This window comes from Silene latifolia, chromosome 3 (assembly GCF_048544455.1).
Source record: "Silene latifolia isolate original U9 population chromosome 3, ASM4854445v1, whole genome shotgun sequence".
NCBI lineage: Eukaryota > Viridiplantae > Streptophyta > Magnoliopsida > Caryophyllales > Caryophyllaceae > Silene > Silene latifolia.
This window is the reverse complement of record NC_133528.1, coordinates 132480035-132606020: the sequence shown is the minus strand read 5'-3', so window position 1 is coordinate 132606020 and position 125986 is coordinate 132480035. Positions and strand designations below refer to the sequence as shown.

Below are 125986 nucleotides of genomic sequence, written 5' to 3'. Positions count from 1 at the left end.
GTGATTATCATATCACTGTCTGTGGTTTGCGAGGTGCGTCCTCAGCTGAGTGGAGTCACTTGCGGGAGTGGCTTTACGCCCTTGATTCGCCCTCTGTGGAACCCGCCACAGGAGGGGATGTGCACATTAAGGAACATGGATTTATCGCTCGGATGAGATAAGCGAGGCTTAGGTGGGAACGGCTACGGTCTCCCACTGGCGGTGTGGAATACTTGTTGCGATGGGTATTCTGGCAGGACTACACACCTTAGTGTGTAGTCAGGTGTGTGGTGATGTAACGGAGTTGGTGGATTGGATTGGTTTGTAATGTTGTTTTATTGCAGTTGTTTGTTTTGTGTAATCAGTACTGACCCCGTTTAATTGTTTTAAAAACTGTGGTGATCCATTCGGGGATGGTGAGCAGTTATTGAGCAGGTATGAGTTGATGCGCATGGGATAGCTGGGTTGAGTCACCACGAGCTGTCTTAGAAGTCTTCCGCTGTGTCGAACATTCTTTCGTTTGTTTTTTTGGTTTAACATTTTGAGAACAGTTGTACCTTTTACATTATCAGTTTTGGTTGGACTTGTATCACGTTAAACTATTTAATAAAGTACGTTTCGTTATTGTCTATTTGATATACATTGCCTCGGATAACCGAGATGGTAGCATTCTCATACCTCAAGTGGTCTTGGTAAGGCACTTGGAGTATGGGGGTGTTACAAAGTGGTATCAGAGCGACGATTTTGGAACCTGTAACTAATGAACCTAATGAACTTAGGGAATCAAAAGTAAGATGAACCCAGGTAGGAGTTGTTAGGAGCTAATGCAAAGACTTGAGAGACGTCCTAAAGTCGCGATCTCGCCCTACAACTTTGAACCGGTCACTATGGGGTGTGTGTCGGGATCGTTATGTATTTACCTTGTGTGTTGTACATTTATATAGTGATGTGTTGTGTGAATTGGTGGATATATGAATGCATGTGGAGAATGGGGAATGTGATGGTGAAAGACGATGAGTAGTATGAATGTGTATGATGATTGTATAGCGGGAATTGTATGATGAATGTTTTATAACGTGGCATTTTAGAAACATGTGGCGTAGGATTGTTGCTTGTATATATATATATATATATATATATATATATATATATATATATATATATATATATATATATATATATATATATATATATATATATATATATAGAGAGAGAGAGAGTAAAGATCAAGTAAGTCCACCCATTAAGTGTGAGTCCATAAGTCCTCATGCAAGCCATTGGATGAGGAAGATGAGTGGTGGAGATCAAAGCACAAAAAGGTGATTAATTAGCTAAATAAACACTCTCTCTCACTACCTTAACTAATCCACCCTAATTATCACTAATTCCACTATATATAATTTATCATCACACCCATTTATCTCTCATCCCACACAATTCATTCACCAATAAAATCAAAAACCCAATAAAATCAAAAACCCAATAAATTCAAAACCTAAAAATTCAAAAAAAAATTCCCCTCTTTTCCTCACCAACCCACCCCCTCACGCAGCCACCACCACCCACGCATCCCGCCGCACACCCCGACAATCACCACCACAATCCCTCACCATCCACCAGCCGATACCACAACCACAACCACCACCTGCACGACACTACCACCACACACCTCTCCCACCACCTTCGCCAACACCACTCACCTCCTCCGCCTCCCGCCTCCGTCCTCTTTCTGCCACCTCCCTCAACAACACGACGCACCTCGCCCACCACCCTCTCCAACACCACGCACCTCCCCCACTTACCCACGCCACCCCACAACCTTTTTTTTTCAGATCTGCCAAAGAACCACCATCAACCGTCCTCTCCACTCGTCACCACTAGCACACACCACCGCACTAGCCTCCCGCCACCACAACCCTTGACCCACCACCAGCATCACCACGACCGCGTCCTCTCCACCACTCGCCGCCACCAGCTTACACACCACCGCACTGCCCTCCGTCTTCCTCCACTGCTTCTTTTCTCTCCTCTCGTTTTTCTGATTTTTTTTTGTCCGTAATGGTTATGTTTGTTTGATGTGCTCAGATCAAGTTTCACTTTTTTTTTCTAATATAAAATCACGTCTCCCTCCTCTTGTGTTTGGTTTGTTTGTTTTTTCTAGATTTCCTTTGTTTTTTTATTTGTAATTTTTGTTGCCTATTTTGTTTTTCATATCAATTTTAGGTTTTTTTTAAGTCTTACATCTCACTTTTTGTGGGAGTGATATAGTTTTACACGGAGTATTTTTGTATTTCAAATATTTTCTTGTTAATTTTAAATTAGTTTTTAATTTTTTTAAAAAAAATTAGATATGATTGCTGGTGTTTTTTCATTATTTTTTTAATTTTAGATTGAGATTTTTAAAAATTTTAAATTTTTGAGATTTTAAATTAGTCGATGGTTTTAGTATTGTTGGGTCTTGCTTTGTTTTTCTTGTTTTGTGTTTTTTTTTTCTCGTGTTTCGTTTTGTTTTACAGTTTTTTTTCCTAAGCTTTAGTTCTGATTGTTGGCTTCTCATTATTTTTTAAATTTTAGATCTAGGTTTCTGAAATTACACTTTTTTCTATTAAAATTAGACTTTTTTCTATTAAAGTTACATTTTTCTCTAGATTTCTGAAATTACACTTTTTTCTATTAAAATTACACTTTTTTCTGTTAAAGTTACATTTTTCTGTTTTATTAAAATTACACTTTTTTCTGTTAAAATTACACTATTTCTCCATTAAAATTACATTTTTTTCTGTTAAAATTGTAGTTTTCTCTATTAAAGTTAAAGTTATACTTATTTCTATTAAAATTACACTTATTTCTATTAAAATTACATATTTCTCTATTAAAATTACACTTGGCTCTTTCAAAGTTAAAATTACACTTATTTCTATTAAAATTACACATTTCTCTATTAAAATTACACTTAGCTCTTTTAAAGTTAAAATTACACTTATTTCTATTAAAATTACACTTTTCTCTATTAAAATTACACATTTCTCTATTAAAATTACACTTATCTCTTTTAAAGTTAAAGTTACAGCTATTTCTATTAAAATTACATTTATTTCTATTAAAATTACACATTTCTCTATTAAAATTACACTTATCCCTATTAAAGTTAAAGTTACACTTATTTCTATTAGAATTACACTTTTTTCTATTAAAATTACACATTTCTCTATTAAAGTTACAACTATCTCTATTAAAGTTACATTTTTCTCTACTAAAGTTACACTTATATCTATTAAAGTTACACTCTCAAGGACTACAGTTTTACTCTCAATGGACTCATGTTACATGTTTAATATGGACTAAAGTTATAGTCTCAATGGACTAAAGTTACACTCTCAATGGACTGAAATTACACTTTAATGGACTAAAGTTACACTTTTAATATGGACTAAAGATACACTCTCAATGGACTAAAAATACACTTTAATGGACTAAAATTACACTTTAATGGACTAAAATTACACTTTTAAAAGACTAAAGTTACACTTATAAGTCACTCAATTCACAATGAGTTGTGTTAAAATTGGAAAAATTCAAAATAATATTTGTCGAAAAAACTGAGTTACACTCGTAAAACGCAAAATATATTGTAAATTTGCTTCAAATTTTCAAATTTCAAAATAAAATCCGTCAAACCGCAATTTTTTTTTGTTAAAATTACACTTTTTTTCGTTGAAATTACACTTTTAAAGCAGTGAAAGTGTAGTAACATTTGTATAAAGTTTCAGTCCAAAAAAAAAAATTATGCTCAAAATTTTTTTTTGTGTATAATTAATCCATTAGTGAATGTATAATTAAAGTTAGAGAGAGAAAGTGGATTAATTAGTGTATAGGAAACTCATTAGTGTTAAGTATGCTTTTTTGCTTTCAATCTCAATCATCCTTAGTGGAAGATCTAAGGGATGTAGAGAGGACTTATGGATTCAAATATTTAGGTGGACTCATAAGAACTTGACTCTATATATAGTAATAGGAACAAATGAGTCTTCCTCTTACATGTGAGTTCATAAGTCCCATTATGGGCCATTGGATCTTGGAAATGGAGGGCTAAGATGAGAACAAAAAAATTAAGGTTAATGCTCTAATTTTGCCATCTACTCTAATTTTCTTATTAACTACATTAATCCTCCTCATCTTTCATTCATCATCTCATTATCACATCTTCTCATTCTCTCTCTATATCTCTCTTCTCCATATTCTCTCCAAAAAAACCAAGAAAAAAAACCCAAAAAACCAAACAAATAAAAAACCCAAAAAATCCAAATAAATCATTTACTCATCTATTCCTCATTCACCATCCACCTACTACCACCCACCCGAAACCACCACCGCCGCCGTCACCACCGCCGCCACGACGACAATTATTTTGAATTTTCGTTTTTTTTTAAAACTTGATGTTTGGGTGTTCTTTTTATTTTTTTTCTTCTTATATCGTCTTGCTATATAATATTGTTTTAAATTTGTGAGTTTTTTTTATTTTAATCTTAGATCTACTAAAATAGATCAATTTTCATTGACCCGTTTTTTTTTCATTTCCGTTTTTTTTTTCAATTTTGATGTTTTGGTCTCTTTTTTTTTTTTTTTTTTTTTTTTTTTTTTTCCGGTTATTGATATTCTTACAAATTATAGTTTGATTTTAGTACTAAATCTATTAGTTATGAAATCTCATTGTTTACTTTTTTCTTTCACTAGATCTTTGATTTGTTTTACCATTTTTCAGATTTGATTTTTCAAATCTCATTTTTTACTTTTTTTTCTTGTTGATATCACTTTGTTAATATCCGTCTTGTTATATATATTTGCCAATTTTCGTATTTAAAATTTTCTTTTGGTATTGTGTGATTTAGAATCTATTAAAATTACTTTATCGGTTAAAGTTACACTTTTTTCCCTTTAAAATCACACTTTTTCCTGTTAAAATCACAGTTTTTTCCCGGTTAAAATTACACTTTTTTCTGTTAAAATTACACTTTTTTCCGTTAAAATTACACTTTCTTTTTTGTTAAAATCACAGTTTTTTCCTTGTTAAAATTACACTTTTTCCGTTAAAATTACACTTTTCTCTGTTAAAATCAAAGTTTTTTCCCGGTTAAAATTACAGTTTTTTCCCGGTTAAAATTACACTTTTTTCCGTTAAAATTACACTTTTTTTCCAATTAAAATTACACTTTTTCACCGGTTAAAATTACACTTTTTTCCGTTAAAATTACATTTGTCTCTATTATTAAAGTTACACTTATCTCTACTAAGGTTACCCTCTCAATGACTAAAGTTACGCTTTTGGACTAAAGTTAGACCAATTTGGACTAAAGATACACAAATTTGGACTAAAGATACACAAATTTGAACTAAAGATACACAAATTTGGACTATAGTTATACAATTTGGGCTAAAATTACACTTTTATGGACTAAAATTACACTTCCGTTGACTAAAATTACACTTTTGTAGACTAAAGTTACACATTTGTGGATTAAAATTCCACTTTTGTGGACTAAAATTATACTCATAAAATGATAAAAGATACACACTATCAATTTACTAAAGACAATGATTGAAATTGCACAATCTCAATGACTCAAAATAAATGAATTGTGTAACTTTAGTCCAAATTGTGTATTTTTACTCCAAATTTAGTCGTAAATAGTGTATTTTTTGTTCAAATTTAGTCGTAACTAGTGTATTTTTAGTCCAAATTTTATATTTTTAGTCCAAAATTGTATAATTTTAGTCCAAATTTAGTTGTAAATATTGTATTTTTAGTCCAAATTTAGTCATAAGTAGTCAAAATTTAGTCTAAATTGTGTAATTTTAGTCCAAATTGCATAAATTTAGTCCAAATTTGTGTAACTTTAGTCTTTAGTCCAAATTTTCTAAATTACTAATAAATCCATTAGTTAGTCTAAATTGTCCAAATAGTCCAAATTAGTTAGTCCAAATTAGTTTGTCTAACTTTAGTCCAAGAGTGTAACTTTAGTCATTGAGAGGGTAACCTTAATAGAGATAAGTGTACTTTTAACAGAAAAATGTGTAATTTTAACAAAAAAGTGTAATTTTAACAGGAAAATGTGTAATTTTAACAGAAAAAAGTATAATTTTAATCAAACAAAAGTGTAATTTTAACAAAAATAAGTGCAACTATAACAGACAAAAGTGTAATTTCAACAAAAAAAAGTGTAATTTCAAAAGAAAAAAAGTGTAATTTCAGTAGAAAAAAAATGTAATTTTAACAGAAAAAAGTGTAATTGTAATAGAAGAAAGTGTAATTTTAACAAAAAAAATGTAATCTTAACAGAAAAAAAGTGTAATTTTAACAGAAAAAAGTGTAATTTTAACAGAAAAAAGTGTAATTTTAATAGATCCTAAACCACACAATAACAAGACAAAATTTTAAATACGAAAATTGGCAAATATATATAACAAGACGGATATTAACAAGGCGAGATTTAAAATTCACAAGTAAATAGATATAAAAAATAAAAACTAACTAGATATAAAAAATAAAAACCAACAAATCTGAAAAAATAAAACCAAATAGATATACAAAATAAAAAATTGGTAATTCAAAGGGAAAATACACAACAAGGATATCAAAAAACCGAAATCAAAATATGAAACCGAAAAAAAAAACCGAAATTCAAAAATGCACAAAAAAAAACGAATATGAAATTCAATAATAAACCGAATCCATCTTTTTCGTTACACAAACCCATCTTTTTTGTTACACAAACTGAAATTCAATCAGAAAAAAAACAAAAGGAGTGGTGGTGGTGAAACCGAGATCTGAAGAAAAAACAATGAAACGGAGGTGAAACCGAGATTTGAAGCAGGTCGTGGTCTTTTGTGGTGTGAGAGGAGGGACGGAGGGAGGAAGGACGAAAGGAGTGGTGGTGGTGAATGGCGGACGAAAGGAGTGGTGGTGGTGAATAGCGGCAGGAGGACAATGTCGGGTGAATGGCGGTTGAAAAGTGTGAATGGCAGTTGAATCAGGAGGACAGGGAGTGGTGGTGGTGAATGGCGGAAGCCGAAGAAAGGAGATGAAGGAGAAGGGGAGGAGGAAGGCGGTGGCGCGCGGTGGTCAGCGAAAGTGGGGGTGGTTGTTGCCGGTAGGAGGAAGAAGACGGTGGTGAAGTTGTTGTCGATGGTTGTTGCCGGCAGTATGAATGAATGTTGCAGTTTTTTTTTTTTTTTTTTGGTTTTTAGGTTTTTTTTTTTTTTTGTTTTGGTTTATTATTGAGAGAGAATGAGAGGAATGAAAGTGAATGATTATTGATGGATCAGGGAGTGGGTAAAGAGAGGGGATTAAAATGAGGAGGGGATTAGGAATGATTAGGGAGGGAGATTAGCTAGATTCATTTCTAGCCCTCCATTGAGATGCAATCTCCTCCTTCCATCCCTTTCATCCAAAGGCCCATAATAGGACTAAGGGACTCAATAGATGTAAGGGACTTATAAGAACTTTACTCTCTCTCTCTCTCTCTCTATATATATATATATATATATATATATATAGATAAGTTTTTCTAAGTCCTTAATATCTTTTGCGTCCCTAAGTCTTTATTAGGGCCCTTGGATTAGGAGAATGGAGAGTGGAGATTTGCCTACTTTAAGCCCATTATAGGCGTGAAAAAAAAAGGAAATAGGGTGAGCAGGAGAGAGAAGGGATGTGTCAGTACAATTGGCTATTACCCACTGTGCACACACAAACACATGCATAATCACTCAACAACCTTCCTCAACACATTTCTAAACATACTCCACCAAAACACAATTTGAAAAAAAAACTCATCGAGATCGGCGAAAATTGAGAGCAAATCCTACTTTCTTCATTTCCCATCTTCCTTTATCAGCTTGCATTATCAGCTTCCTTGATCATCTTCCATTATTATCCTCGAAGCTCAGAAACAAACAACAAGACCAACGTCCAACGTAAAAAATGACGGGTTTGAAAATGGTTCCATTTGGCCATGGTAATTATTGGATTGTTTTTTTTTTTTATTTTCTTCATGTTAGTTTATATATCATATTTTTATGAAAACATTAGGTTAGATATTAATAGTTCTTTAAATATGATGAGGAAGTGTATTTTAGGTTATTTTTTAAGCTTGTTTTTTATTATGTAAAATCTGTAAATCCACTCTTTTAACATGAACTTCATCATTATGGAGTTCAATATCAACTCTGTGAATAATAAGTTAAACTTCTCCATGATGGAAGTTAAACTCGTGAATAATAAGTTCAACATCATAGTGTCGGGCTTGAAATTTATAACAAGAATTCGATGAAATTGTAATTTTAATCGCAAAAGGTGTGATTTTAAGCCACCAAAGTATTATTGTAATTATTATGGTAGAATTGAATTTCAATAGTGTAATATTTGTATCTTAAATTGAAATTGTCAATATCGTAAGTATAACTTATAAAAGTGTAATTATATCTCGATAAAAGTATAATTTTAACAGTAAAAGTGTTATTGTAAGAGACAAAATATGTCATTTTCAAATCAGTAATTGTTATAATTACAAGTATAATTGTAATGATAAAAGTGTAATTATAACAACCAAATGGTTTATTGTAAATAAAAAAGCAAGTTTTGAAACTGTAATTGTAATAATAAAAAGTATAATTCTAACAGATTGAACTCGTAATTTTAACAGTTAAATTGTTATTATAACAAGCAAAAGTTCTAAATTTGTAAACATTAATTCTTACTAGTAAAAGTGTGATTGCAAAAGACAATTTCTGTAAGTTTTCAAACTGTAATTCTAATAGAAACAAGTATAATTGTAACACAGAAAAGTGTAATTTTAACAACCAAAGGGTTGATTGTAAAGAAAAGTCAAAGTTTATAAACTAGAATTGTAATAGTAGAAAGTATAATTCTAACAGGAAAAAGTGTAATTATAACTACGAAAAGTGTAATTTTAAGAAATATATAATTTGAACAAATATATGGGTTACTTTAAGTTGTTATGAAAACAATTGATAATAATTACGCTATTGTCAGATAATATTGAGCACAATGGAAAACGAAAGCCGAACGAAGAAGAATTTTGCAAAGATGTTGAAGCTAAGTTCACCCCCTATGTTGGTCGAAATTCCGAAATAGAGGAAGCAGTGACATTTTATAGAATTTATGCTGTTGCTTGTGGTTTTGATGTGCGTAAGTACACGACTAAGAGATGGCGTGGAGGGGAGATCAAATCTAAACTGTTGGTTTGCAACCGGGAGGGGTTCAAACAGAAGGGACAATTGGAGTGTAGTGGCGGCCAGACTCGGTAGGAGACACAAAGTCGGCGTGTTGGTTGCAAAGCGAGGATTAGGCTGTTCTTGATGAAGGGGGAATTACGAATTGACAGATTCCACAGTGGGCACAACCATGAACTCGTATCAGCCAGAGATAGAGAGTTCCAAAAGTTGGCATGCAACATAACAGACTATCACAAAATGATAATCCTTTATAATTCAAGGGTGAGTTAATTAAAATTACACTTGTCTTGATTAAAATTACACTTGTTTATGTTATAATTTCACTTTAATTTGTTAGAATTACACTTTTGTCAACTAAAATGACACTTTTTGCGTCTACAATTACTTTTTTTCTTGTTAAAAGAACACTTTTCTTTTTTTGAACTTATACATTTGTATCTGTTTTCTCTATCAGCCAGAGATAGAGAGTTTCAAAAGTTGGCATGCAACATAACAGACTATCACAAAATGATAATCCTTTATAATTCAAGGCTGAGTTGATTGGAATTACACTTTTCTTGATTAAAATTACACTTGTTTATGTTATAATTTCACTTTATTTTGTTAGAATTACACTTTTGTCATCTAAAATGACACTTTTTGAGTCTACAATTACATTTTCTATTGTTAAAAGAACACTTTTCTTTATTTGAACTGATATATTTGTATTTGTTTTAATTATGTTTTTGATGATTAAAATCCGTACATCTAAAAGATTGTCAATAATCAACAAAAAGATAGGAGCTACGAAGACTTACAAAATTCTGAAGGAACATGTTAATGGGTTTGAAAACATCGGTGCTAGTTTGAATTCTTTTAAGAACTTTCACAGGGGATGTGAAATGCTACAATCATGAACGGGACGGTCGATGTTCGTGGACCACTTTAAGGAATTGGTCATTACTAGACCAGGGTTCTTCTTTGACTATGATGTTGATTCTGACGGTAGCCTTAGTAAAGCTATTTGGGCCGACGGGATCGCTAGAAGGAACTACTCGCTTTTTGGGGATGCAAAGTCATTCGACCCGACGTATTCCACCAATAAGTATGACATGTCATTCACACCTTTCACGGGGTTGATAATCATAAACGGTCAGTCACTTTACGGGAGCGCTTGTTGCTCATGAAGATGCAGACTCGTTTAAATGGGTGTTCACCCGTTTTATGGGTGCGATGGGTGGCAAAGAGCCTAAGTACATTATCACCGATCGTGATGCTAGTATTCTTAAAGCGGTGCCATTGGTGTTCAAGACAAATGCGCCACCGCTATTGTATGTGGCATATCATGAACAAGGTTCCAAGCAAGTATGGAATGGCGAGAGATGATTATTCAGTGTTTCTAAAGAAATTGAATGCCATAATATGGGATGAAGACATTGAAGCGGCAGAGTTCGATGCAAAATGGGAAGAAATTGGCAGGGAACACAATGTTAATAACATTGACGTTCCAAGAAATGTACGCTAAAAGGAAGCAAAGGGGTTATGGCTCATTGTAGGGACCTAGATATGGGAGGTGTTATGAGGACAACCCAAAGATCATAGAGCGAAAATAGTTTTTTTAAGAGATTTGAGAGTAAGTCGGGAACATTAGTTGAGTTTACGATGCGTTTTGACCGCGCGATGGACCAAAGAAAGACACACACAAAAACAGATTGACAACTCGTAATGATACACGCTTTCCAAATATCAACGCATCTAGCTATTGAAGTGCACGGGGCGGAAGTGTACAATCATAAAGTATTCGAGGAATTTAAAGAAGAGGCCAAGTGCTCAATTGGTACTTGTAAAAGTAGAGGATTCACCGAGTGTGGCTCTTTAGAAGTGACCACCGTAAGAGATGCAAACAGGGGAGAGAAATTATGAGGTCACATACGCCTGGTATCATTCTCAGAGCATTTGTTTACTAAAATTATACTTTTATCCGCTAAAATTATACTTTTGTTGATTAGATTTACACCTAGGGTTGTTAGAATTATACGTTGGGTTGTTAAAATAATACTTTGGGTTGCTAAAGTTATACTTTAATCCGTTAAAATTACACTTTTATTGATTAGTATTACACTTTGGGTAGTTAAAATTACAAATTGATTAAAGTTATACTTTTATCCGTTACAATCACACTTTTATTGATTAAAATGCTACTTTTGTGTATTACAGTCACACTTTCTCCTGACTGATTTAACTAACATATTACTCTATATTGTTGAACTAGATACATTGAAAGCCACTTGTAGTCATGCTGAGAATGCTTGAGAGGAAAGGCATTATTTGCCGGCATGTCATATGGATTTACTCATCAAACGGAGTGAAGATTATTCCAGAACAATGTATTGTTAAAAGATGGTGTAAAGATGCAAGGTTGTCTAAAATGTTCGATTGTAATGGTGAAGCAACTGAGGACGTTGATATAATAGATGGAAAACAGATTGCGATGTCGAATAATGTGGTGGAGATTCATCGATACAGTTGGGTTGCTCATGGACAAATTGAAGAATGATGTCGAGAACTTCTCTAGTCTAATTAGACAGTTTAAGGAGAAACTCTCACCATTAGGATCACCATTGAATAAATGACAACAGTTGGAGAAAATTCTTGGATGTTCTCCTAGTGAGGAGATAACCATTTTGCCGCCCAAGAAATCCAAGAACAAAGGGAGCGGAAAGAGAATGTTGTCGATGAAGGAAAAAGCGGTTGCTTTGGCAAGGAAGCCAAAACGTATGTGTAAAAATTGCAAGCGATTAGCTAACCATGACAAAAGGAACTGCCCTAACCCATTCGCAGAGCACCCGCCAGTGTCGCAATCATCAAAAACCTCGTCGGAAGAAGAAGAAGATGGAGAAGACGAAGAAGAAGGAGAAGAAGACGAAGAAGAAGAAGAAGAAGGCATCTTAGAATAATCAATTTAATACGTAATAAGTAGTACAATTTTTTTGGGATGTCTACACAAAATACGAGGTACAACATGATGTTTCGTATTGTGTTTAGACATCAAACTGCCAGGAAGACAACTGGTCGCCGTTGGTATTACAATGTATTTTGATGAAGTATTTTTTATTAGACAACACAGTTATAATGTGCAAATTCAGAACGTTGAAATTTTCACTCTTGACTATTATGACAAATTATGTTCTTCAAAGTACACATAGTTATTATTGCACCATCTTTCAGATAGGTAAAACAACATTACTATCTTTTCATAAATAAAACTACTAAAATGATACTTTTGCCTTTTAAAATTACATTTATATTTTATGTAATGTAAGGTCTATCTCACATCCTTTGCTATGGCCTGTTAGAATTACACTTCGACGGTTAGAATTACACTTTTGTGTATTACAAATCACACTTTCTTCCTCGATGATTTAACTAACATATTACTCTATATTGTTGAAGTAGATACATTGAAAGACAGTTGTGGCTGCATCTTGCTTGAGAGGAAAAGGCATTCTTTTATAGAATGTTGTAAGATTATTTACACAAAAACTAACTGTCTACATTAAGGTTGCTAACATCTGCAAATAATACCAAGTATGAAATAAGTGTTTACATAGCCAAGGGAATATTCCCACAAAAACAGAACTACTAAATTAAGGTTGTTATTTTTTCACATTGGCACGGGGTCATCTTACGCTTCGTTGTAATACCTTCCACAGTTTGTCCTTCGTGCTAACAAAAGCTTTGACCTTCTCGAGCACACCTTCGCGCAAAATGTTCATGTATGCCAGAACGAGGGTAGCTACCAGCTGGATCACCAAATAGCGCCGTGATTTCTTCTTCTCGAGGTCTTCATGCTCAAAAGGAAGACCCTCGTATAAGAGCATCGCCATCATGGTGAACAGACCCGACTCTGGTTGGTTGAGAGTTGGTGACATCCCGCTGAAAGGTATCTGGCGCAACACATAATTAGGAATTTCCCGTGCCCTAGTGTTCTTCTTTTCCTTATCCCGTGATTCTAAATAATCACTCACCGCGCTAGACCGCAAATGTACATAATTACCTTAAAAAAACCGATTGAACAAAAAAGATAGCATTCGGAAGAAAGCGATCGACAATAACTTACAATTAAACGCGCCGCTTTGCCAAATCGCGACTTTTTCAAGTCGAATGCCTTTGCCCGTCCAGCAAGTCAACTGTATTTGATTTGTGATTGATACATACGCATGCAAAATGGTCGTCAATGCAGAACGGGACAAATAGCAAGTCTGTTTTCAAGTTAACGATACGCTCACTGTCGATGATGAAGGTGTCCCAGATCCGGTACAGTCGTCATAGTTCTTTGTCGATTGTGTGCCTGGTTGCTCAAACGTCCCGAGCATACGCAACAGTAAATCCTTGAAAAGGCAATAGTGAACATGATTAATGTGGTTACATTCTCACCCAAAATTACACTATTGTCCCTTAAAATTACACTTTACACGGTTAGAATGATACTTTTGTGGATTAAAAGAACTAAAGTGAAACATTCACATAATAACACTGTAATTAAGAAAAGTGTCATTCTAAGTAACAAAGGTGTAATAGAAGTGGACATAAATATTATGCAATGATAAATGGAATTACCATGTGACGTATACCAAAGAATGACATCCTCATTTGGTCGCCATATTCCTCCTTCTCCAAATGGTTCATCAAAATCGACCAAAGACTCGATCACATTTAACGACATAAGGTTTTCGGGCATCAAGGACATAATGTCTTTTCTCCTAAGCGTTGCGTGACGGTGTACCGACATCACTGCTCACCGCACTCCGTAATATTAATGAAGTCGTTAATTAAAGTAAAATAAATGTGAAAAATAAACCGAGTATCCTTGATTAAAGAAGTAGTTAATTAAGCCGTTATGACAGACCGTTCATCATAAGTGTGGTCATCTAACAAGCAATAGTCGGCAACATGCTTCCTCCTGTTTTTAATATCCTTTATTAACGCTTGGTTGCCCCGGAGCAGCTTCGACACCACATTTGTGTTGAGACCACCTCTACCACAAATCGAGAGAGCAGCCAACCCGTCCCCCTTTCCACGGGGATGGCTCTTAACAGAGGATAGCGCTTTAACAGATGGAATGCGCATGGCAATAGGCGTCGCCTCCATAACGGGCTCTTGAAATTCGATTCGCGAGCACGTTTTGTGGACTCGGCCCTATGTCACCATCTGTTTTCCTCTTAACATTCAACTTTCTTGTCAACGGATGTCCAGCAATGTTTTGAAAAAACCAACCCTTGCCAGGATATCTTCTCTGATACTGTTAATGTCACAGAGGACGAGTGTTGCGGCAATCTCAGCACGGTACAAACTCATAGCATCCTCTTTCCCGAGGTCACATTGAAAAGGGCTTCCGCGGTAGAACATCATATGTAGCATCATGAAAACGCCACGATCATTTCTCGAATACCCTTGACCTTGCAAATTAACTCAATGTTGACAATCTTGAACCCGCTGACCTTTGCCCCCTTAGACAGCCCTTTAGACACCAAATACTTCCCCATTATATTTGCCTGAACATGGAAAAACGTCAGTGTGTTAACGTAGTACGACCCATATAAATTGGTTGACTTCTGGATATCGGACACTTACCGAAATACGCGCTATCCCTCCGTAAGGGAGCGTTTCTATTGGGTCATCGTACTTGCGGTTGTCGAGGTAGTCAATCTGCTCGGTGAGAAAGTTGATTCACACGCAGCTGTAGCGATCACCGTCGCCAGATAACACAGGCAGAAAGATCTGCACCGTGTGTCGCTAAGATCAGAACAAGGAAAACTTAAAAACCATGAGACAAGATTACATGTTTTGTTACCTACCATGTCCGTATCAAGCTGGAATGGTGCACGACGGAGTTTCACCCAGCATCCCAAACACCATAAATGTCTTCGTCTTTGTTCAACACTTTCCCAAGCTTTTGAGCGTTCCAAATATACCTTGCGGGGTCCTTTAATTTGAAAAGTGTTAAATGCGTGAACAGATAATTAAAAGAGCTATTTTATAAAAATAAAGTGAACCTTTAACCAAAAAAAGTGTTAGAATAAACTCAGAAGGGAGATGTTAAAAGTATAATTTAAACAATCAAAAGTGTAATTCTAACGGCAAAAAGTATCATTTTAACGGACAAATGTGCAATTTTAACATACAAAACCAACTTTTTAACTTTAAAAAGTATAATTCTAACGGACAAATGTGTAATTTTAACACACAAAGGTAACATTTTAACTTACAGTGTGACTTAGTCCAAAGAAAGAACGGGATATGTCCGAAGGTTTCATGATGTGGTTGAGTAGCAAGCACCAACCATCAATAACACTTGTCATGATTTGCTCCCGAGGGTTCAAAGTTGCAATATCTTCCCGGGTAATGAAATAAAACTCGCTGAATTGGACCAATCGTTCCCTACAACAAAAAAATGTAATTAGCCATCAAATATATATATAATAAGGAATGTTAAGGGCCTCTTGTAAAGAATAATACACTTACAACTCGTTAAACGCGTCTGGCTGATTGAACGCATAGTCAATCACATATTTCCTGTCACTGAACATTGGCACTAGGAGCTCCTGACTGAATGCTAGGTTTCTCGTCGCAAAGCACAAATCAGGATTAGGTGCCCCACAATCAATAGAACACCCAAGGTTCTCAATGACGTGATCCATGCATGGTAAGGGCTCACTCGAGTGAAGTAAAAAAGGATGGTAGCTCAGATCACTGTGAGGGACGTACGGACCGGGATAGGAATGTCGGCGTTCTCTCGCCTCTGTACTACGTCACCAACGTTACCTCTCTTCTCTCGATAGTCCCTTCCGAAGACTTCCGAACATCCTCAATCGCCGCATCCGTAATAAAAATAGTGTTATTTCATCATCGGTAAGTAAGTGTAATCGTGGTAGAAGAAAGTATAATTTAGTAGACAAAATTATAATTCAAACAAAATAGAGTGTTATTTTATCACAAATAAGTGTAATTTTAACTAAAAATAGTCTAATTCTAGAAGACAAAAGTGTAATTGTAAGCTACAAAAGTATAATTTTAACTTAAAAAAGTGTAGTTTTAGTAGAGAAAATTGTAATTCTAACTGAATAAAGTGTGATTTTAACTAACAATTGTCTAATTGCAGCAGAGAAAAGTGTCATTCTAAGCCAAAAAAGTGTTATCAGTAAATAACAAAAGTGTAACTTTAAAAGAGAAAAATGTAATTCTAACTAAATAACTTCATCCACGGCATTACCTCCGTGATCCTTCAAGATCAGCCCCATCCACCACCTTCTCTACCACTGTTTGAGAACTTATATCCAAATTTGGCTCATCATTATTCCAACCCTCCTCATTTTCAAAGATGCACGAGATATTGGGTGCTCCTGAACAAAGACGTTTACGTCCGCGAAAGAATATACAATGACTTGTCCATTCTACGTCCATAAATTCCTTTGCACATACGCATATACATATTCCATTTGCTCGTTTCCTTTAACAACCGCTCGTCGGTGGTTGCGCCTCCGCCGTTTCCCGCACCCTCTTCATAATGTTGTTCGGCTGCGCGCTCTGCATCACATATCTCCGCAGAGAGAATAGGAACCGAGTGGCGGGGGGCAACTTCGTGTTCGAACTTCCGCCAAAGCATTATCCGCCTTCTCGGGCTCCCGATCGTGCCCACTAAATTCCAAAGATTTAGAATCCACTTGTACAAAAAGATCGTCTAGTGTTGCAGAAACCACTATTGAACTTGAACATTGGAGACCAGGTTCAACATTACCCTTCCCAATCTTGTCATCATCCTTGTCCGCCTCGGCATTCAGAACTTCACTCACATGCACAACCCCTCCCGTAGCGTCGGAGGCCACATTCACCAATTCTCTTACCTCTCCAATTCCATGGTCTTCTCTCGGCGGCATTTCTGCTTTCATGGCGGTGCGCTTTCAATAATCTCCGCAGACGAAATCGCCAGCTGAGTGACGGGTGGATCGGCGTCGGTGGGCCCATCGTCCTCATTTTTATTGTCACTATCTCAATATCCCCGCCACATGCACGTCCATATCCATCGTCTTCTTTCTTCCTTTGCGGAAATTGCAAAGATTCGCATAAAACTTCTTCTCAGCCTCATCAAGCTCTTCTTTTGAATATATATCTTCGAGAATTTCCCGGTCAAATTTTGGTGGTTCTTTAACACCACCGCTTTCTATCTACCTTCCTCCTTCAGAAATAACGGAAATCTCACGAGTACTACCAACATCCACGTCGGTGTCCTTATCGTACTCGTCTCTCAAGTAGCGTAGTCCGCAAATTCAAATAGCCGTAAAATTGCACGGCCTCCATTATCTGTTGTGTAGACACCTCCAGTGCTTTCTCACTAGTCCGCTTCATCCGAAACAATTGAGGCGGCCACCGTGCCTTCACGGTCTGTACCAACATCTACAAATCACCTCTTTCTCATTATCGGATCCATCATCCTCCATATCATCACCATCCTCCTCATCGTCAACATTATCACCATCCTCGTCATCTCCCTCGTCCTCATCACCATTGTCCTCCTCTTCATCATCGTCACCAACATGCTTTGCTCGTACCGTCGTCATCTACCTCATCATTCGATATCGATCACCTGGACTTTGTTGCGAACAGTCTTGATTTCACGGAATGATTTATTCGTTCAGCTATTTCCTGCATTTCCACAGCATAATCCTTCATCCTTTGGCTTTGAAAGAATGATTGCGTGCATTGTGTAGTGACAGGGTCACTAGAATGGTTCATCCCTCATGTTAACCTTTTGAGCGTCATGGTCGTGCATCTCGCATACCATGAATAGAAGACAGTAGCATTCCTTTGCATCTTCAAGTAAAGCTCATGCACATCCTACATTAAAATACGATAATTGGACAATTGTTCACCAAAAGTGTTCATTCAAAAGTATAATTTTAACCTTAACAACTGTAATTCTAAGGTCAAAAAGTATAATTCTAACGGACGAAAGTGTAATTGTAAGCTACAACAAGAAAATATTAACTTTAAAAAGTATAATTTTAAAGGACAAAAGTGTAATTGTAACATACAAAAGTATAATTTTAACTTTAAAAAGTATAATTTTAATCGACAACCTTGTAATTTAAGCAATTATCGATTAATATCGCAATTACAAATGTAGTGTAATTGTAGTGAAAGAAAAAGTAACTTTAAAACATTAAAATTAGCCTTGTCAAATAAACAAATAACACTTACATCTACAAACGAGCTTTCAACTCCTCGTCATCATCAACACCGGAAGGGAGTTCAATCTCGATGAACTTCTTCATGTCTGAAGTTGAAGTCACTTGTAATGCCGCATCACTAACCACATTTCCAATGGCCAACACTTGGCTGTCATTAGGCACCCCACCAATGCTTAACAGTTCTTTTTGAAGGCACCGAGGATACTTGACCAAGGACCAAGTTAGCCGACCCAAACGGTTCTTGTCAAGCTCACCATGTAGTCTCTGTCGAAAAGCGTCTTGGCCCCCCAAGTGCTTAATGAGAGGCAGACTGTGGCGACAACTCTTACCATGGAAATTGAAACGTTGAAAGTACGTAATCATTAAGAAGGGGATACACCCCAAAGAAATCTTTATTTTCACCAAGATCTCTGCCGACCTTCACCAAATTTTCCAAAGACATAAGTACACCAATCGTACTGCGTAATCGAGTCCACATCTTCAACAGCTCTCAAAAGCTTGAAGTCAACCCCACCGTATGATGTTGGAGTTAGGAATGATGACATTGCGAGCGAAACAAAAACACCTGCGAGATTGCGGACCTCCTTTTTTGTATTTTTTTTTAAAAATATCTTGGAAGACAATTCCTAAATTAATGCCTTCGTTAACCCCTTTTATGTTGTACGATTTTCGCCATTTATCTTTCAATTGCTTATTCTCCGGCGCTTGAGAATCCTTTTGGCGGCCCGTAGGTACTAGATCAAGAGTTTTAGGACCAAGTGGTAACATAAAACAGTCATACACGTCATGCTTGGTGACCATGAACTCCTTATCCTTGGCCCGAAAAATATACGATTCATCACCGAATGCTTTAAAATCTTTAACATGACCCATCGGATATGTTTTGAGCTTAAGCTCCGAATACCACCGAAACCGATCCTCCGTACCGCATCTCGCCGTGCATCATTGCTTTTCAACGAGCTCAACCAAATGCCGCTTTCTTACCGACTTCACAAACCACCTTTGCTATTTTCTTCGTGTCCTGTTTCGCTGGTTTGGCAACAACAAGCTCCTTACTCAACTTAACAAGCACCTTTGCTTTTTTGGACTTGCCTGATTTACCCTCATTTCCACCTGACATCTGTTAACATTACTCAAAATTAATTGTTACATACAAAAAAAAAAAGACAAAAAGAAAAGTTAAAATTATAGCAAAGATAAAGTGTAATTATAGCAGCCACAAGTGTAATTCTAATAAAATAAAGTGTTATTTTAACAGAAAAATGAAAAACTCTCAAAGAAAAAAAAAGTGTGATTGTAGCAAAGACAAAGTGTTATTTTAACAAACAAAAGTGTAATTATAGCAGAGGAAAGTGTAATTCTAACAAAATAAAGTGTTATTTTAACAGTAAATGTGACATTTTAACGAGAAAAAAAGTGTGATTTTAGCTGACAAAAGTGTAATTCTAACAAGATAAAGTGTTATTTTTACAGGCAAAGTGTAATTTTAGCAAAAAAAAGTCTAATCAGTAGAGAAGATAAAGTGTTATTTTAGCAACAAAAGTGTGATTCTAACAAAAGGGTGATCAAAAGTGGGATTTGTAGCGAAATAAAGTGTTATTCTAGCTTACAAAAGTGTAATTCTAACAAAATACAGTGTTATTTTAACAGCAACAAAGTGACATTTTTACGAGAAAAGAGTGTGATTTTAGGCGACAAAAGTGTAATTCTAACAAGATAAAGTGTTATTTTAACAGACTACGATGTAATTTTAGCAAAGAAAAGTGTAATTGTAGCAAAGATAAAGTGTTATTTTAACAACAAAAGTGTAATTCTAACAAAAGGGTAATCAAAAGTGGGATTTCTCCAAAAAAAAATGGATAAACTGTAATTTTAACAAAGAAAGAGTAATTGTTAGCAACAAAAGTAGGATTTTTCAAAAAAATATGACTAATCTTAATGAATATGAACATATATGCTCAAAACGTTAGTTGAGAAAATACAGATGATAAAAATAACTGTCCTACATGTCCTAAATGTGCTAAAAATAACTGGCTAATCAAAATGAAGAAACCAAAAACAGTGATCAAATAGAACAGTACATCAACAATGGTGACAAAGTACAGTGATCAAATACAGTCCAATAACATAACAATGTCCAATAAATTTAAAAAAACGTCTAAATAAATGAAGAGAACAAATAATAAAACTCTAAAAACCTAGAAAAAAATCATAAAACTCTAAAACCCCCCAAAAAAATTACCTTCTAAAGTGATTGAAAGGACGACAATGACAGTTTGCAAGTGAGCAAAGAAAATGGAGAAAAAACGATAATAAGGTAACAAAAAGCGATAAAATTGGGGATTTTTATAGCGATTTCGTCTTAAGCATTTGAAATGAATGTGGTTTAATTTGGGGGAAATGTTTTGGGGGAAAATTAATTTTGAATAATAGAGAGATGGAAAGTGGGGGGAAGTTTTTAGGACGTGTGTGAGTGATGTTTTGATTGACAAGCTGCATGCATGCTAATACCCTATGAGTGGTAGGAGGAGAGAGGTAATTATTTTAGCCATTAGAATAATATTATTAGTTGCTTTTTACTTTTAATCTAAGCCATTCAATAACATGATCTAAGGGATGACAATAGAACTCATGGACTCAAGTGTAAGACATGGACTTAGATGATCTTATTACTATATATATATATATATATATATATATATATATATATATATATACGAGTCAGCATGACTCGATCGAGTGGGGGGCACTCGATCGAGTAGGTGAGTGACTCGATCGAGTGGGTGTGACTCGATCGAGTGGGTTGTTTTACGTTTTTGGGCAGTAGTCTATTATTGGGCACTCGATCGAGTAGGTTTGGGCACTCGATCGAGTGGGGTCAGCTAGATCGAGTAAGGAGGTGGCTCGGTCGAATACGTTTTTGGATGCATTCTGGTCAGGTTCTGGAGTCGAGGCACTCGATCGAGTAAGTGGGCAACTCGATCGAGTGGCCTCAACTCGATCGAGTGGGTTGTGGTACTCGATCGAGTGGGTTCTGTACAGGTTGTTTTCGTGTTTTGAGTATGGGATGTGTGTTTATGTTTGTTTTTCCTTATATAGTTTCATGTAACATATGGGAAATCAATTACCTCAAATAAGAAACCAAAACAATGTTGTAAATCTAAGAATTTACGAAAAAATTTAAATATACAATCTATACACGAAACAATGTTGTAAACCAAAACAATGTTGTATATTATGCTTACACCCGTCGTATCTCATATCTTTGATTAGAGCATGCATATGCCGATATGTTTACACCTATGTTAAAACATGTTAATAATTTTAAATATCGGCAAACTTTACCATATAGGATAAGTTTTGAAATGTTTGCACAAAAATTAAAATTGAAATGAGGAGAAAATAAAAAGTATAATTACGAATTAAGTCAAAACAATATCAATTAACGTATACACTTGAAAACTTGGCATAAAAGGAAAGAACGCTTATGAATTACACATTATTATATCTCTATAAATTATTTTCTATTTGATATACTAATCACTATATGTAAATGATCATACTAAAATCTCTCTGAGCTTTTGAAATTATTTTACGACCCGTTAATCGCGAAACATATTTGGTCTCTATGTACCATAACATTACTCGTATCTCATATCTTTTGATGTACACATTCAAAAGTCATAAACTAAGTTGAATTTATTTTTTAGTTTCAAGGTATTCAATATTTGATTGGTAGAAATTGGTACAAAATCAATTTAAAAATCAATTTGAGGTTCATTTTTGTTAACATGGTGGGCTCATTTCATAGTTAATATTAGTCGTGTATGAGTTAGTAGATATAAATTTGATGATCATTGTGGGTATGAAAATTATTTTAAAAAAACCACAAAATTCTAAAACTAATTATGATATTATGGAGACCTTAAAATATAGAGAAGTTAGTAAAAATAACAATAAAATATGATGGTATAAATTTTATGTTAACAACATAAAATAAATTTTATATATTGAGCTATTTAGTTAATGAGTCTATTTTTAAGGAATCCTAAAATCTATGTTAGATGTGGAGTGAAGTTTTGGAGGGAAAAAAAATATGTTATGGATATTATGGAGACCTTAAAATATAGAGAAGTTAGTAAAAACAACAATAAAATATGATGGTATAAATTTTATGTTAACAACATAAAATAAATTTTATATATTGAGCTATTTAGTTAATGAGTCTATTTTTAAGGAATCCTAAAATCTATGTTAGATGTGGAGTGAAGTTTTGGAGGGAAAAAAAAAATATGTTATGGATATTATGGAGACCTTAAAATATAGAGAAGTTGGTAAAAACAACAATAAAATATGATGGTATAAATTTTATGTTAACAACATAAAATAAATTTTATATATTGAGCTATTTAGTTAATGAGTCTATTTTTAAGGAATCCTAAAATCTATGTTAGATGTGGAGTGAAGTTTTGGAGGGAAAAAAATATGTTATGGATATTATGGAGACCTTAAAATATAGAGAAGTTAGTAAAAACAATAATAAAATATGATGGTATAAATTTTATGGTAACAACATAAAATAAATTTTATATATTGAGCTATTTAGTTAATGAGTCTATTTTTAAGGAATCCTAAAATCTATGTTAGATGTGGAGTGAAGTTTTGGAGGGAAAAAAAAATATGTTATGGTTGTTGTTTTATTATTTTACATAGATGACAACTTAAGTGTTTTAATTTGGTATTTATCGACTTATTAATACTTGATTATTAGTTTATCAACTTTTTTTATAATTATTATAATTATTTTAGTGATTAATCACTTATATTGAGTTCGTTTGCAATTTTAGTGAACTTCATTTTCAATGATGACAACTTAAGTGTTTTAATTTAGTATTTATCGACTTATTAATACTTGATTACTAGTTTATTAACTTTTTTTATAATTATTATTATTATTTTAGCGATTAATCACTTATATTGAGTTCGTTTGCAATTTTAGTGAACTTCATTTTCAATGATGTACTAAAATATATACTCCCTCCTATTCTCCATATTGTTCCCCTTTGTTGGGGGCACAAGAATTAAGGAGGGAAATAAAATATTAATTGTGAGTTGGGTGGGGTTTGGTTATAAGAGAGAGGAATGAATAAAATAAGGAATTGTGAGTTGGGTGGGGTTTGGTGATAGGAGAGAGAAATGAATAATTAGGAATTAAATAAGAAATTGTGAGTTGGGTGGGGTTTGGTGATAGGAGAGAGGAATGAATAAAATAAGATTAAAAGTTTCCAAAAAAGGAAAGGGGAACAAAACCTGAATAATCCGTTTTAGGAATAGGGGAACAAAATGGAGAATAGGAGGGAGTATATTTTTTTGGGTACGAATGATGTACTAAAATATACTCCCTCCTATTCTACACAAGTGTCCCATTGTTCATTTTCCTCTATTCACAATAATGTCTCATTGTCTATTTTTGGTAAACTTTTATACTTATTTTAATCACTTCAACCCCACAACAATACCCCACCTCAACCCAAAACAATACTTATTTTAATCACTTCACTCACAATAATACCCCACAATACCTTTTCTCTCTCTCCAATTACCTCACCCCACCACAATACTTTACATTATTTAACTCCTTTCCTTAATTCCCGTGTCATCCCCACAATGAGACACTTATCTAGAATAGGAGGGAGTATGATATGGGACTTAAGAAAGTATATACTCCCTCCATCCACTCTTTTCTTCCTCTTTAAGGTGGGCACGGAGATTAAGGGTGGGGAGTATAATATTGATAAAGTTATGAGTGTGGTTTGGTAATTGGAGAGAGGTATGGATAATTAGGATTAAATATTAATAAAGGAGATGAGTGAAGTTTGGTTATTGGAGAGAGGTAGAAATAATTAGAATTAAATATTAATAAAGGATATGGTGGAGTTTGATGAGTGGAGAGAGGTAGGAGTATAATATTAATAAAAACTTTCTCAAAAAGGAAAGGAGAAGAAAACCTGAATAATCCGTTTTAGGAAATAGGGAAGAAAAGAGTGGATGGGAGGGAGTAGTATAAACATTAAGAAAATAGACAAAAAGGTTTAGGCATAAATACTATTTTGGTGAACCAAGAAAGTAAAAAATAAGTAACCACTCAAAATATATCACATGAGATGAGAAGAAAATACTAATTAAAAAAAGCGAAAACTAGAAGAAAAGAAGGCATAAGCTTAGGAAAAGGCAGTAATATTATTTCTGGTGGTAGGAAAACTGGTAAACTAAGATTAAGGTAAGATATTCATGAAAAATAACACAAAGGGAGTAGGGGAGAAGAAGTTCGAACAAAAAACTATGCATTGAAAAATGACCACGTTGACTTGAGGTTCGAACCTTGGCCTTATCTGTGAAAATTGAAGATCAAACCATCATGACAAAGCATTATTATTGATACTTTGCTACTGTATTAATTATCTATATTTTTTTTTTCTGGAAAACCACTAGGGCTATAGCCCTAGTAGATTGGGCTTGGACCCGCCCATGATTAGAATTATTATTATGATTAGATTATTATTATTATTATTAGTCTAATTAGACTTGTAATTAGAGGGCGCTATCTCATTTGTATTTAAGAAGCCCATCTTACATTAGATACTCTATTATATTAGATAATTAGTCTCTCTATTATTCACTCAAATATGTAAGAACCCTAATTATTTTATTTATGCTATCAATCTTTCATTAATCAAATTATAATCTTTCTTCCATATTAGTCTAATTCCTCTTTAGTTTATCAAAGTTCTACAATTATCAATAGTTTACCTTTAGATTAGTGGGTTGTAATTTGAAGGGAGAAGAGATTCATCCTCATTATTTTCAACCAAGTTTCCTACTTTATTCATCATTGGTATAATCCTTCTCTAAATTTACTTTGGTTCAATTGTTTACATGTTTATGGTTTGCTCAATTACTTGTTTCTATATTAAATTTCCTCTTGTTATTCACATGTTAAAGTGTCTATCTTTTGATTCCCTTTTCATTAATATGCTTGAGTAGATTAAAACTAGGGTCAAGGGGAACCTCTTGTAGGATTAACGGGTGGATTATCAGTCATGTTTGAATGCTAATTGCTATGGGAAATTTGTTATTTAACTCATGCACACAAGGTGTTTGTGGAAATGCTTAGATGAGAATTTGAGTCTTTCACCTCCCCTATTGACTACCCTTTGAGGCGAGAGCTTAAGATTGGTTAATAGAGTGCTTAAGTTTGGCATAGAAAATTACCCATGTTCATTCGTTTACATATTTCATTGGATGTCGGTTTCTTGTCTTGTGTTTTGAGCATGTTCGGGCGAACGACTTAGACGAGAGTTTGGTCCCTCCCTTGCTCGGTTTGACTTGCTAGCGGCGAGAGCCGGGCCTAGTTAGACCACATTAGATAGGTGGGTTAGGACTAGTTAGGACGAGGGTTCAACTAGTCTCGACCAAGGACTATCTCGTATTGAGAGATAGAGATACACCTAGACTACACCCTCCATTTTATCTTTCATTTCGACTCATACATGACCCATCCTACTTGAGTGACCCCGACACCCTAGTTTCCCTTTTTATTGTTTGCATTGTTTATTTAATTGCTCATTTATTTCATGTCATTAGCTTAGATATCTAGCATACAAACCATTTCAACCTTCTTGATCGACTAGACTAAAAAAAAGACCGAGACTTATAACCCATTTCTAACACACCATCCTTGTGGATTCGACACCCTACTTCCCTACTACATAGTTTGGTTGTACGGTTAATTTGTTTGATAGGCTTTGGCGACAAAAGCATACTATCAACTGGGCGCCAATTCTGCTGGATAATTGGCGCAGGAAGATGGAAAACATATTCAATGTGGTTCATTGCCCAGAGGACCTTCGAGTGGAACAAGCTGCGTTTTACTTGAGGGAAGCAGCCAGAGAGGGGTGGGATAAGGTTAGGGTAAGTGCTCTGGATCTATATGTGAGATAAGGGTTATCTGCTATACCTTGGGATGAGTTTAAGAGGGCTATGAGGCGAGAGTTTGTGCCAGAGCATGTGCGTAGCAAGCTGAGAGAGGAGTTTGATGACTTCAAGATGACTTCTGATATGAGAGTTGCTGAGTATTATCACAAGTTCAACGAGAAGTCTAGGTACGCAGAGGATATGGGGCTGAGCCAAGAGAACTTGGCATTGAGATTTAAGAAGGGGTTGACACCCAAGATTATGGAAAAGTTGCCGGTAGGGGTCCTTACTGATGTTAAGCAGGTATATGAGCGTGTTGGGAGAGTTGAGAGGTTGGTAGAGATGACTAAGGAGAACAGAGAGAGAGCTTCTGAGAAGAGGAAGGCTGAGAGTGAGGGTGGTGGCCAGTCAAGTTACAAGAGGGGCGGCCATAACCAGGTGAGAGCTTACTCTTCGGGGTCGGTGTTTAGCGGATGAGCTTCTTACGGGCGTGGCCGTGGTGGTGGTAGTAGCAGTTGTTAGAAATCTATATCTCATTATACTTAACATATTCTTATATGTTACATATTAATTTAGTCATAAAATTAATTTACAAATCTTATGCATGCAAACATAAATAGAAGTAAAGAAGAAATCATGTTCCTTACTATGTGATTTCGGTTTTATGGGCACCAACAAGATCTCCTTCTTGTTAGTTCTTGAGCATTTCAAATAATGGATGAACAAAGATTCAAGTATAGAATCTCTCCCAAAAGTGAATACCCAAGGAATACTCTTAAAGACTAAAATAATATGATCTAGTATTAGGATTAGTCTTACTTAAAATTTTGACACAAAATATTTTTGTTCTCTCTTGTTTTTCGGTTGAGAGAGAAGATATTAGTGAGTTTATTTCTCTAGAATTTTCACAAAAGATAGAGAGAGTATATCTTACACTAGAAAAATGTTGTGTAAAAATGATGAATGAATAAATTGAAAAGAAAAAACTCTTTTCTTTTCCCCTATGGTGGCCGAAATAATTGGCCTTGGGTAGCATGCCCAATGCCTTTTATTTTTGCTCTTCTTAAAAGCTTGTAGGGTTGCATGTCTAGAGATTAGGCTTTAATAATTATGTTTTTTCTTATTAAAATAATCAACATAATTTTTCCACTAATACTCCCTCCAATTTTCGGTACATTCAATATAAAATGGATGGTCTATTTTATTTTGTCATTTGTCAATTGTGACATATGTGACATGTAACTTGACATGTGAAATTGTAATGTATTTTTTACATATTAAAAATCAACATACTCATAAAATATGTCATATACAAAATCTACTAGTAATTCGTAATTACTTGTACAAAAATGGTTTATCAATTATAAATTACAACGTCTTGTATTTATAATAAATTATTCATTCAATTCCAAATTGTTTCGTAAACAATAATTTTATCTAAGTAATAAAACAATTCAATTACTTAGACCGTATCTAATATAATCGAATTACAATAAGACACGTTAATTTTTTACTCACAAAATCATCCGTCAATTTTAAGCAATTTAATTAACTCCTATCGGCATACGATTAATTAAATAATCAATTAAGAGTATTTCCCTATAGGTATGACCTAAGGGGATCAACTGATCACCACCGTCGCACGACGAATGTCAAACTCTAGTCACCAATCATTACCGATATGTGTGGACCAATGATCGTAAAATATTACATCCCACATGTATTCTTAAAATGAGATTTAAACATGTGATCATCATGATCGACAGTTGTGATCGCATTATTGTCGGAGGACACATATTCCAACAATCTCCCACTTGTCCTCGACAAGTGTGCGTCACCAATTCTCTTGTCCTATTACTATCTCCCACTCAATGCAAGGTGTCTTTCGGGTCGTACTTGCAAGTGATCATATCGAGAGTGGTTTCCTCGATCTGGAGAATAACTGATTGACCGGAGTTATCTACCATAGATACCTTCCGAGCGTGGCCACGCATTTCCAGTTCATTACTCCTCGAGTGGCCCTTAGATATTGTTTTAACCCTGACAAGAAGGGGACAATTCCTATGGCACTCATTCTCTTTGACTAGCCACAGCCATCATAACCCAAAATATGCTCATTTGACCCCATTTACGAAGATCGTAGTAACACAAATCAAAGTTAATCTGAAACTGTGCCACCTTAGGTGAACAGTCTTTAGTCAAAAGAATCGACTCATTAGAATACTATAGTAGTTCTCGCCACGACCAGGCTATATAAATTTGCCAGAACTCTATAAGCGGTCATAAGGCCCGACAAAGTGTTCCTAACAATCTGCCTATGTGATCGACTAGTCATCTCACATGACTCTATGGCACTTGAACTTGCCATCAATTGTATCACACTCTAGTCACTTCGAGACGTCACCTCATACAAGTGACTATGGGCGAATACCATGTTAATCCGGGTTCACTTTAACGGGGTTCAATATTGTCTCTACAACCCGTTTGGATATAACAAAGTATATAAAAGGAGTTTTCAGATTTTAAAAACTCGAACGACAAATGTGATTATCACATATGAATAGTTAATACCTGATTACTACTTCATATTTTTATAATCCATTTTCATCTTATATGTAGTTGTTCATCTCAATGCAATTGAAACGACATATGACATGACTCATCATGTTTAGCCCATGAGAAGGCTTTGGTTAGTAGGTTTTATCAACTTCTTGTACCTTACTCAACCTTACTGCATACTCGTTTTCCTTTGTAATGTATACATTTGCATCACAAAACTTTTTGAGTACGTGTCGAGATCCAATCAAGACATAGGCCCTCTAGCCTTAGAATAGCTCCCACTGTTTTCACAGTGTGCGGGACTCATCCTTCTTGCACATCTCATGATTGCAAGTGTACTCAATTTCTGTTGTAAATATCTCTCATTGTTCTTTATTGCCTAGAACGATTCTAGAAAATCTATTTCTTAAATAACATAGCCACAATGGTTACTTAACCATCTTGATGTGTTTTGATTATGGTTTTGTCGGAAACCATGCGCAATCTCAATTGTCAATTGTCATTTGTGTAACACCCTTACACAAAATTGCATAAAAAAACACTTTGCATTACATCCTTAATGCTTCTGCAAGCACTTAAGGGTAATCTTTATGGCTTACTTGGTAACTATTACTTAAATTCGATTTGAAACAATTCATCATACTCAAATTATATGAAGTGTTATACATCATTTCCTATTTAATTGATTCGGCAGCGGAAGCAAATAGAATCAATCAAATATGTTCAATTCGATTGAACTAGTCATGAACCTTATCAACATAAGACTCCTTATTTGACATTAATATCATGTGGATTTATCCCCATAAATCCGGATATTAAGATGTATTATTTTTCTCCTAGTCTTAAATCATTCCCAATAATCAATATATCATCCACATATAAGACTAATTAAAATTTCCGTAACTCCCACTAAACTCCATGTATAAACACAACTTCTCGACTTATCGAGAAAAGTTTTATAACATGATTAAAACATTGATTCCAACTCATTGATGTCCTACTTAAGACTCTCTCTTAATTTTCACATTATCTTAGGATGGCAAGAATCTACAAAACTCAAGACATGTATTGAATACATTCCTTCTAATTGAAGAAGTGGGTTTTAGATTCACTCTCTATATGTATATCATCATAATGAAACACAATCCCTAAGAAGATCCAAATAGACTTAAACATTTCAACTAGTGCAAAACCCTTTGCTACCAATCAAGCTTTGATATCTAACAATTCACTTGGAATTTATTTCGGATTTTCATGGCATTAAGCCTTGTATTGAGTTGTGACTTAAACACTCTTATGTAAGTCATATGTTCACTACTTTCCAGAAGTAATCAACTTGAATCAAACAATTTCTTTGTAAGTTACAAGCTATTTACTTTCTAAAAGTAACACTAATCCATCATCTTCAACAAGTGATGACTTTAACCTCCTAGGTTTTGAAGAAACAATGTTTTCCACAAAACGTCTCATGCAGCCAAGAAAGACCAGTTTCTTGCGACATAACATTCTCTGACACAATACAATTTGTGGCTCTTGCTTGAATATTTTCTCTCACTCTGTCTTCTAGAAATAAACTTATATTTTAGGAAGACAGCTTCACGAGCCACAAACCCGTTGTACTCGTGATAATGGAAAGGGAAAAATGAGCATTTGTTTCTTGTGTAAGCTTACAAACATGGTACCCTACCATTTCATATCTCATATGATTTGTTTAAGATTTAGTGGAAAAATAATTTAGACAAAATGATAAAATTCCCAAAAGGATCAAGTAACTTAAAGTAACTTGATTGAAGTCCAAACCATATCGAATAGCGTTTGAATTCTTATCCAACCACACATTATCCCATAATGTGTGTTAACAGATTAACTTGTGATACTATATCACATTTCATTTGGCTTATATCAAAGTCTTCACTTCGATAATCCCATCATGACTAGATCGTGATTCTTTGAACTCTTTGAACTTCTTCAAAGATTTCTCTATTTACCTTATTAAGTGAACATATTAACGTCAACTTAAATCGTTGGTAAAAGAAAATGATTAACCTATTTTGGATCAATGATTTACAACCTCGATCTCCTTTTCAACCAAAAGGCACGAGACATCTTGCTTTGAATACAAGATACGCATATACCATAAGATCTAATGGTTTCAAGAGTACTCGATAACTCTTTGCGTTCATCATTCCAGAATTTAATGTTTAATCTTGGGATACCAATTTGAGTCTTGCATCATCTACATGATATATCATTCTAGTTTGGTTTAGAATATATTCACCTTGATAATGGGCTAGCCATACATCAAATCACGGTGTATAGGGTCACAAAAGTGAAACCTCTTTTGTATCTTAACAAGTTTAAATTCTTATTTAGAGTTTATGCACTTAATAGTCATAATTAAGTACAACTATAAACCCAAAAACTAGATTGAGTTCACAATGACTCTATCTCTCAACATCATTGTTGCTAGTCGTCATATTCTAATCATCCTATGTATCAAATACAATGATGAAAACCACCATCGGTTTCTAATATTGACGAAGTAGTATTAGCAAAATTTATGTCAATCAAATAAACATTTAAAGAAGAAGGTCCCATTAGATGTCCCACAACTAACTTGTTGATTCTTCAATAATTTGGGGTAGTTTCCTTTCTAGTGTCCGACAATTAAGACACTGGAAACTTTATCGGTCGGGATTGATAGGTTTAGTATCGTTATTCTCAATAAATTTACTTTTAACATTACATTGTATCAATTCCATTCTAATTGTACTTCTTTAAAACCTTATCCTTTTCTTAACGGTTTAAGAGAATGCGCCCACTCATTTCAATAAGTCTTTGCAAAGAGAAGCAAAATTGAAATTCATGAAGACTACTCTTCATTCGTTCGTTTAGTCTTAAAACTTTCATTGAAGTGGTTGCGGTATTTTGGTCAATTTTTGATTTCAAACAAATCTAGTTACCAAAATGATATAGCGTTTCAAGGTACTTAACTCAATTAAGCATATGAGAAACAATTCATTGTAAGTAGATATGTTAGTCAAGAATCAAAAACCCTTTTGATCATGAATAACTTTTATCTATACTCTTCATAAGAGATCCTTAGCAATGGTTCATATGAGGTTTTAGAAGAAAATTCATATTTGTCTTTAGTTACGATGTTTTAATGGAGATTTGAATTATAATCGAAATAATATCGTATATGAATTGTGGTAAAGAAATAGAACAATATGATGACGGAATAGTGGAAAACTAAAACATTTGTCGTTATAATAATACTTGTAAATAATTTAACAAGTAAAGCATTTATATAGTGACCTCTACCCAACTATTATAAATGATTCCAAGATCCAAATTCATATTAACTTGGGGCACAGTGTGCCGAAATACCCCTCATCAATATAACTCGGTGGATTAACTCTTTAATCGATTCTACTTTTAGAACTCTTGGTCAATAAAATTACATTAAAATTTATCTTTAGCCCGAAACACATCCGGAAATCGTCGTGAATACTTTCGTTGAGTTTAACCCAAATTTCGAATAAATGTGTCCATGATCCAAACTCATATCAACTTAGGGCACGGTGTGCCGAAATACCCTTCATTAACATAAATTCGGTGGATAGACATTTATCACCCACTTCCCCTACGTAACAAGGTTTGTACCCCAGTGTGGCCGAGTGCACTCCCTCACGAAATAGGTTTTCATGGTTTCTACTCTTTGGTAAGGCTAAGTCTCAATTGTTTATTTTTACCGAGAGGTCATGTCAATTTTATTATCTATCACGTTTTAAGTGAACTAAAGCGGTGAACTACGATAATTGTAATTGACACGGTCGATATACTCGATTAAAAAGATAATGCATGTTTTAGTTATGGCGATTTAGCGATGCATGCAACATATAAATAAAATGCAAAGCAAAAAATAAAATCCTAGTATGGCCTTCCTAGAATAGTAAATCTAATAAACTATTACAAATTCGAAAACCAACTCCTTTGGTCCCTTGAACTTCGGTCTTGGCACGCATATCGAGGTAACACCGTCTTTAATGGATCGCCTTCTTGAGTGGCACCGTCTTCAAGGAACTCCGGAATAAATAAATTACATAATAAATTACATAATTTCCTATTATACATTTGTAATTAAAATAAAATAAATCTATTAAATTACAAAACGGTGATACGAGATCACAATAAATTACAACCGAATCGATATTCCCATACATTTCGGGTAATATCAATTAAAAACTAAGGCCATACTAAGTAAAATTACATAATTCAAAAATTACATAAAATAAAATTATGACAATCATAAATAAAATGCAGCATTATAATATGTATGAACACGCCCAATTTTATGCTAAATCGCCTTTAAGGAGCCAATATCGTATATTAATCGGTTTTTACGGATTTGCGTGATTTAACCTTTTAAAAATCACAATAATTACATAAAATCATATTTATGTACAAGTTAATTACCCTAACCATCTTAGGACTCAAAATTAGTCTCCACTAATATACTGACAATAATTAACTTATATTTCTTAATATTGTTCATAAAAGGACTTAAAAATACAATATAATGCCATAAACTTCAAATAAATCATAAAAATTTAAAATAAATTCAAAATTTGAAATTTTAAACTCATGAACATTCTGGAAAAATACCATGACACTCATAATGTTCAAAAACATAGGTTAAAAATTTCGAAATTTATCGAGAAAAACAATGTTGCGGTTTATCGGATTTATCAATTATAATCATAAAAATATGAGAAAAATTATATTTATCAACTTTTCAATTTTAGATCTGAAATATATAATAAAATGCAATATATGACGTTTCTCCTTAGTCATGAAGTATGTTTTAGCAATTTTTACTAATTAAGGTCACTATTTATGTGATTTTTCAACAAAAATTCATAAATCATGCATAAAGACTTCATTAGAGCCAATTATTTTACACACATCTTGTAAAATTTCATGTGACGACATACTAAATTTCTATGACCAGATTCGAAATATTACTCATATTAACCTATTTTTCATTTAAATTCGATTTTATCTTGAAACAGGCCATCAGTATATAATATATGTGAAAACATATCCAAAAACCACTGGAAAAATCGAAGTTTAGCTATTTTTCGTCCAAAAATAACATTTTTATCATAAAAATCACATTTTAATGCCATTATTATATAAAATGAACAATAAAAATCCATAAATTAAACCAAAATATCCTAAAACATTTTAAGACCAGAAACTTTAACATGCATAATAAATTTCGTGATATATCATAATAAACACAAATTTATAAGTTTTGTTTGTTAATCGTATAACTCGGAAAAACAATAACCGATTTGCATGCAAACAACCTAAGGCTCTCTGATACCGCTTGTTAGAAATCTATATCTCATTATACTTAACATATTCTTATATGTTACATATTAATTTAGTCATAAAATTAATTTACAAATCTTATGCATGCAAACATAAATAGAAGTAAAGAAGAAATCATGTTCCTTACTATGTGATTTCGGTTTTATGGGCACCAACAAGATCTCCTTCTTGTTAGTTCTTGAGCATTCCAAAAAATGGATGAACAAAGATTAAAGTATAGAATCTCTCCCAAAAGTGAATACCCAAGGAATACTCTTAAAGACTAAAATAATATGATCTAGTATTAGGATTAGTCTTACTTCAAATTTTGACACAAAATATTTTTGTTCTCTCTTGTTTTTCGGTTGAGAGAGAAGATATTAGTGAGTTTATTTCTCTAGAATTTTCACAAAAGATAGAGAGAGTATATTTCTTACACTAGAAAAATGTTGTGTAAAAATGATGAATGAATAAATTGAAAAGAAAAAACTCTTTTCTTTTCCTCTATGGTGGCCGAAATAATTGGCCTTGGGTAGCATGCCCAATGCCTTTTATTTTTGCTCTTCTCAAAAGCTTGTAGGGTTGCATGGCTAGAGATTAGGCTTTAATAATTATGTTTTCTCTTATTAAAATAATCAACATAATTTTTCCACTAATACTCCCTCCAATTTTCGGTACATTCAATATAAAATGGATGGTCCATTTTATTTTGTCATTTGTCAATTGTGACATATGTGACATGTAATTTGACATGTGAAATTGTAATGTACTTTTAACATATTAAAAATCAACATACTCATAAAATATGTCATATACAAAATCGACTAGTAATTTTTAATTACTTGTACCAAAATGGTTTATCAATTATAAATTACAACGTCTTGTATTTATAATAAATTATTCATTCAATTTCAATTCCAAATTGTTTCGTAAACAATAATTTTATCTAAGTAATAAAACAATTCAATTACTTAGACCGTATCTAATATAATCGAATTACAATAAGACACGTTAATTTTTTACTCACAAAATCATCCGTCAATTTTAAGCAATTTAATTAACTCGTATCGGCATACGATTAATTAAATAATCAATTAAGAGTATTTCCCTATAGGTATGACCTAAGGGGATCAACTGATCACCACCGTCCGTACGACGAATGTCAAACTCTAGTCAGCCAATCATTACCGATATGTGTGGACCAGTTGACTGTAAAATATTACATCCCACATGTATTCTTAAAATGAGATTTAAACATGTGATCATCATGATCGACAATTGTGATCGCATTATTGTCGGAGGACACATATTCCAACAGCAGTTGGGGTTTGTCTTGCTTTAACTGTGGCGGTATGGGCCACAAGAGACACGAGTGTACCAGTGCTTTGGGCAGGGGTTTTCAGAGGCAGTCATATGGGAGTTTCTCTCAGGGTCCATCTCAGTGCTATGCTAGTAACAGACCGGCTGGGTCATGGAATAATCAGGGTGGTCAAAGTAACAACAATGGTGGGGCTAACCACAATGGCGGTAATTCATATCAGAGGCCGGCGACAAACAACAACCAGGGGTCGGCTGCTAAGCCGTCTACTTCAGCTAGTACTGTCCAGGGAGGTGGACAGAAGACCAGTGGTAAGTTGTTCATGATGGAGAAAAAAGCAGCTGAGGATGATGCTCACATTATCACGGGTACTTTTCTTGTTAATGGAGTCTTTACCTTTGTTTTGTTTGATTCGGGGGCGTCACAGTCTTTCGTATCGTCGAGTCATGCTAAGTTTTTGGGTTTGAGAGAGTTTGAGTCTGTAAAAGAGGAGGTGTTTATACCATCGGGTGAGTCTGTATCTTGTGGGAGATTGTATAGGGGTGTGTCTATGATAGTTGGGCAGGTTGACTTACCAGTGGATTTGTTAGAGTTTTCCTTAGATGGTTTTGAGATGATAGTTGGTATGGACTGGTTGGGTAAGTATAAGGCTAATATAGACTGTCATCAAAAGAGAGTCTCTTTAAGAGATCCTAAGGGGATTAGTGTGTCTTATCGTGGGTTTGTTGTCAAACCCAAAGTCAAGTTGATTGCAGCAGTGACCTTGAAGTCTTATTTGAGGAAGGGATGCCCGTTGATCTTATGCCATGTGAGAGATCATAGTATGATGAGTCCGACAGTTGACCAGATACCAGTGGTGGGAGAGTTTCCAGATGTCTTTCCGGAGGAGATACCAGGGTTGCCACCGAAGAGGGAGATAGATTTCAGTGTAAAGTTGAAACCAGGGACGGGACCAATCTCTAAGGCTCCGTACCGTATGGCTCCTAAGGAGTTGGAGGAGCTGAAGAAACAGCTGTATGATTTGATTGAGAAGGGGTACATTAGACCTAGTATATCACCGTGGGGAGCACCAGTCTTGTTTGTGAAAAAGAAAGATGGGAGTTTGAGTCTGTGTATTGACTACAGAGAGCTGAATAGGGTTACCGTGAAGAACAAGTATCCTTTGCCGAGGATAGATGATCTGTTTGATCAGTTGAACGGTGCAACGGTCTTTTCTAAGATTGATTTGAGGTCGTGTTACCATCAGGTGAAGATTTGGGATGAGGACATACCGAAGACAGCTTTTACACCGAGGTATGGTCACTATGAGTATGTTGTGATGCCATTTGGGTTGTTTAATGCACCTACAGTGTTTATGAATTTGATGAACCGGGTCTTCAGTCAGTTTTTGGATCGGTTTGTTGTGGTCTTTATCGATGAAATCTTAGTCTACTCTAAGACTAAGGAGGAACATGAGGAGCATTTGAGGATAGTGTTGCAGACTTTGCGAGACAATCAGCTATATGCAAAGTTGTCTAAGTGTGAGTTCTGGTTAGAGGAGGTTGCTTTTCTGGGGCATGTGATTTCAAATAAGGGTGTAGCTGTGGATCCAGCAAAGATAGAGGCAGTTACTCGGTGGGAAGCACCGAAGAATGTAGTAGTGATCAGGAGTTTCTTGGGTTTGGCATGGTATTATCGAGGGTTTGTGAAATATTTCTCTAAGATAGCCAGACCTATGACAGCGTTGATGAGGAAAGAGAATAGGTTTCATTGGGATAAAAGTTGTGAGACGGCGTTCCAGACATTAAAGGAGCGTTTCACCATAGCTCCAATCTTGGCATTACCTGAAGGGTGTGAGAACTTTGAAGTGTATACGGATGCTTCAAAAAATGGTTTGGGATGTGTGTTGATGCAGAACGGGAAGGTAATTGCCTATGCTTCTAGGCAATTGAAGCCTTATGAGGAGAATTATCAGACACATGATCTGGAGTTGGGTGCAGTTATGTTTGCTCTCAAGATTTGGAGGCACTCTCTTTATGGGGGCGACCTTTAAGGTGTTTTCAGATCACAAGAGTCTCAAGTACATCTTCACTCTAAAGGAGCTGAACATGAGACAGAGGAGATGGATGAAGCTGATTCGGGATTATGACATGGATATTATATACCATGAAGGGAAGGCTAATGTGGTTGCAGATGGGTTGAGCAGGAAGAGTGTGCATTCTCTTTGCACAACTATGTCTTTGATGCAGATGAGAGATGAGGTGGGGAAGATGGGGATATATATGATACAGAAAGGGGATGCTAGAGGGGACTTGACAGTGGAGCCAGACCTTTATGACGATATTCGCAGGAAACAGGCTTTGGAACCCAAGATTGAGGAGTGGAGAGCTGGTGTAGAGAAAGGGATGGTGTCTAGATTCTCTATTCATTCAGATGGCAGTGTGAGATTTGATGGGAGATGGTGTGTTCCTAGTGATGAGGAGTTGAAAAAGGTGATCATGACAGAGGCTCATTGCACACCATATTCGGTACATCCAGGCGGTGACAAGCTGTATAAAGATTTGAAGAACCCTTTCTGGTGGCCTGGGGTGAAGAAGGAAACAGCTGAGTTTGTGGCACGATGTTTGACATGTCAGAGAGTTAAGGGAGAACAACGACGACCACAAGGTAAGATTCAGTTTCTTGAGGTACCTGAGTGGAAATGGGAGTCCATCTCTATGGATTTTATAGTGGATTTGCCGAGGAGTCAACAGGGTAATAACATGATATGAGTTATAGTTGATCGTTTGATCAAGTCAGCTCACTTTGTGCCGATGAAAGATAATTGGACCAAGATACAGTTCGCTTTGGCTTATAAGAAGCATGTGGTTCGTTTGCATGGGGTGCCTAGGGATATAGTGTCAGATAGAGATGCGAGGTTCATATCACGATTTTGGAAGGAGTTGCAGGAGTTGATGGGTACTACTTTAAAGATGAGTACTGCATTTCATCCTGCGACAGATGGCCAGATAGATAGAACCATCAAGACTTTAGAGGATATGTTACGAGCTTGTGTTATGGATTTTGGTGGTAGCTGGGAGGAGAGATTGGATCTGATTGAGTTTTCTTATAACAACAGCTATCACACGAGTATTGGTATGGCACCGTTTGAGGCTTTGTATGGGAGGAGATGTAGGAGTCCGATTTGTTGGGATGATAAAGCTGAGGCAGTGGTTTTAGGTTAAGCTGATTAGACAAAAGATGAAAGCGGACCAGAATCGACAAAAAAGTTATGCAGACTTACATCGTCGTGACATAGAGTTTCAGCTTGAGGACAAGGTTCTTTTGAAAGTGTCTCCTATGCGTGGGGTCATGAGATTTGGTAAGAAAGGGAAGCTGAGCCAGAAGTTTATCGGACCATATGAGATTTTGGATCGTGTGGGCGAGGTTGCTTACCGGTTAGCTTTGCTAGCTGCTTTAGATAGGGTGCATAATGTGTTTCATGTGTCTTAGTTACGGAAGTATGTGAGCGATCCTTCACATGTGTTAGATGTAGAGAACATCGAGTTGGATGAGTCCTTGTCTTATCTTGAGGTGCCAAAACAGATTCTTGATCGCAAGGTTAGGAAAACGAGACATGGGGAAACGGTGTTGCTTAAGGTTCTTTGGTCTAACCATAAGGTTGAGGAGGCTACTTGGGAGGCGGAGGAGGCTATGAGGGAGCGGTATCCGTCTTTTTTTGATCAGGTATGTGTGGTTACGGGGACGTAACCATGTTTCTTTTAGGGGGGTGATACGTGCATTTTATATAGTCTTTTTAAGTCTCTTATGCACGTATTTCTATGCGATTCTCGTGATTCTATGCTACGAAATGCCCCGAATATTCTACTTTGGTTTGTTTTGCTTTATTTGCAGGAAAGGACTCGGAAGTAGCAGAATCAAGCTTTTATCGTCCGTTTTGCTTGCATTTAGAGGATGAGTGGATTTGGAGTGGAAATGCTGCTGTCTTGGGACGTGTAAAGTTATTTCGGAAGCTAAATCACCAAGTCAAGGCTGAAACTAACGACTAACGTTGCTGGCTGAGTCAAAGTCACTCGATCGAAGCCTTTATTGGTCAATCGAGCACTTTTGGAGAAGAGAAGACCTCGATCGAATGCTTTTAGTGTTCGATCGAATTGTGTATAATTGGAGTTCCTCGATCGAGTAGGTTTTCTATTCGAGCGAGAGCTTTTGCTATGAATCAGTTTGATCGAGTAGTTCTAAACTGTTCGATCGAGTGATTTGCTAATGGGCTTGGGCTGTTTTAGTTTTATTTCGTTTTTCTAGGTTAATAATTGTCTTTCCTATAAATAGGAAAGACGACATTAGGTTTTGGCACGACCTGATACACCATAACATACGTTACTTTTTCCGGTACTGCTGCTACTTTGTTCCTCTATTCTTTTCCGGATCTCTTAATCTGTAATTCTTCCTTTTACTCTTTCTCTTTCTTTATTCTCTCCTTAATTTGCAATGCTTATTATTTCTTTATTCCTTTGCCCTTGTTCTATCACTATTATGTCTAGCTAAATTAATTGCTAGGATTTAGGGGAGTCAATGAATTATTGTTAGTTACTAATTAGGTTTACAGATCTTTCGCTGTTGTTATGTCTATGTTGTTAATCACTGCAATTAACTGTAACTAGCTACTTGAATCGATGCATCTAGCTTAATTAATCTTGATAAGCCTTAACCTAGACCGAAAGGTTGGAAGAGGTGAGACCTGCAGTGAATAAGAGGATGCTTTAGTGAGGGCGGAAGCTAAGCTAATAGTATTTTAGGGCGAATTGAGACCGAAAGGAGATATTCGTTGCCCCTTAGACTGACACATGCGACCGATCTACGACCCTAACTGCAATTGACTGACATTCATTGATGACCCGACAATCCTAGTTCTCTCTCTCTTGCTAATTCTTCTTATCCTTAATTCTCTTCCTTTAATCTTGATTAGTTTAGTTCAAACAATTAAAACCCCCCATCCTGTGACCTCAGACAGACTAGAATTGACAAGTAGATAGTGACCGCCTCCCTGTGGAGATCGACCCTACTTACCGCTGACTTATGTTAGTTGTACTTAGGTATTTATTTTTTGGTACTGTAACGACGGTATCAAATTTTGGCGCCGTTGCCGGGGAGGAAACTATTTTATTTACTTGTTTAATTTTGTCTGTTTTTAGCCTCAAGGGATTTATTCCTTGAGGCAGTTATCATCTTTTTCTCTAGTGTTGTTTTGATAGGCCCTATAGGTCCTACCTAGGCAGTTCTAGGTAAAAGATCATCAAAGGGAAGGCTTGAGTACCTTTGATCTTCCACCTATGTTCCATCCTATGGCGCAGCTGGTGGTTTTCTGTGAGAGATGTGGTGCTGCGGGGCACAATGCTGTTATCTGTCTAGCGGGAAATGACCGTGTCAAAATTTGGTGCGACGAAGTCTATGCGTTTAAGCAGCGTAGGAAAGCCACTCATTCCTTTGCATATGTGCCACCACATCCGCTTCAGCAACGAGGCTGTCAAAAGTCTCTGTTTACCTGGCCCCCGCAACAACAAACCCTTCCTCCCGTTGAAGAGAATGAAGAGGAGATTGCTGAATTGAAATCCTTGGTGAAGGCATTTGCACTTCTAGTGCAAGAATCTGATAAAGTTAGGGAAGCTCGTGTCAAGCTATTGGAATCTCAAATAGCTCAATTAGCTGCAGAGATGGACTATAGGCACTCAGAGGAGGTACTTGCTATTTGTACCAAGAGCGCTCCTTCCTATGAAGGACCTGAGCTGCCTATTGATGATGAAGATTTGTACGACTCAGAAATTGAAGAGAACGAAGCATTTCTCAAGCACTTCCCTAGGTTCAGCATCAAACGCTCGATCGAACAGCCCACCATGTTCGATAGAGTGAATTCTATGAGGAGGAATTCGATCGAGTAGAACTAACCACTCGATCGAACGGTTTGTATGAGGAAGACCTCGATCGAACACCTTACCTTGTTCGATCGAGTTAACTGTGTGAAGAAACTCCTCGATCAAGCATTATGCCTTCTCGATCGAGTGATATAGTCCACGAGAGCATTGATTTGTCACTTGGGTCCGTTTTGGATGACGATTTTGATGAAGACAATGGTTATGGTGAATCTCCCCTTTTCAAAGCCGAGTTGGATGCTCTGGAGGCTGCGATTTATGGGATAGAACCCACAAAGGAGGGTAATAAGAAGATAGTTGAGTCAGTGATTGTTCCTAGCACGGAAGAGGTAGTACATTCTTTTATCAATAGTTCCGACGTTGAGAGCGACCGGCCCGAGGTAGTTAACGATAATTTTATTATTATTGGTAGTACGCTATCTCATATGACTCCTACTTTATATTTCGATGCTCGACCCCCTCCCGGATGGACGAATAAGTTAACAATTTTTCACCACAATTGTCATCAGAAATTCGTTAAGTTAAAACGGTACCTTAGTTTGTTTTTAAATACTCCTGAGCTCCTTCATATTCCACCGATGGCCAATTCGAGCTTTTATATTCCGCCCATAGCTGGAGGGCAGAATTATTGTGTGGATAAATTTGGGAGCTGTCATAAGAAATTCGTTAGGCTTAAATAGTTGTACATTTCAATTTCCTATATTATTGTCATATTATGGTGCTACTTATGCTCTTGTGTAGCACATGTGCAGATGTATGATCTACTGCTAAGAGCTTTGAGTTGCTTTGATCGTGACCACTGGATTGGCTGAGGTGAAAAAGAAAAGAAGGTCGAGCTGGGATCTATCTGAAACTAGCGCTACCCGGGAGGCAACCCGGAGTTTAAATTTTTAGTTGAATTACATTTTAGTTTTGTTGTGTGTGTAATAAATGGTTTTTACAACCATAGACTAGAACAGTTAGGCTTGCTTTGTTAGTTCCACGGGCTGTTTATTGCGTCCTTGCAGGAGTCTATTGTGGATGGCTCGATCGAGTACTTTATATACTCGATCGAACCCTTTTTGCTGCTGATTTCACTCAATCGAACACATCTTCTTCTCGATTGAGTGCCTGCCAAAGAGGATCTTTCGATCGAGAGCCCTACTTCCTCGATCGAACTGCTTAGATGCCCAGGTCACTCGATCGATCATTTTGCCATTTCGATCGAGTGCTTTTGTTTTGATTTGCTTCCAATGACGCTACTGTGCAGCTGTTCGTGACCTCCCATGTTGCTGGATGGTTTAGGGAGGTCCCTACTTCACGTAATCTTGTAAGTTTTCTATAGCTTCACTCTCTCCTTTTTAGTTTGCATTTCCTTTCCCTATTTTAGGTACAATGAGGGCATTGTACGGTTTGGTTTGGGGAGGTTATGCATCCATATCTGTGTCTGCATTAATGTTTTTATTGCATTTCTGCTATCACGTTTAATTTCTGTATGCATTGTTGTTTAGTTTTTATAAATTCAAAAAAAATATCTCATAAAAAACAAAAAATTTCAAAAATTTCACGTTTATTTTAGCATATAGGTTGAGTCGGAACGGTAGTTTCTGATGATGAAATTGCACTATTATTTGTCTTTTTGCTTAAGCCTTGCATGAAACTATTATCTTTTAGTTTTGTCTTGTTGCATATCTACGAGTTTATGTTTAAATTTAGCTGAACAAATAGACTTGACATGAGATTTTGGCAAACTACTAATAAATTCTAAGGAACTAGAGCTTAATAAACTGGTGTCAGTTATGACCAGTTCATGTAGGATTGTGAGTAGTATACTCCTTACATAACATGTATCATCATTTTGCACAAATATGAAATTCAATTGCTTTTTGCCTGCATACATTCGAGTTAGTGGTTGGTGTCACATGCAAGGAGGTGCTTACATTCCCTTTTTTTTATTTTATCCATTAAACTCCACATTTAGCCAAATTTGCCTTTTGACCCTTAACTACATCCAAATTTAGCCTGCCTTGTCAAGTTAGTTTAGTGTATGTTTTTGCGGTATATATTTTATCGGTCCGAATTTGGTTTGTATTATATTGATTTGGAGTTGGTAGAAAGGAAAGAAGGAGGATGAAATGAAAAAAAAGAATTGAAAAATGAAGAAAAAAAAAAACAGAAAAAGAAAAAAAAAGGAAAAAGAAACCGAAAAGAGAAAAGAGAAGAAAGAAAAAAATTTGAAAAAAAATGGAAAAATGTTTGTTGACGGTTTCACTCCTATGCTTTATTTATATCTATTGAGGAGTATGTTCGGTTCGGTTTGGTGAGTTTGAATGCCAAATATGGGCATTGAGCTTAATTTTGATGGATTAGAAATGGATATGTTCCATTTGGTTCTGTTTAGGTACTAGCTTGGCCACCTATACCTCCACATTCCCAAAAATGTTTTGCCTTTTCTTACCCATTACCTCACTTTACCATACTTTTGTAAGCCCTCGGCTGTGACGGACCTTGATTGGTTGGAATGTATGTACGGTAGTTAGAATTGTCTATCATATTAGTTGCATGCATGTTTATGTGGGTCGTAGTTTAGGTGAGCTACAATATTTATTTCTCTCTTACACTCATATGCTTACCCTTTGCTTCATGAGAGAAGAGTGACCCGTGAGAGTCCGACTTTAAAGGTCGTGCAAGGTCGACGGTTCAGCTTTATTATAAACATCCTACAACTCGTTTGCATTTGACTGTTTTTCTATAAGTGTTAGTTCGCTTGCATTAAATTGGTTTGAGTGGGCATTTGTAGCTAGCCCTGAGCTTTCATATCCGTTCCAATAGTTTGTATTTAGTTTACTCGAGGACGAGTAAATGTTTGGTTTGGGGAGATTTGATATGTGCATTTTATATAGTCTTTTTAAGTCTCTTATGCACGTATTTCTATGCGATTCTCGTGGTTCTATGCTACGAAATACCCGAATATTCTACTTTGGTTTGTTTTGCTTTATTTGCAGGAAAGGACCCGGAAGTAGCAGAATCAAGCTTTTATCGTCCGTTTTGCTTGCATTTAGAGGATGAGTGGATTTGGAGCGGAAACGCTGCTGTCTTGGGACGTGTAAAGTCATTTCGGAAGCTAAATCACCAAGTCAAGGTTGAAACTAACGACTAACGTTGCTAGCTGAGTCAAAGTCACTCGATCGAAGCCTTTATTGGTCGATCGAGCACTTTTTGAGAAGAGAAGACCTCGATCGAATGCTTTTAGTGTTCGATCGAATTGCGCTTAATTGGAGTTCCTCGATCGAGTAGGTTTTCTATTCGATCGAGAGGTTTTGCTATGAATCAGTTCGATCGAGTAGTTCTAAACTGTTCGATCGAGTGATTTGCTAATGGGCTCGGGCTGTTTTAGTTTTATTTCATTTTTCTGGTTAATAATTCTCTTTCCTATAAATTGGAAAGACGACATTAGGTTTTGGCACGACCTGATACACCACAACATACGTTACTTTTTCCGGTTACTGCTGCTACTTTGTTCCTCTATTCTTTTCCGGATCTCTTAATCTGTAATTCTTCCTTTTACTCTTTCTCTTTCTTTATTCTCTCCTTAATTTGCAATGCTTATTATTCCTTTATTCCTTTTCCCTTGTTCTATCACTATTATGTCTAGCTAAATTAATTGCTAGGATTTAGGGGAGTCAATGAATTATTGTTAGTTGCTAATTAGGTTTACAGATCTTTCGCTGTTGTTATGTCTATGTTGTTAATCACTGCAATTAACTGTAACTAGCTACTTGAATCGATGCATCTAGCTTAATTAATCTTGGTAAGCCTTAACCTAGACCGGAAGGTTGGAAGGGGTGAGACCCGCAGTGAACAATAGGATGCTTTAGTGAGGGCGAAAGCTAAGCTAATAGTATTTTAGGGCGAATTGAGACCGGAAGGAGATATTCGTTGCCCCTTAGACTGACACATGCGACCGATCTACGACCCTAGCTGCAATTGACTGACATTCATTGATGACCCGACAATCCTAGTTCTCTCTCTCTTGCTAATTCTTCTTATCCTTAATTCTCTTCCTTTAATCTTGATTAGTTTAGTTCAAACAATTAAAACCCCCATCCTGTGATCTCAGATAGACTAGAATTGATAAGTAGATAGTGACCGCCTCCCTGTGGAGATCGACCCTACTTACCGCCGACTTCTGTTAGTTGTACTTAGGTATTTATTTTTGGTATTGTAACGACGGTATCAGGGGGTAGGAGATGGTCGCATAAGGTTTTTGCATGTTTTATGTTGGTTTTAGTACAGTTAGTAGTTGCTTTGAGTGGGTTTGAGTGTTGGTTGGGAGTTTTGTTTTGAGTTTTGTTATAGTGTGTGTTGTTTTTGTGTATGGGTTGAACTTCGGGGATAAAGTTCTTTTTAATGAGGGAATACTGTAATACTACGGTTTTCTATGTCTATGGGTACTCTATTGAGTGGGACTTACTCTGTCGAGTAAGTAGCTTTTCACGCAAAACAGTAGTCTACCTGATGGGTACTCGATCGAGTAAGTGTGACACTCGATCAAGTATGGGGCACTCGATTGATACGGTCGTTATGTACCAAAAATAAATACCTAAGTACTACTAACAGAAGTCAGTGGTAAGTAGGGTCGATCTCCACTGGGAGGCGGTCACTATCCACTTGTCAATTTAGTCCGTCTGAGGTCACAAGACGGGGGTTTGAGTTGTTTAAACTAAACTAAATGAGATTAAAGCAAGAGAAAAGAGTAAGAGAGATTAACAATAAAAGAGAGAGAACTAGGATTGTCGGGTCATCAATGAATATCAGATAATTGCAGCTAAGGTCACAGATCGGTCGCGTGTATCAGTCTAAGGGGTAGCGAATATCTCCTTCCGGTCTCAATTCACCCTAAAATGCTATTAGCTTAGCTTCCGCCCTCACTAAAGCATCCTAATGTTCACTGCAGGTCTCACCCCTTCCAACCTTCCGGTCTAGGTTAAGGCTTACCAAGATTAATTAAGCTAAATGCATCGATTCAAGTAGCTAGTTACAATTAATTGCAGTGATTAACAACAGAGACGTAATAACAACGAAAGATCTGTAAACCTAATTAGCAACTAACAACAATAATTGAATCCCCTAAATCCTAGTAGGAAATTTAGCTAGACATAACGATAAATAAAGCAAGAGCAAAAGGTAAAGGAATAATCAACATTATAAATTAAGGGGAGAGTAAAGAAAGAGAAAGAGTAAAAGGAAGAATTACAGATTAAGAGATCCGGAAAAGAGAGCAGAACAATTGTCTCACTGTCCAGGAGTGAAATTAATGTATGACGTCTTCTCCTATTTATAGGAGAAGGATTTTTTATTTGATCTAAAACACGTTATTAAGCTAAAAAGCCCGTGTCCAATACTATCTACTCGATCGAGCCATTTAGAATTGCTCGATCGAACAAAAACTTAGCAAAAACCTCTCGATCGAGTAAACAAGCAACTCGATTGAGGAAACCCTAAATAACACATTTCGATCGAACACCAAAAGCATTCGATCGAAGTCTTCTCCTCTTTAAAAGTGCTCGATCGACCAATAAAGTCTTCGATCGAGTAGCTTTGACTCAGACAGCTCATTATGTCGCTAGTTTCAGCCTTGACTTGATGATTTAGCTTCCGAAATATCTTCACGCATCCCATAACAGCAGTATTTCCGCTTCAAATCCAATCATCCTCTAAATGCAAGCAAAGTGGATGATAAAAGGCTTGATTTTGCTACTTTCTGGTCCATTCCTGCAAATAAAGCAAAACAAACCAAAGTAGAATATTCGGGGCATTTCGTAGCATAAAACTACGAGGATAGCAAAGAAATACGTGCATAAAGAGGCTTAAAAAGACTATATAAAATACACGTATCAAATCTCCCCAAACCAAACCTTTACTCGTCCTTGAGTAAACTAAATGCAAACTAATGGAACGGAAAAGAAAACTCAGGGCTAGCTATAACTTATCTACTTGAACCAGTTTAATGCAAACAAAAATTAACAGTCATAGCTACAGGAGTCAATACGCAAACGAGTTGTAGGATGTCCATAAATAAAGATGACCTATCGACCTTGCAAGACCAACAAAATCGGACTCTCACGGGTCACTCTCCTCTCATGAAGCAAAGGGTGAATGTATGTGTGTAAGAGAGAAAGAGAATACAGTCACTCACCCAAACTGCGACCTACGTAACATGCACGCAACAAAAATGATAGACGATTCAAGTACTACGCATACATTCCAACCAACAATGTCCGTCACAGCCGAGGGCTTACAAAAGATATGGGAAAGTGAGGTTATAGGTGAGAAAGGGCAAAACAAATTATGGAAATGTGGAGGTAAAGCGTCAAGTTAGCACCTAAACAGGACCATTTACGACTATCCAATTCTCATATGTCTAAAAATCAAACACAAGTGCCCTTCTTTGGAACAAAACTCACTACCCAATACACAATCTCCCAAAAAAGATATAAATAAAACGGAGGAGTAAGACCGTCACAAAACCAAACTAAGCACAGACGGTCTCTTTTCTTCTCATTTCAACTAACTTTTTTTTTTCTTTTTCTTCCTGTTCACGTTTTTTTTCATTTTTTTTCATTCTTACTTTTTTTCTTTTTCACATTTCTTTTTTTTTGTATTTTTTATCCTTTTCCATGCTTTTTCATTTTCCTGCCCACGTTCTTTCTTTTTCCACCAACTCCGTACAAATAAGAATGAGCCAAACCCGCAAGAATATGAAATATACCACAAGAATCACACTAAACTAGCTTGACTGGGCAGGCTAAGTTTTGGGTGTAGCTAATGGGTCAAAAAGGCTATATTTGGCTTAAGTGGAGCTAAATGGGTGAAAAATGAAAGAAAGGGAAATTTGCAAGCACCTCCCTGCATGTGACACCGACCACAAACCCGAATGTATGCAATTGACAAGAAATCGAATTTTATAAATGTGCAAAAGTGATAAACATGTTATGCAAGGAGTACTACTCTCAATTACTAATGAACTGGTCATGAATGTCACCAGTTATATGGCTCTAAATCTCAGAAATTGTAAAGTAGGTTGCCAATTTATCAGGTCAAGTCTACACAGTCAGTTAAATTTTTTACATTAACTCGTTGATATGCGCAAGACTAAACTATTAACTGTCAATTAGATGCAAGGCTCAAGTGATAAGACAAGTTAAAGTGCAGTGTCATCACGGAAATCTACCGTTCCGACTCAACCTATATGCAAAATGAAACGTGAATATTTTTTGATTTTTTTTTTAATTTTTTAATTTTTATGAGATTTTTGATTTTATAAAAATAAACAACAATGCAATACGGAAATTAAACGTGATAACAGAAATGCAATAAAAACAACATGCAGACACAGATATGGATGCATAACCTCCCCAAACCAAGCCGTACAATGCCTTCATTGTACCCAAAAATAGGGAAAGGAAATGCAAACTAAAAAGGAGAGAGTGAAAATGGGACTCGGAAAACTCACAAGAATACGTGAACTAGGGACCTCCCTAAACCAGCCAGCAACATGGGAGGTCGCCAACAGCTCCATAACAACATCATACAAAAGCACTTGATCAAAATAGAACAATGGTCGATCGAGTGAACTGGGCACCTAAGCAGTTCGGTCGAGGGAGTAGGGCTCTCGATCGAAAGATCCTCCTTTGCAAGCACTCGATCGAGAAAAAAATATATGTTGGATCGAGTGAAATCAGCCGCGAAAGGGTTCGATCGAGTATATAAAATACTCGATCGAGCCATCCACAATAGACTCCTGCAAAGATGCAATAAACAGCCCACGAAACTAATAAAACAAGCTTAACTGTTCCAGTCTATGGTTTAAAAACCAATTATTACACACAGAGCTAAAATGTTTGAAAAGCAACTATAAATTAAAACTCCGGGATGCCTCCCGGGTAGCGCTAGTTTCAGACAGGTCCCAGCTCGACCTTCCTTTCTTCATCCAGCTGCTCTAGTTAGTCAGGATCAAAGCAAGTCAAAGCCCTTAGCATTAGATCATAAATCTGCGCATGTGCTACACAAGAGCATAAGTAGCACCAAAATAGAAAAGGGGCGAATGAAAGCCAACGAAAGTGCCAGCCTAACGAATTTTCGATGACAAATATGGTGAAACTTTATAAGCTTATTTATCCAACTGGGAGGGGGTGGAGTATTGAAATATAAAGCATAAGTCATGTGAGGTAGTGTACTATTTATAGCAATAATAATAAAATGATCGCCAATTACCTCAGGTTGGTCGCTCCTAATGTCGGAATCATTGATAAAAGAATGTATTACCTCTACCGTGCTAGGAACATTTCCGGACTCAGCTACCTTCTCATTCCCCTCCTCTGTGGGTTCTATCCCGTAAATCGCAGCCTCCAACGCATCCAACTCGGCTTTGAAAATGGGGGATTCACCATAGCCATTGTCTTCATCAAAATCGTCATCCAAAACGAACCAAGATGACATAGAATTGCTCTCTGTGGCCATATCACTCGATCAAGAATGCATAATGCTCGATCGAGGAGTTTCTTCACATAGTTCACTCGATCGAACAAGGGATGGTGTTCGATCGAGGTTCCCTTTTTCAGCATTACTCGATCGAACAGTGTGGGGTGTTCGATCGAGGTCTTCCTCATACAAACCATTCTATCGAGTGGTTAGTCCTACTCGATCGAATTCCTCCTCATAGAATTCACTCGATCGAACATGATGGGCTGTTGGATCGAGCGTTTGCTACTGAACCGTGGTGAAGTGCTTGATAAATGCTTCGTGCTCTTCAATTTCCGAGTCGTACAGATCTTCATCATCAATAGGCAGCTCAGGTCCTTCATAGGAAGGACCGCTCTCGGTACAAATAGCACGTACCTCCTCTGAATGCCTATTGTCCATATCGACAGCTAATTGAGCTATTTCAGATTCAAATAACTTGACACAAGCTTCCCTAGCTTTATCATATTCTTGCACTAGAAGTGCAAGTGCCTTCACCAAGGATTTCAATTCAGCAACCTCTTCATTCTCTTCAACGGGAGGAAGGGTTTGTTGTTGCGGGGGCCAGGTAAACAGAGACTTTTGACAGCCTCGTTGCTGAAGCGGATGTGGCGGCACATGTGCGATGGAATGACTAGCTTGTCTACGCTGTTTAAACGCATAGACTTCAACGTTCCCTGTCAAACAAATAATGGCATTGTGCCCAGCAGGACCACATCTCTCACAGTAAACCACCTGTTGCGCCATAGGATGGAACATAGGTGGAAGATCAAAGGTACTCAAGTCTTCCCTTTGATGATCTTTTACCTAGATCTGTCTAGGTAGGACCTGTAGGGCCTATAAAAACAATACTAGAGAGAAAGATAAGAACTGCCTCAAGGAATAAATTCCTTGAGGCTAAAGACATACAAAAATAAACAAGCAAATAAAATAGTTGCCTCCCCGGCAACGGCGCCAAAATTTGATACGGTCGTTATGTACCAAAAATAAATACCTAAGTACTACTAACAAAAGTCAGTGGTAAGTAGGCTCGATCTCCACAGGGAGGCGGTCACTATCTACTTGTCAATTTAGTCCGTCCGAGGTCACAAGATGGGGGTTTGAGTTGTTTAAACTAAACTAAATGAGATTAAAGCAAGAGAAAAGAGTAAGAGAGATTAACAATAAAAGAGAGAGAACTAGGATTGTCGGGTCATCAATGAATATCAGATAATTGCAGCTAAGGTAACAAATCGGTCGCGTGTATCAGTCTAAGGGGTAGCGAATATCTCCTTCCGATCTCAATTCACCCTAAAAAGCTATTAGCTTAGCTTCCGCCCTCACTAAAGCATCCTAATGTTCACTGCATGTCTCACCCCTTCCTACCTTCCGGTCTAGGTTAAGGCTTACCAAGATTAATTAAGCTAAATGCATCGATTCAAGTAGCTAGTTACAGTTAATTGCAGTGATTAACAACAGAGACGTAATAACAACGAAAGATCTGTAAACCTAATTAGCAACTAACACCAATCATTGAATCCCCTAAATCCTAGTAGGAAATTTAGCTAGACATAACGATAAATAAAACAAGAGCAAAAGGTAAAGGAATAATCAACATCATAAATTAAGGGGAGAGTAAAGAAAGAGAAAGAGTAAAAGGAAGAATTACAGATTAAGAGATCTGGAAAAGAGAGCAGAATAATTGTCTCACAGTCCAGAAGTGAAATTAATGTATGACGTCTTCTCCTATTTATAGGAGAAGGATTTGTTATTTGACCTAAACACGTTATTAAGCTAAAAAGCCCGTGTCCAATACTAACTACTCGATCGAGCCATTTAGAATTGCTCGATCGAACAAAAACTTAGCAAAAACCTCTCGATCGAGTAAACAAGAAACTCGATCGAGGAAACCCTAAATAACACATTTCAATCGAACACTAAAAGCATTCCGCTTCAAATCCAATCATCCTCTAAATGCAAGCAAAGTGGACGATAAAAGGCTTAATTTTGCTACTTTCTGGTCCATTCCTGCAAATAAAGCAAAACAAACCAAAGTAGAATATTCGGGGCATTTCGTAGCATAAAACTACGAGGATAGCAAAGAAATACGTGCATAAAGAGGCTTAAAAAGACTATATAAAATGCACGTATCATCGATCGAGTAAGTGTGTTTTACGGGTTGATTAGCCGGGTTAATAACGCGAGATTAATATAAAAACTTCCGTCATTATTTCCTAAACACTTTTATCATTTTAACACTTTTCAAGAGGAGATTAAAAGTTACGTTGTTCGCATCTCTCGCATTATTAGCAAATCCCAAGGCTAGGATCGTCGGATTGTCTCGTTTGTTATACCGTTGTGATCGTTGCGTCAAGGGTAAGCTTCTTGTATAATTTTTATAGTATTTCGTTGAGTTTGGTTAAATCCTAATTGGGTAGATTTGGGGGATTTGGGAGTATTATGATGTGTTGGTAGTAATTGTATGTATACATGTTATAGGAGGAGGATTCGTAGAGGAGAAGTTCTGATTAGCTGCTAGACGGTCTCGTGTGATTGCTTTTCCAGGTAGGGTTTCCCTACTCAGTATTGATTACATGGTTGTGTTGGTAATTGGCTGTTATTGTTGTATATCGTATTGGCTTTGGATTTTGACTTGGTGATTGTTGGTAGTGTAATGTGATTATCGTATAACTGTCTGTGGTTTGCGAGGTGCGTCCTCGGCTGAGTGGAGTCACTTGCGGGAGTGGCTTTACGCCCTTGATTCGCCCTCTGTAGAACCCGCCACAGGAGGGGATGTGCACATTAAGGAACATGGGTTTATCGCTCGGATGAGATGAGCGAGGCTTAGGTGGGAACGGCTGCGGTCCCTTACTGGCGGTGTGGAATACTTGTTGCGATGGGTATTATGGCAGGACTACACACCTTAGTGTGTAGTCAGGTGTGTGGTGATGTGACGGAGTTGGTGGATTGGATTGGTTTGTAATGTTGTTTTATTGCGGCTGTTTGTTTTGTGTAATCAGTACTGACCCCGTTTAATTGTTTTAAAAACTGTGGTGATCCATTCAGGGATGGTGAGCAGTCATTGAGCAGGTATGAGTTGATACGCATGGGATAGTTGGGTTGAGTCACCACGAGCTGTCTTAGAAGTCTTCCGTTGTGTCGAACATTCTTTCGTTTGTTTAGTTGGTTTAACATTTTGAGAACAGTTGTACCTTTTACATTATCAGTTTTGGTTGGACTTGTATCACGTTAAACTATTTAATAAAGTACGTTTCATTATTGTCTATTTGATATACATTGTCTCGGGTAACCGAGATGGTAGCATTCTCATACCTTAAGTGGTCCTGGTAAGGCACTTGGAGTATGTGGGTGTTACAAGAAGTCTAGACCGCATAGATTATTTAATCACTCATTTATTTCCGCTGCGAGTTGTATCTTATTTTATATTAAGTTTAGTTTGGTTAAGTTGTAATAAACATGTAATCGCTAAGTTTTAATTTAAAGTACTTTGGTGAGTTGGACTTTATTATTCACTACCTCGTGGAACCGAGATGGTAACGCTCTCATTTACTTGGGTTGTCTAGCTAAAAGCTCCTGAATAAATAGGGGTGTTACACTCTTATTGTGTATATAAGCTCTCATAATGTACATTTTTCCATATTATGCAAATAACGTAAAACTTTTCCACTTTTGTTTCCTATAATATTAATAATAAAATTATAAATAGGTAAAATATTTAATTATAAATTTAATGAACATTGTTGAGACGATATTAGTATGAAATAGCTACTTAGCGACCAAGCATAAAATAGTGGCTAACTTGCTACAATTTCTTTTTAGTCGGTAATTAGCGACCAAAAGTCTGTTAGTGATACGTAAACAGGGGGGATTATGAGTTTTGTTAGAGAGACAGAAATTATATTCAAGCACAATACATAATATAACTTCAGTCTGGACCCAAAACTTGTTCTTAATCAAGCAAAGCACAGATTAAGTACAAGAACTGTAATGCAAATCCTGAAGAAACATACTAAGCAATGCATAAGCATACTCAACATGACTAACCCAATAATCAACCAAAGCATAGATTGTTGAAGGATTCAACTAAGCAAAGCACAAGTTGAAGTTAAAAGAGATTCAATCTCAAGTTTTTTGAATTCATCAAAGTATTCTGATAAGGAGGATGCCTTATATAAAGGCTCTTCTTAATTACAATCCACATATGTAGAATTACACAAATTCTATCCTACAACCAGTTGTATATGAGAATTATACAACTGGCCCAATATCCATCCCAATATTTAAAAAAAAAAAAACAAAAAAAAAACCTAAATCCCTAAAAAGAAACAATCGCTCAGACGCTCACCTCTCAATTCCACACTTCTCTGCAAAACTCCATTGCTCTCATTATGGAAAAACATCAATCAACAATACCAGCAAGATGAAAGAACACATCAAACAACATTCCGAGCGCATCTAACAATATTCCAAGGTAATTTTGTCTATCACTTTGTTTATTTACATGTATTTTATATTTTTAGGTAAACCACCATAACCCTAATTTTCGTTCATTATGCATCACAAAATTATAGTTGGTAATTTTGATGTGATAGATTGAAATATATTTAGGGTTCTATCTTCTTGATGATTTTGGTTTTTACTTAAGCAACAATAAAACAAGTTACTCCGTATTTGATAGTACTTTTCCTCAATTGACAACCCCTGCCATCCAGTTTGTGAATTATATGTTTCCATGAGCAGCATCGCCATCAATTTGTTGCTCTGTATCCTTTTCGATAAAAGACCTTGAATATCTTAAAGAAAAAAAGTGAAGGTTTTTCTAGTATTATTGAATATTAGGTTGCTACACACATGAATTTAATCCATTTATTAGTAATTATTTGAATCAATAAAATTATGTCAAGTGAATTTGGTTGTTTTAGGAGGAGCTACAATACTAACTTTTTGGCTATTCCCTCTCTTAGGCCTTCGAAAAGACAAAAACATGATGATGAAGAAGACACTGATGATGACGATGATTTGGGAATTTTTCCTAAACTGGATACAAGGATGTTTACAGCAAAGGTGGTAAAGCTCATTAGCAACTTATCTGCAATTCAAATAGAAAGTTTAAAGGACACGCCTTTCAGACATTTTGTAAATTGTAGAGTGACTAAGATACCAACAAAAATTGCTCACTATGCCGTGGTCAACTTTAACTTCAGAGACCGTAAACTGAAATTGGATAATGGTGAGACATTTGACGTCTCAAAAGAAGATGTTCATACGGTCTTGGGTCTTCCAGCAGGAGGTGTTGTACCAAAGTTTTCAATTGAGGATATGCAGCCAATTTTTACTGAATGGATAAATCAATTTGGTAATGGAGCCAGCGGGAGGATGGTAAAAATGAGTGTGGTAGAAAATTACATAAAGAGCCACAAGGAAGACGGGGGACCAATGTTTAAGAGGAACATCTTGTTGTTTATCATATCTTCTTTGATCTGCTCCCATGGGAATGAACATGTGTTCATAGATGCATTTCCTTGGGTAGTTGACATAGAAAAACTAGATGAGTTAGATTGGTGCGAGTTTGTTTTTGACAAGTTGCTGGAGACAAGAGAAACGTGCGTGGTCATCGAGTAAACAATTCCGTGGTCCTATATTATTTCTCGTAGTGAGTTACTTTAATATAACACCATTTCATTTATTATTGTATTTTTACATACTAGCTACTTCTGTTGAATACTTAGTGAATTCTAACATATGTTAATCTCTACAAATGCCTTGGCTAATGTGTTTACAAATTATTGCTTCATGTTCTCCTTGTTTAGTAAAGTATACTAATTTGTTGATTTCCTCTTCAGTTGATTTTGTAACTTGTGAGGACCTTCACGGTGTTGGATCTTTCAATACTACTTGCGTGCTTAGTTCTAATGTACATTTGAGCTCTAGTATTTATGTGGTTGGTATTGGTAATCTGGAGATACTACCAGATATTTATATTGTGTGCCTCATAGATGGTTGTTTTGTGAGTTTTAATGTATCTGGGAATGTCAAAGTGGGACCTAATGCAACTATACTTTCTAGTTCTGTAGTTATCGCTGACAATACCTTAAGCGTTATTTGTTGATTTTCTTGACATATTTCATAACTGTTTAAATTGTATGATTTCTGCAGCTACACTTTGTTGACAAGGTTGTCGATGCGAAAAGAGATGTAGATAGAACTTCCCCTATACTTATTGGTTGGACAACCAAAGATTTGAACAACAGACAGAAGAAAGGCGAAAAAAGAGGTGGTTTTGGTGGCGGATTCGTTCAACGAGAACCTTCAAGCATCCCAAATGTATGTAATTTATACGCATCCATTTGTTGTTAATTTGTCTATATTGTTCTGTAAGTATATGGGGTATTGTCTATTACGTATTACCTTATCTTCTCTATACAATAACTCATGTTTTTTGTTTAATAACTCGACTTCTTAGTTCACGTGCTCAACATCTTTTAGAGCTTTTTTTATATACTTATCGAGCTCTGAAAATGACTCGCGCTGTGTTAAAAACTTTTGGAGCTTTTGTCATATACTTATCGAGCTCTGAAAACAACTCGAGCTGTGCTAAAAACTTTTGGAGCTTCTGTCATATACTTATCGAGCTCTGAAAACGTGCTTAACATATTCGATAGCTTGTTTGTTTTAAATACTAATTTTTTGAATGTCATTTAAATATACATACAGTCTTCACTTCAAACTATCAAGAAACAAGAAGAAGAGCGTCATAGAACTCATGAAAATGTTCAATCGGTAAGATCAATAATCCTTATTTCTATGTTTCTTTAATACATATTAATGAGGTTAAATTTGTTGTCGAACTACAATGAACAATTAAATTCTCAACGCATAACTTAATTCATAATATATGCACATCTTGTTCCATGAATTTACTTGCGCACTAGAAAATCTTGCTACTGCATATACCGAGGTTGACAAAAAAGGTCGAAAGTTGTTGGAGGCGATGCCTAATGATGAACGAGTGAAAAAGTTGATCATGGATTCTCGTGTGACCTTCAGTTTAGATCGTCCAGATGCTGTTACTAACTTTACTGAATCTGAAAGTGATCCCACTACTAATGTAACTAACAACGAAACCACTCCTCGATTTAGCCAAGACACGTTCTTTGATTCTCCATCTGTAATCAGGGATCTTGATGCACATACAAGAGCAAAACTCTTGATCCGGAAACTAAATGAGGTTGAACCCCCAAGCTTTTCACTAAGCTTGACGCAAGAGTTTTCAACATAAGGTACACCTTATAATGATACAAAAAATCAAGCAAGAGAAGAAGGTGAAAAACAAATAGGGGGAACAGAGGAAGAGGAAGAAAGTGGAGATAAGGAAGATAGTGAAGAGGAAGAAAGTGGAGATGAGGAAGATAGTGAAGAGGAAGAGGGGGAAAGTGAAACCGAGGACAACGATGATAAAGGAGATGAAAATTGTGGACAACGCCCGCGGGAGCTGCGTCCGCGGGATCCACATGGGCATTATCGACTCGAGGTTCTTTCAAATCGAATTAAGACAAATTAGAGTCGCCACCAAGTTTTATGGGAACTTGGAACCGTTCAAGTCAACTTTACACCTTTCATCGAAAAGCATAAAGCCAATCGACTACGCGTGATTAAAGATAAAGACTTGTACCCTATATCACTCGATTTGAATGACTCTCGTAATTCAATGGTATTTAGACGGATCCACAAACCATAGATCTTGAGTAAGGGGTGAGGGTACGTGTTAGAAAGCCCATAAGGACACCTAACCCCGCCTGTCGATAACGGCCTCTACTAAGTCAAGTATCGGATTTCAAACAAGGTCGTAGCTACTACGATATATGTTATGCAAACATCGTTTTAAACCCTAACATGTGACAACAATTTCTATGTCGCTTAATTCATGAATACTAACTTTGTCAAATGTGTTTTAGCATGTTGGTTGATTTGAAATAAAAGATGCGCAAGGAGGAATGGGGGAGCCATTGGGATCTATCCTATTACAACCCAGGCATTTCATGCCGACACAACGATAAATAAATTACAACTCGATCTAATTACAACAACTATCGAAATTACTTTGACTCAGATTGAAATAAAAACTATATACATGATAAAAATTACATTACAAACTAACAAAATACAACTTAAACTATTACAACTTAACAAATGAAACAAATGTAAACAAAAAGGCTAAGGCTAAGTTAGATTGATTAATGATGTTAGCCGAATTATTAGTTAATAAAAAAATTATATTAGTATTAAACTAATTAAATAAAAATGAATAAATACAAAAGCTTGAAATAAATTAGGTACAACTTATAAATTAAATTGAACCCAACTCATTAAAATTATTCACCAATCTATATTTATTAAAATAGGATTAGTAAACAATTAAAGAAACAAAAGAAGAAAAGAAATCAAAACTTGCAGACCCGTGCAATGCACAGATCAGAAGTCAGAACAGACCCGTGCAATGCACAGATTTTGTAGAAAAACAAAGTTAATTACGTTTTAATTTAGAAATCAGTAAAATAAATTACGTAAAAATTCATTAAATTAAATTTACAGATTTTCAACCATAAAAAATAATAAAAATAATTTTTACATTATTAGAAATAAATAAAATAAATTAAAGGTTAATTAATTACAAATTGAATTAAATAATTACGAACTAGGTTAAAAACAAATCTAAATTGTCAACGAGTGTAAATGGAAAGGTGCTAAGTACGCACTTCCATGCTAGCGAGAAAATTAGTGAAAGGGAAGATGAATTCAATTAAAAATTAGTAGATTGCAATTTCATTTACAATGATGTTATTTTAATCCTACGATGCCTAATGAATTAACGAACTAATTTGAGGCGTTAATTTAGTCGAAAGAATTGTGTAAAAAGTGGCCTACTATTACGATGAATGAAAAGTTCAAAGTTAAAACAGTGATACAAATGACATACTACGTCAATTAGATCGATTTAATTCTATCCGATTCCAAATACGAGGATATGTAAATGAGAAGGGGATACGACCGACCAATCTGGCGGATTTCTTTCCCAACTCAAGTCAACGCGGGTATTCGGAATGGCACTTTAACTCATACTCATACTATACTAATGTTTCATAGTTAACGATGTTAGACAATATATAATATATAAAATAAGCGATAAAAAAACAAATAAAAATCGAAATAAAAAGGGAAAGAAGGAGGATTTGATGCACCCTCAACCTACAAATATCGTTGACATCGTCTTGGGTCATAATCGATCGTAGATTTTATCTCGAGGGGCCGTCGTCGACGAAGACAATTGAAATTGAATTTTGAAATCACGAAATAACACGTTCAAAAGGCAGACTTGAGCAGCGATTTTCAATCACTCACCACGACTTCGTTTCTCAATAATTTTTCAATCAGAAAGATGTTTTGGAAACTAGAAAGACTGAATTTTGTGAATAGGGAAACAAACCAGAAGTTTTAATAGGATTTGAGTACGAGAATCAAGGCCAAAGACAATGACAGAAACTCGAAAATAAGTTTTGTGTCCCTGTTTTTAAGCGGCTGTCGCGGTTTTAGTTTAGAGTTTTTTTGGACGATTGATGGTTGTTATTTACAGTATGATGTGGGGAGAACTTAGAGGATCGAATGTATGGCAGAGGGGAGGTATTTATGGTTAGGGATAACAAATTAATTTTTATCACCTGTGACGTGGCACTCTTTTACGGGAAGAAAGTGTGCCATAAGGATGACGACGTGGCATGCAATTATTGATAGATAAAAGTAAAAAGGAATCACAGAGGTGGCATGATAGGGGCCGTAGGATTAAAAGAAGAAACAAACACAAATTGGGCCAAGGAAAATCTCACGTGCGGAAGAGAGGAAAAGACTGGGCTTTGACCTTTTCAAGTAACTACTACCTATTTTCATGGTAACCATCCAAAAATCCAGGAGCAGAAGCAGGAGGAAGTCTACCAACTTTAAACCTATTTCTGAAGACTATATAAAGCAAAGAGAGAAGACACTCAAGGCATTGGAACTTCAGCAAGATCAACACAACACTTCTCAAAATTCCCGTCTACTCTTGGCAATAATTCATTAGTTAGAATTAATCTTGTATTTCCTTACTTGGGCATCTTATTCTCGATCATAGTGCAAATTTGGTGGGATTCCGACTCCCCCCGCGGTTGTTCCCACACCGGGTTTTCCGCGTCGCCAAAAATCCTCCGTGTTATTTTCTTCGTTTGTCTTTATTTCGTCGTACCTATCATTTGTACTCTAATCGTAATCAGGCATTAAGAATAATCACTATCACTCACATAACTAAATTAACAACTCGGTAATTTTTTACCAAAACAGTTTGGCGCCCACCGTGGGGCATAGTGATAATTTTCTATAGCCAAACCTCGCAAGACCGAACCATCCGTCACCGTGTTTGGAACCAGCCAGAACCCCTCCAACAACCAGAGCACGTCAGCCCTGTCTTCTGGAGCAGGACTTACTTCTGCATCCGCAGGATCAGTCAGTGCATCCCCAGCGTCCAGCCAGACAATCCCCGTCATCATGTCGACCAAAGCCATGCCCCAGCCTTAGAAGCCAACACAGATTCCAAAGGCAGCAGGTGCACCCAGTCAGTCCAATCCAGTAGGGAAAGCAGCCCCAAGAGAAGTGAAGCTGTATCCAGAACCCAGACCCAGGAAGGTTCAGGCGCAGAAGTTCTCCGAAGTAGAGGATCTCCAGCGCTTGATCTGATGCAGGTGATGATTCAGGGGATGGACACTCTGCGTCGGGCCGTTGAGGATCTGAGGAAGGACAACAAGAACCTGATTGCTCAGATCATAACAGCAGTCCAGCCCAAACCAGCATCAGCACCAGAGGCTCCGACCAGAACCAACGGTGGAGGATCGGGTCGATCAATTCCATCAGAACTAGTCACCAGACTAGACCTAGCAGGAATAGCACCCAACGAACCAATTGAGCTCAGAGGATTGGGATGCCTGTCATTTGATAATCCACCCAGTCTACAACAGACAACAGGTAACGCCTTGTTTAGCACCCCATCAGGATCTGACCTTCCACCCTTTTCAGGTACCCCCGCACACCAGACACCAGGATGGCAATCTGGACATGTCCTCAATGCAGCAATTCCATCTTGCAACTAGTTCACCAGTGGAGCCTGGATCGGAGGATTACAGCAGACGCCAGGATGGCAGCCTAGATCCATAATCAGTGCAACACCAAGAACTCAAATCCCCAAAACACCAGCCAATTTTCCGAGTACCCTGGCTAGGAGGTACACCCGCTGGTTCCTTTCCGCCTGTTTCTAACCCTCTTGCAGGAGCAGATAATTAGCTGGAGCAGCAATACCAGGAGCTGAGGGAGCTGATGTATAGGATACCAGGCGTAGCCCGTCCGCTGGAGAAAGCAGCCAGAGACAGCTACGCAGACTCACCTTTCGTGGATGATATAGCCCTAGTCGGTGTTCCTAAAAGATGTGTGCCGCCAGCTATGACACTCTATGACGGAACCACAGATCCACTTAACCATATCAACCACTACAAGCAGAAAATGATGGTGATAACCGCAACTGGATCCCTAAAGGAAGCTTGTATGTGCAAGGGTTTCGGATCAACACTGTCCGGAGCAGCTCTGCAGTGGTTCGTCGGTCTGCCTAATAAAAGCAAATCCAGCTTCGCCGACCTAGTCAATGCCTTCAACCAAAGCCACAAAGCAGAAGCCGAGAAGCGGACAGTGACCTCTACCGGATAGTGCAAGGGTTTGAGGAATCTACCCGTGATTACTTGAACAGGTTCAACAAGGAGAAGGTGTCAATTCCGAGGTGCGATATAGCAACCGCTATCCAAGCCTTCCGCCGAGGACTGCACCAGGATTCACAGCTATACAAGGACCCAACCATGCATCCCTGCACTACCTTTGAGGAGGTACAATCAAAGGCAATTGCTGTCATGAGGTTGGAAGAAGACTCTGCACCTGTAAGAGGCACTTATGATTCAGATCCAGTATCCAGAAAGGCTCCAGCAGAAAAAAAGAGTGAAAGACCCAAACCCTACAGCAGGAGCGTGAATAAAGTTTCTGGAAATTATGAAGGAAAGGGCGAAGCAGATCTGCCTCCGAAAGTAAGTGAGTATGGTTTCACTACCAATCTTGCAGGACTATTCAAAGCCTTGAAGGAGCTGGGACGCAGAGTCAGATGGCCAAAACTTCCAGAAGGAAACCCCAGCAGCAGAGACACAGGCAAGAAGTGTGAGTTCCACAGCAGCAACACCCACAATACCGATGAATGCCACTCCCTCAGAAAGGAAGTCAAATTCCACTATGACCAAGGAAACCTGGATCACCTCCTACAGGTTCTGCCATCCCCTCCTCCTCATTGCTCTAGAACTGTGAATGTTATTACAGGTGGATCGGAGCTATGTGGGTTGACCTATTCAGCAGCTAAGAGGCACGCAACCAGAACTAAAGGAGACAGACCAGAAAGCTCCTGCAGGGTTAACCACCAGAACCTCCCGTCAGTCACCTTTGACGAAATAGACGCAGGGTCTACTCCAGAACAGCACCATGACGCCCTAATCATCACGCTTCCCATAGGAAATTGCAAAGTGAAGAAGATCCTGGTGGATACCGGAAGTTCCGTCAACTTGATCATGATGAAGACACTCAAAGGAATGGGATTCACCGAGAAAGATCTAGCAAAGAAGGCAATTCCCTTGGTTGGTTTCAGCGGCGAAACAAAGCACTCCCTAGGAGAAATCATCATCCAAACCTACGCCGGGGGTGTAAACAAACAGGTAAGGTATCTGGTTATTTATGGGCCCTCTACTTACAATGTGATCTTTGGCAGGCCCTGGATCCACGAGATGAAAGAAATTCCCTCAACGTACCACCAATGCCTGAAGTTTCCAACACCTTGGGGGGGGTGCAAGAGATACGTGAGGACCAGGAAGAAGCTAAGGATTGCTACAAGGTGGCTCTGAAGCCAACAAACGGTTCGCCCGCATAGCAATTACAGAGCCAGCGCATCCAGGACGAGTACATTGAGCCTCAGCAGGCAGAGCTGGACGAAGTCATCCTGGACGCGCTGCATCCAGAACGAACTATTCTCATTGGATCTGAATGTACATGTAAAATTCGTGAAGAACTCGTTCGGTTATTAAGAACTAACATAGACTGCTTTGCTTGGTCACATGATGATATGATAGGGATAGACCCAAGTGTGATAACTCACAAGCTAAGTGTAGATCCAAGCTATAAACCTGTGCAGCAGAAAAGAAGAAAATTTGCTTCTGAAAGAAACCAGGTCATAAACCAAGAAGTAGATAACCTGCTTGTTGCAGGAAAGATTCGTGAAGTAAAGTATCCAGAGTGTTTGTCTAATGTGGTGGTGGTTCCAAAGAAGAATGGCAAGTGGAGGGTCCGCGTCGATTTCACGGATTTAAACAAAGCTTGCCCAAAGGATCCATTCCCTCTGCCACACATAGAAGCCATGGTGGAGTCTACTGCGGGCCACGAGATGCTGACATTCCTGGATGCCTGGAGCGGATATAACCAGATAAAGATGCACCCCAGTGACCAGGAAAAGACAGCATTCAGATCCGAGAGAGGTATCTATTGTTATAATGTCATGCCTTTTGGGCTGAAAAATGCAGGATCTACCTATCAGAGGCTGGTAAACATGATGTTTAAAGAGTAAATAGGCCAAACTATGGAAGTATACATAGACGATATGGTCGTCAAATTGAAGCAGGCTTCACAGCACCACCAGCACCTGGCAGAAACTTTCAATACCCTCAGAAAATAACAAATGAAGTTGAATCCTACAAAGTGCACCTTTGGAGTATCCAGTGGAAAGTTTCTGGGGTATATGGTGACCCAGAGGGGGATAGAGGCCAGCACCGAGAAAATAAAAGCAATTCTGCAGCTGGAATCACCGCAAAAACCAAAAGACGTCCAGCGCCTGACTGGAAGAGTGGCGGCCCTGAACAGGTTCATATCCAGGTCCTCAGACAGGTGCAGGCTATTTTATGATATACTCAGGAAAAGCCAAAGATTTGAGTGGACGGATGATCATGAGAAAGCATTTCAAGAGCTGAAGCGTTATCTCAGCACCCCACCACTCATGTCGAAGCCAGAGCCAGGAGAGCCACTGTTCTTATACCTATCAGTCACAGAAGCAGCAGTCAGTGCAGTACTAGTACGAGAGCAGGAAGGATCACAACATCCAGTATACTACATCAGTAAGTCTCTGCTTCCAGCAGAGACCAGGTACACGTCACTAGAAAAACTTGTCCTCGCACTAGTCACTGCATCCTATAAATTGCGTCCCTACTTCGAGTCTCATACAATTTCCGTAATAACTAATTATCCTCTTAAAACTATCATGAGAAAACCAGAATTGTCAGGAAGAATGGCTAAATGGTCCGTGCACTTGAGCGGTTACGATTTGAAGTTTGAACCCCGTACGGCCATAAAGTCTCAGGCTCTGGCAGACTTTGTGTCTGACTTCTGCCCAGCACTCCAGACCCAGGCCGAACAGGACATCCTGAATCTGGAAGAAGACAAAGGAGAGCAAGTATGGGAGCTACATGTGGACGGAGCCTCCAACGCCAAAGGAGCAGGAGTAGGACTGGTCCTCAAATCACCCCAGGGAGACCTCATAGTCCAGGCCGTACGATGTGAATTCAAAGCCACAAACAACGAAGCCAAATATGAGGCACTGATCCTGGGTCTGAAGCTGGCTCTGGATATGAAAATCAGACACTTTCAGGTTTGCAGTGATTCTAAGCTTATAGTTAACCATGTTAATGACTGCTATGAGGCCAGGGATCCCAGGATGATGGCATATCTAGACGTAGCAAAGGAGCTGAAAATCAGATTGGTCACATTCAACATCAAGCAAATCCCCAGGGACCAGAATGCAGAAGCAGACGCACTTTCCACCCTGGGGGCAACCTTCAAGACAGGAACTATCTACACAATACCAATTGTCCACGTGCTGGAGCCAGCAACACTAAAATCTCAGCAGGAAGCAGAAAAGGTGTGCAGCACCAGCAGTGAAGAAAATACTCCAGACTGGAGGAAACCCTACCTAGACTGGTTGCAGAATGATGTCCTACCAGCAGATAAAAAGGAGGTAAGGAGCTTTAAAATGAAAGCATCCATATTCATACTAATTGATGGTGTTCTATTCAGGAAATCCCTCGCTGGACCTTACCTCAGATGCCTGGATCGGGAAGAGTCTCAGGCTGTTTTGTATGCTCTCCACAGTGGAGAATGCGGAAACCATGCAGGGGGCAGGAGCCTGTCCAACAAGGCACTGAGGTAGGGATACTTCTGGCCCACAATGCGCAAAGATGCCATGGAGTTCGCAAGAAGATGTGACGCTTGTCAGAGGCACGCCCACGTTAGCCACCAGCCTGCAGAGCCTCTGCACCAGGTTATCTCACCATGGCCCTTCATGAAGTGGGGAATGGACATAGTGGGACCACTACCCAGAGCACCAGGAAACAAAGTCTATATGCTCGCCATGACGGACTACTTCTCCAAATGGATAGAAGCGAGTCATTCTCCCAGTTACGAAAACCCGGTGATATCTTTCATTAAACGCAATATCATATGCAGGTTTGGCATTCCATCTGAAATTATATGTGATAATGGGTCCCAATTCATTGGAAATAAGACGGAAGCTTTTTGTGTTAGGTGGAATATCTCATTGCAGAAATCTACTCCTAGGAACCCCCAGTCCAATAGACAAGCTGAATCCAGCAATAAGATTATCGTTGAAAACTTGAAAAAGAAGCTGAAGGAGATTGGGGGCAAATGGGCAGAAGAGCTACCTCTGGTTCTCTGGTCGACGAACCACACCAAAGGTTGCAACGGGACAAACTCCCTTCACCGGTGTTCGAGTAAAGCAGTCATCCCATCCGAAGTTAGGGTCCCAACCCACAGATATGGATGCATAACAGAAGATAGGAATCAGGTAGAAATGACAAGCAATCTGGACACGGTAGATGAACTCAGAACCAGCGCCCAGATCAGGATGGCTTCCTACCGACAGATTGTGGCTAGAAGCTATAACAAGAATGTGAAGGTAAGAACCCTGCAGGTGGGAGATCTGGTCCTGAGGAAAGTCTTCCAGAATACCAAGAACCAGCAAGCAGGAAAATTCGCCTATAACTGGGAAGGGCCATACCAAGTAGAGAGCGCAGTTGGAAATGGAGCTTACCGACTCATGACTTTGGAAGGACAAATGGTTCCCAGATCCTGGAATATCACCCACTTGAAAAAATATTTCACTTAAGTCACCAAAGATGGTCAAGAATCGGGTACTCAAATTACCGAAAACAAATTTCGGCCAGTTCTAGATATTGTCTTACATATTTTCTGTCTCTGAATATTTTTCTGTCTCTAAGTATTTTTATGTCTCCAAATATTTTTCTGGCTCTAAAATATTTTCCTACTTCTAAAGTATTTTTCTATCCCTAAATATTTTTCTGGATCTGAATATCTTCTGACTCTGAATGTTTTTCTGGTTCTAAACGTTATTTCTGAATTCAACATCCCTTGTTCTAAAAACAGCCTTGCTCGTATTTTAATTCTAACAAATTTTAAGTCGTAAAACCACTTTGAATGTTTTAAGTATAGAACTCTTTTTATTTTTTCAAATAAGCCAAGTGAATAAAATGCAAACTAATCTGGCAGAGCCTGTATTCACTACAGAAGGCGTGTGTCCGTGGCTAAGCACGTACAACCGGGACAACCAGCCTCCCGCGATGCATTAGCACCCACGCAAGCATGGCTCCTCTGGACGAGTGGGCATACTAGACCCCTTAGCCAGCAATCTAACAGCGATGGCCAAACAAACGACGTGCATGCACACATCAAAGCACCAGAAACGGTACGACACAAAGAAATATCCACTAGAAAATACTTAAGTTGCAAAAGCAAAATACGCCTGGCACCAGAACCAGACCAAAATACATAAACTGTTCAAAATAAAATTAAGATGTTATGCCCCGTAGGGCCAGAAACTGACTCAACATAACAAAAGTCTTTCAGATGCAGAGAAAAACTAATCTATGTCAATATGCTCCACAGCTTCAGAAGCAGCTGCCTGAGTGGCAGGAACAGGAGAATTCACCTCCTCCTCAGCATCCGGACCATCAGCGGAAGCAGCACCAGGCTCCACTAAGCCAGCCAGCACGTCCAGATTCAGACCATCAGGGAAAGCAGTAGCAAGCTTCTCCTCTTCAGCTCCTAAATCCCAGGCCAAATGCTCTCCCTTCTGGAATGCCTTTATACACTTGATCTTCGTTTCCAAAGCAGCATAGGACAGAGCATTCACCAAAGTTTCTTTCAACTCCTGCACATCAGAAGTCTTCTCTTCCTGGATCTGGGAAGCACGAGCCTCCGCGTCAGAAGCACGTTTCTCACCATCTGAAGCGCGTTTCTCCACCTCAGAGGTACGTCCCTCAGCTTCTGAGGCACGCTTTTCAGCATCAGCAGCCTTCTTTTCAGCATCAGCAACCTTCTTTTCAGCATCAACAACCCTCTTCTCAAAGACTGAAATCCGCCCTTCAAGAAGAAAGATCGCTCCGAACTCGCTTCGAGCGCCTCCTCCAAAGAAGAAACTCGGGACTTGTCCAGATCAGCCTAAATCTTAAGCCTACCCTCATTGGCTTCTTTCGCCAGCTTCTGAAATTTGGCATTTTCTGCTTCCAGAAGAGGAACTTTCCTCCTCAGAAACAAGGACATCTGAAAAGACTGCCAAACCAGAACGAAGTGTAAAAAAAAAAAAAAAAAGAGAGAGAGATTATTATTGAGACAGTCAACATGTGTTACCTCAAAAGAATGCTCCGCTGCACGATCCACCAGATCACGCAAAGCCCTTGTCCCCAGTGCAGACTCGGGGGCGGAAAACGAAGAATCGATCCATCGTGCCCGTGTTACGCTCGGTTTGGCCTTGCCAAAATAATCTGGAAGTGTAAGGACAATAGCGCCAGAAGCAGAAGTAGATTTGGAACCAGAGGCAGCCCCAGAAGCAGGGGTAGCCCCTGAAGCAGGGGCAGCTCCAGAAGCAGGGATGGCTTCAGACGTTGGGATCGTACCGGAAGCAGACGTGGCTGGGACAGAAGCAGGAATAGGTTTGGGAACCGGAGGGTCCCTAGAAGCAGATAACCCATGCCCAGGTAGCGGAGGCCTCACAGCTAGAGGTGTGACTTCAATAGGAGTTTGCTCCTTAGCCCGGTTCACAGCAGCAGATCTTCTCTTGGGACGACGTCCAGAACCAGGGGCAGGGGTAGACTTTCTTTTCTCAGCAGCCTTGGGGGCAACCGCGACTTGCTCCTTTACTTTCTGAACCAGAACATCGTCCAGCGAAATTCTAGACTTTGCAGAGCCTGGAAGCAACAAAGATCAAGTCAGAACCAGATATATCAAATATTCAGAAGCAGAACCCAGTCAAAAAGAAAGAACAACGCACCAGTCGACATTGATTCTTTTTCCTCAGCTGCTGTCTCCTTCACCGCAGAAGCAGAATCCTAAACCAGATTGGGGAAGGTCCTATGCTCAGGGGGTGGACCAAATAGCTTGGAAAGAGACGCGGCTCCGTAAGAGGATTTAGGCAAGTGGCACAGACCTGCAAAAAACACCAAGTAAGGAAGTATAAGCGTCAAAGGAAAATACACAGGAATAAGGGCATGCAAATACCATTTGTTGACCGCCAGACGCTGACAATGTAGTCAGTCGGAGGAGGAAGGGTATCAACTTTGACAAAGATAATGCGAGAAAACCACTTGCTATCATCCGACTTCACGGGGAAGATAATGCAATTCTTTTCCCCGTCTCGAACCCGAATGGTCACTTGACCCCGACTGAGGGACCTGACCGAAAACAAGTGTGCAAGGTCCGGAAGATCGATCTCATAGCCAAATCGGCTATTCATAGCCACAATAGCAAGCAAAGTCCGCCAAGTATACGGAGCTACTTGGCAGATGGCCAAGTGATTCAGGTTCAGAAACTCCTGGATCATGGGAGGGAAAGGAAATCGTAGACCCAGACGGAAAGCATACTCATACAAGTATATCTACCCTTCCCTCGCAGAATCGGCTTTCTGGCCAGGGGTTAGGATGTGAAACACCACATCGTCAGAAAAACCAAAGGTTTTCTTGATATAATCAAGATCCTCAGAGGTGAAGTCAGAATCACAAGAATGTTTGGCGGAAAGGACGCCGCCAGAGAGGAAAACATCAGACGGCATCGCTGGATCCAAGGCCGAGGTCGAAGAAGCAGATTTTTGTGACATTGTACGCAAAGAATGAAAAGAAAATGAGTAGGAGACGAAGTACCTGTGGAAAAGCAACCGGCAGAAAGAAGGAGGGTTTATGGGAAAGAGAGATGAAAGTGATTGATAGTGATGGAGAAGTGAGAAGGTAGGGAGTTAGGGGATACCGAGGGGATATAAAGGAGAGAGAGGAAGAGTTAGTGGGAGAGTGAGAGAGTTATTGTGGTAGTTGGATCAAATAGGGAAGTTATCAAGGCTAAGGTAACTGATAAAAGCTCTGTCAGTTCTCCGCATCGCAAACAGAAATTCCCGCCTAAAATCATTTGAGACGGAAATTTGGGGGCAATTGTTAGGGATAAAAAATTAATTTTTATCACCTGTGACGTGGCACTCTTTTACGGGAAGAAAGTGTGGCATAAGGATGACGACGTGGCATGCAATTATTGATAGATGAAAGTAAAAAGGAATCGCAGAGGTGGCATGGATAGGGGCCGTAGGATTAAAAGAAGAAACAAACACAAATTGGGCCAAGGAAAATCCCACGTGCAGAAGAGAGGAAAAGACTCGGCTTTGACCTTTTCAAGTAACTACTACCTATTTTCATGGTAACCATCCAAAAATCTAGGAGCAGAAGCAGGAGGAAGTCTACCAACTTTAAACCTATTTCTGAAGACTATATAAAGCAAAGAGAGAAGACACTCAAGGCATTGGAACTTCAGCAAGATCAACACAACACTTCTCAAAATTCCCGTCTACTCTTGGCAATAATTCACTAGTTAGATTAATCTTGTATTTCCTTACTTGGGCTTCTTATTCTCGATCATAGTGCAAATTTGGTGGGATTCCGACTCCTCCCGCGGTTGTTCCCACACCGAGTTTTCCGCGTCACCAAAAATCCTCCGTGTCATTTTCTTCGTTTGTCTTTATTTCGTCGTACCTATCATTTGTACTCTAATCGTAATCAGGCATTAAGAATAATCACTATCACTCACATAACTAAATTAACAACTCGGTAAATTTTTACCAAAATATTTATAAGGAGTTAAAGTAGGGTTTAAGAGAGGAGAAGCAGACGGGTCTCGGTTTGCATAGCTGCTGTCCAGCAGCTTTTTGGGGGTTTGTTAGGGTTTGTATGAGGGTTTTTCTTGGTGGGCAAGGCATGGGAATATGGTAGGGATACTAGTGTATGGTAGGGTGTTTATGGGCACGGGTTTTCTAATAGTTTGGAGCGGGTTTGGGGCTTGGAAAGTCGGGTTTGGTGCGGTCCAAAACAGAGCAGCGCGGGTGGTGTTTGGGCTGTTTTGCTCGTGGTTTAGAGCTAGGTTAAGGAGAGGACTTGGGTGGGTTTATGGAGGTTCGAACACCGGGCTATGACGGGAAGAGATTGGGTCACAAGTGCATCAAAAAACGAGCCCAAATCAAGTAGAAAACGAGCTCAAAAACGTGTGATTAAAACAAGTTTTCAACTTTCGAAATCGATTTTTCAAATCAAATAATATATTAAAATAAATGATTTTTCAAATCAAATATTTATTTTATTTTCAATAAAATAAACTTGAGAAAATAAATGAGTTAAAACCTTTAATTTAAACATCATTTAAATTAAATAAGAATTAAAAAGTTTAAATTAAAAATCATTAATAAAACGCTTCATCGACGACGCCCATTCTACATCGTAAAACGAACCCAAATAATGACAATGCCAACTAGTGAATACATGCCGTCCTATGATCATCGGGTGTTTGTCGGGTTTTCTATAAATTCCAATATCGACGGATACGGGTATCTACAGAGCCCCCACTTTGACTGAGGCTTGGACAAGGCGAAAGTCAAAGTATACCCCAGGTCCCTCTCGACCTGCGGATTCCGCGGGTCGTTTATAGTCCATTAGACTTGCGTATATAAGCTCGCCAGCCATAAGGAGAGAACATACCTGAAACTTCGCTGGGGATTGGCTCTTGATTTTGTTGCGTCAAATTATCATTGTTGGTCTTCGACCCATAAACTTGCATATATGGTGGGTTGAGCCTTATCCTCAGGCACCTACGTATCCGTTTCTGACGGAATCAAACCTGCGTCATAGTTCGACCACTGCTGGCACATGCCCAAAGTTTATCATCTGCTGGCATTTGCCCAAAATTCATCATCTGTTGACACTTGCCCAAATTTTATCATCTGCTGGCAGGTGCCCAAATGGGACGGGACTTTCTGAGGAGGTTGCCGCCACTTTAGTCATCTGCTTTTAGCCGCGGAATTCTTCCATTTAATACTCTTGTATTTAATTGAATTCTGCGTGGATGTCATCCATTTCATCTTGATAATGGTCTCTGAAGCCAACGGCTTTACAGCCCCCAGTTTGTGACGGCTCTAAAGTCGAAGACTTTAGAGCCCCCAGTTGAAGCATATCCTGCTATATTTGAAACACAAAAAAAAGTACGAGCAATAATCATAACATAAGCACATTTAGATCATCGATCTTGAAATTGGATCATTTAAAAGATTGGGTCATCGACCCGAAAATTGAATTTGAAAATTTTGAAAAATTGGGCCATCGACCCGAAGTTTGAATTTGACATCACTTGGAATGTTGGGCAATCAACCCAAAATTTTAATTTGAAATGGATCATTTGGATGTTGGGTCGTCGACCCAAAATTTGATTTTGAACTTTTAGATTTGAACTTTGACTTGAAATGTACCACTACTTGGACATCTATCCATAATTCGCAAAACGTTTTTGATTTTTCGGAACTCTGAAATATTTGGCATTTTGAAATCGAACCTTAATGGGTGAGCAGGAAATGCGACTCAAACATTCTGTATGACCCGTAAATAACGTGGGCGTAGCCCGCTACCGTAAAACAAAAAGGAAATTAAAATCGTTAGTGTGCACGGGTTTCAACTCAATTATTGACTTGTTGGGGGTAAAAATGTAAATTGGCCATTCTAGCGCACAAAGATGGCAAATGGGAATCACAAGGTCGTCGGACTTGGGATGGAGATATCGTATGGCATGGGCGTGCTCCTGAGGGCACATGGGAATCAAGATCACTTGGCATTGACAAGGTGGATTAAACTCACGAAGCAACAACGTTGGCTTCGTCCAGACGCTAAACACAGACTGATTTTATGAGAACACTTAGACATCACACATCACTCTTGTTGGGAACATTATGTCACTCTTCTCCTCGCCTCCTTTCTTTTCAGCGAGTTTTCATCATTTCTTGCCACCTCCTTATTTCTTTTCAGCGGGCTTTTACTAATTTTCTTCCACGCATTCTTTCTTTTCAGCGGGTTTTTTCATATTTTCTGTTCCCAACACAAACCCACATCTATATGACTTAGCATCTTTGCCTAAACCGTTAGATAAAGCTCATTCTGAGACTTGATACTATTCATCCGAACCTACATCCTTATCCTAGCCTACATCGAGTGCTAAGACCGACTCAAACAAATATGGCTTTATTTGGACTTGGTTAAGACCCGTAAGAAACCGACAAGATGACAACTTGGTTGATGAGTGGATTGAATCCTTTATTCTGAAGGACTGCCTACGTATCCGCGTGGAGCGAAATCAAATCCGACGTAGTTCGATCTTGGTGCATAAACTTGGCATTTTGATTATGTGTACACACTCGAAGGTTTCACCTAAGATAGCCTGTCGTATCCTATTCTAGCCTGTAAGGTACTGTTAAATCCCGTGTCTAGGGTTGGTACAAAAGGCTGTGGTTCTTTGGGATGTGGAGCTTGGTAAAAATAAGTTCGCAAGGTAAACCATCATTCTGAAGGTTCGTTTTGTGGTGCTAAGGCCAAGGGCTATGGCTTATAACGTGGTTGGAAATGGTGTCTCAGGTTTGATGAAACTCGAGTACAAATGGGTTGGGAATCGATGTGGGATCAAATTTCTATGTCTGGACCCTAAAGGCTCGGGTGTACTAACACAAGCTGACTGATTCTCAGAATCCCTAACTATTCCCTTGCAACTGTCTCGAGAAGGATTTAGGGGTAGAAAGACTACAAATGGCACTAACTTACTATTTTGGCTTCGCCCTCAGAACTTTGACTACGAGTGTTTTGGTACTCGGTTTCTGCTTCACATATCGACTCTTGGCTTTTGTAACTTCGACATTCAACTACGAACCTTATGGTACTCGGCTTCCGCTTTGCACACTGATTAAAGGCCTCTGTAACTTCGACATCGGCTTCTGACTTCTGCAATTTCGACATTCTCGACCACAGATTTATGTAATTTCGACATCTTCGACTAGTCACTTCCGTAACTTTGACATCTTTGAGCACTCACTTTTGTAACTTCGACATCGGCGACAACTCGCTTCTGTAACTTCGACATTTTTTATTTTTCCCTTTTTATTTTTCCCTTTTTCTTTTTCTTCTCTCTCTTTTTTTTTTTTTTTTTTTTTTTCATTTTTGTTTTTTCTTTTTCATCCGTTTTCTTTTTTTCTTTTTTCACTTTTTTATTTTGCTTTTTTTTTCGTCCTTTTTTTTTCCTCATCTTTTCATTCTTTTTCATCTCTTTTTTTTCTTCTCTTCTTGAAAATGGTCTTCTATTCATTCTCTTTGTCACAAATGGGTACACCTTGAAAATTGGGCTTCGCCAACTAAATTGGGTTAGAACTAACAATTCCTTCTTAGAACGGGTTGATATCTTCTCTCTTTGAGATGAGATGATTTTGTTGGGGAATGGGCTTACCTTCCGTCATCGATATGGGAAACAAGCAGCTAGTCCGGGTTTGTAATAGAATCGTCTAAAAGCTTGTCATAAGCATTGGTTGGTTCTGATGGAGGTTTTCTACCGCCAGACATGGAATAGGTAAAGGAAACAGACACGGTGTAGATACCCGTATCCGTCGATATTGGAATCTATAGAGAACCCGACAAACACCCGATGATGATAGGACACATGTATTCTTTAGTTGTCATTGTCATTATTTGGAGCTCGTTTTACGAGGTAGAATGGGCGTCGTCGATGAAGTATTTTATTAATTTAAATGATATTTAAATTAATGTTTTTTTAGTGAGTTCATTTTATTAATTTAAATGATTTTTAAATTAATGTTTTTTTTTAGTGAGTTCTTTTTATTAATTTAAATGATATTTAAATTATGGTTTTTTAGGTAAATTCAATTTATTTTATTTTATTTTGAATTTATTTCCCCAAGTTTATTTTATTGAAAATAAAATAAATAATTGATTTGAAAAATCATTTTATGAGTATATTTGATTTGAAAAGTCATTTATTTTAATGTGTTAATTGATTTGAAAAATCGATTTGAAAATCGAAAAGAACTCGTTTTGAACATGTGTTTTTTAGCTCGATTTTAGCTCGGTTTTTGAGCCCGTTTTCTTTGCGAATTGGCACGAATCTCGAGTACACTAACCAACCTAGACCACTACCCATCCAACCCCAGTTCGAACCCCATAACCATGGTCCAAATCCCGTCCAAAATCACCCCCAACAGCCCGCAAAACACGAAACAACCCCCCTGTTTTGCAGCTCAAACCCGAGTCCAAAACCCGCTCCAAATACCACCAAAACCCGTGCCCATTAACCCTAACCCATACCCTAATATCCTACCCATATTACCTTAATTTAACCACCAAGAAAACCCCCCAAACGAACCCTAGAAAACCCCCCAAAGCTGCTGGACAGAAGCTATGCTCAGCAGGCCCGTCTGCCTCTCTCCCCCCTTTTGCCCTACTTTAACTCCTTATAAATAGCACCCCTTCACCATACATTCATTCCTCTAAGTTCTACATACATCCTACCATCACCCACAAGCTTTAAACCTCAGAAACAAACCCTAATTGCCTCCCAAAAACCCTAAACAAAACCGACATACAAACTGAACTGTTTGTGTGTCCTCCTCGAAAAACAATTCGTTCCTCCATCAAACCTCCATCAAAACTCGATTTTCTTGTTCCTAATTAACCACATAACATCCATCTACACATTAGACAAAGATTTACGAGCCAAATTGCCCTTGAGAGTACACAAAATCCCTCGAAAAACAGAGTGAAATAACACTCTGTTTTCGCGGTTTATTCTTGTCTGTCCAGTTCTGTTTGTGCTCGTTTTTCGTGCCCAATAACCCAAAACGAGCAGGGGTTGCTTTAAGATCCCTGTTCTCCTCTCTTTCTAGTTTCCAAAACATCTTTTAAATCGAATTTTCGTCGTGAAACGAGGGAGATATCATCGTTTGAAAATCGCTGTCCAGAAAGTTTCCAAAACGCGTGTTTGCTTTATTCTTCGTCGACGACGGCCTCTCGAGATAAAATCTACCATCGATTACGACCCAAGACGGTGTCAACGATACATGTAGGTTGAGGGTGCATCAAATCCTCCCCTTTTCCCTTTTATTTCGTTTGTTTTATGCTTCTTTTTTTATTGTCTTATTTTTTGTTTGTCTTCGTTTGTTTATCGTTTGTTCTAATTAACTATGAAACTAGTTAGTCCGAGTATGAGTTAAAGTACCACCATGAACACCCGCGTTGACTTGAGATGGGAAAATAAACCGCTACTTCAGTCGGTCGTACACCCCCGTCTCATTTACATATCCTCGTGTTCAAGGTAGGGCATAAATAAAACGAGTTGTCTAACTTCGCTCTTCGCTTTCGACCCCCTTATTGTTTCGGCCAAATCGACATACCCTAGGACCCGTTGTATGTTAGTTTAACCTCTGATTGTTAACCTATGACGTATTTAGATGACATTAAATTAATTTAATAACCTAATTAGACACATTAGGGTACATCGACATAGCTTTAAAAATCAACTAACAATTCTGTAAATAATTGAACGCATCTTTCTTGTCACTTGATTTCTCGCTAGCATAGGAGTGCGTGATTAGCACGTTCCTATTAACACTCGACGAGTAAGCATTAATCTTATGATATCTGACCTAATTGGACCCTTTAGGCCGTGTAGAATACACCTTTGCGCGACAATCAATCAACTTTGTTTCTAACTCGTTTTCTAACTTGTTTCTTATCCCTTTTCGCAAACATTCGATCTAACCAATGAACTTAACTTAGGAACTAGGTTGACCTTGTCTGGGCCATTGGTTTGGGCCGTGGTTGGGTCGTGTCTCCCGTCTTTCTCGTTTCGTTTTTTCTTTTCTTTTTATCATTTGTTCTTTGTTGTTTTGTAGCTCGTAATTTATAGTTTGTTTATCGAGTTGTAATCTTTCAAGTTTGTTTTCTTTTATCGAGTCAAATGATTTCTAAAAACCTTAGTCTTGTTTGGTTAGACGGTTGTTCCCCAATGCTTGTAGGAGCGTAGTAAACCGCATGTTGTTTAAAGCAACATGGCCCGGTTTATGCTAATGCATGCCTTGGTGCGTAGCCCTATATCTAATTCGATGAGATTAAGCGCGAGCACGCATTACGAGGAGTGACCCAAGGCCGTGGGTCATGTGAGCTGTGGGCCACCCCTCATGTGCACGGTTTTCTAGGCCAAACGGCCGTGTGTGTTGTCGTGTATTGTTTTGTATGTAGCATTTGTATTTAGATCGAGTTGTATCTTTGATTTGTTGTTGTGTCGGCATGAAATGCCTGGTTTGTAATAGGTAGATCCCAACGGCTCCCCCATTCCCCATCAAGCCTTGTGTGTTTCGTTTGAATGTTGCTAGATTAATCAACCCACATGCTAAATTACAACTTTGACAAAGTTAGTTTAGTTGCATCTAAAACGACATAGAAATTGTTGTCACATGTTAGGGTTTAAAACGATGTTTGCATATCATATATCGTAGTAGCTATGACCTTGTTTGAAATCCATACTTGACTTAGTAGAGGCCATTATTGACGGGCGGGGTTGGGTGTCCTTATGGGCTTCCCAACACGTACCCTCACCCCTTACTCAAGATCTATGGTTTGTGGATCCGTCTAAATACCATTGGATTACGAGAGTCATTCAAATCAAGTGATATAGGGTACAAGTCTTTATCTTTAATCACTCGTAGTCGATTGGCTTTATGCTTTTCGATGAAAGGTGTAAAGTTGACTTGAACGGTTCCAAGTTCCCAAAAAACTTGGTGGCGACTCTAATATGTCTTAATTCGATTCGAAAGAACCTCGAGTCGATTATGCCTGGTGTGGATCCCGCGGACGCAGTTCCCGAGGGCCTTGTCCACACACGGGATCCTAAAGGACCCTACCATTTACAACGGAATACATGTTTCTACCATAGAGCACCCTTCGAGTGCGTTGTGAATTTTGAATTGATGATGGAAGCAGGACTGGAATCGGGATCAATTACATTGATATTAAAAGGAGTTTAAAATAGTTATGGGGAAACAAATCTTAGACTTGACTCGGACTAAGACTCGAATGGAAATTCCGACTTGTAATTGTCAAACTCGATTTTGAACTTTTCTCTTTTCAAGAGTCGACTCAGATGCTCGATTTGAAAATTGGCCCACTTTTGCAACTCGGTTTTGACTTCAGGAAAAAACTATGTGACTCGGGTTCAGGAGTTGACAGAGTTTTGACTTTATTTGTAAACTGGTAGAGGTTGCACTTTATTGAACGACTCGGGATGCAAACGGACTGGACCTGATTTGACTTGAAAATGAACATTGTGATCCATTTGTGAAGGAGTCAATGCAATTGGTGTTGGATTTGAGTCTTCGGCCCAAATGGACCTCAACGTGACATGGATGGACTTGAAACGAATATGGTGGTTCGTTTGTGAAAGGTTAAATCAAATTGGTTCGGGTCTTCGACCTAACTTGACTTGACATGAATTGAATGAACTTGATCACATAACTCAGGCTCAGAAATGGACAAAGCGGTCTTAGACCCAAGTGAACATTGACTTGATAAATGATTTGAATTATGGAATTGACGACAAACGCAGACCCAGGAAATGAACCACATGGTCCATATGGGAGGGGTCAAATATGTGAATGACATCATGTGACTTGGGTTTTCTACCCTACATGGATCATGACTCGACTCAAACCTTGAAATGAACCAGTCTAGCTCATATGTGGAGGGTTCTTGACATAAAGACTCGTGAGTTGGGTCTTAGACCGAACTTGACATAGACTTGGTGTGACAAAACCCGTGATTGGACCAACATAGTCCTTAAGTTCATATGAAATGTCCAAAATGGCCTAGCTTGGACGATTCTGTGGACTATCCTAGACCAAATGGTCGATCAACATGACTCGAAACCCAAGAGGTGAGGTTGGGTGACCCAAAAAAGGTCGTGTGCTAGACACTTGGGACAAAACACGCCTAGCCAAACACGGCCAGGACCCGGACACGACTCGACGCATTTCATGCTTGGTTAAGGTTCGAGAGGCATTTTGGATTGATTTTGAAAAACGAATGATTGATTTGAAAATGAGATTTAAAATGGGCAGCATGCCGGCTATAAAAGCTCATTTTAGGCCGAAATAATATAGTCCTACTTGGGCAGCATTCTGGGTTTTTATAATCATGCTATTTTGAAAGTGGGTTGTTCAAGGGTTCGGCTTTGAAATTGACATGGAAAAATTGAAAAAGACTCGGGAAATTCACATTGCACATTGTCATTCTCATGTTATAAGGATGTATGCTCCTAGACATTTCTAAGTCTCGGCAAGTCTTCTATAAGAAGGTCTATACCCTCCATCCTTTCGGATCTAGTAGGGCAAGGGCCTTTAGGTAGAGTACCTAGAAGAGCACACTCACCCCCACGAACCACGAAGAGGCGGAGTGGAAGCAAGCAATGTGCAAGCACCTGGCATAGTGGGACGTCGCCCTCCACGCGTCACAAAGAAGCGCTGGGATGGCCCGGGAAAAGTCCTTAAGAGTTTATGCATGAATCATAACACTACGAGTAATGTTTCACTTTCCAATACTTTCTTTTCAAGTTTCACCTCGGAGGAAAAGACCCTAGAAACAAAGTGTAACTAGTCCTCTTTTCCCCAGCGGAGTCGCCAAACTGTGGACAACGCCCGCGGGAGCTGCGTCCGTGGGATCCATATGGGCATTATCGACTCGAGGTTCTTTCGAATCGAATTAAGACAAATTAGAGTCGCCACCAAGTTTTATGGGAACTTGGAACCGTTCAAGTCAACTTTACACCTTTCATCGAAAAGCATAAAGCCAATCGACTACGAGTGATTAAAGATAAAGACTTGTACCCTATATCACTCGATTTGAATGACTCTCATAATTCAATGGTATTTAGACGGATCCACAAACCATAGATCTTGAGTAAGGGGTGAGGGTACGTGTTAGGAAGCCCATAAGGACACCTAACCCCGTCCGTCGATAACGGCCTGTACTAAGTCAAGTATCGGATTTCAAACAAGGTCGTAGCTACTACGATATATGTTATGCAAACATCGTTTTAAACCCTAACATGTGACAACAATTTCTATGTCGCTTAATGCATGAATACTAACTTTGTCAAAGTTGTTTTAGCATGTTGGTTAATTTGAAATAAAAGATGCGCAAGGAGGAATGGGGGAGCCATTGGGATCTATCCTATTACAACCCAAGCATTTCATGCCGACACAACGAGAAATAAATTACAACTCGATCAAATTACAACAACTATCGAAATTACTTTGACTCAGATTGAAATAAAAACTATATACATGATAAAAATTACAATACAAACTAACAAAATACAACTTAAGCTATTACAACTTAACAAATGAAATAAATGTAAACAAAAAGGCTAAGGCTAAGTTAGATTGATTAATGATGTTAGCCTAATTATTAGTTAATAAACAAATTAGATTAGTATTAAACTAATTAAATTAAAATGAATAAATACAAAGGCTTGAAATAAATTAGGTGCAACTTATAAATTAAATTGAACCCAACTCATTAAAATTACTCACCAATCTATATTTATTAAAATAAAATTAGTAAACAATTAAAGAAACAAAAGAAGAAAAGAAATCAAAACTGGCAGACCCGTGCAGTGCACGGATCAGAAGTCAGAACGGTTTTTGTAGAAAAACAAAGTTAATTACGTTTTAATTTAGAAATCAGTAAAATAAATTACGTAAAAATTCATTAAATTAAATTTACATATTTTCAACCATAAAAAAGAATAAAAATAATTTTTACAATATTAGAAATAAATAAAATAAATTAAAGGTTAATTAATTACAAATTGAATTAAATAATTATGAACTAGGTTAAAAACAAATCTAAATTGTCAACGAGTGTAAATGGAAAGGTGCTAAGCACGCACTTCCATGCTAGCGAGAAAATTAGTGAAAGGGAAGATGAATTCAATTAAAAATTAGAAGATAGCAAATTTCATTTACAATAATGTTATTTTAATCCTACGATGCCTAATGAATTAACGAACTAATTTGAGGCGTTAATTTAGTTGAAAGAATTGTGTAAAACGTGGCCTACTATTACGATGAATGAAAAGTTCAAAGTTAAAACAGTGATATAAATGACATACTACGTCAATTAGATCGATTTAATTATATCTGATTCCAAATACGAGGATATGTAAATGAGAAGGGGATACAACCGACCAATCTGGCGGATTTCTTTCCCAACTCAAGTCAACGCGGGTATTCGGAATGGCACTTTAACTCATACTCATACTATACTAATGTTTCATAGTTAACGATGTTAGACAATATATAATATATAAAATAAGCGATAAAAAAAACAAATAAAAAACGAAATAAAAAGGGAAAGAAGGAGGATTTGATGCACCCTCAACCTACATGTATCGTTGACACAGTCTTGGGTCATAATCGATCGTAGATTTTATCTCGAGGGGCCGTCGTTGATGAAGACAATTGAAATTGAATTTTGAAATCACGAAATAACACGTTCAAAAGGCAGACTTGAGCAACGATTTTCAATCACTCACCACGACTTCGTTTCTCAATAATTTTTCAATCAGAAAGATGTTTTGGAAACTGAAAAGGCTGAATTTTGTGAATATAGAAAACCAGAAGTTTTAATAGGATTTGAGCATGAGAATCAAGGCCAAAGACCATGACAGAAACTCGAAAATAAGATTTGTGTCCCTGTTTTCAAGCGGTTGTCGCGGCTTTAGTTTAGGGTTCTTTGGACGATTGATGGTTGTTATTTACAGTATGATGTGGGGAGAACTTAAAGGATCGAATGTATGGTAGAGGGGAGGTATTTATAAGGAGTTAAAGTAGGGTTTAAGAGAGGAGAAGCAGACAGGTCTCGGTTTGCATAACTGCTGTCCAACAGCTTTTTTGGGGTTTGTTAGGGTTTGTATGAGGGTTTTTCTTGGTGGTCAAGGCATGGGAATATGGTAGGGATACTAGTGTATGGTAGGGTGTTAATGGGCACGGGTTTTCTAATAGTTTGGAGCGGGGTTGGGGCTTGGAAATTCGGGTTTGGTGCGGTCCAAAACAGAGCAGCGCGGCTGGTGTTTGGGCTGTTTTGCTCGTGGTTTAGAGCTAGGTTAAGGAGAGGACTTGGGTGGGTTTATGGAGGTTCGAACAGCGGGCTATGACGGAAAGAGATTGGGTCGCAAGTGCATCAAAAAACGAGCCCAAATCAAGTAGAAAACGAGCTCAAAAACGTGTGATTAAAACAAGTTTTCAACTTTCGAAATCGATTTTTCAAATCAAATAATATATTAAAATAAATGATTTTTCAAATCAAATATTTATTTTATTTTCAATAAAATAAACTTGAGAAAATAAATGAGTTAAAACCTTTAATTTAAACATCATTTAAATTAAATATGAATTAAAACTATTAAATTAAAAATCATTAATAAAACGCTTCATCGACGACGCCCATTCTACATCGTAAAACAAACCCAAATAATGACAGTGCCAACTAGTGAATACATGTCGTCCTATCATCATCGGGTGTTTGTCGGGTTTTCTATAAATTCCAATATCGACGGATACGGGTATCTACAAAAATGTACTGGAAAATGAAGTTGTGGAGGAACTAGAGAAAGAAGAGTTAGAAAGAAAAGAGGAGAAAACACCAAAACGAAGATGTAAACGACAACCTGGAAGATATGTCAAATCTCCTTACATTTCGAGGAACTTGGACCCAAGCACCTTTCCAACAAAAAAGCAAATGGATTTGGCAGCTTATCTAATGTCAAAGGACGATCACTCACTGTAATGTTACTTAATCACCCTGATTTTTATTCCCTCTATTATAAAGTTCAATTCATAATAGTTTGGATTCGTAATAATTTAATTAAGCTTTGTATTATAACTAATATTATACGCTCGTATTACTAATAATCCTTTTTCATAGGTTAAAGTTGTTCCAAAGCGAGGATGTTGCGACAACAAAAGATAAATTACGTTCTCTCGTGACAAAAGGCTCTTCTGTAGCACCCAATGTGATAAGTACATTCTCCTTCATCCTGAACAATCGTGAGATTTATAAAGCTCCTTCATCTCCAGGAAGGGCATTCTTCCCTATATAAGTTGTGGTAAGTCACACCTTACCATGATATTGAATTTAATCTTCTCAACGAAATAACTCGAGTTGTGCTAAAATCTTTTGGAGCTTTTGTCATATACTTATCGAGCTCTGAAAACAACTTGAAAACAACTTGAGCCGTGCTAAAAACTTTTGGAGCTTTTGTCATATACTTATCGAGCTCTGACCATTCGAACTGTGCTAAAAGCTTTTGGAGCTTCTGTCATATATTTATCGAGCTCTAAAATTTATTAAGATCTCAATGACTATCATGAACACGTTACATACGACACTATATTCATATTCATAATTTTATTAGTACTAACTCTATTTTTGCTGAAACAGTCCAAAATATTCAATGATGATGACAGTGAAAAATCGTACTTGGGTTTCAAAAGTGACTTGGACATGTACCTTCAAACGTGGAGTGCCTTCAAGAATGTAGACCATATTCAACTCTTCTTCTTTCCCATCTTCTTACATGAACACTTTTTCGTCGCATGCTTCAATCTTTCAGCAAAGATGGAAAGATACGAATTTCTTAGACAATAAGACCGAGGGACGGACATCTTTGGAAAAATATGAAAGTATCCCATCAAAATTGGTATGCAACATATGTTAATAAATTACTTACTTTTGATGCTTTACGGAAAACATTAGTGTTGTTAATATTAAACTTATATCTTTTTGTTTTACATGTGTATATGAACATTTAGCAAGAATTCCTTGCGAAGTGGTTAATTAGTAAACAGTTGCCCCATAAAGCAATCCGTGTCCGTACCCTCAAGCCTATAAGGCTTCAAATGAAATGGCGTGATCAGTCAAACCATAATGATGCTTCTATATATACGATGCGGCATATGGAGACATACAAAGGAAATGGCTTGGAGGGATGGGACGTAGGACTTGAGAAAGGAAAGGTAACACCATTGTTTTTTTCTTACAGAATGCGTACTTATGTTTGGTCTTATTTTAAAGTTACTTCCTGAGTTTTTTTTTTGGGTCCCAACTGTAACAGCAAATTTTGTATAACGATAACTGAAATACAAAACAAGGAAACAATTAAAATTTATTAATAAATATCAAAAGTATGTGTACAATCTCTAATGTATCCTCTGATTCTAATATGCCGTAAGGGGTACGTGTACGGGGTACACGTGAGGGGTGCGCGTGTAGACAAATTTAATTGCTCTACACGCGAAGTAGATTTGATTTCTTGAGAGGGTCGCGATGACTTGAATCTCTCTTGAAGGTTTGAATTTGTGATTGAATCTTCAGCGCAGGCGGCACGATTTGATGTTCTTGTTGACTGCTTGCAATGATTTTGACAGAGAGGATTTGTAGGAATTTGTACCTTGTTCTCTCTAGCTCCTTTGCAATTATGAATTTCCAACCCTTTGAATGAATGAGAAGAGCTCTATTTATAGAGTTTCAAATCCTCTTGTTGGACTTTGATGGTCAGAGGCCCATTCGTGGGTCTATTAGCAACCTTGGCCCAATTTGATTCCTTCTGGGTTTAGTGATCCGAATAACTCCTTTTGTAATCCGAATCGACCCATATTACATTTAATCGGGACAAAATAATTAAATTAAGTTACAATTTGGTATTAACTCAAAAAAATTAATTTATTTTACTTATTTGGCACATTAATAAATTTTCCGTGCCTACAAATTGCCCCCTCGGGACCTTGTCACGTGCGCCCTTTTTGGTGTCTTGACGTGGCGAGGTCTCGATACATTTTGCTTTGACTTGGAAGTCGATGATGAGCACCCTAACTTGTCGCAAGAATGAGTGAATGACTTTTTTTTTTTTGTCACCCTCTCATTATCCAACTTGACGGGTGAAATTGTATTTGACTTGAAAGTCAAGGGCACCTCAACTTGCTTTTGAGACAATCCATTTTTCTTGTAATGTCACCCTATCATTATTTGATTTGGCGAGCGACTTTTTTTTCCTTTGACTTGGAAGTCGAGTAGCGTACCCGAACTCGTCGTAAGGGTAGTAGCTTGCGGAATTTATTTTTTTTGACGTCCCTTGTCATTTTTTTAGACTTGGCGGATAACGCAATTTTTTTTTTTACTTGTCTGACTTGAAAGTCATCAGGTATCCGAACTAACTTATCGCAAAGATGACCTTTTTTTTTTTTTTTTTTTTTTTTTTTTTTTTTTTAACGCCTCCTTAATTATGTAACTCGATGAGTGACATATTAGACCGACGCCTTTTTAGTCATATGAAATTTCCATAACATCTCACTTTCCAATAAGAGCACAAGTCGACTAACCCAAGATGAGTATATTATGATACCAAAACTAAACCCAATAACTTAATATTTGGGAAAGTGGTATCATACTAAATTTCTGAAACTTACCCAGGGTTTATAAAGACCCAAGACCTATATATACTCAACTGCCCATGTCATCAACCATAAGCACAAAGCTAATAAACTCCAACTCCATCTTGACGGTACTTTCGATTTTTCTCCTGCAAATTCTTGCTTTGCTTCCTTATTTGCCCGTGTCTTTTACAACATATTGACCCTTTTTTTTTAACGTGTGCCAACAGAGGGTCATCGTTACCGAACATCGCTTTGCTTCGATTTCTCGCGTTCATCTTCATTGTGCGACGGGTCCGACTGATCATTCGGGTAAGTTTATATTGCTTTTCTTCTTCCTTGCCTTTGTGTAGCTGGTTTTTTTTATTTCCTCTCTGAACATGATTTCATTAAAGGTCACTCTTCCATCTGTTTTGAAATACGCACCACATCATCCCCTGATTTCGTGAAAAACAGAGCGCGTGGACAGCCCCTGTTGTCGACCAATTTTACATCATGGAGAATGATCTTTGACCCTAAAGCTTCCCATATTCACAAAATTTGCAGTCCCACGATTCCGAAACATCGAATAACTCGGATTTTCGTTATCGTTTGACCTCCCAACGACCTCAGCAAAGACCGTCTCAAACAATCACCTTTTTTTTTGTATGCGTCATGTAGCTTCAGTTTGCCATGTATGTGCATAATTTTACAACATATTGACGATACTTTCGATCGAATTCAATTCCTTAACGCAGATAACTATTTCTTCTGAGTTTTCAACTTTTGCGACGATCCGAACTAAAGAGCCGCTGAGGTATGTTCATCTCGTTCTTCCCATCTTTTAATTCGGCAACATGTTCTTGTCATCTCACAGCCTTACTCCATGATGATTTGTTTTGTTTCCTCTTATTACCCTTGATGGCTGCATGGCTTGCGTTTTGTATATCATCGACCCGATTTGGCATAAAGCTTCATGTGTAAATTCGACTTGCTCTCTTTTTGACATACTTTCTTGTCAACTTCGCCTTGTTTATATGACCAAAAGATGAAACCTTGCCGTAGTTTAAAATCTTAGCTTGATATCGATATACCTCATGCTCTTACTTCCAAAGCTTTTTTTTTTTCTTTATATGTTCAACGGTCTTGCAAGTAAGAATTATGGGTGATGATGAAATTTTTTTTTTAATCTCTTGTTGCTTTTGAAGAGGACACATTTTTATATGAAAATAAGGAGGCTGTAGGTGTAGCTTTCCAAACTCATACAGACCATCATTCTTTGTTTAGTCCGTACGAGCTTTAACTTTTATCGTGGTCGTGTTCAGTTGTTTTGCTCACCTTACCAACTCTGTGGAGAAACTGCAATTCAAACTCTATTTCGGATCCAAAGTCGGGCCAACTTCCGCCTGAGACACACTCGTCTAAACTGGATTTATGAAAGTCACTTTAATTTTTTTTCGTATGGCAATAAAGAGACTGATGTCGTAATAATGAAAGGCCATTTCTCCTCTTTTGTCATCTTCTATACTTTGTATTTCTTTGACTTTGTGCTACTGAGATATAGCAATGTTATTTGGCGCACAAACTCTCAAGATATATAATTTGACTTCACCTTTTTTTTGTCTCTCTCCATGTCACAGCTCATTTACGCTCGTGAGTCGACATCCAGGGATAACTAGGGGTAAGATAACGTATTCACGCCTTTTTTGTTTCTTATTATGCACTACTTAAATATAGTATATTTGGCTCCTCTCCTTGCGTGTATGCTTCTTTCTTGGCGGTTACATGCACGGCTCACTTTTCCTCTCTTTTAATCAAGCAATTTCAATCTATCAATATTTCCTGCAAGACCATCGTATTTGTTCACGCACGGCAATCTTATTTATCCACTGCGAAAGATCTATTACTTCAGACAATACTTCAGCCTCCCGTCGAGTTGTCAGGGTGAACCCATTTTGGGTCATTGCGACTGAGTGAAGACTTATTACCTGTCACGGTGAACCCATTTTGGGTCATCGCGACAGGTTGTGTCAGGGTGAACTCATTCGGGTCATCGCGACACAGTTTTGAAGACTTATTGCTTGTTAGGGTGAACCCATTTTTGGGTCATCGCGACAAGTTGTGTCAGGGTGAACCCATTCGGGTCATCGCGACACAGTTTTGAAGACTTATGCAATGAACCTCTTCATGAAGACTATTATTTCATTATCGTCTCCCTATGAGATCTGCCGGATGAATACACTTCTTGACTTGATGTCTCTTCGACTTGTGAAAGATCTCCTCATATTATTTATATTTACTTGTATTTGTCCTTTTTGCAGGGCTGCAATGGTGTACCTGAAGGAATTTCGCATGGGGAGCGACATATATCTTTCTGTAGTTGACCGCAGGGATCAAGATGCTGCATCTGGAACTTACTTTCTCACAAACAAATCGCTTCGTATGCTGGAAGGTGGAGCAGCCAGTCTAACAAGGGATTCTTTGCTAAATGAAATGTCCATGAAGCTTGACACTCGAGAACCAGACGCTTGCTCACACTACCTTTTAAAAAATAACCTTAAAGTGAAGCCTGGTACAAATTATACTTATGAGTTACTTGGGCGCAGAATCATCTCAGGAAAAGTTAGATGGGGATCCTTCAACCTGAAAATTTACGGGGAATCGATCTACATGCCAAAATATTGGGAGTGGACTGAAGATGTACTTGCTCGCTTTAGTGACATCCTTTCGACTGCTTCTATCCGTCAAGCGGTCTATGCTTCCTTATATTCTTATGATAAGGACTTACATATCATGCGTTCCTTCTTCGAAGGATGGTGTCTTGGTACTAATACCTTTCATACTATAGAAGGCGAATTTTCTATCTCCCTGTGGGATCTAAAGAAACTTGGAGGTCTCCCTGTTGTGGGAGAGATTTATGATGAAACGGTGCCTCAACTTAGCATCCTAAAGTCAACGACTGAAGAAAATAATTTGACTGTCCATACTACGTGCACTTTCTTGTTTACTGCGTTTCACTACCTTGCGAAGGAATCAAAGGACAAGGGTGAAGTTTCTGCTTAGCAATGGATTGACTTTTGGTGCAAAAGACAGGTTGTACATCCGCCTCCTGTTAAAGCACGAAGGACCACCAAAAATCCTCCAGCTTCAACCCAGAATCCAAGTGGTGAGATTGAGCCCAACATCGATGAATGGACAGAGGAAGAACACTCCTTATTTGAAAAGCTTGGTTGCAATGATTCCCGACGGGCAAAGATTTATTTAGCCGCGCATTTATCATGCTGGCTTTGCGTATTTGTTTTGCCGGAAGATAGCGACAGATTAATTAGACCAGCTACCTTCGAGATTGCAAGTATGATGGCAGAAGGTCGAGTTTTTAGTCTGGCGATTCCTGTATTAGCTAGCATTTACAAAGGTTTGAATGGGTTAACCACGTCTATGAACCCCGGATACTCCAGGTCATTCTTCCCAGCACATTACTTATACGGGTGGATTGCAAATTACTTTGACACTTATCATGCGATAAATCCATCACCGACAGGTCCCCATATGACTAAGTATTCAGGTCCCGTTGGAGCGAGGAATGGAAAACCCGAAGAAGCTCGAAAACTCATGCATGAGGGAAGAAAATTTGATGCAAAGCGTTTTATGTTAAATAAACACAGAGTAGATGTCTTGTTAGACAATGGCGACCTTGATGCCCTGGGGCTCGAGTATCTTGCATCCCTTCGTTCCTCCTATTTGTGTTTGCGTCTGAGTAATGGGTTTCACCTTGAACCTTATAATCCCCATCGGTTCAGTAGACAATTTGGCTTTTGTCAAGACATTCCTGGCATATTGAATCGTGGTTCAGACAAACCTGACGTCACATGCTTTGAAGCACTGAAATATTGGCAAGTGTTTTTGTTTACAGGTAGCATGTCTCGCGTTTACCTTCCCAGTCCTTCGTTCAGATGGGATGAGAATGTCACCCCTGGTTTTACTAAATGGTGGAAGGAACTCTACCCGAAGGATCTAAAAAAGAATGTTGACATTCTTGTGCATAGTACCGGAAGTGACCACAAGACTAAGAAGCGTGATCATCATGGGGATACTAGAAATTAGCCTCGAGAGCAAGCAGTGCCCCTGAAATCCAAATTTGTTGTCCCTAAAGCGAAAGGCCACATTGAGAACAAACACCACAGCGATTCAGATTCCGAGATTGACCCTAAACATGATCGTCGTGGCAAGAGAAAAGTGTCTGTCTTGGATGCAGATGATGTTAGACTAGACGCCCAGATTTTTGAGGGGGTGTCGAGTGCATCAAGAATGCCTTCGCAGACACTGGTTAGCTTCTCTTCTCTTGTGATTATAGTTGTTTATTTATTTATTTCCCTAGTTGATCATTTTTTTTTTCAGGAAGGTGAATGTGCCTTGGAGACAGTCTCCCTTGCTCCGGAATATCGTCTTCCGCATCGTCCACCAAAGATGAAGCCTGGAAAAGGGAAGGGGCTTATGATTCTTAATAAATTAATACCCGTAGGAGACTCTTCTAGTCCAGCATCTCAGGGGAGCCAGACTGACAGTTCGTTTGCCAATGGTAGTCAAACTGCCGTGGATAGTCCAGCCTCAACTCATATGTCTCCTCCTTGCAAATCTGACGATCGAAGGCAGACGTTTAAGCCTCTAACAATACCATTTAAACCTACCACGCTCCCTACGTGCTCCAAAGCCTCATTTCGTCCACCTCCTTCACTTAAGGGGATTTTTGACAGAGCACTAGACGCGATCCGCTTGCAGGTCTTGGGAGAATTAAAAAATGCAAGCTTCTCTAATGTAGGGGAAGTGGCAATGAAGGCTAACGTGTGTTATGAGGGCATTCGACAACTCAAAGGTGACTGTTCTTCACTACAGGCACGAGTGGATTCTTATGTGGGTGCGGTCCATGCTTACCTTGCACTCGAGAAGCAGGCAGCAAAGTGTCATCATCCTGCATTGCTAGAGGACAAAAGGGTGGAGTGGCATCAAAAGATTGAGGATACCAAATCTCTTCATGATAAGGCGCAAGAAAAGCATAAAGAGCAAGTCATGGAACTTTCTTTACTCGGAAGAAATAAACGATCTTGAAGCTAAACTCAAGCAAGCACGAGAGAAGGAAAAGACACCTGCGAAGCAATTTAGAAGCTGAGGATATATCCTTAATCTCATTGCAAGATGATCTTCAGAAGTTGGAGAGAGAATTAACCGAGTTTGACGATATCCCTGTTTTGAGTCCTGAAGAGGAAGCCTTACTTCAAGAGCGCAGAGTTGAATTGGAAGAGATGCGGGCTTCTCTGGATGTTGATCCATAGACACTTAGATTTTTTTTTTAGATTATCTAGATTTCATCCATTTTTTTTTGTAGCCTAATGGACCAAATGCTTCTAAGATGTTTGTTTGTCTTAATCGTTTTCTGCGCAATAACACCCTTTCAGCGTGTTACATTTCATTATATTTATTTATACAAACAAATATTTACAATACTGTTTATTTAGCCGTTCACAGTTTAAACTCTTGCGGGCCAGGAGTAATTATTTTGATGTAATTTTTTTGGTGTGGCTGCACTTGAACAAAGTGTTTGCTCAAACTGCCTACGTACTTGCAAAGCTACCAAGATGACAACTTGCAAGATCAAGCCAACGTAGTTCAAAAGACGGATTTTTTTTGTTTAGAGGTGTGGCTGCACTTGAGCTACATGTTCACCCAAGTTGCCTACGTACTTGTGAAGCACAAAGTGTATTTCACAAGATCAAGCCGACGTAGTTCATAAAGGAAGGAGTACTTTTTTTTTTTTTTTTTTTTTACAGTTCAATCTCTTGCTTAGGAGCTTTGACTTGCAGTTTACGCTCTTGCTTAGGAGCCTTCACTGTTGGGATTTAAGAATAGTAACGCTTCAAAAACTTCCCATTGATTGGGCCTACTCGAACGCCGTCTTCATCCACGATTTTGTAAGCACCATTTGTATAGACCTCCTGTACCACGTATGGACCATCCCACTTAGAGGTGAACTTGCCAACTGGCTTGTGAGAGGTGATGATTGGTCTTCGTACTGCAAGGACGAGGTCTCCTACTTGGAAAGAACGAGGGCGCACCTTTTTGTTGAATGCGCGTGACAACCTTGCTTGATAGCACTGGAGCTTTTGTTGAGCCTCTAATCTCTTTTCATCGAGAGCTTCCAACTCTTCTAAACGCAATTTGTCATTCTCATCATCTGTGAGTCCCTCCTGAATAGCAATGCGTAAGGAAGGGATCTGCAACTCCAAAGGCAACACGGCCTCCACTCTATACACCAACGCGTACGGGGTTGCCTGAGTAGGTGTTTTGTATGTGGTACGATATGCCCACAACGCCTCACCAATTCTTTCATGCCAATCTCGCTTTGACTTTGCTACTACTTTTCTCAACAAGTTGCAAAGAGTTTTATTAAAGGCTTCAGCCAAACCATTTGCAGAGGCATTGTACATGGATGACTTGTATTGTTTGAACTTGAATTTTTCTCCCAGACTTGTCATCAGATGGTTGAAAAATTGTTTCCCATTGTCAGTTGTGATACGTTGAGGTACACCATATCTGTAGATGATTTGGGTTCTAATGAAGTCCACAACATTTTCTTTCTTCACTTCCCGTAGCGTGATGGCTTCCGCCCATTTTGAGAAGTAGTCAGTGGCAGCGAGGATATACTCGTGTCCATTTGAGGCCTTTGGAGTAAGAGGTCCCACAACATCAAGTCCTCAAGCTTCAAAGGGCCATGAAGAAACAGTAGGATGCAACGGCTCCGGCGGTTGGTGTATGAAGTTTGCGTAGAACTGACAGGGTTCACATTTTTTTGCAAAGTCCATACAATCTTGCACCATGGTTGGCCGAATACCCCATTCTCTTTACACGATCATGAAGTTTAGGCCCAGATTGATGAGCACCACAAATGCCAGAATGAGCTTTATGCATTGCTTCAGTAGCTTCGTCCTTGCTTAGACACCTCAACCATTGGCCTGAGAAAGAACGTCTGTAGAGTGTCCCTTTATAGTGAATGAACTTTGGAGCACGTCGACGTATTTCTACCTTGTGTCTGGGATCATCGGGTAGTTTTTGGTGTTCCAAAAAATCAATGATAGGTTGACACCAGTCATCTTCATCAACTGTGTAGACGCATATCATGTTGGTTGTGTCTATATTTTCTTCTCCTTCAAGCGATGATACTACCCAACGATTGCAGACTGGGACTTTCATAGACTCTTCTGCCCCCAGTGCCAAAGTGGCTGCAAGATTAGCAAGCGCGTCAGCCAACTTATTGGCACTCCTTGGCACATGACCAACATGGATGTCGTCAAGTTGATTCAGCAGTTGTAATGCCTGTTGATGGAAGGGAATCAAGTCTTCCTTTTTCACTTCATATTCACCAAGGACTTGGTTGACCACCAGCTTTGAGTCTCCATATATGTCCATATCCCTGACACCTATTTCGATCGCCATTTGAAGACCGAGTATGAGAGCTTGGTATTCTCGCCATATTATTTGTACACAAAATCGAGAGAGTGTAAAGGCATATGGCATAAGATGATTTTGTGGAGTTACGAATACAACTCCAGCTCCAGCTCCATCTTGCCTTGCAGCACCGTCAAAGTACATTTGCCATGGAGGTAGGACGTCCACATAGAAAATTTCTTCTCCTGGGAGGTCATCTGAAATTTCCCACTCTGCTGGTACTGGATGATTAGCAAAGAAGTCGGCGATAGCTTGACCTTTCACAGCCTTTTGAGGCACGAACACCAAGTCATACTGCTTAAGCAACATTGCCCATTTCGCAAGTCTTCCAGACAAGACTGGTCTTGAGAGTATGTACTTGATTGGATCAGCTTTTGAGACCACATGTATGGTATGTGCCTGCATGTAGTGCCTCAACTTCTGGATGGTGAACACCAAAGCAAGACATATCTTCTCTATGGGCGCGTAATTCAACTCAGCTTCAACCAAGGTACGACTCAAGTAGTAGAGTGCTCTCTCCTTGCGGTCTTCAATTTCTTGAGCACACATTGCCCCCAGTGAGCGTTCTTGTGCTGCAATGTAGAGGACAAGTGGCCTTCCTGGAATTGGTGCCCCCAGCACTGGCGCGCTGGCCAAGTACTTCTTGATGCTATCAAAAGCATTTTTGCATTTTTCATCCCATTGAAATGGAGCATCCTTTTTCATGAGATGGCTAAACAGCTGGCAACGCCCGGCTAAGTTAGAGATGAACCTTCGGATGTATGCCAAACGTCCTTGCAATCCGCGCAACTCTTTCAATGTCTTTGGTTCCGGCATCTCGTTGATAGCTTTGATTTTTGTTTGGTCAATTTCAATGCCTCTATGCCTGGCCACAAAACCTAAGAACTTCCCAGATGTGACTCCAAATGCGCACTTGACTGGATTCATCTTGAGTTGACATTTTCTAAGTCTTTCAAAGACGGTTCGAAGGTCTTTGATATGGTCTTCTCTTTTCTTTGATTTGACAACCACGTCATCAACATAACACTCTATTGTTTTATGCAGCATGTCATCAAAGATATTTTGCATTGCGCGTTGGTATGTAGCGCCAGCATTCTTCAATCCAAACGGCATGACTGTGTAGCAGAAGATCCCTTTTGGGGTTCGAAAACCTGTTGCTTCTTGATCTTCGGGTGCCATATGTATTTGATTGTAACCAGCAGTACAATCCATGAATGAGAGGGCTTCATGACCTGTGGTTGCGTGAATCATCAACTCTGTATTGGCAAAGGGAAGTCATCCTTCGGGCATGCATCATTAAGGTCTCTGAAGTCGACACATATGCGCAGTTGTCCATTCTTCTTTCTGAATGGGACAATGTTTGCTATCCAGGTAGAATATTTGACTTCTCGAATGAAACCTGCTTCAATGAGTTTATTGACTTCCCTTTCAATTTCAGGTACAAGCTCCGGCCTGAAACGACGTTGAGGTTGCTTTTTGGGACTGGTGCCTTTCTTGATTGCTAGACGATGAACTGCAATTTTTTGGCTGAGTCCAGGCATCTCTTTATAGCTCCAAGCGAAGACATCCTTGTACTCGACCAACAACTTGTAGTACTCCTCTTCTTCTTCTTTAGTCAGCAGAGCACTAATATAAATGGGGCGAGAATCTTCCGTAGTTCCCAAGTTGAGCTCCTTGAGTTCATCCACAGTCGATTGCCCCCCGTCTTCAAGTGTTTCCGGGGCCTCATCGGCCTCGACTTCTTCACTCTCATCAGGTATCTCTTCTATTGTGATGTGATATGACGACGTTGTAACTTCTAAATCTCCTGGCTTCTTTACACCAGAAGGACGTGAAGATGAAGGAATAGGCTCAACATTTTTTGACTGGATTGTGAGAACTAGTACGCGCCTCCTTGCTTTGAGTGGCTCATGCTGGATGATATCCACTACTTGCATACACTTCATGCGAGATGGTATTGCGCTTCTCAAATCATCGCTTACTCTTACTTCTTCTTCATTTTGTGTTGCAAAAGTTGAGAGAGGACGACCCTCACCACTATTCCTCTTGAGAGCCCCTAGTCGACTGAAGACTGTTTTTGATGGACCACCCAAGCGTTCATGTATTGCGCCCTTCTTGTTTATACGCAACGAAGGTGTTGACACTTTGACCTTACTTTCTCCTTGATTGCCAAGCCTAGCAAAGACAGAAATGTGTTTGGTTGAAGCATTTGGTCTCCCTAACCTTGTAAATATAGAAGGACGACACTTCTCTGCAGGTGGACTTATTCGATCGAAGACTGAAGATGGATGCATCTTTTCCTCTCCTTCTTCATTTTCTTCGACCTCTTCTACTGTGATGTACTGAGAAGATGCAATAGCCCCTTTTCTACGAGCACCAATCTTCACAGGCGCAGGAGACTCATATCCGAGCCCGGCCCTGGTCACCATGAAGCTCCCATCTTGCTTGAATACTTCATGTTGCGCTTTGTTAAGACCGTACGGCTCAACTTTTATAACTTTGCCAAGAGGAGTCGGATTTGTAAAGTCATATCCAGCCTTTGCCAGTAGCTTGTAAGCATTGAAATCAAATATCCCCTTGTTTTCTTCATTTGATGATTGACTGTATGAACAGACGAAACCATTCGGAGGAGGTCTCACAATCTTCGTTTGAGATGAACTTGGTAGAGGTGTAACGACTTTGGCTACCCATTCCTGCTTGAACACCAGACTTGACTTTTTATCCTTAGGCTCTATCTTTGATGTTAGACACTCTGCAAAAGGACTCTCCCCATCTTTGCGGCGAGACTTCGGGATGTAGCGTAGTACTGGTGGTGTAGTTTTCTGCGGCGTCTCTTGCTTCTTAGGTGACGCAACAGGAGTAGCTGTTTTGTTGACCTTGTCTACATCTTTCTTAACATCATTTTCTTTAGCAGGACTTGCAGCTTTATCTTCTTTGATGATGTTCTTTTCCCGCTTACCTCCTTTTCCTGTTGAAGAGATGGTGGTTGGCATGAACTCACTGGAAGTACCATTCTCTTCAAAGAATTTTGCATCAGCGAAGAAAGAGTCGACCTTAGAGAAAGGTTTGGCATCTCCATCTATTTTCCTTTCGCCACCACGATAATATTTCAAGCATTGATGGAGGGTTGAGGCGACAACTCCATTCTCGTGCTTCCAAGGTCGTCCCAGCAATAGTTTGAACGATGTCTTGCCATCCATGACATGGAACAATGTGTCGGAAGAAAGATCACCCATGGTAAGGTTCACACGGATCATGCCAACCGCATGCTCCCCATTCAAGTTGAAACCATGAATCATTGTTCGACTACTGGAGAGTTCATCCATCGTGATCCCTAATTCGTTCATGGTAGCTTTTGGCATAAGATTGACTCCTGAGCCTCCATCTATTAAAATGCGCTTGACCTTTTGCCCCCGGATGTACCCAGACACATAAAGTGTCCTGTTGTGAGGCTTGGATCCAAGAAGTAAATCCTCATCTGAAAAACTCAAGGCTGCATTGCATGAGACACATCCAGTTGATTGCTCAAGAGGCTCAATTTTTTCTTTCATCCTGCCCGCATACAACTCGGGCTTCTCAAATCCTTGAATTATCAGCTGACGCTTCTCTTTAGGTAGATGAAAGATTTGCTTCCATCCCATATTTGTAGGAAGGGCGTCAAGAGCAGCCACTATTTCGTTCTCCTTTTCAGAATGCAACTGTTGTGCCAATACCGCATCATATGGGCCTCCTTCCTCTATCTTCTTTTTATCATCACCACCTTCCGTAGCTGAGACGGTGCACACGGTAACCTTGTTTAAGAAGTCTTGTGGGAAGAATTCTCTTAAGGTGACGGGACTCGGTGGTTCTTGCTCAAGTACATCGATAGGCAAGACATGTGGTTTGATCACTGTTTTGGGCTTTTTATTTCCCTTTGTCTTGAGAGGTTTAGTCTTCTTTGATTGTTTTCTTCGACGGTGAACAGGTTGCGCTATTTGTCTTATTTGTTTCTTTGACTTCTTGCGCGTAACCAAAGTCCAACCTTCATCGTCATCTTCATGCTTCTTTTCCTCATTCTTATCCTGAGGAGGTAGTATTTCTTCCAATGACATTGGAGGTAGTGACGACAACGACCCTTGGATCCGTAATGCCACAGGCTCAAAACTCCCGAACTGCAACATATACACACACCATCCTTGTCGTATAATTGGCTCGTCAAGTTGCTCCAAGACTACAGTAGTTTGATTTGTAGTTACTGTGTCATCCAAGTCAAGAATGATCTTCCCTTCCTTGGAGAGCTGCATGATATTCTCCTTGAGTGTTATACACTTTTCAATAGGGTGACTCACCAGCCTGTGATAACGACAGTAATTGGGATCGTTTGTCTTGTTTGCTTGCTCAGGGCGCTTCGACTCTGGCAATTGTATAACCTTCTTCTCTAAGAGGTCATCGAGCATTCCAGAAAACTCAGAATCTGGGAATGGGTATTTCTTAGCCTGCAACTCTTTCAATGTAGGCTTGTCTCGTTGGTAGTTGTAAGAGAATGACTCTTTCTTCTTTTCATACTTAGGTTTTGACGAGATTTGACAGGTGCACTGCTGGTTTCGACGACCATTGTTTCCTTTGTCGACGATTTGGAGTTCTTATCAGTTTTCTTGAACTCCTTCTTTTCACTTGGCACCTTAGAAGAACTTGGTCGAGCACTACCATGTTCTTTGATTGTGATCTCCATGTCATGGGCGCGGGTAGCCAGGTCTTGGAAGCTCTTTGGCATGATCCCTTTCAGGATGTAAAGAATGTCCCATTTCATCCCGTTGACGCACATTTTAACTGCTGACGCTTCACTTAAGCGATCCTTGCATTCCAGACTCAGCGCACACCACCTGTTGATGTAATCGACGATAGGCTCATCTTGCCATTGAGTTGTCTTTGTCAATTCTCTCATGCGACGACACGTCCGGTGTCTTTGTAGAATCTGTTGAGGAATTCATCTTCCATGTGACCCCAGTTGTCAATTGACTCGAGTCCGATCGTGTACCGGTCGAACGCGATCCCTTTGAGCGAACGAACGAATCGCTTCACCAAACGATCACCTTCTTTCCAAAGATTGTTGTATGTCTCGACGAAGTGGGCGATGTGTTGCTTTGGGTTCCCCTTCCCGTCGAACTATTGAAATTTTGGAGGCCGATAGCCGGATGTCATGCGCAGATCGTCAATCCTCTTAGTGTAAGGCTTGATGTAGCGTCCACTACTTGTCGAGCTATCATCAAACTGACACTTGATCGTCTTGGCTATTAACTCCTGCAGCTTCTCTTCAGTGAAGTTGCTGATCTCATTCTTTGGCTTTTCCCTATCCTCGCCAACTTCTCTATCACTATCAACATCCCTATCGGTGTCACCATGCTCGCTCTCGGCCTTCCTGTCACGGAGTGCCACCACCTCTTTTTGGAGCTCATCAATTTTCTTGTTCTTTTCTTCACTCTCCTTCATCATCTTTTCAAGGAGATCATTCATTTTCTGCATTCGAGCCTCAAGAGTATCGCCACTTATCACCATGACTGAAGCAACGTTAGGAGTTGAGGTTTCTTTCTTCTTTGGCGACGCTTTGGGTTTCCATGGAGAAGCCTTCTTGTCAACCTTAACACTTTTAGTCTCCTCGCGTGAAGGAGAAGAGGCGGCCAGGAGCGTTGTAGCAAGGCGGCTATGGAGGCGACGAGAGAAACTTGCGCGGCCTAGTTGGGACGTGTGCGGAGCGTGACGCGCGCAAGCGGCATTGACAAAGCAGCCTTCTTCGCCATTCCTCTTGTGGAGATGCCAACCGATCGCGTAGCGAGGGGAGGTAGCAAAGAAATGGGGGTACCTGCAGATATCTGCGTAGGTCTTCTTGGATGGACTGGAGGAGATGCTTTGCTTAGTAGACATCTTCTTGTTTTGGTAGACTTGAATCAAACAGCAGTAGAGATGAGAGGTAGAGATTTTCACATCGGGTTCACCAAAATTTGTAACAGCAAATTTTGTATAACGATAACTGAAATACAAAACAAGGAAACAATTAAATTTTATTAATAAATATCAAAAGTATGTGTACAATCTCTAATGTATCCTCTGATTCTAATATGCCGTAAGGGGTACGTGTACGGGGTACACGTGAGGGGTGCGCGTGTAGACAAATTTAATTGCTCTACACGCGAAGTAGATTTGATTTCTTGAGAGGGTCGCGATGACTTGAATCTATCTTGAAGGTTTGAATTTGTGATTGAATCTTCAGCGCAGGCGGCACGATTTGATGTGCTTGTTGACTGCTTGCAATGATTTTGACAGAGAGGATTTGTAGGAATTTGTACCTTGTTCTCTCTAGCTCCTTTGCAATTATGAATTTCCAACCCTTTGAATGAATGAGAAGAGCTCTATTTATAGAGTTTCAAATCCTCTTATTGGACTTTGATGGTCAGAGGCCCATTCGTGGGTCTATTAGCAACCTTGGCCCAATTTGATTCCTTCTGGGTTTAGTGATCCGAATAACTCCTTTTGTAATCCGAATCGACCCATATTACATTTAATCGGGACAAAATAATTAAATTAAGTTACAATTTGGTATTAACTCAAAATAATTAATTTATTTTACTTATTTGGCACATTAATAAATTTTCCGTGCCTACACCAACAGTTCAAGCCGCTGCATAACTTGAGAATCAAATACGCCTTCGAGATTGTCAATTATGTGGGAAATGAAGTTAAATCAAATGCATGTTCTTTGGTCGAGGAACTAGTTCAAAAAGCCTCCAAGTGATTTATTATATGAAACTTTTTTACAGATTGCAAACTATGTATGTTGTTTTTTATGATAATAACTATTTCATGTTCGAGGTACAAGATTGGAATAACATGACAGTATTTTTTGGGCATATTCTAAGATTTCAAGTTTTGTATGATACAATTTGAGCTATCTTTTCGAACTCCGTAACAAAGGTTTTGAGCTTCGTAAGTAATGTGTCGAGCTTCGTAAGAAAGGTAACGAGTTTCGTAAGTAAGGTTCCGAACTCCGTAATTTTATACGCTAACAATTGCAATAAACCATGACTATGTACAAATTTTTGCAACAAAAGTTTCGAGCTCCATATGTAACTATTAGAGCTACGAAAGAAAGGTTTCGAGCTCTGTAATTTTATACGCTAAATTGAAATAAACATGACTACGTACAAATTTTTATAACAAAGGTTTCGAGCTACGTATGTAACTATTAGAGCTACTTAAGAAAGAAAACGAGTTTTTTAATTTTATTATACGCCAAATTGTATAAACCATGACTACGTTTCGAGCTCCGCAAGAAATAACTTGAGCTGCGTAATAAAGGTTTCGAGCTCGGTAATTTTATACGCTAAATTGCAATAAAGCATGACTATGACACATCTTTAAAATTTCATTATAACTTCAACCATAAACTAATAAAATTGTGTCAATGTAAACAAATACACTGAATTAAACGACTACAACTACTACTAAATAAGTTTCAACAAAGCTAAATTACAAGTTTAAAAACCTATAACTGATAATCCTACGACGACATCATAATATCGCGAAGACCGACGTGGCTATTACCATGATTATTAGTAGAAGTGTGGACAGCGGGCCGCCCACGGGGGCGCTTGGTGGGAAACGAGACAAGCGTTTGCATTTTGTATGGAGTCGCCACCAATTTTTATGGGAAATTGGAACCGTTCGAATACCTCGTGTCATGTCAAGACACAAAGTAGTGACATGAACACTAAGCAATCGTTACCCTTAGCATTCTATGTCTAGAATGACTCTCGTGGATGCCAATGAACACGGGTGCTCACGGAGATCTGGAGTAAGGGGTGAGGGTACGTATTAGGAAGCTCTTTTGATCGAACACCTAATCCCGCCCGCCTCGATAGCGGCCTCTACTAATGATTAGGAAAGTTATCCGTACTCGATATATCGTCGGCTATATGCATGCAATGCAACATCCAAGTTTTAGTCCTAACATGTGAAGAATTAATACTAAGTCGGTGGACACGTAATTAGCATACAATTGGGTCGAAGTAGGATTTAATGCTCATTTACATGTGAGAACATACAAATAATAAAAGAAAATACAATAATTGAAAATTACAAGAATGGAAATTACAATAATTACATCGGATTAGGCGATTTATGTCGAAAATACCTTTAAAACGGATAATTTGAGAAAAAGGAATAAAAGAATGAAACAAATAAATTAACGAACAGGAATTAGCGTGATAATACGGATAATAGTTAGTAAATACATAGACTAATTAATCTATGTCAAGGCAGAAAAGGAGTTCAGGGACAGAACTCATCCTGGAACAGGCGCAGCAGGACTGCGCCCTCTGGAAGAGGCGCAGCAGTTGCTGCGTCTGTTCCAAGGGTGAGTTCTGGCTGTGAAGCCGGAACTGCAAATCGTTAATTTGAATTGGTAAATTTAAGGATTGATTATATTATTTACTCGGATGGAAGTGATTAATAGGTTAATTACATGTGAATGATGGTCATGAAAGCAGTAAAACATGAACGATACGGATACAAACGAATTATTACATGAAATTATGATGAAAACATTAATGAGTCCTCTGTTGAAATAAATCAATTAGGCTAAATACGATGGGTATACAATGGATACGCGAATAAACAGACGAAAACTATATCAATGACGAATCCCAGAAACCCAATATGAACAAATTGAATCTCTAAAATCCGGGTTTGAATTTAATGACGAAAACCCGTAAATATGGATTATTTAGGATTTAAGTCGGATTTAATGAATTAAACATGCTAATGAATGATGAATAATATACATGTGAATTATCAGTGACGATTATATCGAAGAATTAACAGACGACCAAATAACAAAACGAATTACAGAGGACGAGGAAGAAGAAAAGAAGCGAGAATCTGCGCGGCCTCACGAAGAGGCGGCGAGCTGAACGCGCTCCTTCGAAGAGGCGCAGCGATTCTTTGCGTCTTTTCTCGACGTCCGTCTCACCGGAAATCCGCGAAAGCGAGTTTTAAAGCACGGTTTTAGAAATCGGTTTTAATGGTGTTTTCGACATAAATCTTACAATGGTGATACGATAAATAAAATACAATAAATAAATAAGGATTATACACCCTCAGACTTACATGTTGACGAAACGAGATGAACTAAGATATCGACTAGTGAATGCTCGACGCGAATGCAAAGAGAGTGCCCTCGTAAGAGGAAAACGATTGATTAATTAAAGTTGATTGTTGGTGTAGTTGGTCAAATTGGTCGGTCATGCAACGGAGAGGCTGGTACCCGGAAAGATCCGAGCTTACGTGGTCGGAAGTCCAAGCACGTAGGCGCCAATTAGTAAGAACAAAGTCTAGAATGCAAAGGGAGAAGAGAAGGGCGGACACTCGCGTGAGAAATATGAGGAACGAAGGCTCCTATTTATACTAATCACACGAAGGAATAGGGTTTCGGAGACTCTTTGGAAGTGAATCTCGGAAAGATATGAAAAAGATACGTAAGACATGCAAAGAAGGGCCCGGGAAAAGGCGCAGTAGCCACTGCGTCTCTTGGAAGAGGCGCAGCACCTACTGCGTCTATTCCCAGGAGGTTTCCTCCTGCTGAAGAAAGATTTCCGCGTTTGAGTTATGGTAGGACGGAAATAATTCGATTATCTTATGAATATTACGGGATATTATTTGCCAAAAGATAAAATTTGTGAAATATGGAATAGAAATATCCGGAACATTCCAGAATATTCTGACTCGGGATTTAACAGTTATCAGAAATGGGAGACGGTTTTTGACCCGGACTCCGAATGTACTCAAATTACTGCCAAAACGACCGTATCAGGACGTAGATGACAACTAAGAGGTAGACATTAATATTTGAGCAATCACTTGACGATAATCTTATGAACTGTCACAAATCGTTCCGCGTATCAAACATGCGGCCCAATCATCACCGGGTGGTTTGCGGGAGGTGCAGAAATGAGGTATCTACAGAGCCCCCACTTTGACTGAGGCTTGGACAAGGCGAAAGTCAAAGTATAGCCATCAGGTCAATCAAAGATTACAACCTGACGACTATGGCGACGCGAGGCGGCTCAAGGGGTCTGAACCAAGGACCTGTCGTCGGGAACATTTTAGAGTCTGTCGACTATCGGGGAGGGTCGTTTAAAGTCCATTAGACTACGTAAGGAGGCTCGCCACCCATAAGAAGAAATCATACCTGAGACTTCCGGAGAACGTCACCTTTGTCGAACTCCGCGGAGAAACAAGAAATATTGAAAGCAGCAGGACGTCGGTAGAAACTGCTGGGGAATCCGCTTGCGTCGGTCTCAAGCGAACTCTGGCAAAAACTTGAGGTTGAATCTGCTTGCGTCGGTCTCAAACAAACTCTTGCTGGGGAATATTTTTGACGACTAGGAACATCTAGATCGTCGTGGGAGAAATCTTGAGTGAGCAGTACTGCGAAATACTACTGCGCTGGATATAATGATCTTGAGCAATACTGCAAAATACTGCTGCGCGGGATAAAATGCGGGCCGAAATGAAAGAAAATCATCGAGACGGACCAAAAGAATGTAATAGCGTCGAAGAAGAGGCGCACCAAAGATGGGCCCACAAATAACGAACTCATAACGAATTTTTGAAAATCCGTATGGAGGGAACACAAAGGAAGAGGCGCAGCAAGAGCTGCGTCTCTTGGAAGAGGCGCAGCGCCTACTGCGTCTTTTCCCCAATTTGGCTATTTCTGCGTAAAAACGCGAACTCAGAAGGATTGTGTTTCATTATTTCGAAACACAATTCTTGCAATTTCTCTCTCAAATCTTCACCATTTCCGCCAAGGTTTGATTCAAAAGCTTGCTTTAAACATGACTAATCGAGGTATGCGTCTTAATCTTGCATTAATCTTCTTCATTTGTCGAATTTTGAGCCGCGAAAATTAGGGTTTTTGACCCTTTTGATCGAAAATTTGGGGCTTTTCCCCCAAATGGATTTGCTATGCCAAATTGATGCTAGAAATGGATAGTAGGTGATGTTAGGAACATAACCATGTGTTTGCTTCGAATTTTCATCAAGTTTTGAGCCTTTGAATGAATTTTGAGATGGTTTTACAGCTAAACCGTAAATTGCTTCGAAAATAGCCTTAGGTTCGCCCATTGGTGATGAAATTTGATATTTGGGATCCTTGGATGATGGGTAAACTTTCTACCATCTCGGAATTTTGGTTCGTGACAACTTTTTCAGGACACTTTTCTAGGGCATAATCGTCGTTATAACGAAATGCTGCCGAATTTTCGGCTTGAACCTGGAACTAGGCTTTGACTTGGGCTTGACTTGACCCAATTTATCACATGAGTGATTGGGTTGGCGGGAATATGGCCAAAGATGGCATGGAAAGGGCAGTTTTCAGGGCTCTGAAGGCTCGAAAACTCCTTAACAAAGGCTTGTCGTCATGTGACGCGGCCTGAATTTACTTTAACGTTGCAGGTGATGAGGCTTCTACTTCTGGGAGGACTCCCATGGAGATAGACGCCGATCGTTGAGGAGGCTTTAGAGCGAGCTTTCACCGCCGCTTTGTGATGGCTACGGAGACGAGGCTCACGAGGAGGAGGTCGTCGAGGAGGAGGAGGCCCCGAGACGGGCCAACGTTGGGCGAGGAGGTCGTCACCGAGGGGAGCTCCTGCGTGGGCTGAGACCTGGGAGAGTAGGCACCTTGTGTGGGCTGCAGAGGGTCACCTGTCCTACAGGACGGTGAAGAGCTTAGTAAATAAGAATTCACTACTCATTATTCATCCTCTTTCGTTCTTTTTGTCCAAACTTCTTTCAAATTTCAGTCAAAACTAAAGATAGCTTTGTTTCAAATCATAATAGGAGGCCGGGAACATCAGGTCATTCTCGGGTTACACGACAGCGATGAAGCACTACGAGCAGCTGTCGGCGGAGGAGAGGGCCATGATCGAGCGTGGAGCGTTTGGTCCTCTCGGTTCGTGTCCGGAGGGATATCGTGAAGAGGAAGTTGCGGGCTAACCTTAGCCTGGTCCGCGCTTTCTTGGATCGATTCTGGGATACGACTTCCACGTTTCACCTGCCCTTTGGTGAGGTGGGAGTCACTTTGGAGGATTACGGCATGATTTCTGGTCTGCCGTGTGGGACCGAGGAGATGGTGTGGCCGGAGACTGCCATGAGGGCGGACTCGGCCGAGGCGAGGAGATTGATCGGCTGGAACTTGTCGCCGAAGGCTGTTGCAAAGCCGGGTTTGGTACCCAGTACTTACGTCCGAGACTACTTTGCGGGGAAGACCCCGGCGCTGGTGACGATCGATGGGAGGGAGACAGCTCCTCCTCCTTGTACAGCTGAGCAGAGGGCTCGCATGTGGCTTTGGTGGTTTCTGTCTTAGATTTACCTCGGAGACAAGGGCGAGAGGCTATCGACGAAGCTTCTTCCCTTCCTTTCTGACCTGAGTTCCCTAGGGCGCTGGGACTGGGTCACTGCTGGTTTTGCGGTCCTCATCCGCTTTATGAGGGCCATGGTTCGTCCGGAGTTGATGGAGAAGGGGACTTCTCCTGGCGCTGTCGGACCCGGACTACTGTTGGAGGTATGAACCTTCCTTTAGACCAGAGTAAATTCCTTTCTTTATCGAATCACGAAAGATCGTCATTGATTATTCTGTTTTACAGGCATGGGTGTACTCTTACTTCCCGAGCCTCGCGCCCAAGAGGACGGAGCCGCTGGAGAAGGCCTATCCCGTGGTGAGGGATTGGGTCATGTGCCGGACGAAGAGCAAGCGTTCTTCCCACAATGTCTACCGGCGGGACGTGAACGCTCTTCAGCTGAGCAGCGTGAGTATCCCATTTATTCTTTTTATTCTTCTTATACTTTGCTTTTAATTGATCATAGGAATGATCTTTGCCTTTATATTGTCGCAGTGGGTGCCCAGACCTTGGGCGGAGTACGCAGGAGCGCCTCCTTTTGTCGCTGAGGTCCTTCGACCTAAGAGCCCGAGCCGCTTCTTTGTGGGACGTCGATGGGTCCTGTGTGGTACTTGGGCGAGCGGTTGGCTCGTCAGTGCTCTCGGGACGCGTTGACGGTTCCCATCGATCCTCCCAGGACGATGTTTAGGGAGCCTTCTGAGGCTGAGAGGGAGGCGGACTTGGCTGGTGCCAGTGGCGACGACCTTCTTCTCCCTGGCGAGGACTACTCGGCGTTCCTCTACGGGAGGTTGGCGTACTGGCCGGTAGTGGTGAGTATCTTTTACTTTCGTTTGATTTGATTTTAGCGGATTGTGACGAAAGATCGTCCATTAATGAGAGCTATTTGTCTTCGCAGGAGGTTGAGGCGGCGGGCATCGAGCCCCCAGAGTACCCCGAGACCCTTGAGTACACCGACGCGACTGGGAGGACGACGATCTCCGAGTTGCGTGACTTCGACGTAGCTGTGACGGATGCTGGCCTAGACGATTGGCAGCATCTGATTCGGAGGGTAAGCCTCTTGTTTATATAACTTTTGTGTAAGAACACATTTGATTGAACTTGTTCAATTTGCTGAGAATCTCTTTTGAAAATGCAGGTTGCGCCGTCCCGGTTCGTGGCACTATGGAGGGTGGCCAACCGGCTGCGAGCTACTGCCATCGAGGCACTCGCCGGTGGTCGAGGTCGTCGGGTATGAACCTTATTTGACTTTTGGTTTTGATTTTTTTTTGATTTCCGATTTTTGATCTTGCTTGAATTGATTGACATGAGCCAATTTCTTGTTTACAGGGCGACCGCGAGCTGGAGCGAGAGTTGGCCCAGTCCCGGGAGGAGACCGCTCGCTTGCTGAGGGAGCTCGAGTTTCGAGACGCCGAGAATGCCGTTCTTGCGGCCAGAGTTGCCGAGTTGGAGGGTGCCCAGCAGTAGTTTCGTGTAGTTTTGTAGACTTGTACATTTTGGACATTTGATTTTGAAACATTTTTGGACTCTGTTCGGGGCGCAAGCCCCCAGTTTGCTTGGACTTTTGGACTTTGTTCGGGGCGCAAGCCCCCAGTTTGCTTGTACATTTGCTTCATTTGATGTATATACGGTGGCCTAAGTGCCCTTGCTGCTGGGTTGTGTTGCTTGTACCTGCAGGTTAGTTCTTGAACAGGTTTGGTAGATAACGGTTTACGCCGTCATGTTGCCGAAATTTACATGGAAATTACGCAAAACATACATTTGTATATACATAAGGCCTTTAATCAGCGCAAAATGAGACTCAAAAGAGCACAAGAATGCAAAAATGCAAAAATTTTGTCGGAAATGACCGGACGGAAATGACCGGACGGTAGGGAGGGTTACCCCCTAAAAAAAAAGAAAAAAGGAAATCTATAAGTGTAGAAATGAAATGTTGAAATTCGTTAAAAATGAAAACAAAAGAAAATTATTTCCTAAAAAATAAAAAAATGAAAGTTTTTTCCTAAAAAAAGAAAAATGAAATTTATTTCCTAAAAATAAAAAAAGAATTAAGTGTGATGAAAATGGCGAAGGTGTTGACGTCGCCTCGAAATGCGCGCCCGCGAAAATAGGAAACTTGAAACATGGTAAACTGCTCGTATTTACCAAAATAAAATCCCGTAGGAATAGGAAATTATTCGTTATAGAATTAGGAAAGATCCAAACGCGGAAATCACGAGAAAGTGAGCACTGGGAAGAGGCGCGAAGATGAGTCGCGTCCCTTGGAAGAGGCGCAAAGCAGTCTGCCCTGCTTTGTTCCTGCCCGTCTGATCGGCGGATTTTTGGAAACAGCAATTAGTATAAATAGAAGCGTCGACGGGGCGTTAATTCACACAATTCTTCCGTCTCTTCCTCGTCTATTCACCTAAAATTCTCAAAATAAATTTTCAAGAGAAAATTGTCATCATGAATACTTTGGAGATCCGCTTGAAGGAATGGACCAACGAGTTCTCGAATATGGAGAAGCATGACATGGGTGCTTATAACCTTGGGTCTTTATTGAGTTTGAAACTCATTAAGGTAGTAAAACCGTTCTTGGATGCTTGCCTTGAATATTGGGACCCGAATTATCATGTTTTCGCGTTCCCGGGAGGTGACATTTGCCCATTTCCTGAAGAAATAGCTGCTATTGGTGGATGGGATCCTGAACATTTACCTGCCATTCCTTCCACTTCACAAGGGTATAAGAGCAAATTCAGAGACTTGCTTGGACTGACTAGACTTGAGGTGGATCGCTTAGTTACCCCGAAAGGCGTGAGAATGTTGGACTTTGTAGACCGATTCATTAACAGGGCCGACCCTACTGTCTCTCATGTTGCTAGGAGGAGAGCATTTGGCTTTTGTTTGTTGCATGTGTATGTCTTCCAAGGGCATGTTGATGAAGACTTGAGAGGTGACCCTCGTCTTTTGTGCCTTATCGAGCAAATGGAGCTGCGCAGGAGCCCAGCTTGCTTATGCTTAGGAGAGGTTATTTTGGGCTTGGATAATAGGAAATCCAACCGTGATCTGCCATTTTTGGGGAGTCCCGTCATCCTACAGGTAAAGACACCTTTCTTTCTTTTTTTTCTTTTTTTTTGTTTCTTTTTCGTTTTTTTTTTCGTTTCTTTTTTTTTTGTTTTTTTTTTTTTTTTTTTGGTGTCTAATACCTGCTTTTGGTAGGTTTGGCTTATGGAACGGCTCCGATTGATCAAGCCCCCAGTTCATGCACTTTCTTATCATTCCCGTATGATTGCGATGAGGACGTGGTTGTACATGGTGGACTTCACCCGGGTCTGTGACTATTGGAAGAACAAACTGAAGAATGATGATGGCCCGTTGATTAGGTGGGTCGTACCGTGGTGGCACCTCAAGTCTGTCACTGGAGTGTCTTCTTTGGATCCCACTAGGTCCGTGCGCATTCCGGGATTGGAGTTCATGGTATGCATCTTTCCGGAGAGATTGATGAGGCAAGTTGGTTTGAAGCAGACGATCCCTAGGCTTGATACCGTTCCGCAGACTGCTGTGGCGCTTACTACAGAGAGCCGAAGAGAGTGGGCCATTAAATGGGCCCAAAGAAACATGTGGTTCTTGAGCTTCTCCGCCAATGCTTTGTGGGTGTCGGACTCTTATCTGAGGTGGAGAAAGGCTGCAACTCCGGAAGAGCGCGAGAGACTGAGGAAACGTGAGCCTGTCGATTACAAGGTGCGCGAGGGAGAGAAAGAGAAGCATCTGACAGAGGGAGAAGAAGAAAGCTGGATTTCAGGTCATTCATCCTTCGAAGAAATCAAAGACTACTCCTGTTGCGGAAATGGTGGTTGGCAAGAACGGAAGAGTCAGGCCTCGAGAAAGACCGTTGGTGATTAGGTCTGAAGTGGTGCAAGAGCGTCCGGCTCGAGGTCGTGACGGGAAATATGACAAGAATCACAAGGGCAAGGGGAAGATGGAGGAATAGCCCGAGTCTCTATTTATTATTTAATTATTATTATTGTTGTTGTAATAAAAAGGAGGGATTTTTTTAGAATCCTAGCCTATTCTATTTTTATTATGTAACGTACTACTATTATTAGAAAGTGAATGGAATAAAAAAGGTTGAATGGTTATGAAACCGTTGTGATTTTCTTTTATTATTCTTGTCGAATTTCAAATGCAACGCAAATGTCCTTCTATTTACATTTTAGGTATAATGGGTTGAATCCTGTGAAGGATTGCCTACGTATTCACTTAAAAAAGCGAAATCAAACCCTTGCGCGTAGTTCGAGTAAATGTAAAAGAATAATTGTTCGAAGCAAGAGCTTGTAATGAACATAGAAACTAAGCATGAGCTTTTGCTTGTTCTCCAGGTGCGAATTTAGTTTATTTGATGATATGAGGATGACAAACCTGTCAAAATGCAAGAGCACAGTGACATTTAGCTTATTTTAGCTTGGCCAGGGGCCATTTATTTAGTGCCACAAGAGCGACACATGGGTTTACGCGAGGCGCGTTTTTGTCCTATTCTAGGCATATTATCGTTTCAGTTGGTCAAGGTTTGTGGGGTTTGAAAACTCATTCCCATCTAGGTCTGTGATTCTAACCGCACCCCCTGGGAGTATGGATTTGACTAGATATGGTCCGGCCCAATTAGGTTTGAATTTTCCCCTTGGGTCGACAAGTAAAAGAGCTCTAACCGATTTGAGGACTAAGTCTCCTTCTTTGATGTTTCTTGGCCTAACCCTTTTGTTGAAAGCTCGTTTGATACGTGCTTGATAGGTTTGGACATTATGTAAGGCGCGTAGCCTACGTTCATCCAGGAGGATGAGTTCTTCATATCTGTCCCTCTTCCAATCGGCCTCCGGGATTTGACTTTCTAGTAGAATACGCAAGGATGGTATTTCTAGCTCGACTGGTTGTACGGCTTCCATGCCGTAGGTCAAATAGAAAGGAGTAGCCCCAGTGGGCGTCCTGACAGATGTACGGTACCCCCACAAAGCGAAAGGTATCTTGCTTGGCCAATCTCTATAGTTGTCAGTCATTTTCTTGAGAATTGTGACAACGTTCTTGTTTGCCGCTTCTACCGCGCCGTTAGTCTGTGGTCAATAGGGCGAAGAGTGGTGATGCTTAATCTTGTATTTGGCTAGTAATTGCTCCGTTTCAGCTTGGAAGTGTGACCCATTATCGCTAATGATCTCATGTGGGCAACCATATCGACAGATGATGTTATTTTGTATGAATTTGGCCACATTTTTAGCTGTAAGACCAGTGTAGGAAGCCGCTTCTACCCACTTGGTGAAATAGTCAATCGCCACTAGGATGAAACAAGTGACCTCCCCCGTTCCTACCGGGGTTATTTTCCCGATTATGTCGATTCCCCATGCAGAGAATGGCCAAGGAGATGTCATCGTGTAGAGCAACGAAGGAGGGACATGTTGTACATTCCCGAAGATTTGACAATTGTGGCAGTGTCTCACGTATTTGATGCAATCGGATTCCATTGTGGTCCAATAATACCCCAAACGTGTGATTTTATTTGCCATCATGGGCCCACTCATGTGAGGACCGCATTCTCCGTCGTGGACTTCTTCCATCACCTTTCGTGCCTGTGAATGATCAAGGCAACGTAGGACTACACCAAGAGGTGTTCTTTTGTATAACTCTCCTTGCATCAGGACGTATTGGGAAGCTAATAGGCGTATAGCACGTTGTCCCCTCTTGTCCATATCCGGTGGATAGGTACCATTAAGCTTGAAATTCAGGATTGCTTGGAACCAGGGTTCCTGTGTGATCGGTGATTTGATGGACGTAAGCCGGCTCTGACCGTCGTTCGATGCACAAAGGCATTTCTATCATGTGATCTGGCATATTTATCAAAGATGCAAGTTTCGCAAGAGCGTCTGCAAATTGATTTTCCTCCCGAGGTAGGTGTAGGTATGTTACATGATCAAAGAATTGAGCGACTTGGTCTATCCTAGCCTGATGGGGTGCGAGGCTTTCACTTCGTATTTTCCAAGATCCTGTAACTTGGTTGATGATCAGTGACGAGTCCCCATGTACTCGGAGGTTTTTGATGCCTAAGCTTACTGCCGCTTGTAGCCCAATGAGACAAAGCCAGATTCTCGTGCAGATTGTTTGTCACCTCGAAGTCGAGTTTGACAGCAATCGGTGTATGCTCACCTTCAGGAGAAATGAGCAACACTCCTATTCCGAATCCTCTTAAGTTTGATGCTCCATCAAAGTATAGGTCCCAGGAGTCTACGTCTGTTTGAAGTATATCCTCGTCGGGAAATGACCAAGTACCTATGGTTTGTGCGTCGTTGATAGGGTTTTCTGCGAAGAATTCGGCGACGGCGCGACCTTTTATAACTTTCAGTGGCACATATTTAAGGTCGAATTCTGAGAGCATTAGGGTCCATCTTGCCAGACGTCCGTTGAGGACGGGTTTCTCGAAGAGGTATTTGACTGGATCCATTTTGGAATATATCTTGACGGAGTAGCTAAGCATGTAGTGACGTAGCTTCTTCGTTGCCCACACAAGAGCGAGGCATGTCTTTTCGAGTTGCGAGTATTTGCACTCATATTCCAAGAACTTCTTACTTAGATAGTAAATAGCTCTCTCTTCGCTTCCTATGGTTTGAGCTAACATGGCACCCATGGCGGTTTCAGTTACTGTGAGATATAAACCAAGAGGTTGATCTCGTTGCGGTGGCATGAGCACTGGCGGTTTAGCCAATATCTCCTTGATTCGGTCAAACGCCTTTTGACAATCATCATCCCACATGGTGTGGTCTGTTTTCTTGAGTTTCTTGAAGATAGGCTCGCAAATCATTGTAAGTTTCGATATGAATCGACTTATGTATTGTACTTTTCCCAGGAATCCTCTGACTTCTTTTTCTGTTTGAGGTTGTGGCATTTCAATCAGAGCTTTGATTTTTGAAGGATCTATTTCTATACCTCTTTGACTAACGACATATCCCAGGAGTTTCCCAGATGTTACCCCGAATGTGCATTTCTGGGGGTTGAGTCTCATGTTGTACTTTCGTAGCCTTGCGAAGAACTTGCGAAGGTTTGCAATATGTCCTTCTCTTTCCTTGGACTTGACGATCATGTCATCTACATATACCTCAACTTCTTTGTGCATCATGTCATGTAGGAGTGTAGTTGTGGTGCGTTGGTATGTAGCTCCGGCGTTGATCAATCCGAATGGCATTACTGTATAGCAATATGTTCCCCATTGGGTGACGAATGCGGTCTTGTGCATATCTTCCATGGCCATCTTGATTTGGTTATAACCCGCATATCCATCCATGAAGGATAGTAATGCGTGGTCCGCAGTATTGTCTACCAATATGTCGATGTGAGGTAGAGGGAAGTCATCTTTCGGACTTGCTTTGTTCAAGTCCCTAAAATCAACGCAAACACGGATTCTCCCATCCTTTTTGGGTACGGGTACTATGTTAGCTACCCAGTCAGAATATTCGGAAACTTTGATGAACCCGACTTTGAATTGCTTGTCCACTTCTTCCTTAATCTTTAGAGCCCATTCTGTTCTCATTCGTCGAAGCTTCTGTTTCACAGGTTTGAAACCTGGCTTAATCGGAATCCTATGTTCGGCGATATCTCTGTCGATCCCTGGCATGTCTTTGTAGGACCAAGCGAAAACGTCTTTGAATTCATTTAGGAGGTCTATGAAATCGGCCCTTTCGGTTGAGCTCAAGGTAGTCCCTATCCTAAGTTCTTTGGGTTCTAGTTCGGTTCCTACATTGATGGGTTCGGTGTCCTCTATTACAGGTCCCCCTTCCCCTTCCTGTAGTATGTCTTTGGCTACGTAGGGAGGTATTTCGGTCAAGTCTGGGTCTTGGTCATCCTCGGTATCATCGTAAACAGAATTGCACTCAAGATAACACAAAGAGTAAGCAGAACCTGATTTATTCATATTAAGATTTGAGTAAAGTTGAAACAAAGAAGCCAACTGATCCATGGTCAGTGGCGGCAAAGGGACAGTAATTGGGGCATTTCCCGAACTACCGTGACTACTCGAGGCTAAGCTAGGAGAAACGAAGGGAGTGGGGATGACAACAGGAGTAGACTCTCTAATGACTCCTCTAGACTCTGACTCTGACTCCGACTCCAACTCTGACTCGAACTCGTCGTCTTCTGGTTCTCCTTTGAACATCTCTCCTTCTCCAGTGGTGAGCTTGAAGAGTCTTCCTTGGTTGTTGGTCCATTTGATAGACTTCCTCCATCCTTTCTGCTGCTTTGTGTCGATTTCTGTGATCAACGCGATGGGGTTGAAGCGATCGTCTTGAAGTATCATAGTAATGATCTCATCCTGCGCGGCCCTAGCAAATCAATCTTCTCCAAACAGAAGGCTAACAGCTTGTTCGTCGAAGCAAGGTGCTTGACGGGTTTTGACGGTAGGAACCGTTTCTGGAGGGATGAAGTAGCAATCGTGAAAGATCTCGATTCCGGCTAACTTCCTCTCAAGATAATGCCAAGGTTCGGGAAATCCATGAAAGAGTTCTGAACTTCCTTCTTGAACAAAGTACCCATTTAAAGTGGGGAGATACGGCCTCATTTGGACTCCCACGTGCTTGCGATTTTGGACTTGAGCGAGCATTTCGAGAACTTCTTCTTTTGTGGGTTTGTACCCTAGTCCAAGTGGTATTCTTGTCGAGTTGCCTTCCTTGTATGGTGAGAAGGTGTTCTTCCGAATTGGGTTTAAAGGCATTCCAGGGAAGTATCCCTGGGATTTGAGTATGTGGTTGACCACCAAGTTAGAGTAGGGATTATAGTATAAGGGTGCCAACTCACTTTCTATGACGTTTACACTTTAGAAGCCCCCGAGTTCGTATATGGGATCCGCAAGGACTTGATTGTTTGATTGCTTCTCGATTATTGCCTTGATGGGTGACGAAGTGATCGTCACAACTTTGCCATTTAGTGGAATCTTGATTTTTTGATGAAGGGTGGATGTTACCGCTTTGGAAGCGTGAATCCAAGGCCTTCCCAGAAGTATGTTGAATGAAGCTTCGATGTCCACTATTTGGAAGTTAACTTTTCGTTCAATCGGCCCCGTGGCTATGGTTAGGCTAGCAAGTCCAACCACTTTTCGTCGCGTACCGTCATATGCACGAACACCTTGATTTGTAGGAGTCCAATCCGACTCTTTCATGCCTAGTTTGTATGCCGTTTTGAGGGGTATGACGTTGACCGCGGAGCCATCGTCTACCAAGGTCATTGGCACGTTTTTCTTTAGACAAATGACAGTGATGTATATAGCAAGGTTGTGACTAGCGCCAAAAGGTGGCAAGTCTTCATCCGAGAAAGTAATAGGATTACTTAGCTTAGGTGATTCTTGGAAGACCAAGTTGACTACATCTTCAGGAGTGGAGTTATGTGCCACATTCAATTTGGCCAAAGCTTGCAGTAAAGCTTGGCGATGTGGAAATGAGCTTGCCACTAGTTGCCAGACTGAAAGATCAGCCTTGGTTTTCTGTAATTGCTTGAGCAAATGATCAGTGGGGTCATCTTCGTTGTCATTTGGTGTGATGACGTTGGTTGGACCGTTTTGAGTAGTGCTTTGATATGGGCGACCCGAACGAGTTAGGTGATCCACATCTTGGTCTTCACCATTTTGGACTATTTCCTTGACTAAGGAGTTTTCAATGAGATATTCGTCTTCATCATCATCGGCCCAAACCCCATTGACTGCAGCTAGTTCCTTCATTCTCATGATATCACTTTCTAGTCGTATGATTTGATCGACTAGTTTATCAATCACGGTGACTACTTCTTGTATAGTGGCATTTTGATAGAAGATCAATGGTACGCGTTCTTTAGGTATTGCGTTGGGATTGCGCAAGGTTGTTACCATGTTTTCTAGTTCCCACACTTGTCTATCTACGCTCCTTGCCCATGTGATGAAGTCGGAAATGGTAGGGGAGATGGTGGAGTAGAGCCTTTCTTTCTCAATTGCATGAATTTCACTTTCGGTGGGAGAAATGAGGTGTGAGCAATCTAAGGTAGATTCGTCACTTGTAATCACTAGAACTCCAAGAGGATTCTGAGTGTTGTTGGGCTTACCTCCTGGTGGAATTGGAAGTCGACCATCTTCAATCATATCTTGAAGTACGTGTTTCAACTTGTAGCATTTTTCTGTGTCGTGCCCTTTGCCCCTATGGTATTCACAGTATGAATTTTCATCCCAAAACTTGGACTTCTTTTCGGGTTCGGGAGTAGGTCCAATGGTTTGGAGTTTACCTTGTTTCATTAGCCTTTTTAGAGCGTTGGAGTACGTATCCCCAAGGTTTGTGAATTTCCTTGGTGGGGTAGTTTTCTTGGATGGCTCGAGAAGGTTAACCTCATCGGTCTTGCTAGTAGAGCCGTATGAACGACTTGTGGACCCTTGATATCCTCTACCTACCGTTTTGGACAAGAGTCCTTTACGGATGTCATCTTCAATTCGTGTCCCTAGTACAGTTAAGTCCTTGAAAGTCTTGATGTTTTGATATCTCAAATGGTTGGCATATATGGGCTTGAGATTATCCACAAACTTTTCCACAAGAGTGGCCTCATCCGGGCGTTCAACTAGTTGAGTACTAGTCTTCCTCCACCTACTTAGGAAGTCGGTGAATCCTTCTTTGTCATTTTGGGTAAGGACCTCTAGAGTACGCATGTTGACTTGGATCTCGGCATTATCCGCGTATTGTTTCGAGAACTCGATTGCGGCGTCCTCCCAAGTAGCGACCTTCTTGTGATCTAAAGTGTAGAACCATTGCTTCGGGATGGTGTCAAGAGATGAAGGAAAGATCCTTAAGAACATCTCGGGTTTGATGCCTTTGATAGACATGTAATCCTTGAAGGCACGGATGTGGTTCAAAGGGTTCTCATGTCCTTTAAACTTAGGGATATCCGTCATGCTAAAGTTAGTTGGCAATTTGGAATTGACGGCTTCATACTTGCGATTGTTTTCCCTATAAATGTCATCCCCCTTAAGGTACATCAATTGCTCCTCTAGGTATTGGAGCCTTTTCTCAGCTGCGGTTGTCCCTATGATGGGATTCTCATCTTTAGACTCGTCATCGGAAAAACGTAGTACTTCACCTTTAAGGGGAGGCAACCTTCCCTCTACATCAAAGATACGGCCTTCGATAAGTTCAAGGCGGTCATAAGTTTGTTCTTGAGTGATTTGCATTTGGGCTAGCGCGGCTAGGATTCGATCATTACTCTCTTGAATTTGCTGGAGGTTTGTTTCATCACTTGATCCGGGCATCTTGGAAACTGGATAAGAGATCGGCGACGAATCAAAACACGATCGACCATTCTATCACACTTGCTAAAAGAGGAAAAGTCTTGACTCGTGAAGTGGGTGTGTGCCACTTGTGTTGAGTGAGTTTTGAAGAAAGACAAGGTCTTTGAAAATGTGTGTCCTAGTCAACTGTAGTGTAGTTGTAGGAGTGGACTCGAAGTGAGGTTTGAAATGGGCTTGTGGCCCGAATTTTGACACGACAAACGGACGGAGTTTTGACCGGATTTTGCGCTAATTAAAGGCCTATTTCGAAATTCTTGTTTGAAAATAAGGATTTTGATTTTTTGAAAATTCGTCATGGTTTTGTTTAGAAGTGGTGATCACGTAAGGTTTACACATTTATACAAGCATTATAACGGGATGCTGAGTGCATTTAGAAGGGTTTTGGTTTAAAGGGTGGGTTGCCATACCGAACCATCAAACCCGAAGTCTGTGGAGAGGCTCGTGCCAAACAAGAGTAAGGCCGATTCCTAGTCCATTTCCTCAAGTAGTGAAGGCCCTTGATACAAACAAGAGTAAGCATCATGGTATGGATGACGTCAACCGCTATCCATCCTTGGGCCCAAATAAGAATTAGGACCGTTTAGACGGGACGATTGGTCGAATGGGTTGGATTGGGCCTAGGAAGGCCGAATTAAACGGTCTAGGAAGACCGAGTTATGAAAACCGACAATTGTCTTGTACAAATTATTCCCTAACCTTGTTCAAGTTTCACCCTTGGCTACACGTAAGTGTATTATCCCCAGCGGAGTCGCCAAACTGTGGACAGCGGGCCGCCCACGGGGGCGCTTGGTGGGAAACGAGACAAGCGTTTGCATTTTGTATGGAGTCGCCACCAATTTTTATGGGAAATTGGAACCGTTCGAATACCTCGTGTCATGTCAAGACACAAAGTAGTGACATGAACACTAAGCAATCGTTACCCTTAGCATTCTATGTCTAGAATGACTCTCGTGGATGCCAATGAACACGGGTGCTCACGGAGATCTGGAGTAAGGGGTGAGGGTACGTATTAGGAAGCTCTTTTGATCGAACACCTAATCCCGCCCGCCTCGATAGCGGCCTCTACTAATGATTAGGAAAGTTATCCGTACTCGATATATCGTCGGCTATATGCATGCAATGCAACATCCAAGTTTTAGTCCTAACATGTGAAGAATTAATACTAAGTCGGTGGACACGTAATTAGCATACAATTGGATCGAAGTAGGATTTAATGCTCATTTACATGTGAGAACATACAAATAATAAAAGAAAATACAATAATTGAAAATTACAAGAATGGAAATTACAATAATTACATCGAATTAGGCGATTTATGTCGAAAATACCTTTAAAACGGATAATTTGAGAAAAAGGAATAAAAGAATGAAACAAATAAATTAACGAACAGGAATTAGCGTGATAATACGGATAATAGTTAGTAAATACATAGACTAATTAATCTATGTCAAGGCAGAAAAGGAGTTCAGGGACATAACTCATCCTGGAACAGGCGCAGCAGGACTGCGCCCTCTGGAAGAGGCGCATCAGTTGCTGCGTCTGTTCCAAGGGTGAGTTCTGGCTGTGAAGCCGGAACTGCAAATCGTTAATTTGAATTGGTAAATTTAAGGATTGATTATATTATTTACTCGGATGGAAGTGATTAATAGGTTAATTACATGTGAATGATGGTCATGAAAGCAGTAAAACATGAACGATACGGATACAAACGAATTATTACATGAAATTATGATGAAAACATTAATGAGTCCTCTGTTGAAATAAATCAATTAGGCTAAATACGATGGGTATACAACGGATACGCGAATAAACAGACGAAAACTATATCAATGACGAATCCCAGAAACCCAATATGAACAAATTGAATCTCTAAAATCCGGGTTTGAATTTAATGACGAAAACCCGTAAATATGGATTATTTAGGATTTAAGTCGGATTTAATGAATTAAACATGCTAATGAATGATGAATAATATACATGTGAATTATCAGTGACGATTATATCGAAGAATTAACAGACGACCAAATAACAAAACGAATTACAGAGGACGAGGAAGAAGAAAAGAAGCAGGAACTGCGGCAGCCTCACGAAGAGGCGCAGCAGGAACTGCGCTCCTTCGAAGAGGCGCAGCGATTCTTTGCGTCTTTTCTCGACGTCTGTCTACTGGAAATCCGCGAAAGCAGAGTTTTAAAGCATGGTTTTAGAAATCGGTTTTAATGGTGTTTTCGACATAAATCTTACAATGGTGATACGATAAATAAAATACAATAAATAAATAAGGATTATACACCCTCAGACTTACATGTTGACGAAACGAGATGAACTAAGATATCGACTAGTGAATGCTCGACGCGAATGCAAAGAGAGTGCCCTCGTAAGAGGAAAACGATTGATTAATTAAAGTTGATTGTTGGTGTAGTTGGTCAAATTGGCCGGTCATGCAACGGAGAGGCTGGTACCCGGAAAGATCCGAGCTTACGTGGTCGGAAGTCCAAGCACGTAGGCGCCAATTAGTAAGAACAAAGTCTAGAATGCAAAGGGAGAAGAGAAGGGCGGACACTCGCGTGAGAAATATGAGGAACGAAGGCTCCTATTTATACTAATCACACGAAGGAATAGGGTTTCGGAGACTCTTTGGAAGTGAATCTCGGAAAGATATGAAAAAGATACGTAAGACATGCAAAGAAGGGCCCGGGAAAAGGCGCAGCAGCCACTGCGTCTCTTGGAAGAGGCGCAGCACCTGCTGCGTCTATTCCCAGGAGGTTTCCTCCTGCTGAAGAAAGATTTCCGCGTTTGAGTTATGGTAGGACGGAAATAATTCGATTATCTTATGAATATTACGGGATATTATTTGCCAAAAGATAAAATTTGTGAAATATGGAATAGAAATATCCGGAACATTCCAGAATATTCTGACTCGGGATTTAACAGTTATCAGAAATGGGAGACGGTTTTTGACCCGGACTCCGAATGTACTCAAATTACTGCCAAAACGACCGTATCAGGACGTAGATGACAACTAAGAGGTAGACATTAATATTTGAGCAATCACTTGACGATAATCTTACGAACTGTCACAAATCGTTCCGCGTATCAAACATGCGGCCCAATCATCACCGGGTGGTTTGCGGGAGGTGCAGAAATGAGGTATCTACAAGAAGGCACAACTCCAACTCTATTTCCCTCTTTTTCTGCATTATTCACTGCCTTTTTAATTGCACGAGTCTTAGCAGCTTTGAATTTCCTACGAGCTCGGCTAGTTTGAATATCTATCAAACTCTGCTTTCTAGTAAACCTCTCCCCCTTCTTTGTCTTCCGCTTTGGATTTTGTATTACATCAACATCGCCCTCTTTAACATCCGAGCATTGGATGCCCCCAACTACAGCCTCAATCTCGGATCTTGCTTTCTCAAAACAATCATTAACAATGCCCCTTATGATGTCACTTTCACAGCTAGCATTAATAAGCTTATGAAACTGGTGTTGTATATCTAATCTCCACACGGGCCCTGCAACCTTCCCTTTTGACACTTCAATTACATCATCTTTAGGCTTTGCATCGTTCGTCCAACGCTTCAGAACATAAACATTAGGTATCTCATCTACACAGTTACAATGATATATTCTTAGAATGTGACGACATAAAAACCCACTCTCTTCAAACCTTTTACAAGTACAACATGCGTAGTTTGATGATGATTCAAATGTCACCACATGTCCAAACTCGTCATGACGTTCAGTGTAGACGAAATATGAAAGTGTGGTCTCGAAGCTGGATTGTAATTTATGTTTATAGGACAAGCCTTTCGTAAACTCTTTCTGAAAGCGCTGAAAAGCTCCTATGGTATAATTCTTAGCTGCAAAATCAAGTAAAGAGCATGGGATAACAAGCTCAGGTACCCCTTGCCAACAAAGACTATTGTCCTTGCATTCATGATTCCTCCAATCACTCACTACACTGCCAAATATCTCATAACAATCACAAAGGTTAGATGTCTTACTAAGACGCTTAGAAATTGAATTATTTGCTGACTCACTCCTTTGAGACGAGATCACACCTGCTGAGAAATAATCTTTTCCATATGCACAACACCACTTTTCCTTCAACTCATAAAGTCTACTCAGCCACTGATGATCACCACAATTGTATTCCGTAACCATTCTAACAATAAAAGTATAAAAAAGTTAGTATTGCATACAAACAATCTACTAAGCAAGTAATATAATAAGTTCACCAAACAAAGAACTTAGAGTTATTATACATAAAAATCAAGCAAATACATGAAGAATGTGACATTCTTTTAAAAAAAACGACCAAATATATGAACATGTCGAGCTCCCGCACAAAGTATTCGAGTTATTGTATAAAGAAATCGAGCAGACACATATCGAAGCTGAAATTCGTTTAAAAGAAATTCCTGATATTATTGAAACAAATTTAAATATTTGGTTTAACATGGTACGTACCTATTCCAACAATAATTTAATTCCTCTTCAGTATGATATCTTTTCAAGATACGACCGAACAACTTGTTAAAACCCGCTTTCTCTTTCAATTTTCCAAGATGAGCCGCTGAATTCTTGAACAAATGCCACACACATAACCTATGCTTAGATTATGGAAAACACTTCGCAATAGCACTTTTCATTGCAGCAGATTGATCTGTCATAATAGTTTTCGGTTGAATACCACCCATTGACATCAAGAAAGTAGTGTACAACCACTCAAAAGACTCAATAGACTCAGTCAACATGAACCCTATACCGAACATACAAATTCGAGTATGATTGTTCACTCCAACAGATGGTGCACAAACCATGTCATACTTGTTAGTACAATATGTTCCATCATTTCTGAGAACCTCATAAAAGGCTTCATAATCCTTCCTCATTATTTTGTCCCGAAAATATACACTTACCAAATAATTATCTTCGTCCAACTCAAAATCATAGTAAAAATCTTCCTCACTTGCCGCCCTCTGCTTCAAAATTTCTATAAGAGTGTGATAGTCTGTACTATCAAACTTCTTATTCTTCGCCTTTTTAATAGCAACAACAGCATCTCCGTAGTCAAAACCCATAATAGTAGGACCCTCAGCGTGTGTGGACGACGCCCGCGGGAGCTGCGTCCGCGGGATCCACAGGGTCATTATCGACTCGAGGTTCTTTTGAATCGAATTAAGACAAATTAGAGTCGCCACCAAGTTTTATGGGAACTTGGAACCGTTTAAGTCAACTTTACACCTTTCATCGAAAAGCATAAAGCCAATCGACTACGAGTGATTAAAGATAAAGACTTGTACCCTATATCACTCGATTTGAATGACTCTCGTAATCCAATGGTATTTAGACGGATCCACAAACCATAGATCTCGAGTAAGGGGTGAGGGTACGTGTTATGAAGCCCATAAGGATACCTAACCCCGCCCATCGATGATGGCCTCTACTAAGTCAAGTATTGGATTTCAAACAAGGTCGTAGCTACTACGATATATAATATGTAAACATCGTTTTAAAACCCTAACATGTGACAACAATTTCTATGTCGTTTAATGCATGAATACTAACTTTGTCAAAGTTGTTTTAGCATGTTAGTTAATTTGAAATAAAAGATGCGTAAACACGGCTTAGGAGGAATGGGGGAGCCATTGAGATCTATCTTGTTACAACCCAGGCATTTCATGCCGACACAACAAAAAAATAAAGATACAACTTGATCTAAATACAATTGCTACATACAACACCATACACGAAACATGGCCATATGCGACCTAAATATCCTAGCATACCCTAATTCTTAGGTTAGTTTCATTAGGTTAGATAGATTTGCAAAGCGATATCGGATACACACCAGAAAACGATGATAAAAAAAGAGGGTAGAAGGCTTCGCCTAAACCAAGTGTTCTACACGGCCTAAAGGGTCAGTTTAGGTCGGGTACGCTAGTTAATTTAACTCTTCGAGTATTAATAAGAAGGTGCTAATCACGCAGTCTTATACTAGCGAGAAATCATGTGGAAGATGAGAAAGATTCAATTGATTTAGAGAATTGTTAGCCGATTTTAATGCTTATGTTGAAGCACCCTAATGTGTCCAATTAGGTTATTAAATCAATCTAATGTCGTCTAATTGAGTTATACGTTAACAATCAGAGGTTGAATTAACATGCAAAGGGTCCTAGGGCAGGCCGAATTGAGCAAAACGAGCGAGGAGTCAAAAGCGAGAAACAAAGTCAATACCGTTTTATTAATGCCCTACCTTGAACACGAGGATATGTAAACGAGCGAGGACAATCGCCACTGGCGAGTAAGACCTTTTAAACTCGAGTCAATGCGGGTGTTCATGGTGGTACTTTAACTCATACTCGGACTAAACTAGTTTCATAGTTAGCGATATTAAACGATGCATAACGATAAACAAGATACAAAACGAACCATAAAAAAGCAAACATAAAAAAACGAAATAAAAGGGAGAAGAGGAGGATTTGATGTACCCTCAACCTACATGTATCGTTGACACCGTCTTGGGCCGTAATCGATCGTAGATTTTATCTCGAGGGGCCGTCGTCGACAAAGGAACAAAGCAACAACACGTTTTTTTGGTAAATCTGGACAGCAACTTTCAAACTGCAATTTTTCACTCGTTTCTTGATGAAAATTAGATTTGAAAGATGTTTTGAAAACTATAAAGAGAGTAAAATATATATATTAACACAAACCACGCTCGTTCTGAGGTATTGGGCACGAAAAATGAGCACAAACAGAACTGGACAGACAAGAAAAGCCGCGAAAACAGAGTGTATAACACTCTGTATTTCGAGGAGATTTGTGTGCTCTCAAGGTCAATTTGGCTCGTGAATCTTTGTCTAAGATGTAGATGAATGTTATGTGGTTAATTAGGATCAAGAAACTCGAGTTTTAATGGAGGTTTGATGGTTGAACGAAGGGTTGAAAGGAGGACACACAAACTGATTCTCAGTTTTGTATGTCTGTTTTGTCGAGGGTTTTGGGAGGCAATTAGGGTTTCGTTTGATGCGAGTACGGACACGGCCCAAAAAGAGCTATTACACGGTCCTTTGCAAGCTGCTACACGGTCCATCATTACAAATATTTTTATCTTATTTACTAGCTAATAATATGTTTAATTATTTACCTAAAATTTTGTTGTGTAGTCAATAATTAAACTCATTAGTGTTAGACCTTTCATTTTTATTTGCTTTTATGGTTGTAATTAATGAAGGATTGATGGCAACCCTTCACTAGACTAGGAGTTTCGGTTATGGCTGCCTATATAAGGCCATGAGTTTTCATAATAATGATAATCAACCAGAAATTTAGAAAAACTTGTTTTCAGTTGAAAATGGCTGCGGCAAATCCTTTGTTTTTATTCAACGCGTTTTGAGTAAATTCACGATCATTCTCAATAGGTCTTGAGTTTGGTCCCCATTGTTATTTTTACAGGTCTAACAATAGCAAATATCCCATTGACTTGAATTCGACATAAGAATTCAAGGCAAATATCCTTTTATTTTATTTTTCTATAAATCCGCTTCCGCAAAATCGCATCATATGGTATCAGAGCTTCGGCTCTTGATTTTCCATTATCGAGACGGTCCCAGGCGTGTCAAAGCCAACTTTTTAGTTGAATTTTCGATTGCGATTGGAGTTCAAAGGTTAAACTCAAGCAGGTAGTTTGAGGGTTAATTGGTTTTGCATCTCGGGAACAAGTTTCTAGTAATTTGTTATTCAAGGCGCGATGGAGACATATAAAAAAAAACTGTTCACGAGCCCTGTCAATGTTCAGCCGTGAGGAAAAAAAAAATTCAAGTCCCAAACGGTCTTAAGGCATGTCAAAGTCAAGATGTTGGTTGAATTTCCGATTGCGATTGGAATTCAAAGGTTAGACTCGAGCGAGGTAGTTCGAGGGTTGATCGGCTTTTGATAACCCATATCCTAGGTTCAAGAATCGGGACGATTATTTTTGAAGAAAGGGCGGATGATGCGAGTATGGACACGGCTCGAAAAGAGATTACACGGTCCTTTGCAAGCTGCTACACGGTCCATCATTACAAATATTTTTATCTTATTTACTAGCTAATAATATGTTTAATTATTTACCTAAAATTTGGTTGTGTAGTCAATAAACTCATTAGTGTTAAACCTTTCATTTTTATTTGCTTTTATGGTTGTAATTAGTGAAGGATTGATGGCAACCCTTCACTGGACTAGGAGTTTCGGTTATGGCTGTCTATATAAGGCCATGAGTTTTCATAATAATGATAATCAACCAGAAATTTAGAAAAACTTGTTTTCAGTTGAAAATGGCTGCGGCAAATCCTTTGTTTTTATTCAACGCGTTTTGAGTAAATTCACGATCATTATCAATAAGTCTTGAGTTTGGTCCCCATTGTTATTGTTATAGGTCTAACAATAGCAAATATCCCATTGACTTGAATTCGACATAAGAATTCAAGGAAAATATCCTTTTATTTTATTTTTCTATTAATCCGCTTCCGCAAAATCGCATCATCGTTTATAGAGGTTGAGGCTTGTTAATGGCATTAAGATGCGTGGAGAGCCTATAGGATTGAATGTATGGCAGAGGGGAGGTATTTATAGGGAGTTAAAGTAGGGTTTCGAAGGGTGAACAAGCAGTCGGACTGCTCTGTTTCGCTGCTGCTGCCCAGCAGCTTTCGTGAGCTGGTGAGGGGTGTTTATTGGTGGTTAAGCTAGGGTAATATGGGTAGGATCCTAGGGTATGGTTTAGGGTTGATGGGTGCGGGTTTAAGTGGTGTTTGGAGCGGGTTTGGGTTTGTTTAGTGGACTCGGGTTGAAGGGTGACGGGCTAGTTTGTGCTGCTGTTTTGGATGGGTTATTAGCTGAATTGGAGGGAGTTTGGACGTGGTTTGTTGGTGGGCTAGATGAACACGAGTTTGGGGTTGAAGGAGGGGGTTGAATGACGGGTTTTGGAGCTGTTTTGGGGCACGCAACATAGAGTACGAAGGAGGGTATTGGGCTGCTAGTATGTTGTGTTTGGGGCTCAAAAATAAGGAGGTATGGACTTTATTTTGCATGGGGTTAGGGCCTGGTTATGAGGGTGAGTGATGGGTTGGGTTATGGGTCAGGAGTTGGTTCGAGTTTGCTTCGAAAATCGTTCCTAAATCAAGTTGAAAACAAGCTCAAAATCGCGTATAAAGCCGTTGTAAAAAATCGAGTTCTTCAAATAGGGTTTATAAACGATTTAAATTGATTTTTCAAATCAATTAACTTAAGAATAATTTTTCAAATCAAATATATATTTTATTTTCAATAAAATAAACGTAAGAAAATAAATTCAAATTAAAACAATAAATGAATTCACTTTAATAAAACAAACATTAATTTAAATATCATTTAAATTAATAAAATATTTCATCGACGACGCCCATTCTACATCGTAAAACGAGCTCCAAATAATGACAATGACAACTAATGAATACATGTGTCCTATCATCATCGGGTGTTTGTCGGGTTCTCTATAAATTCCAATATCGACGGGTACGGGTATCTACAGAGCTCCCACTTTGACTGAGGCTTGGACAAGGCAAAAGTCAAAGTATACCCCAAG

At 39.3% G+C, this 125986-nt stretch overlaps 1 protein-coding gene and 1 long non-coding RNA gene across 2 annotated transcripts; one reads left to right on the top strand and one right to left on the bottom strand.

Annotated features, from left to right (window-relative positions):
* The first annotated feature begins 56318 nt into the window (after window positions 1-56318).
* On the top strand, window positions 56319-99532 carry LOC141646300 (uncharacterized). The gene is made up of 5 exons (XR_012545487.1): window positions 56319-56423; window positions 56814-56879; window positions 82674-82847; window positions 83183-83757; window positions 99296-99532. It is a non-coding gene; the product is annotated as an uncharacterized LOC141646300 (long non-coding RNA).
* An 18287-nt stretch (window positions 99533-117819) lies between these two features.
* LOC141649719 (protein FAR-RED ELONGATED HYPOCOTYL 3-like) lies at window positions 117820-121463 on the bottom strand. The gene is made up of 3 exons (XM_074458402.1): window positions 121012-121463; window positions 119538-120544; window positions 117820-117824 (listed from the first exon to the last, which is right to left on the bottom strand). The coding sequence occupies exons 1-3, from the start codon at window positions 121461-121463 to the stop codon at window positions 117820-117822; spliced, it is 1464 nt and encodes a 487-aa protein (XP_074314503.1).
* Between the last annotated feature and the right edge of the window lie 4523 nt (window positions 121464-125986).

Excerpts from the sequence above, each read along its gene's own strand:
- LOC141649719 (XM_074458402.1), bottom strand. The coding sequence starts at position 121,463 with ATGGGTTTTGACTACGGAGATGCTGTTGTTGCTATTAAAAAGGCGAAG. Across the intron at positions 120,545-121,011 it reads ATGAAAAGTGCTATTGCGAA|AATGGTTACGGAATACAATT; the intron begins GTGTTTTCCATA and ends TTTTATTGTTAG.